General features: G+C 45.5%; 1 protein-coding gene and 1 long non-coding RNA gene across 2 annotated transcripts in view; both read right to left on the minus strand.

Moving 5' to 3' along the window:
- Positions 1-17,515: 17,515 nt before the first annotated feature.
- LOC115122248 (ephrin-A5b-like) lies at positions 17,516-105,662 on the minus strand. The gene is made up of 5 exons (XM_029651446.2): positions 104,578-105,662; positions 28,430-28,722; positions 18,450-18,515; positions 18,229-18,309; positions 17,516-17,930 (listed from the first exon to the last, which is right to left on the minus strand). Exons 1-5 carry the CDS (start codon positions 104,685-104,687, stop codon positions 17,806-17,808), a joined length of 675 nt encoding a protein of 224 aa, XP_029507306.1. The 5' UTR covers positions 104,688-105,662; the 3' UTR covers positions 17,516-17,805.
- A 31,870-nt stretch (positions 105,663-137,532) lies between these two features.
- The window catches only part of LOC135571392 (uncharacterized), a 9,606-nt gene continuing 2,959 nt past the window's right edge, over positions 137,533-144,179 (minus strand). The window contains exon 2 of the long non-coding RNA XR_010463766.1: positions 137,533-138,464. This is a non-coding gene — a long non-coding RNA (uncharacterized LOC135571392). The remainder of the gene's footprint in view (positions 138,465-144,179) is intronic.

Raw genomic sequence — 144,179 nt, forward strand, 5'->3', positions numbered from 1 at the left:
TCTGGCTCTGTAGGCACCATGCAGTGAAGCATGCTGGGAACCTGAAGCTTGGAGATTTTAATTAGAGAATGGTAAATAATATTGCCATTTAACTGACTTACTGTGACTGTACGGGGGGATGCCCAGCCTTTCAACAGTTGGAAAAAGTTCCTTGATTTAGTGGTTGGTTACACGTTTTTAATTGTGAAGATTGGCAAAGGAAGTTGACATCTTAAAATGCATCTGCATAATTCTGTAATTAAGTATTTTCCAGTGGATCCATTTATGACTGAACACTTAGGATTAATCTAATGAAGAATGAAGCTCTGAATTGGAAGTTGATACTTGCTTCTTACGAAAATGAACTGCTTTAATTGCAGTGCAGGGAAAATGCACTCATGTGGTCCAGAGATTGTTCTGAAAGCCCCACAATCTAGACCTCTCAGCATTTTGTGTGGCATCACGTTTCTCCCATTGCCACTCATTTCTCATCAATTTATGGAAATGCAACACATCATGAAAATCTGGCAAATCAACATGGAAGATTGACTCAGAGGCTATTTATGAAAATGCTTTGCAGAGAGACCATTTGTATTGAAGATGGATGGCCATTTATTAGAGGGCATTTGTTTCAAGTGCATTTCAGTAATTTAGCAGTCAATCTTATCCAGAGCGACTTACAGGAGCAATTAGGGTTCAGTGTCTTGCTCAAAGGGACATTGACAGATTGTTCACCTAGTTGGCTCAGGGATTCAAACCAGCAACCTTTCAGCTATGCTGTTAACCGCTAGGTTACCTGCCACCCACACATTTTCCACGACTCTGAAGCTTTTCTGAATGTTTCACTGCCAAGGCCTCCTCATAAAATGTAGGCCTACTAAGCACATTGCTCCTTGAAGACTGGAGTGTTTATATTATTTGTGAACCCCAATTGCAATCACAAGACTTTCTCAGAAAGCAAAGCCTCCTTGTGCTCTGCAGGGTTTAGGCTCGATGAATAGTCACCTGGAACATGGTTATTGATCTCTTGAAGTTTTACTGGCATATGCCTATTAATTTAGAAATGATTCAAGCTTGGATCTTGTAAAAAAAGAAAAGAAATAATGACTAATCTATGAGTCATTCCTCTACTTACACACCTCATTGTGAGTGTTTTGTTACTACCTGCTCCTCTTCAGCCTGTGAACCTAATGATTCAAGCACTAGAACTCCCCACTGGGCGCACAACATCATTTCAACGTGGAGAATTTAGTCATATTTAGTTGAGACATTAATCAATGAGATTAAATCCCATATTTACCCATTACACAGCCAGAAGTTAGTTGAAATGTCCAATGTGTTATCACTATGCATTCAACCATGTAAAAGCACCACAAAATTCCAATGAAAAAACAATGTTTTGATTTTTCGTTTAGTTGTCACCCAAATGCCTATCGCTGCGCTATCACCCATTTAAAACACAGAAAAGTTCAAATGGGAACACAGTGTCTGATATTTTGTTTATATATACACAACAGATTCATGTGTTATCACTGTGCTTCATCTAATAGCAGAACCAAATTACCTGGATTGTGCAGATTATTACAGCAACTGTGAAGATCTTCACAGAGCTGCGATGAACTATCTTGGATATACACGTTTTATAAGATGAATATATAGTGTTTAATAAGAAGGTATGTATAGTTACAGTAACCAAAGAATGTGACCATGGATGTCTTACTCCTTTTAAGGTTGAATGTTACATTCGTTTGCAAGATAGCCTTAACTTGATTTACTGTATTATTTACTGTATTATTTACTGTAATACAAAATGAATAACCAGAGCTTGAAACCCTAGTCCTATTGTACTGTCTATGTTTAGTTGAATTCTAGGTTGAATTGAAACAATAGCTGTTGATGACTTGGCAAATGCTACATAGTTGATATTTGAGTTGATGTTGCTTTAGTGTGATTAAGTTTAATTGGAGTTAGGATTTAAGCCTTTGAGATGTTTTGGTGTATAAAGCCATAGTATGACATGAAGACTAGACCGGCATGTTGATTTTGTCCACCCACACCACTAGCGATCAGGACACGCATGTCACGACTTCCTCTGAAGGTGGCTCCTCTCCCTGTTCGGGCGGCGCTCGGCGGTCGTCGTCACCGGTCTACTAGCTGCCACCGATTCCTTTTTCTTTTCTGTTGGTTTTGTCTTGATTGTCTTGACACCCATGGAGTTAGGGGGTGCTGCATCTAGGGGAACCGGAGGAGGAGTCAGAGAGGGCACACTGCCGATCGGTGCTGGAGGATCTCGTCTGGGAGTTGAGAGGGCAGGCAGAGCACTGCTCGGACACCCCAGGTGAGTCAGCACCAGACTCACTCAGAGCTCCCTGTTGGTCACAAGTTCATACTCATCTCTTTTCCTGAGTTTTCTCCCTCTTTCCAGCATAAGGCGCTAGTCGATTCAGGTACAGCTGGGAGTTTTATGGGCCATGTGCTCGCTCATAGATTAGGGATTCCGCTGGTGCAGATAGGCCAACCCTTCCCCGTGCACTCCCTAGATAGTCGACCGTTAGGGTCAGGACTGGTGAGGGAGGCCATGGTTCCACTGGACATGGTAATGCAGGGGGGTCATAGGGAGCGGATTAGTCTCTTCCTCATTGATTCTCCTGCGTTTCCAGTGGTGCTGGGGATTCCCTGGCTATTCACAATCCTAAGATTTAATGGAAACAGGGGGCTCTAAAGGGGTGGTCAGAGGAGTGTTCAGGTAAGTGTTTGGGAGTTTCCGTCGGTGCAACGATGGTGGAGAGTCCAGACCAGGTTTCAACTGTGCGCATTCCCTCAGAATATGCCGATTTGGCTATCGCTTTCTGTAAAAAGAGGGCGACCCAATTACCACCTCATCGACGAGGGGATTGCGCGATAAACCTACAGGTAAACGCAGCACTTCCCAGGAGTACTCGCTGTCACAGGAGGAGACAGTGGCTATGGAGACATATGTCACTGAATCTCTGGGACAGGGCTACATTCCACGTCACCCAGCCTTCCACGTCACCCGTCTCCTCGAGTTTCTTTTTTGTGAAGAAGAAGGAGGAAGGTCTGCGTCCATGCATTGATTATAGAGGTCTAAATTCCATCACAGTGAGGTTTAATTACCCACTACCTCTCATCGCTACAGCGGTGGAATCATTTCACGGAGCATGCTTTTTCACAAAACTGGATCTCAGGAGCGCGTATAACTTGGTGCGTATCCGGGAGGGAGATGAGTGGAAGACTGCGTTTAGTGCCACATCCGGCCATTATGAGTACCTCGTCATGCTGTATGGGTTGTAGAATGCTCCAGGCGTCTTTCAATCCTTCGTTGACGAGATTCTCAGTGACCTGCACGGGCAGGGTGTGGTGGTTTATATCGAGGACATTCTGATCTATTCCGCCACACGCGCCGCGCATGTGTCTCTGGTGCACAGGGTACTTGGGCGACTGTTGGAGCATGACCTGTACATCAAGGCTGAGAAATGTGTGTTCTCCAAACAAGCCGTCTCTTTCCTGGGGTATCGCATTTCCATATCTGGGGTGATGATGGAGTGTGACCACGTTGCAGCCGTGCGTAATTGTATGACTCCGACCACGGTAAAGGAGGTGCAGCGGTTCTTAGAGTTTGCCAATTACTACCGGAGGTTTATCCGGGGATTTGGTCAGGTGGCTGCTCCCATTACCTCACTGTTGAAGAGGGGGCCGGTGCGTTTGCGGTGTTCAGCGGAGGCGGGCAGAACTTTTAGTCATCTGAAGGTGCTGTTTACCGATGCTCCCGTATTGGCTCATCCGGACCCCTCTTTGGCATTCATAGTGGAGGTGGACGGGTCCGAGGCTGGGGTTGGAGCCGTGCTATCACAGCGCTCGGGCAAGCCACCGAAGCTCTGCCCCTGCGCCTTTTTTTCGAGGAAGCTCGGTTCGGTGGAGCGAAACTATGACGTGGGGGCCCGGGTGTTGCTGGCTGTGGGAAAAGCTCTGAAGGTGTTGAGACATTGGCTTGAGGGGGCTAAACACCCTTTTCTCATCTGGACTGACCACCGTAATCTGGAGTACATCCGGGCAGCGAGGAGACTGAATCCTCGCCAGGCAAGGTGGGCCATGTTTTTCACCAGATTTCGGTTCACCATCTCCTGTAGACCAGGTTCCCTTAACACTAAGGCCAACAAGCTGTATCATCTCTATGATACCGAGAAGCGGTCCATCGATCCTACTCCCATACTTCCGGCCTCATGTCTGGTGGCACCGGTGGTATGGGAGGTGGAAGTGGACATCGAGCGGGCGTCACGGTTAGAACCCGCGTCACCACAGTGTCCACCGGCCCGGAAGTACGTGCCGCTTGGTGTTCGTGACAAATTGATCCGGTGGGCCCACACACTACCCTCTTCGGGTCATCTGGGAATTGTGTGGATGGTGCAGGGTCTTAGGGGGAAGTACTGGTGGCCCACTTTAGCCGTGGACGTGAGGTTTTATGTCTCCTGCTGTTCGGTGTGCTCTCAGAGTAAGGCTCCTAGACACCTGCCTAGAGGGAAGTTACAGCCCCTCCCCGTTCCACAACGGCCTTGGTCACATCTGTCGGTGGACTTCCTCACCGACCTTCCCCCGTCTCAGGGGAACACCACGACCCTGGTCGTTGTGGATCGGTTTTCGAAGTCCTGCCGTCTCCTCCCTTTGCCACTACGGGGTGCCTGAGGACATTGTTTCTGATCAGGGTCCCCAGTTCACGTTCCGGGTTTGGAGGGCGTTCATGGAGCATCTGGGGGTCTCGATCAGCCTGACCTCAGGTTATCACCCCGAGAGCAATGGGAAGGTGGAGAGAGTGAACCAGGATGTGGGTAGGTTTATGCGGTCGTATTGCCAGGACCGGCCAGGAGAATGGGCGAAGTAAGTCCCATGGGCGGAAGTGGCCCAAAACTCACTCCGCCACTCCTCCACGGACTTATCGCCTTTCCAGTGCGTGTTGGGCTACCAGCCGGTCCTGGCACTGTGGCATCAGAGAGAGACCGAGGCTCCTGCGGTGGAGGATTGGGTGCAGCGCTCAAAAGAAACCTGTAGAGCCGTCCAGGAATCGCTCAAAAGGGCGGGTGGGCGGCAGAAGGTGTATGCTGACCGCCACCGCAGTGAGGCCCCCGTGTTCGGGTCTGGCTCTCGACTTGAAACCTGCCCCTCCGCCTGCCCTGCCGGGACCTGGGGCCGCGGTGTGTGGGGCCATTCAAAGTCCTGAGGAGGATAAACGAGGTGTGTTATAGGTTACAGCTCCGTCCTTACTATCGCATTAACCCCTCGTTTCATGTGTCTCTCCTCAGGCCGGTGGTAGCTGGTCCCCTGCAGGAAGGTGGGGGGGGGGTACTGTCACGACTTCCACCAAAGGTGGCTCCTCTCCCTGTTCGGGCGGCACTCGTCGTCACCGGTCTACTAGCTGCCACCGATTCCTTTTTATTTTATTTTGGTTTTGCCTTGATTGTTTTTACCTGTACCTTATTTGTTGTTAATTCAGGGCTATTTAAACTTCCAGGGCCCGCCTGCTTTGTGCGGGATTATTCCCCTCTGTCAGTGGTAGATTTTTGTTTTGCTTATACGTATTTTTTGCTGTTCGTTATTTTTCCTGGTTTTGGGGGATTTAACTGTTTATTGGTCATTTTGCCTGTATGTTGGCTAGACTCTGAATAAATACGTCTACATTGGAAGCTTTGCTCTCTGCGCCTGACTCCACACCCACCACTCCTAGGTTTCGTCACAACGCAGGTTTAAATAAAAAACAAACATTTATGGCAATTTAGCTAGCTAGCTTGCTGTTGCTAGCTAATTTGTCCTGGGATATAAACATTGGGTTGTTATTTTACCTGAAATGCACAAGGTCCTCTACTTTGTCAATTAATCCACAGATAAAAGGGTAAACTGAGTTTGCTTTTAGTAATCTCTCCTCCTTCAGGTTTCTTATTTTTATTTGGACTGTATATGGTGGTTGTCACAAACTTTAAGGTCCATTACCACCACCAACTGGACTGGAGTGTGGACCTCAGTTCATCTTTCAATCACCCACTATGGTATATGCTCCTAAAAACCAATGAGGAGATGGGAGAGGAGCTATTGAACCCAGACGATAAGAGCCAGTGGCCCCAAGAGCTATTGAACCCAGACAATAAGAGCCAGTGGCCCCAAGATCTATTGAACCCAGACGAGAAGAGGAAGTGGCCCCAAGAGCTATTGAACCCAGACGAGAAGAGGAAGTGGCCCCAAGAGCTATTGAACCCAGACGAGAAGAGGAAGTGGCCCCAAGATCTATTGAACTCAGACGAGAAGGGGAAATGGCCCCAAGAGCTATTGAACCCAAACGAGAAGAGGAAGTGCCCCCAAGAGCTATTGAACCCAGACAAGAAGAGGAAGTGGTCCCAAGATCTATTGAACCCAGACGAGAAGAGGAAGTGGTCCAAGGGATATTGAAACTATTGAAATGACTGAAAAGGTCTTATATCAGGGTGAAAGGGTTTATGTTCAGTCAGAAAACTACTGAAGTATATCATTGTATGGGCGTGGGTGAGCTTTGCTTGGATATGAGAGAGCTGTGCCTCTCGAGAGGTACATATAGAGTTGCACCACTCGAGGGGCGCATATTCAGCCGTTGCGTCTTTGGTAGTAAACAATTGAACTTCATTCGGAGTTGACTCTGTTCTTGGCAATATGTTGATTGCATATTGAATCAGACTTATCAAATGCTAAAGTTTGGTCACATTTCATTTGCAATGTTTAACCTACCCTTTGGAATGACTTCGATAGCAACAGTGAATCTATTTCGTTTTTAAGTGGAGATCTCTAAACAATCATTCTCATTATAGCACATTGGTCATAGTCAGTGACAAATATCATAGCTAAACAGGCTGGGCTTAGTTAAAACCCTGAATGGGAGACCAAAGGGTAGCTGTAGATGCTGCCCAGCCTATAGTTTTTCATGATAGTGGATATAACGTTGAACATCTCTGATGTTGTTTTAGAGGTGCAAATTCAACATATTTTATGCAAGGTTGGTCTATGTTAAAATGTAGTTACCATGACAACATAATCATGTTGTTGAAATTATACACTCAAAACGACAGTTTGTCAAATCCAATGTATTTTCCACGTAGATTCCACGTCACAACACGTTGACAAGTTATGTTGAAACAAAGTTGATTAAACCAGGTTGTGCCCAGTGGGTCTGACACACTAATAAACAGCAGTCTGAATAGAGAGCTCCTTGTGATTACAGTATAACCCTGCCTTTTTAAACTGTCTTCGTAAACAGTCAAAGTGATATCCTGCCTCCACTGCTGATGAATTGCCACATTCATGAATCTGTAGATTGAAGGGTTCAGCCAAATCCTGTCAATCAAGCATTCAGAAATGCAAGCTAACTGTCTGCAGCAGAGCACTTCAGCAGGTTCAGAGGGTCTAAATGGGAGGGTAGAATGAACATTCAGCATAATGGGATTCTTAAGGCTTCACTTCCCCAGGTGGGTCACTTTCGTGGTGACTAAGCTGATGATAGCTGGAGTTTAGACAGATGCACGGTGCTCAGTGGACTCAGTGATATGTCTACATTTCCATGAACAATGTTGACACCTGCAGTCAGCGGATGGCTACATAGAAAGGTGATTTACCATCCCTCTAAAAACTCAAAGGGCTGTGGAAGCAGGGAGAGAATGAAGCCGGTGCGTTCCTGTGCCGAGGTGAGAGCCGTTCTCAAGAGATGGCATAACAAGCTGCGGCCGCCTGCGACCGTAGCCGCGATATCCGCCCATTAAACAGAAACCCCGGGTTCGCCATCGTTAAGAAGCAGCTGTGTTTGCGTGGGTCAGGACTGACAAAGCGCTGGCTGGCTTCTGATAAGCTAATTTTGAAAGGCTCATTATGTCTGATAAAGACTCACATAAATCACAGAGCAGCGCTGACCTGCGGCCGGCCTCAGACGTTTGGCAGGGGAAGCAGGGGGGAACTCTCAACGGGGCTGACTCGGAACGGCTCACATCTCATTACGTTTCTTTCTTGACAGAGTTCCAGGCGCATCTTTGATTCGATGAAGGGTTCCAGCTTTACATACCAGTTCTATTCTGTTCTGTGAGTCTAGATAAAAGGAAGCTGAGAATGTTATGATACAGAATCTCCTGATTGTGGTGGGTGGATGTGTTCCTTGTTGACATGAAAGACTACGATAAAGACCTGTGTAGGAGTTGGACAGCCATTAGCGCAAACATACAGGCCAGATAAAAAGAAGTAATAGACAGTTAACTAGGTCTAGCCTTTCCTTGATCTAAAAAACTAAGGATGGTGGTTTGAGTTCCTTCACAGTTCTTCTGCAGTTTAACCTCTGTAACTTTCCACTGACATGTTCCCTCTCAATGGCATAGACCACATACTGCAGACCATTTACTGTTCTCATGTATGAGAGAACATTGGACTGAGGATAGAGAACACTGATGAATGGAGTATTCATTCACTATCACTAGATATGAAACACTGGCTTTATTTGCTTTCTCCTGAGTTTTGTCCATCTGAAGGCTGCACCCTATTGGCAGTAGTACCACTGGTATGAGCCCAGAGAAAGATATTCACTGGCTCATTAGAAAACATGCTGGGAGAGGAAGCCATAACTGGCTCGAAGTACAACATGAGACTTGGCTCATTGAGTTATATATCTGATTATTTACTAATGGTCTGTTTCCTGAACAGATACAAATGGATCCGGTTGACTTCTGTTACTGGGTTTTATTCACCACTGAAACATGTTTTATCACAGTGCTGTGAATTGTGAATGGACATAAAACAGTTGGCTGTTTCCCTACTTGTGCTGTAAAAAGAGAGCGAAAAGAAATATAGTGGAAAACTAAATGTACCGAAGCCTCTGTCTTAGTCATCATTCTTGTGGAAAACCAAAGTGTTTCCCTAATGCCAGAGTTGTGGTGAGTGGGAGAGAGGGTAGCCTTTGTGTGGGAATATTAGTGTAAGGATGTGTATGACCTTTGACCCCTACACACTGACTGGGTACCAGAAAGCCAACAGCCTCCAACTGCTCCTTAACACTCCTCCTCTCTTCTTTCACTAATGGGACATTTCAACATTACGGCAGAACTTTGACATGCCTTGTTATTCTTAAACATGCCTAATTTCTGCCTGGCACATTTGAAGCCAAGACAAAATATTCTCTTTCACTCGCCTCTGTGAGTTTAGATTATCGAGGAGCTTTTGACAAGGTATGGAAAAAGCATTGTCGGACAGAAAGCATATGCTGTGTGTACATTGCTTCAACCCAGCTGAGGGAGCTCAGATCTGGACAATGCCTATATTGCAGAGGAAAGACTAAAAGTATCATTGTGTCTACCCAGTATTATATAACACCTGGCTTTTCCTACCTTCTCCTTTCCACCTTTTCAGCAACTGTGTTCATTGGTAAATGGTAATATTTGGGGTCTGAGGGAAGAACTGTTACTGTCTCATTTATAACATTTGAGTCATTTAACAGACACTCTTATCCAGAACAACTTACAGTACTGAGTGCATACATGTTTGTACTGGTCTCCTGTGGGAATCAAACCCACAACCCTGGCATTGCAGGCGTCATGATGCAGGACCCTGTATGACCCAGTAGTTCTCTCAGTAACAACACATCTCATTGGCTGTGTCCATAACTCCCGACCTGCTCCCAGCATGCACTGGGAGTTGTGCCTGTGAGTAGCAGTGGGTGAGTAATGAACCATAGTCAGTCATCTGTCAAACCCTACAGCCTCTGTCTGCTAGCCACAACACCCTTCTGGACCACTGCTCACATGGAAACTCTGTGTGTCACTTCTGAACATGCATTTTGGTCAGGTGTCACCAAACTGTAAAGCCATGCTAATTAACTGAGCAATAAAATCATTCACCCTAATTAACAAAGGACTGGCCTATAAAAGGAGGGAATGTCAAACACTGGGAGATCACTGGATTTCTGCACACAAAGGAAGGAATGCAAAGTGTGTGTGTGTGTGTGTGTGTGTGTGTGTGTGTGTGTGTACCTACTGTATATATTATCAGTCAGTAAAGAGAATATCTACCCCTTAACAAGACAGTATAATCTGTGCTCTAATTACACTTACTACTGCCATTTAACAACTGAATCACTGTTAATTTACCATCTTTTTGACTCTCTCTTTTCTCACACAGACACAAGCACTACAGACTGGCTCCCATACTTAAACTCTGTCTGACCCATACCACTGACTGTCCCATTTACCTTTGTTCTAATTCTGCAGAGCAGAGACTGTGGCTGTGTCCTCTGTGAATTTGTGTGTTGTTGAGCTGTTCTGTCCTGTCTGTGAGCCGGCTCCTGGGATGTGTGTGTGAGTGTATAGTGGGCCAGGTGGCCCCTTGGGGCCCGAGGCTGCTGAGAACACCTGCTGCTGTAGCCTAGAGGACTCTGCTATCCCAAGTGCCCGAGCTTGTGTAAAGCATGTTGTTTGTGGTCTTGTTATGTTATTATCCCACAATGCAAAGCAAAAGTGGAATCATACTGGGAGCAGAAACTCCTCATGACCCATCAGTACTGCCCAGAGCACTGTAGGATGACTTTCACAATCTAATACATGTGATGTTACTACAGAAGTTGAACTATCTCCCCTGTTAAAGTGGGAAATTCCAAGAATTTAAACGTTCCACGCCTGAAGTAATGCCTTATCACAGGTACGTAGGAGAATCAACCATTCTAGTTCAAAGTGAAAACATTTCAGCAATTCTCATTGATCAGAAAAAGAGGCCATTCTTCACTTGTTCAAATATTTTTCTTGTCCAGACCTACATGTGTCTGTCTGGATTATAGATTTAGGACTCCAGTCAATCTGAGAAATGTATTCTCTGTTTTCTCTGTTTTCTCTTGCTCCGTCTCTCTCCTCAGAAATCCCATTCAGCTCAGGGCCATCTCTGCCATTGAGAGAAGTGGGAGATGAATACCCCATCTTATTTATAGAGTTTTGAGTAGAGTTCCAGATGGCCTATATAAAACTGAATACAGTACCACTTCATTTCAGTAATAGGGCCTAAGATTAGCCACTGAGGCATTGTGAAGTCTATTATCTAACGTCCAGTAAGCTGTCCCTAGCCAAGTACAGTACGGCGGTAGGATTTCTGAGGATGATTTTAAAACAGGCTTTCTCATCATGGGAGTTTCCTGTCACTCAGCCATAGGGGGCAAACGTTTTGTCTTCTAAAGAGATGATACCATCTTTTGGGTACTGGTTTCACATCTTATTCCTGGACCATTCTTTTTCCTATGTCAGTCAGAGTGAGAATCCCATCTGCTTAAACCATTAGCCAAATTGAAGAGGACAGAATTCAAGTTTGAAAATGAAGTGTCTAGAATTAAACTAGATATTATAAGCTTCCCCGGTGAGATCAAATTAAGTAGCCATGTGAGGCGTGACAGTGATATGAGGCGGAAACAAGAATATCACGAATTAGAAGACATCTAATGTAAATCTTACCACTCAGTTAATTATGTTTCACATAAACAAAGTTTGAATTTGTTCATCAAATCCCATTTTGCTCTCAAGATACAGTGTATCTGTTACTGGATCCCTCAAAAGACATACTTCAATCAGAACATCCAGCTGCTAACTAATGAGAACATGCTCCTATATGCATGGTTAATGAATACTTTCCATAAGTCTCTCCTTCATCTATGCAGGATGCAGATCTCTAGTCTTAAGCAGCTGACCTTCCATTGCTGACTGTGTAGATCCAACAAAGCTGTGGTATCATGGTGCCCCACGGTTATCGGCCAGACTAAACATCAGGCAGACAGACTACAGTACGCTTCCTGTTGTTGACATTTCTCAAGGCGGCAGGTTTTCCTTGCGACTGAGTTTAATGAACGTGATGCTCCCGAATGTCGCAGCGGTCTAAGGCACTGCATCTCAGTGCAAGAGGCGTCACTACAGTCCCTGGTTCGAATCCAGGCTGTAGCACATCCGGCGTGATTGCGAGTCCCATAGGGCGGCGCACAATTGGCCCAGCATCGTCGAGGGTAGGCTGTCATTGTAAATAAGAATTTGTTCTTAACTGACTTGCTTAGTTAAATAAAGGTTAAATGCGCTCATACCTCCCGCTAAGGCATCTGTTGGGTGAGACTCACCACAGATGGAGAAAGACAGAAAACAGCTTCTAGGCTTTCATTTCAAAGAAAGATGATCCAGCTATACCACCTCTTATCTTTTTCCTCTCTCTCTCTGTGTCTGTATCTGAGGTGATCACACTGATCATGTAAAATGAAGTACGACACACTCCCATGGGTGGAAACATATCCCTCGCATTCATCACTGGAGCTTCATTGTCAGAAGTTGATCCACAGAACAGACATAAATCTCTCTGCCAAATCCCGTTGAAGAGAACAGGGCAATTTACTCATCTCAACCAGAGAGAGGATGGATATGGAAAGTGATTATACTTCACCTGACCCTCCACAACGCAATACAGAGCTATTTGGAGTCTGGGTTACTGTACACACTGTACAGACATTCATGAGCGAGGATAACCCTTATCCATTGTTTACTAAAAATAAATTACATTCTGTGAGTTAGCATACCAGACCACAGTGCTGGCTGAGAATTGCAGTGTGGATGCCACCCTCAGGAATATGATGAAGTGTGGTCATGGGCTTAGGTGTCACTGGATTAGGAGAGGAAGAAAGGGTCAAAGAAACCAATGGGCCTCTCGAGTGGCGCAGTGGTCTAAGGCACTGCATCGCAGTGTTAGCTGTCACTATAGATCCAGGTTCGATTCCAGGCTGTGTTGCAGCCAGCCGTGACTGGGAGACCAATTAGGTGGTGCACAATTGGCCCAGCATTGTTTGGGTTAGGGGAGGCTTTGGCCGGCCGGGTTGTCCTTGTTCCAAGGCTCTCTAGCGACCCCTGTGGCAGTCCGGGCACATGCACACTGACATGGTTGCCAGGTGTACAGTGTTTCCTCTGACACATTGGTGAGGCTGGCTTCCAGGTTAAGTGGGCATTGTGTCCAGAAGCAGTGCAGCTTGGAGGGATTGTGTTTCGGGGGACGCATGGCTCTTGACCTTCGCCTCTCCCGAGTCCATACGGGAGTTGCAGCAATGGGACAAGACTGTAACTACCAATTGGGGAGAAAATGGGGTGTAAAAAAAGATATACATTAAAAAACTATTCACAGGTCTTCTGCCTTAAATGAGGCAGCTCTTTTCTCCACCAATCTTGTATACTGTTGTTCAACTGTGTCTTGTTGTTGAAGACAAAACACATGATCGTTATAATGATTCTCTCTTGATTGAGAACTCTCTGTTCTTTTTCTTTAGTTGTTGTTTGGTTCTCAGGGTCTCTATTAGGATGTAGCCTAAATGTCTGATAAGGTCTCTGAAGCTCTCACTTGTATTGTAATTGGCAGAGATATCAGAACATGAACTACACTGCTGTTTGGCAAAGGGCTTCAGTGTCAAAACCACGGTCTGCTCTCATGAGAGAGGGGGGTGAGAGATAGCACAGAGAAAGCAAGGGTAATGAGAGCGAAGCCTAGCAGCTTTTGGCAGAGATCCTAGGAAATCACTCAACACATTGCAGGTTCAAGCATGATTGTTTGAAGTTGTGTTGTTTTTCTATTTGTGAATTCATTTCAGATAATAGAGTGACAGCTGTTCAGTAGTGGGGCGTGTAATTAAACAACTTTGTATGCCTAATGCATACTGCTAATTGACAGTTGTTGTCATCTCTTCAATTTTTGTCAAAGAGCAATGAACAAAAGCTTGGCATCTATTGGATTTTCCATCCATTAGGCAAAACAGTTGAGATTCAATTTACATCAAAAGGAAAATATAATACAAATGAGAGACACATTAATTACAACAATGACAAATAACTTTTATTAAATCTTTTTTTGTAGTTAGTCATAGCTGCTCCAACACATTTGTGTATTTACAAATAATGGCCTTCGTATGAAATACAGTACATTTGCAGAACATTCTGGTGAAGAGAGTTGGACCGGGGAGAGAGGGAGGAGTTACAACAGTCTGGGGAGGTGAGGACGATAGGGCTGGGATAACAGACAGTCACTGGGGACAGGGACAGAGGACAGGGACAGAGAACAGGGACAGAGGACAGGGACAGAGAACAGGGACAGACGACAGGGACAGAGGACAGCGACAGAGGACAGCGACAGAGGACAGCGACAGACGACAGGGACAGAGGACAGCAACAGAGGACAGCGACAGAGGACAGCGACAGAGGACAGGGACAGAGGACAGGGACAGAGGACAGGGACAGAGGACAGGGACAGAGGACAGGGACAGACGACAGGGACAGAGGACAGGGACAGGGGACAGAGGACAGAGGACAGGGACAGAGGACAGGGACAGAGGACAGGGACAGACAACAGGGACAGAGAACAGGGACAGAGGACAGGGACAGAGGACAGGGACAGAGAACAGGGACAGAGGACAGGGACAGAGGACAGCGACAGAGGACAGCGACAGAGGACAGCGACAGAGGACAGCGACAGAGGACAGCGACAGAGGACAGGACAGAGGACAGGGACAGAGGACAGGGACAGACGACAGGGACAGAGGACAGGGACAGAGGACAGGGACAGAGGACAGGGACAGAGGACAGGGACAGAGAACAGGGACAGACGACAGGGACAGACAACAGGGACAGACAACAGGGACAGAGGACAGCGACAGAGGACAGGGACAGAGGACATAGGAGGGCACAGTGGTGTCAGGTTCAGGCTACATGGCTACAGTAGCAGGTGCCAGGTGAAAAGCTCCTCCTAAAAGACTCAATTCACCCTGTAACACAACTGCATCTCATACTGTACATCAACTTTTGAATGGAAAATTACACAAGTTAACTGATTCATGACATTGTGATATGGACAGAAAACCAACACTTAACAAGCTTTACAAAATCTCCTGAATTCAGATAACAACATGGTGCTGCTGACTACTGAAGCTTCCTCTGAAACCATTGTAGTGAAGATTAAGAGGGACCACAGACAAACTAAGCATGTACAGGGACTCAAAACATTAGGCGCCTAAACCACATTTCAGATGCAAATACTACTAAGCTCTGGTCAAAAGAGGAGGGCGATGGGAGTGCAGTATGGTTCTTGGATGAGCATGGATGGATATAGTGCACTTCCAATAGTAGAGCCCTTAACTTGGGCACTTCAACCTCCACACACACACTATAACATTGATATGTGAAAACCTTACACGAAAGATATGGACTGTAACATTGATCATGTTTCTCCTACTAAAAGATATTAAACAAATGTAATCAACAGTTTTTGATATCCAACATTGACTTCATTCTCTCACTAACAGCATTAACAATGTGTCTTTGTTAACTGCGGTTGTCCTTCAAAGAGGTGTGAGATCCACTGCTCTAACACTACGTTATATGAGACTACAGCTGGATACACAGTATCCATGAGACAAGCTGATCCGTGTTTCCCAACATTGACTGGCTGAAGTGAATGATGTCAGTCACAATGAATTTCAGCTTTTCTTATTTAAAGACTTGTTCAAACTGAATCCCACACTTGCAGCCAACAGAGGCAGAGGCTAATGTATTTCTCAGTGATAGTCCATCCCCTTTACAAAGGATGTGAGTTGGTGTCAGTACACTAAATAGACTGTGTATCAGACAGTGGAAGGACATATTTACCGTGTTCCTGTGTTTGAGAAGCCCATCACTATTGATCTCAGCTGGCCTTTTCTCTCTCCTCATTACTCATTCCAGTCCTCTGGTGGTAAAAAATTACCTCTGGGCTGAACAGGACACCTCTCTCTCCCTGCTAGTGAACCTATCCAGAGGCTGAACAGGACACCTCTCTCTCCCTGCTAGTGAACCTATCCAGAGGCTGAACAGGACACCTCTCTTTCCCTGCTAGTGAACCTATCCAGAGGCTGAATAGGACACCTCTCTCTCCCTGCTAGTGAACCTATCCAGAGGCTGAACAGGACACCTCTCTCTCCTTGCTAGTGAACCTATCCAGAGGCTGAACAGGACATCTCTCTCTCCCTGCTAGTGAACCTATCCAGAGGCTGAACAGGACACCTCTCTTCCTCACTCTCTCTCATCTCTCGTTCTCCCTCCTGGTGGTCGATTTTTCTCATTCCAGAAATAACTAGCGCATGGCCCCCCAGCATGTGGTCTGCTTGGACACCGCTCCTCACGACATCAAAGACACGGCTAAATCACACTAGAGCTGCAGCTGCTACAGATGAAACCAACGTTGCCACAACCTACCTTCAACTTTTGGAGAAACGTTGGACCTGTTGGAAAGTGTGGGTTGATCATCACTGAATGGTCGCTAACCTATCAATATCAATGAAGGTTTTTGTTGTTTGCTTGGGGAAAAAACTCAAGAATATTACTAAGAACATAATTGAAACTAATCGTACTAGTTATAGAGTCATCCCTGAACTTTTTGTTTATGTACAGTACATAATTGTAGTTTTGTAGAGGTTATGACAATGTTGAAAAGAAGTAGTGGATGGTAATATGGGCTGACTTGTTAGGACACATACAGTTTGTGATTACTGTTACAGGGAAGAAACACAGTTCTAACACACATTCTGACACCCTGATACAACATCCAACTATGTCCTCTTCCCTGAACTCTGTTAGATAAAAACAATCCAATTCCATTTTGTGTCCAAGCCCAGATATTACATGTGTATGAAACATAACTACACCTTTCCAAAATAAAAAGAGAGACTGGTGCTTTTAAGTGGTGGGATGTTTTGGGCTTGTCTCTGCACTAGTTACAGTGACTGAACCAGAACAATCAGAAAAGGGAAAGAGCACAAGGACTCAACAATAAATAGGAAAATACATTTGCCTGACAAAATACCATATCAACTCCCAGGCTCCTCGCAAATATACACCCGTGTTGCTTGCTAAATTTGAATTACGTGATTCATTTAAAAAATACATGAATTGATCACTAATTCCCCTAAAAGGACACAAATTGCTAAACATGAGTGCTTCTTTTTTTCCGGTTCAGCTAAGATCGTTCACTCCCAGTCTCTGAATCATCAAATCCAACCCCCATCTCATGAACTTCTAATGGACTCTTCAAAGGCAAGAAAATAACAGAGCCCCCTCCCCTTGGCAACAGGACTTCTCCAAGCAACAACCATGGCTCTGGATCCTTGATTCACCATTGATTGACCAGCATGCCTTGTCCTCATTTGATTGGCCAGTATGTCTTGGCCACATTTGATTGGCCAGTATTCCTTTGCTTCATTGCCATTGGCTGATCTGATCAGTCACAAGCCATCTTCAAATGATCATAGTTATTCGCTGTAAGACTTCATCATATTCTCAATCAAAGTCATTTCGGGGCTTGAAAAAAAGTTATTTTTAGTAGTTCTTGTTCCGTTGTTTCATCTTGCAAAAGGTATGGTGGGACCACAGAAGAGAGAGTGATTTTGTGTGAGGACCACAGAAGAGAGAGAGAGAGAGAGAGAGAGAGAGAGAGAGAGAGAGAGAGAGAGAGAGAGAGAGAGAGAGAGAGAGAGAGAGAGAGAGAGAGAGAGATGGGGACAGCAAATTCACTGGAATACTATGACCTTCAATATTAACATCTACAGGAAAGTAAAATGACAAAATGAGAGTCAAAAAGGCTTTTGGCATCTTAACTCCCCAAAGCAAAGTTTATAAAAAGGTCTTCCCCCTTAGAAGTCCACCTCTCCCCGGCACTCAGACTGCCTTTTAAAAAGTGCACCTTGGGGGTTGTATGGTCCAGTCAGGTCCGCCCTGTCTAAAACCCTCAGGCTGGGCGCTATAAAGACAAGATGGCTGCACAGAGAACCAGGGCGGAGGTGACCAGCAGGCCAGTGGTCTGAACCCGGCCCACCGAGTTGACGTCACCTCGGGACGGCTCGGCTGATTCGTGACTGGTATCATCTAGATGGAGGAAGCAAGGAGGGAGAGAGGAGGAGATAAGAATCCCTGAGACATCAAGAGATATTATCATTTAGCTGCAACGACTGAAACATTCATGTATGAAATGGAGTGGTGGCTTTGTCATTCCATCAACTTTCTATGTGACTGACTCATCCATTCAGCTGGTACAATGGGAAACTATGAGCCCCTTCGGAATTCTGTATTAGGAAATATAATTTGTCATACCCGGGTACACAGACACTCTCAAGCATGCAGGCAGGCACGTACCCCTACACACAGTTTATGGAGTCTTACAAACCTCTTGGTTCTAGGGAATTGTCCACCCTCTCATTCACGTCAAAGACCCGATCGTGAACACTGACAGTTTTCACACAATTGTCTGCAACAAAAGGAAAGGGTGGAACGTGAACATTCACAGCGAGCCCAAGATTGATATTCGACTCTCACACAATTCATTTAAAGTTTTTTCACAGTTTGAAAGAAATAGAAAATAGAATGTTCTTTCAGAAATCCACTTACTTGCTGGTCTGACGAACACCTTCAGTCGAAGGCAACTTCTCCTTCCATTGTCAGCAACGGTGGATGCTGTGAAAACAGTTCAGTTATGTTAGGAACAATGCTTATCGACATATACGTCAAACAGAGAGCTATCACACCCCAAACAAGGTGAAGATTCCACTGACTTGAAGGTTCTCAATGGATGCAATTTGTGATAAATGTAGCATACTGTCTGTCGATCAAACGCCTGAAACACATCTTTCTATTGGCTACGGAGTGAGGGCAACATCTGCACCTCAGACTTCCATTAGCTTCCAATAACAAAAACACATGCTCCCGAGTAACATCCACATCTGCTACTCAAACTTCCATTGGTTCAAAGGACAGTCTGCACCTGCTACTCAAACTTCTATTGGCTCCAAATTTCATCCACATCTGCAACACAGAAATCTATTGGCTCAGAGTAACATCACCGTCTGCTATGAAGTATTTGATTGGCTGCAGAGACCATCAAAACCTGACACTGAGTTCTATTAGCAGTAAATTAGCACAACCCTGCTACACAGACGTAAACTCTGGGTAACTGGAATATGACAGCTGCTTCACTAAATCTCAGTGGTGGCAAGTCACTTCGACTCAGGCCGCTCCAACTTCTGACCTGCAACAACTAGACAATGTCACCTAGGACATAGTCACCAAACAAGACTGCGGCGGTTTCATATTGTGTGATGTCTTGAGAAGCAATAGTTCTGAAGTCCCTATCGCTCTTCTATACGGAAAGTAGGTTGTGACTGAGATCTTGTTCTTGTTGCTAGTTTGACAGACTCTGACCTGTGCTTGTATTAATCTATAGAATGGCTCTGTTCTTCTCCCACCCCACCCAGACAGTGCTCTGTGGGCCTCTGTGTTCTGACCACATCATTTCCGGGCCTGCCTGGGGTCTCAAGCTGCTCTCAATCTAGTCATAAACCCCCACCAACCCCTCAGGGCACCATCATGCTGTGTGTGTGTGTGTGTGTGTGTGTGTCTCAGAGAAAGAGCGAGAGAGAGAGCGAGAGGCAGTTTGTCCTATTGACTATCCCATATCATGAGATTCTCTTCTTCAAGCAGCAGTCATCGAAATTGTTAAAAGGTTTTGAAAACAATTCTAAAAAATACAACAGGACAATGGATGAAGATACTCCAAACGTTTAGAATTTAAAACATCTATCAGATATTGACAAAGCACATAACACATTTTACTCGTGCGGGCAAATAATGAGTTCAGGGATTTTGGTGGGAATCCAGGTATTCAATTTATTGTAAAAAAAATATATATTTGATACACTGCCGATTTTGCAGGTTTTCCCACTTACAAAGCATGTAGAGGTCTCTAATTTTCATCATAGGTACACTTCAACTGTGAGAGACGGAATCTAAAACAAAAATCCAGAAAATCACATTGTATGATTTTTAAGTAATGAATTAGCATTTTATTGCATGACAAAAGTATTTGATACATCAGAAAAGCAGAACTTAATATTTGGTACAGAAACCTCTGTTTGAAATTACAGAGCTCATACGTTTCCTGTAGTTCTTGACCAGGTTTGCACACACTGCAGCGGGGATTTTGGCACACTCCTCCATACAGACCTTCTCCAGATCCTTCAGGTTTCGGGGCTGTCGCTGGGCAATACTGACTTTCAGCTCCCTCCAAAGATTTTCTATTGGGTTCAGGTCTGGAGACTGGCTAGGCCACTCCAGGACTTTGAGATGCTTCTTACGGAGCCACTCCTTAGTTGCCCTGGCTGTGTGTTTCGGGTCGTTGTCATGCTGGAAGACCCAGTTACGACCCATCTTCAAAGCTCTTACTGAGGGAAGTAGGTTGTTGGCCAAGATCTCGCGATACATAGCCCCATCCATCCTCCCCTCAATACGGTGCAGTCGTCCTGTCCCCTTTGCAGAAAAGCATTCCAAAGAATGATGTTTCCACCTCCATGCTTCACATAGGGATGATGTTCTTGGGGTTGTACTCATCCTTCTTCTTCCTCCAAACATGGCGAGTGGAGTTTAGACGAAAAAGCTACATTTTTGTCTCATCAGACCACGTGACCTTCTCCCATTCCTCCTCTGGATCATCCAGATGGTCATTGGCAAACTTCAGATGGGCCTGGACATGCGCTGGCTTGAGCAGGGGGACCTTGCGTGCGCTGCAGAATTTTAATCCATGACGGCGTAGTGTGTTACTAATGGTTTTCTTTGAGACTGTGGTCCCAGCTCTCTTCAGGTTATTGACCAGGTCCTGCCGTGTAGTTCTGGGCTGATCCCTCACCTCCCTCATGATCATTGATGCCCCACGAGGTGAGATCTTGCATGGAGCCCCAGACCGAGGGTGATTGACCTTCATCTTGAACGTCTTCCATTTTCGAATAATTGCGCCAACACTTGTTGCCTTCTCACCAAGCTGCTTGCCTATTGTCCTGTAGTCCATCCCAGCCTTGTGCAGGTCTACAATTTTATCCCTTATGTCCTTACACAGCTCTCTAGTCTTGGCCATTGTGGAGAGGTTGGAGTCTGTTTGATTGAGTGTGTGGACAGGTGTCCTTTATACAGGTAATGAGTTCAAACAGGTGCAGTTAATACAGGTAATGAGTGGAGAAGAGGAGGGCTTCTTAAAGAAAAAATAACAGGTCTGTGAGAGCCGGAATTCTTACTGGTTGGTAGGTGATCAAATACTTATGTCATGCAATAAAATGCAAATGAATTACTTAAAAATCATACAATGTGGTTTTCTGGATTTTTGTTTTAGATTCCGTCTCTCACAGTTGAAGTATACCTATGATTAAAAAAATACAGACCTCTACATGCTTTGTAAGTAGGAAAACCTGCAAAATCGGCAGTGTATCAAATACTTGTTTTCCCCACTGTATATACAATGTCTTATTCTATCAGGTATTTTTTAAATATTTTGTGTTAATACAAAGAAAATGATATGTGCCTCATTTGCATAAATAATGTATTTGCGTGCATTCATTCTAATGAAATCAAATGTTATTTGTTTTAAGAAAAATACATGTTACGAATGTATTTATTAAAATAAACTGAAGTTAAAAAAAATAAGAAAATAGAAAAATAACAAATAATTAATGAGCAACAATAAAATAACAGTAACTAGGCTACATACAGGGGGTACTTCATTAACATCAAGGGGTGGAACAGGGCTGCAGCCACCAAACACCTGCTCTGTCTACCCTACCTGCTGTTTACCCTACCTTCTCTGTCTACCCTACCTGCGCTGTCTACCCTACCTGTACTCACCTGCACTGTCTACCCTACCTGTACTCACCTGCTCTGTCTAACCTACCTGTACTCACCTGCACTGTCTACCCTACCTGTACTCACCTGCACTGTCTACCCTACCTGTACTCACCTGCTCTGTCTAACCTACCTGTACTCACCTGCACTGTCTACCCTACCTGTACTCACCTGCACTGTCTACCCTACCTGTACTCACCTGCACTGTCTACCCTACCTGCACTCTCTACCCTACCTGCACTGTCTACGCTACCTTCTCTGTCTACCCTACCTGCACTGTCTACCCTACCTGTACTCACCTGCACTGTCTACCCTACCTGCACTGTCTACCCTACCTGCACTGTCTACCCTACCTGTACTCACCTGCACTGTCTACCCTACCTGTACTCACCTGCACTGTCTACCCTACTTGTACTCACCTGCTCTGTCTACCCTACCTGTACTCACCTGCACTGTCTACCCTACCTGTACTCACCTGCTCTGTCTAACCTACCTGTACTCACCTGCACTGTCTACCCTACCTGTACTCACCTGCACTGTCTACCCTACCTGTACTCACCTGCACTGTCTACCCTACCTGCACTGTCTACCCTACCTGCACTGTCTACGCTACCTTCTCTGTCTACCCTACCTGCACTGTCTACCCTACCTGTACTCACCTGCACTGTCTACCCTACCTGCACTGTCTACCCTACCTGCACTGTCTACCCTACCTGTACTCACCTGCACTGTCTACCCTACCTGTACTCACCTGCACTGTCTACCCTACTTGTACTCACCTGCTCTGTCTACCCTACCTGTACTCACCTGCACTGTCTACCCTACCTGTACTCACCTGCTCTGTCTACCCTACCTGTACTCACCTGCTCTGTCTACCCTACCTGTACTCACCTGCACTGTCTACCCTACTTGTACTCACCTGCTCTGTCTACCCTACCTGTACTCACCTGCACTGTCCACCCTACCTGTACTCACCTGCTCTGTCTACACTACCTGTACTCACCTGCTCTGTCTACACTACCTGCTCTGTCTACCCTACCTGCTCTGTCTACCCTACCTGTACTCACCTGCTCTGTCTACCCTACCTGCTCTGTCTATCCTACCTGCACTCACCTGCTGTCTACCCTACCTGCTCTGTCTACCCTACCTGTACTTACCTGCTCTGTCTACCCTACCTGCACTCACCTGCACTGTCTACCCTACCCGAACTCACCTGCACTGTCTACCCTACCTGCACTCACCTGCCCTACTTGTTCTTACCTGCTCTGTCTACCCTACCCAAACTCACCTGCACTGTCTACCCTACCTGTACTCACCTGCACTGTCTACCCTACCTGCACTCACCTGCACTGTCTACCCTACCTGTACTCACCTGCTCTGTCTACCCTACCTGCTCTGTCTACCCTACCTGTACTCACCTGCTCTGTCTACCCTACCTGCACTCACCTGCTCTGTCTACCCTACCTGCACTCACCTGCTCTGTCTACCCTACCTGTCACGTTCTGTTTGTGTTAATAGCAGTGTGTCAATAGCAGGATACCCTCGGATTAAAAATCAACACGCTTGGCTACATATTACACCTATCTATACATACTTTACATTGTTTGCGAGATCAGACATAATATCACTATAATCTGAGTATTCATTTTTGGAAGTTGCTTTCATTTCAGTGCATCTCATTTGTATGCATTTCAACTGTATTAAATTATTACTTTTTTAAATTCCACCCAATAAAATAAAGTAATCTTTCTTGTGATATAAGTGTTAAGATGGTGCATTATCTCCCTGACAAAGCTTTATTGTTCTCATAAATGCAACAGAAGACTGTGTTCCATTGAGCCCATTTCAGCCATTACCGGTGTGTTTGGCAGGTGATTACAAACATTTCCGCAGTCGTTACGTTAATGGAAATAAACGACAGCCACACGCAAGAGTATGAAGGAGTTGTAGGAGTGAAATGAAAGCAATAAATCCAGCGAGATTTAAGTGACAAGTGGATTTTGCACCCCTCAGACACATGAAAAAGACAGATCCTCAGGTGGGTGGGGCATGGTCGTTGCTACTTCTTCCCAGTGAATGATACTGGCAGTAAATTCCAGATAAAAACTAGCCTTGTCAGTATTTCCACAGCGGAAGACTGGACTTCCCATTTCAAAGCACTTAGCGTGACTATGAAACAAGATAAAAATTGTCTTTAAAACTTGATGATGAGAGTTATATTGGCAGTGTGTTGGGGGAAAAAACAGCCAGGGGTGTCAATCATGACTCTTTTGTCTGTGTCAGCAAGTATCATGTAACTTACCTCACACCCCTACAGTGGCAGGCACACAGGCCAGACTGCACTAGCTCCCTTTCCATTCAGACAGACAGACAGACAGACAGACAGACAGACAGACAGACAGACAGACAGACAGACAGACAGACAGACAGACAGACAGACAGACAGACAGAGTCTGGGCTCCACAACACACACCACACAGCCAATAAACTACTTTTCTACGACTCTGCCTCACGTGCTGCGACACTGGATCTGTGGTTAGTCATGCCATGCAGCCCAGCAGAGAATAAACTAGCAGGGCAGAATAGACAGACTGGAGGACAGTAAACCTCATGCAGACACTCAGAGTATACAAATAAAGTACAAATTCAGAAAACATCCTCTCATGAACACACACCATCCTATGAACGTGCCGAAGATGATCCCACATACACACTTTAAAAAACAAACATTTAACCTTTACTTAACTAGGCAAGTCAGTTAAGAACAAATTCTTATTTACAATGACGGCCTACACCAGCCAAACCCAGACAACGCTGGGCCAATTGTGCTCCATCCTATGGGACTGCCAATCACAGCCGGTTGTGATACAGCCTGGATTCAAACCAGGGTGTCTGTAGTGACACCTCTAGAACTGAGATGCAGTGCCTTAGACCACTGCGCCACTCGGAAGCACAGACATACACAACACCAGACACACACAGACATACACAACACCAGACACACACAGACATACACAACACCAGACACACACAGACATACACAACACCAGACACATACAGACATACACAACACCAGACACACACAGACATAAGCAACACCAGACACACACAGACATACACAACACCAGACACACACAGACATACACAACACCAGACACACACAGACATACACAACACCAGACACACACAGACATACACAACACCAGACACATACAGACATACACAACACCAGACACACACAGACATACACAACACCAGACACACACAGACATACACAACACCAGACACACACAGACATACACAACACCAGACACACACAGACATAAGCAACACCAGACACACACAGACATACACAACACCAGACACACACAGACATACACAACACCAGACACACACAGACATACACAACACCAGACACACACAGACATATACAACACCAGACACACACAGACATACACAACACCAGACACACACAGACATACACAACACCAGACACACACAGACATACACAACACCAGACACACACAGACATATACAACACCAGACACACACAGACATACACAACACCAGACACACACAGACATACACAACACCAGACACATACAGACATACACAACACCAGACACACACAGACATACACAACACCAGACACACACAGACATACACAACACCAGACACACACAGACATACACAACACCAGACACACACAGACATACACAACACCAGACACACACAGACATACGCAACACCAGACACACACAGACATAAGCAACACCAGACACACACAGACATACACAACACCAGAAACACACAGACATACACAACACCAGACACACACAGACATAAGCAACATCAGACACACACAGACATAAGCAACACCAGACACACACAGACATACACAACACCAGACACACACAGACATACACAACACCAGACACATACAGACATATGCAACACCAGACACACACAGACATACGCAACACCAGACACACACAGACATATGCAACACCAGACACACACAGACATAAGCAACACCAGACACACACAGACATACACAACACCAGACACACACAGACATACACAACACCAGACACACACAGACATAAGCAACACCAGACACACACAGACATACACAACACCAGACACACACAGACATACACAACACCAGACACACACAGACATACACAACACCAGACACATACAGACATACACAACACCGGACACACACAGACATACACAACACCAGACACACACAGAGATACACAACACCAGACACACACAGAGATACACAACACCAGACACACACAGACATACACAACACCAGACACACACAGACATAAGCAACACCAGACACACACAGACATACACAACACCAGACAGACACAGACATACGCAACACCAGACACACAATGACACAAGCAACACCAGACACACACACAGACATAAGCAACACCAGACACACACAGACATACACAACACCAGACACACACAGACATACACAACACCAGACACATACAGACATATGCAACACCAGACAAACACAGACATACACAACACCAGACACACACAGACATACGCAACACCAGACACACACAGACATAAGCAACACCAGACACACAGAGACATACACAACACCAGACACACACAGACATACACAACACCAGACACACACAGACATACACAACACCAGACAAAAGCTAGGGGCTCAGATGCCATGTAACTTAAGTCTGAACAGGGTTCATCTCATTATCTATGTAGATCTTCAGACTGTATCTACGGAGCAGGACCTGGGCTTTTGAAGCCAGGGCTTTACAGCAGACAGTCATCCCCAGACACACAGGGAGAGCCAGACTCTCAACTGTCTCCCCAGAAAATTGGATTTCTATCCCCTGAGATTAGGATCAGACTTCCCTATTGGCTCTATTAGAAAAACATGCAGCCCTAAGCCTGGGAGAAGCCCGGGTTCACATCCAGACATCAGGACAGGCTGAACTCTGACCCCCTCAGGCCACCCCTTCTGATCCCCCTGATGGCTTCCTGCAGGCGTCTGTCTGCCAGACGGACGGAGACCCAGAGCCAACCAACCGCAGGTGTCATCCATTTGATTTAACCTACCCGTTCCTCTCTTCTCCTGGGGGGTTAACTATCCACAGAGGGGACCAAGGGGTGTCTGTCTGTTGTTGGCGCTGTGTTGTTGACACCAGCACACATCAATTCCCATACATTTGACTTACTTGTTGCAAGTTCACAGCTCCATTGTCCAACAGTGTTAGAACATGTGCTAGTATCATCTAATAATGTAACTCTTTTGTTAAACTTGACAGATCAGACGCATGCAATGTGATACTGAAACGAATATCACATGGTTTATTGTGAGATATCCAGCCTTTCTGGAACTACGTAGAGGGACGAGAGTTCAGAGGATGTTGGAGCAGATTAGTGTACACCTCAGTATGTTCCCCGGGTGTGATTACGTACACCTCAGTATGTTCCCCGGGTGTGATTACGTACACCTCAGTATGTTCCCCGGGTGTGATTATGTACACCTCTGTTAGTTATTTCATCTTCCTCTCAATGTTCTGGGTGAAAAACAGCCTCTTTTCTGAGTGAATCTCTAACTGTCTAACAGTTGATCTCTAACTGTTGTCAAGGAGGGAAATGCCTTTAGGCTGTGTGGCCTGTCTCTCTTTCTCTTTCGCTCTCCCTTAGTTTCACTGTAAAAGCCCTACTGTATATATACTTGATGGCTATTTAGACTTCTTGGCTCTCCTATCTGCACATTAAACAGTCTGATAGACATCCTAGGGTAAAGTCCATTACCTACTCACAGATATACACAGAAGCACCACACCACGCTCTGTATATTCAATCCAGTAGAATAACATCCTAGGAGATTGGGCAAATCAGTAGATCATGTGTCTTTAAGGACTGGCGATTCGTCAGGCAGCTTGGGTCTGAGGCGTGCGGCTGAGGCCTGGGCTGATGCTACTCAGGAGTGGGCCTAAGTGAAGCCATCTCTGTATGGGGAAGGAGACATACTGTATCCTAGCAGGCCACCCCTTGCTCTCCTATTTAGTCTCAGCTCTCTGCTCTGTAGGGCGCCGAGTCCTCTTGTAAAAACATGGCTTCAGATGCTTGTGTTCAAGAGGCCTTCTCACAAGCAGCAGAAAGCTGAGCCTGGCGAGTTTGTAACAAAGACTCTTCAGAGGGAGACCACGAGAACGGAGATGTTTTCCCCTCGGGCAAATGTTTAGGTTTGAACCTCTTTGCAAAACAAAGTTCTACTTTGCTATTGTTTCCCCGTTGTCAGTTCCATTGGATGGACTCTAAATAATGTTTTCTCACATCATACCCTTATATCATCTAAGTATGTTCTGCTCTGCCCAAGTAGACTGAGGTCACAAAATACTGTGTTAACTCTCCACTGATATCATAAGTGTCCATATCATGCAGGATAACTGTGGTAGCCCTCTGTCTCTCTCTCTCTCTGCCTTTAAGCGAAGCTTTCACATATCCCATATCATAGTACTGTAGTAGCAACAGCGTTAACTCAGTTTGTTGGGGCATGGTGCTTGCAACAGCAGAGCTGTTGGTTTTGATTCCCGCATGGAACATACTTTATACTGAATGCTTTTGTTAACTTGGTTTATTTGAATATAAGCATGTGCTAAATTACCATAAAGATGTCAATAATGATATGTACTCACAGATGTAGTAGTACTCTCTGCCGGAGCGGAACTCGAAGCCCAGAGAGAAGGGGGTGAAGAGCTGGAACTTCTCGGAGAACTTCAGGGGTCCGTTGGGGGAGTGGGGCCTGTTACACTCCCAGCGTTTGAAGCCCTTGGCGGTGTGGTCACAGGAGCTGTAGCCGTCGTAGTTGACCATGTAGAGGACATAGCGCTCCATCCGCTCTTCAGGGACATAGTCCAGGTAGTGGGGACAGAAGACGTCCAGGTAGTCATTTATACACACGTCGATGTGGTAGTCACCCCGGTAGAACCTGAAAGGAAATCAGAGAGGTTCTGAGTAAGATTCTTCAGGACTACAACGTCTAATAGTACTGATACTAACATGCATTTCCATGATTCTACCTTCCTGGACGTCATCACTGATCAAACACTATAGGGCAGGTATAAGGCAAGGGCTTCATTGTGTAACTCTCATCTACTGTATCTAGTCATGTCAGATCAGTGATGTCTTCAAGAAGGGGAGTATCATAAGATGCATACTAAAAGTATGTGACCTATAGCCCTAGACGAGAAAAAATGTAACCAGATGTGTCTGACAGAGACACTGCAGACCGATCTACAGAAGACACATCTACGTCCTACTATCTAGTTTTGTTTACAGAATCCCACCATGTCATTCTCAATCCTCTCACCGCTCTAGAGCGGGTGCTCAAACCTCTTCTCTACCACCAGCCAAAAAGTATCTTACGACAGACTGCTAGTCAGTCATAAGCCACATATCAATGTTTGAGCTGGGCTGCGATGACTTATGAGAGTGCTGAAATTTAAGTCCCCCAGCGCCAAAGTCCAAATCCTCTGGTTAGCACGGGCCTTTGGCAGATTTAAGAGGATCCCCTCAAAAGAGGGAAATTTTCATTAGACCAATATGACATGCTGATGGAGGAGACCCGGTGGAATCTCTCTCAGCGCTGGGAAAAAAGTGTGTTTCTCAAGGCCCCAGAAACAGCCCCAACCAGATTCACATGGAGCTTCAGGGTAAACCGAGCGGCCCTCCAGAGGAAGGAGGACATCAGCCAGATATGCCAGGTATTCATTCCTGGGGAGTGATGCGATACACATATTCCCATAGGCCATATACGGTTGCATTTCTGATGCGTTTATTGGAGACAGATTGGTTTAGGTTGGCCAGCGCATCTCAGAGTCGCTAATGGCCGAGCTTGGTATCACTGACATACTGCGGATGTCTTCAATACTCCACCTCTGTTCATTGACACACTGGGGCCAGGGGAACAGGCTGGGGACCGTTACTGTGCATACTGTGCGGTGATGATTCCATACGGATGAACTCACTCGCGCTCTGTGGGAGGTTTCTCAATGTAAGGACTGAGATTCACTGACCGAGGAGCAGGTCTTACACCCACCTAACAACCTCTCCAGGGGGAGAGAAGCATTCTGAACTGATTCAGGGTCAGGTGAGATAGGAGGTTGCGTTGGACGGCAGTGCAGCTGTTCCCACTGACACGTACATTTCCAGGCTTTAAGAGGCGTGAGGAGTATAAAGGGTGCTGTGTGTTGGCTGGGACCTGCTGGGAGTATCAGGTTGTCCTTATACGGATTGCAAATGTGTTGCAGGATTAGTGACTCTCCTACTGGGTTTGGTGCGGCCACAGAGGAGGGTGTGTGGCTGTGTGTGTGTGTGTGTGTGTGTGTGTGTGTGTGTGTGTGTGTGTGTGTGTGTGTGTGTGTGTGTGTGTGTGTGTGTGTGTGTGTGTGTGTGTGTGTGTGTGTGTGTGTGTGCGCGCATTCCATGTGTGTCATATAGTCTGTGTGAGATTGTGTCTTTGTGTGTGATTTGTCAGCTAAATTCTCATATTTTTCTCTAATTATAGCCTGGTCAAACATGAAACTGTAGCCTTGTTTTCTCTCTAATTGTAGCCTGGTCAAACATGAAACTGAAGCCTTCTTTTCTCTCTCAAAGGCCCACTTTTCATGCTCCAGCTGAGTGCTGTGACTCCAGGCAGCAAAGCATGGCCTCAATCAGCCTCAGTTTCTTTGCCTTTCACTGATACCATAACTGACAGAGAGCAACCAAACCCCAGAGAGCCACTAGCAAGTACTGTATCACTTCCTCAGCCAGCGGCATTGTGGGATAGCCAGCTTGGTCTGTCCATCTCTCTAAGCTTGTAATGCTACCTTTCAACCTGTGTGTACCTTTAGCTGCTCTCACCTGTCACTCAAATCTGACCTGGGACCTGCCATAAAGATTAGCATTGATTAGAGAAGAGAGTTAGACTGAGAGGTGTGGGTGGTCACCATTCTGAAAGTGATGAGCAGAAGATTTATGTCAGGGGAGCTAAGCAGGGACCACAGAGAGGATTACTCTGACCCTCCTAGAGACACCTGAGAGAGCTTTGTGACGGATAGTACCAAATATCAATCCACACTGAGCCATAATCCTGAACCATAATGCTAAAACATATGTCTCGGTCTGACACTCAATATCACCGCAAGTGTGAGTTTTCAATCTTTACGTGAATGTCTTCAGACTACAGTAACGCTTCACAATGTACCGACAGAGCTCAATGGGGAAATCAGCATCAGGGTTTTGTCAGAGTTATTGTGTGAGTTCGCTCAAAGTCTCTCACAACGAACATCAATGTGGCAGACAAGGAAATAAAGAACTCTAGCTGTGAGGCTGACAACTCAAAAACTAATGACGTCATTAAGAAATCAACACCTTCATTTGTTAAATTCATTCATGTGACGCGATGAGCCAATAGAGTTTAAAAAATGAAGACACACAAATCCTATATCTATCCGTCTTTGGGATTAATGATGCCTGATTGGCTGAATTACTCACAGCCACTTAGACAGGCTCATGCATGATTCAGGGACTACCACTTTTAACAAAGCACTCTCATAACAATAATCCTTCTTTTCACTCCTCTCCTTCTCTCTTTCCCCCCTTCTCTTTCTCTCTGGTGACCAAACACAGGTAATGAATGGTTTGCACCCTGGTTCAGTGGAGGGGAGGATGAGAGGAGGGGAGGAGGGAGAGAGAAAGCCTTCCTGGTGTTTTCTATAATACATGATTACAGTGGTGTCAGAGCGAGGTCAAATTCCAATGGTTTTATAACAATAGGAGAAAAAAGGAGCCACTTTCCCTCCACAGACCACATGAAACCGCTGACCTGTTCCAAGCCACATAATGGAACAAACGACTAAATACAAACTAAGCGGTTGTGCGGGCAAACATTACGGGTTTCAACTGCACGTGTGTCTACACACACGTGCACACACACACACACACACACACACACTCCGTAGTTCATGTCACTGACCTTAGGGGGAGCTCTTTAGGTAGGTAATTACACCACTGTGGCTAACAGGCTAATGCATCTCTGGTGATTTGGCCCTGGGCACTGATGTCAACATATGGAGTCTATTTATCCCTCTGCCTGGTGTTTCCCCCTCTCCCTCAGGGCACCAGGCCTGACCTCCATCTACCTGGCAGATCATTCATAGCCCTGTGCCACCAACACCACCAGCACCAGCCATGGTTCAGACATCATTACCTCCACTGATCACACACATCTGTGCAGACACACGGACCGAGCTGTCTGCCAGGGTTCAGAGTCAGACTGGGCGTTGACAGCAAAAAGAGATGAGAAAAGAGAAAACTATAAAATAGACACTTTTCTCTTTTTTGTGGTACATTTCCCTGAGAACAAAACGTTTTGTCTGAGCTGCTCAGACAGGGACGAAAGTTATTGAGTTTTAGATTGAAAACACATGGCTGTTTGTGTAAGGTAGGTCCTACATGGCAAGAACATTACAATGTGTTACAGTCAGTAAAAGCAGGAGACAGAGTATTTAGAGTATGAGAGTGAGAACCAGCGTGAGAACCAGCGTGAGAACCAGAGTGAGAACCAGCGTGAGAACCAGAGTGAGAACCAGAGTGAGAACCAGAGTGAGAACCAGCGTGAGAACCAGAGTGAGAACCAGAGTGAGAACCAGCGTGAGAACCAGCGTGAGAACCAGCGTGAGAACCAGCGTGAGAACCAGCGTGAGAACCAGAGTGAGAACCAGAGTGAGAACCAGCATGAGAACCAGAGTGAGAACCAGAGTGAGAACCAGCGTGAGAACCAGCATGAGAACCAGAGTGAGAACCAGTGTGAACCCGTGTGATAACCAGTGTGAGAACCAGAGTGTGAACCAGTGTGAGAACCAGTTTGAGAACCAGTGTGAACCAGTGTGAGAACCAGTTTGAGAACCAGTGTGAGAACCAGTGTGCTAATGAGAGCGACAAAGAGAGAAAGAGAAGTGAACAGTGATTCTCAGCTGTTTTCTATGAATGACATAAGAAGTTAACTCACAGTACAGGACAGGTTAATGAATGATGATGCTATTCTGGTGGTCGAAGGGTGAAAGAGGCAGCACGTGGTGAGTGTCACTTAACACACACGCACACACACACACCGCGGGGCTCGGTCACTCACTGCTTAACACCAGGGGCTGACAGTCAATACCATTACCCTCTGGTCTCAAGGCCGACCCTAACACAGGTTGCCATCACACTGACTTACGACAATGCTATGTTCTACCTCTTTTTACATGCGTGATGTGCTCAAACCCCAGGGCACACACACACACACACACACACACAGATCTCAGGGTGCTCTCTGTCTATCTCAGAAGCCACATAACTCAAGAGGCTCCAAGTCTTGTTAAAATAACCCCACAAAGAATGGCACACTCAGTACCTTGGACCAAACTACCAAGTGTAGCATATAGCCCTAGCCTAGGTCATAGAAACACAGACACCTAGATCTACAGCAGATAAAGACATTGATGGAGCGTGAGCTGGGAGCACTAATAGATGCCTGTCTAGATGGCTAGACGCTACCTATCATTATCAGACCACTCCCATAGGACAGGAGAATATTGATCTGACATAAGAGCCAGGCCAGGGGTTAGAGGTCACTGACAGACCATTATTCAGCCAGGGCCTCAGTATTTGGCCAGTGTCTGAGTGAGGTGACGGGTATGACCCCGGGGTCGTCCATCTTAGGAGCTGCTGAGTAGGTGGCGGTGCTGCTGAAGGAAGGAAGGTGAAGTTTAATATGGTGGATGGATGAGGCTTCACCTTAGAGCAAACAGAGCTGCCCAGCCCTCTCATTAAACACAAACTTGCACACACGCATGCATGCGGACATGAGCGCGCACAAACACACTCACACATACGGTAATGGTATAAGCAGCAGGGATCTGTACAGGAAGGGTCTACCTCATCCCTTGTTTGACTATGGTGACCCTGACCCCCCTCACAGGCTTTGACATCTGACCCCTCTCTCCGGGGGCGATTTGAACCCCTGCACCGCCCTATCACTTTACTGCACCCCAGGGAACTCCAACCCGCCCTGCCCTGTGCCAAACCAACCCTGAACCCAGTATAGCAGGGAGGGGGCAGTGGTGAGAGAGAAAACCACAACGTCTGGAATCAATCACCCAACCATGACAAGGCTCCACAGCATTCACACACACCACAAGTCATCCAGTAGGGAGGTCTCACACAAATCATAGTTGGGTGAAATTGACTAAGGCGAGTGATTGTGTTCTGTGGGGAGATGGAAGAAAAGTAGGCTAAGTGCTTCTGTTGGATATTAGTTCTATTAAAGGTTGTATTCGTATTGGTTGTATTCAAGGTTGGGAAATGAAGGGATACGACATCTGCTTGTGTTAGATGTAGCATGGGTACAGTGGAACCAGAGGGGACGGTAGATGCCAGTGAGAGTGTGAGAGGGGGTGGTCTTTCCCCCACTCTGTCCCCTCAACAAACACCAGCAGCCCCAGGAAAAACAGCACATGTAAAATCATGTAAGGGCTAAACATAGAACGTCTACTGAGTGCCAGGCATGCCAGTGCCAAGCCACAACACCTGGCCCCCTCAATCTCACCCCTCTAGGCCCCCTAACCCGCCTCTACTGACCCCCTCTCCTCGACACCAAATGTCTGTCAAAGCCTCCTCCATCAGTCCACAACCAGAGCCCCACGGATACATCCACATCCACACAAACCACCTTAATAGACAGTGTTTCACATTCACACCTTCTGCAGCATTACAAGTGTGTTCAAAAATTATTTTATTATTATTTTATTTTTTTGCTATCTAACTTAGTAGTATACATCCACATCCACCACACACACCACCCCAAGAGGACATATCTAGAACTCAGCCATTGTGACTTTTCAAAGGGCAAGTTCATCTTCACATTTAAAATGGATTTAAAATGCCAACCCATGGCTAGTATTTACACAGTGGGCCCATTAAAGAGTTTCATAGCCAAACGCTCACACAGGGAGTTTAGCGATGCAGCTTATATTGTTCTGAGCTCCAGACCAGAGGACAGCAGGAACAAAGGCTGGTCCAGAACCACAGGCCAAGACCCAGTGGACCAAAGCAGCTCGCCCTGATATCATCGATGGACCAGCCCAGACATTACCAATACCAGCCGGTCACATAGCCCTATAGCACCTGCTCAGGCCTGGCTGAAGCCAACACTGACTCCTCCTCAAACCTGATTCCAGATCAGCTCTTCCAGCCCCAATCCTAACACTGACCATTAAAAATACAGCAACAAATCTGATCCTGGGCAAGCTGTCTAAGGGCCAATACGAATCACATGTCACTGGCTGTTCATATCCATTTGTCCAAGGATTTGCAGTGTCTTTCTGAAGATAGACGAGGTAATAACAGAGCGGGATAGCTTCTTTTGATAGATCACCTCTTGACAGGCCAGTTTCCATCCCAAAGAACACTGAGTCAGGCACTTCTCTGTCTGAGGTATGACGCCAGAGGAATAGAGACATACCGTAAAACAGATGCTCTGTCTCCCTCAGTCCATCCATCCACTTAGTGTTGGATCAGTGTATGTGTGTTTTTAAACCTGGCCTAGAAGTTTGGATCTCATCTCAGTATCGTCATGGACGGCAGAGTTGAGCACAGGTTAAAGAGCCTTCATTTAATCTGGGCATGGTTCCATCTATTCCCTACACGAAAGGAAAGCTGTTGGAAGATGTGTGTAGGCTATGTGTACAAGTGAGTGAGTGAGTGAGTGAGTGAGTGAGTGAGTGAGTGAGTGAGTGAGTGAGTGAGTGAGTGAGTGAGTGAGTGAGTGAGTGAGTGAGTGAGTGAGTGAGTGAGTGAGTGAGTGAGTGAGTGAGTGAGTGAGTGAGTGAGTGAGTGAGTGCGTGCGTGCGTGTATTCAGTGTGTGTGCACATTTTCGCATGTGTGAATGTGCATTCATATGTGTGGTGCAGACTCTCTGTGTATCTGCTGATAACAGTGCAGGACTGTGTGTTAAATCAAGCATTGCCAGCAGCAGCTGAATCCTCCTCTGCCTACTGCCTATCATTATCACTGTGTTCTAGTTAGCAGACTGTAGAGATTATCCCCAGTCACTGAACCATGGGCCACCTCATTTACCACACCACTTGATGTAATTGTTATTGGAGTGGAGATACTACCCTGATGAGCAAACTGCTAACGCCACCTCTCCTCTCCTCTCACTTCCACATTGTCACTGAGTGTTCTTGCCTCAGAGAGAGAGGGGGGTGAGAGAGAGAGAGAGAGAGAGAGAGAGAGAGAGAGAGCGAGCGGACTATAGTAATGCTTTAGACGAACACAGGTAAAATCATGGAAACCACTGGACCAAAACATTTTATCAACCTGTTTTGTTTGACGTAGATTTGACTGAAAATAAACCAAACCACCATTGAAACTCTATCATTGATTTTGTGGTTTGAAAAGACACATTTCACCCAGGCAGAAAGGGCCTTGTGTTGTGTGTCCCTGGGATTGTTCTGTGAGTCAGAGAGGACAGAGGGGCTTATTTTAGGTTTGCATGTTTCTGTGTAAAGCTGTCACTCAATTAGCGTACACATCTGTCCTTCCTTTCAGGAGCACAAGGTGGGCAGTGACCTGCGTAAGCACTATGGCTGAACGCTTCAGAACAGGAGTCTCGAAGACCACCGCATCCATGACCACCAACGAAATAGTATCTCCACATGCGTGTGCATGTGTGAGGGGTGGTGGGGGCAACGTTTAAAATCACTGTGAACCCACGTCAGTCAACATGTACGCGTTGAACACACAAGGCACTCATCGCACACCCAGGAACACACAGTGAACACTTGACGTGCTCAAAACGTTGTAGATAGTGTTTTATCCTTATAACAACACCCAATTACAACAACATGAAGGCTTTTCACCAGCCCTGCTCCCATATGCACTGTATCCCTGTTAGACTGATGCATAGGGTCATAGTGGACATGTTCCATAGGGTTAGAGTCAATGGGTCTATCATCATACATAATAAGGATTTTAACAGAGAAAGATGACTCAATAGACTCCAATATCTCATTTAAAGGCCTATCAAGGTGGTCTTGATCATGTGACCTGACCATGAAATACGCTGGCCATGAATCAAAACTAGAACAGTGTTATACATTTGACACCCCGGAAGGAGACTGGACTCTACAGCCACAGGTCAAGAGGTCATCATTAGGGTCTAATCCAGCCTACCCCTGTTAGTAACCCTAACCCAGCCTATCCCTGTTAGTAACCCTAACCCAGCCTATACCTGTTAGTAACCCTAACCTAGCCTATCCCTGTTAGTAACCCTAACCCAGCCTATCCCTGTTAGTAACCCTAACCCAGCCTATCCCTGTTAGTAACCCTAACCCAGCCTATCCCTGTTAGTAACCCTAACCCAGCCTATCCCTGTTAGTAACCCTAACCCAGCCTATCCCTTGTTCGTAACCCTAACCCAGCCTATCCCTGTTAGTAACCCTAACCCAGCCTATCCCTGTTAGTAACCCTAACCCAGCCTATCCCTGTTAGTAACCCTAACCCAGCCTATCCCTGTTAGTAACCCTAACCCAGCCTATCCCTGTTAGTAACCCTAACCCAGCCTATCCCTGTTAGTAACCCTAACCCAGCCTATACCTGTTAGTAACCCTAACCCAGCCTATCCTGTTAGTAACCCTAACCCAGCCTATCCCTGTTAGTAACCCTAACCCAGCCTATCCCTGTTAGTAACCCTAACCCAGCCTATCCCTGTTAGTAACCCTAACCCAGCCTATCCCTGTTAGTAACCCTAACCAGCCTATCCCTGTTAGTAACCCTAACCCAGCCTATCCCTGTTAGTAACCCCCAGCCTATCCCTGTTAGTAACCCTAACCCAGCCTATCCCTGTTAGTAACCCTAACCCAGCCTATCCCTGTTAGTAACCCTAACCCAGCCTATACCTGTTAGTAACCCTAACCCAGCCTATCCCTGTTAGTAACCCTAACCCAGCCTATACCTGTTAGTAACCCTAACCCAGCCTATCCCTGTTAGTAACCCTAACCCAGCCTATCCCTGTTAGTAACCCTAACCCAGCCTATCCCTGTTAGTAACCCTAACTCCAGCCTATCCTTGTTAGTAACCCTAACCCAGCCTATCCCTGTTAGTAACCCTAACCCAGCCTATCCCTGTTAGTAACCCTAACCCAGCCTATCCCTGTTAGTAACCCTAACCCAGCCTATCCCTGTTAGTAACCCTAACTCCAGCCTATCCCTGTTAGTAACCCTAACCCAGCCTATCCCTGTTAGTAACCCTAACCCAGCCTATCCCTGTTAGTAACCCTAACCCAGCCTATCCCTGTTAGTAACCCTAACCCAGCCTATCCCTGTTAGTAACCCTAACCCAGCCTATCCCTGTTAGTAACCCTAACCCAGCCTATCCCTGTTAGTAACCCTAACCCAGCCTATCCCTGTTAGTAACCCTAACTATCCCTGTTAGTAACCCTAACCCAGCCTATCCCTGTTAGTAACCCTAACCCAGCCTATCCCTGTTAGTAACCCTAACCCAGCCTATCCCTGTTAGTAACCCTAACCCAGCCTATCCCTGTTAGTAACCCTAACCCAGCCTATCCCTGTTAGTAACCCTAACTCCAGTAAACCCTAACCCAGCCTATCCCTGTTAGTAACCCTAACCCAGCCTATCCCTGTTAGTAACCCTAACCCAGCCTATCCCTGTTAGTAACCCTAACCCAGCCTATCCCTGTTAGTAACCCTAACCCAGCCTATCCCTGTTAGTAACCCTAACCCAGCCTATCCCTGTTAGTAACCCTAACCCAGCCTATCCCTGTTAGTAACCCTAACCCAGCCTATCCCTGTTAGTAACCCTAACCCAGCCTATCCCTGTTAGTAACCCTAACCCAGCCTATCCCTGTTAGTAACCCTAACTCCAGCCTATCCCTGTTAGTAACCCTAACCCAGCCTATCCCTGTTAGTAACCCTAACCCAGCCTATCCCTGTTAGTAACCCTAACCCAGCCTATCCCTGTTAGTAACCCTAACCCAGCCTATCCCTGTTAGTAACCCTAACCCAGCCTATCCCTGTTAGTAACCCTAACCCAGCCTATACCTGTTAGTAACCCTAACCCAGCCTATACCTGTTAGTAACCCTAACCCAGCCTATACCTGTTAGTAACCCTAACCCAGCCTATCCCTGTTAGTAACCCTAACCCAGCCTATCCCTGTTAGTAACCCTAACCCAGCCTATCCCTGTTAGTAACCCTAACCCAGCCTATCCCTGTTAGTAACCCTAACCCAGCCTATCCCTGTTAGTAACCTTAGGCCAGCCTATCCCTGTTAGTAACCCTAACCCAGCCTATCCCTGTTAGTAACCCTAACCCAGCCTATCCCTGTTAGTAACCCTAACCCAGCCTATACCTGTTAGTAACCCTAACCCAGCCTATCCCTGTTAGTAACCCTAACCCAGCCTATACCTGTTAGTAACCCTAACCCAGCCTATCCCTGTTAGTAACCCTAACCCAGCCTATCCCTGTTAGTAACCCTAACCCAGCCTATCCCTGTTAGTAACCCTAACCCAGCCTATCCCTGTTAGTAACCCTAACCCAGCCTATCCCTGTTAGTAACCCTAACCCAGCCTATCCCTGTTAGTAACCCTAACCCAGCCTATCCCTGTTAGTAACCCTAACCCAGCCTATCCCTGTTAGTAACCCTAACCCAGCCTATCCCTGTTAGTAACCCTAACCCAGCCTATCCCTGTTAGTAACCCTAACCCAGCCTATCCCTGTTAGTAACCCTAACCCAGCCTATCCCTGTTAGTAACCCTAACCCAGCCTATCCCTGTTAGTAACCCTAACTCCAGCCTATCCCTGTTAGTAACCCTAACCCAGCCTATCCCTGTTAGTAACCTTAACCCAGCCTATCCCTGTTAGTAACCCTAACCCAGCCTATCCCTGTTAGTAACCCTAACCCAGCAGCCCCAGCCTATCCCTGTTAGTAACCCTAACCCAGCCTATCCCTGTTAGTAACCCTAACCCAGCCTATCCCTGTTAGTAACCCTAACCCAGCCTATCCCTGTTAGTAACCATAACCTAGCCTATCCCTGTTAGTAACCCTAACCCAGCCTATCCCTGTTAGTAACCCTAACCCAGCCTATCCCTGTTAGTAACCCTAACCCAGCCTATCCCTGTTCGTAACCCTAACCCAGCCTATCCCTGTTAGTAACCCTAACCCAGCCTATCCCTGTTAGTAACCCTAACCCAGCCTATCCCTGTTCGTAACCCTAACCCAGCCTATCCCTGTTAGTAACCCTAACCCAGCCTATCCCTGTTAGTAACCCTAACCCAGCCTATCCCTGTTAGTAACCCTAACCCAGCCTATCCCTGTTCGTAACCCTAACCCAGCCTATCCCTGTTCGTAAACCTAACCCAGCCTATCCCTGTTAGTAACCCTAACCCAGCCTATCCCTGTTCGTAACCCTAACCCAGCCTATCCCTGTTAGTAACCCTAACCCAGCCTATCCCTGTTAGTAACCCTAACCCAGCCTATCCCTGTTCGTAACCCTAACCCAGCCTATCCCTGTTCGTAAACCTAACCCAGCCTATCCCTGTTCGTAAACCTAACCCAGAATAATCCACCTTTACAACGCTCCTCTCTCTCAGACAGCAGTGGGTGATAAGCCCTCAGGACAAATACACTCAGCTGGTCCACTCTACACACAGGAGCGATTACTGAACGAGCTGTGTTACTGGGAGAACACTCAATGGGGACAGGTAGGAGGATGTGGTATAATGTGTGTATAATGGGGTTGGACATGATCTGTGAGTGAGTGTTGAAGAGTAGCGGTTTGTAGGTGTAAGGGGTTGGATGATGGCTGTGTTGTGTTGTGTGAATTAATTATGATCTGTGTGTGCACATCCATTTGTGTAAGAGGGGTAGTAGATGGGTGAGAGACAGGTTTGGGCTTGTTATACCTTTACAAAGCCAGCAGACCGTACCCTCGGACTGTATCAGGCCTGTCACAGGTAGACTGATGATTTTGCCTTTTCTCACAGTAGGTAAAGACTCTAATACCCATAATCCCCTAAATGATCTGACCCAGGTCAGGAGGGATAACACACATACACTCACGCACGCACGCACCAACGCAGGCAGGCAGGCAGGCAGGCACGCACTACAATGAGGAATAGAGAATTTGTCATGCAGAGGAAATGGAGAGGGACATTGTACATAGAAACATAGAGCTGGTTGGTTAGGGAAACAAGGCTGATAAAGGCAAACAAGCAGTACTGCAAACCAAACAAGCCAGTCAGTACAATTCCATTCAAAAACCGCACACAGAAAGAGACAAACACACACGCACGCACGCACGCACACAAGCACGCACACACACACACACACACACAAAGTAGGGTCTGGCACACAGTGTGCACTGCATTCCTCTGTGCCTGCTGGCTCTTGTCCCTCCACACTTGTCACCGGGCGGTTCTGGCCCAGTGTGTTGGAGTTTCTGAAGAGCCTCTCACAGGCCTGTTAGCAGGCGAGGGGTGTCAGCGGACAACTCTGGCCTTGAGGACACACAGGAGGGGACCCTATGGCTGCCTCGGCCACTCCCGTATACAATACACACACATACACACAATACACACACATAAACACATGGGTCGCACACACACCCTGCAGGCTAAGGCTAAGACAGGCTGACTCCTTAGATATACACAGTTCTGTGAATCCTACATCAGATGAATCCTGATTCTGGCCCAGTGTGTATACATCATGACCTCTGGTGCATCTTCCTAGGTACGTGCGTCTTCCTGTCCAGGGCTGGAGCTGTCTGAGTGAAGACAGACGGCTGGACGGGGGGACAGAGACGGACGCAGTCGCTGAAACTGAGACGTAGTATTTGGTTTGGGGCTTAGTTGGAAGAATAACAGTGCCCTTTCAACTCTCAACAGATGTGGAACAGGGCTTTCCACTGAGGCAGGCAGGACGTGGAGAGAGTGCAAAACTACAGTAGTGGGGATTTGACCTTATCCCTCCTCACCCCATTCTCACCTTCTAAAAACACATGAACATCTTTCTCTGTGTCTAACATCCTGTCTCTTCTCTGTCGCTTCTTTGTCTCTTCTGTCTTCCCTCTTTCTTCTCTGTATCTTCTCTGTCTCTTTTCTGTATATTTTCTGTCTCTTCTCTGTATCTTTTCTGTCTCTTCTCTGTATCTTTTCTGTCTCTTCTCTGTCTCTTCTGTCTTCCCTCTGTCTCTTCTGTCTTTTCTCTGTCTCCCCCCTCTCTTCTCTGTATCTTCTCTGTCTTCCCTCTCTTTTCTCTGTCTCCCCCCTCTCTTCTCTGTCTCTTCTCTGTCTTCCCTCTGCCTCTTCTCTGTCTCTTCTCTGTATATTTTCTGTCTCTTTTCTGTATCTTCTCTGTATCTTCTCTGTCTCTTCTCTGTCTTCCCTCTGTCTCTTCTCTGTCTCTTCTCTGTATCTTCTCTGTATCTTCTCTGTATATTTTCTGTCTCTTCTCTGTCTCTTCTGTCTTCCCTCTGTCTCTTCTGTCTTTTCTCTGTCTCCCCCTCTCTTCTCTGTCTTCCCTCTCGTTTTTCTGTCTTCCCTCTGTCTCTCCCCTCTCTTCTCTGTATCTTCTCTGTCTCTTCTCTGTCTTCCCTCTGTCTGCCCCCTCTCTTCTCTGTCTTCCCTCTCTTTTCTCTGTCTTCCCTCTGTCTTCCCTCTGTCTCCCCCTCTCTTCTCTGTCTTCCCTGTCTCCCCCTCTCTTCTCTGTCTCCCCCCTCTCCTCTGTATCTTCTCTGTCTCTGTCTTCCCTCTCTTCCCTCTGTCTCCCCCTCTCTTCTCTGTCTCCCCCTCTCTTCTCTGTATCTTCTCTGTCTCTTCTCTGTCTTCCCTCTCTTCCCTCTGTCTTCCCCTCTCTTCTCTGTCTCCCCCTCTCTTCTCTGTCTCTTGTCTGTCTCTTCTCTGTCTTCCCTCTGTCTCTTCTCTGTATCTTCTCTGTATCTTCTCTGTATATTTTCTGTCTCTTCTCTGTCTCTTCTGTCTTCCCTCTGTCTCTTCTGTCTTTTCTCTGTCTCCCCCTCTCTTCTCTGTCTTCCCTCTCGTTTTTCTGTCTTCCCTCTGTCTCTCCCCTCTCTTCTCTGTATCTTCTCTGTCTCTTCTCTGTCTTCCCTCTGTCTGCCCCCTCTCTTCTCTGTCTCTTCTCTGTCTTCCCTCTCTTTTCTCTGTCTTCCCTCTGTCTTCCCTCTGTCTCCCCCTCTCTTCTCTGTCTTCCCTGTCTCCCCCTCTCTTCTCTGTCTCCCCTCTCCTCTGTATCTTCTCTCTGTCTCTGTCTTCCCTCTCTTCCTCTGTCTCCCCCTCTCTTCTCTGTCTCCCCCTCTCTGTATCTCTGTCTTCCCCTCTGTCTCTTCTCTGTCTTCCCTCTCTTTTCTCTGTCTCCCCTCTCTTCTCTGTCTTCTCTCTCTTTTCTCTGTCTTCCTCTCTGTCTCCCCTCTCTTCTCTGTCTTCCTCTCTTTACTCTGTCTTCCCTCTGTCTCCCTCTCTTTTCTCTGTATTCCCTCTGTCTCCCCCCTCTCTTCTCTGTCTCTTCTCTGTCTTCTCTCTCTTTTCTCTGTCTTCCCTCTGTCTCCCCTCTGTATCTTCTCTGTATCTTCTCTGTATATTTTCTGTCTCTTCTCTGTCTCTTCTGTCTTCCTCTGTCTCTTCTGTCTTTCTCTGTCTCCCCTCTCTTCTCTGTCTTCCCTCTCTTTTTCTGTCTTCCTCTGTCTCTCCCCTCTCTTCTCTGTATCTTCTCTGTCTCTTCTCTGTCTTCTTCTCTGTCTGCTCCCTCTCTGTCTCTGTCTTCCCTCTCTGTTTCTCTGTCTTCCTCTTCTGTCTTCCTCTGTCTCCCTCTCTCTTCTCTGTCTTCCTTCCTGTCTCCCTTCTCTCTCTCTCTCTGTCTCCCCCTCTCTTCTCTGTCTCTGTCTCTATCTTCTCTGTCTCTGTCTTCCCTCTCTCTTCCCTCTGTCTCCCCCTCTCTTCTCTGTCTCCCTCTCTCTGTCTTCTCTGTATCTTCTCTGTCTCTTCTCTGTCTTCCCTCTCTGTCTTCTGTCTCTCTCTCTCTTCTCTGTCTCCCCTGTCTCTCTTCTCTGTCTCTTGTCTGTCTCTTCTCTGTCTTCCCTTCTGTCTCTTCTCTGTTTTCTCTTCTCTGTATCTTCTCTGTATCTTTCTGTCTCTTCTCTGTCTCTTCTGTCTTCTTCTCTGTCTCTTCTCTGTCTTCCCTTCTCTGTCTCTGTCTCTTCTCTGTCTTCCTCTCCTCTGTATCTTCTTCTCTGTCTTCCTCTGTCTCCCCTCTCTTCTCTGTATCTTCTCTGTCTTCTTCTCTGTCTTCCCTCTCTTCTCTGTCTCTCTTCTCTGTCTCTTCCCTCTCTTCTCTGTCTCTTCTCTGTCTTCTCTGTCTTCCCTCTCTTCTCTGTCTCCCCTCTCTTCTCTGTATCTTCTCTGTCTCTGTCTTCCCTCTGTCTCTCTTCCTCTCTGTCTTCCCTCTCTTTCTCTGTCTCCCCCTCTCTTCTCTTCTCTCTTCTCTGTCTCTTCTCTGTCTTCCCCTCTCTTCCCTCTTCTTCCCCTCTTCTTTTCTGTCTCTCTCTCTTCTCTGTCTCTTCTGTCTGTCTCTCTCTCTCTCTGTCTTCCCTGTCTCTCTCTCTCTGTATCTTCTCTGTATCTTCTCTGTCTTTTCTGTCTCTGTCTCCCCCTCTGTCTCTTCTGTCTTCCCTCTGTCTCCTCTCTTCTCTTCTTCTCTGTCTTTTCTCTGTCTCCCCTCTCTCTTCTCTGTCTTCCCTCTCTTTTTTCTGTCTTCCCTCTGTCTCTCCCCTCTCTTCTCTGTATCTTCTCTGTCTCTTCTCTGTCTCTCCCTCTGTCTCCCCTCTCTTCTCTGTCTCTTCTCTGTCTTTCTCTGTCTCTCTTTTCTCTGTCTTCCCTCTGTCTTCCCTTCTGTCTCTTCTCTGTCTCTCTCTGTCTTCCCTCTGTCTCCCCTCTCTTTTCTCTGTCTCCCCCTCTTCCTCTGTCTTCCTCTGTCTTTCCCTCTGTCTGTCTTCCCTCTCTCTGTCTTCTGTCTTCCCTGTCTCTTCTCTGTCTCCCCCTCTGTCTCCCCCTCTCTCTGTCTCTCTGTCTTCTCTCTCTGTCTCTTCTCTGTCTTCCTCTCTCTTTTTCTCTGTCTCCTCTGTCTTCCCTCTCTTCTCTGTCTCCCCCTCTCTTCTCTGTCTTTCTCTGTCTTCCTCTTCCCTCTGTCTCCCCTCTCTTCTCTGTCTTCCCCCTCTTTACTCTGTATCTCCCTCTGTCTCTGTCTCTCTTTTCTCTGTATTCCCTCTGTCTCCCCTCTCTCTTCTCTGTCTCTTCTCTGTCTCTTCTCTTCTTCTCTGTCTTCCCTCTGTCTCCCCTCTCTCTGTCTCTTCTCTGTCTCTTCTCTGTCTTCCTCTGTCTCTGTCTCTTCTCTGTCTTCCCTCTCTCTTCCTCTGTCTCCCTCTCTGTCTCTGTCTTCCTCTGTCTCCCTCTTCTCTGTCTTCCTCTCTCTTTTCTCTGTCTTCCTCTGTCTCCCTCCCTCTCTTCTCTGTCTCTTCTCTGTCTCTTCTCTGTCTTCCCTCTGTCTCTTCTCTCTCTTCTCTGTCTTCCTCTCTTTTCTCTGTCTCTTTCTCTCTCCTCTGTCTTCTCTTCTCTGTCTTCTCTGTCTCTTCTCTGTCTTCTCTTCTCTCTCCCCTCTCTCTTCTCTGTCTTCCCTCTCTTTTCTCTGTCTTCCTCTGTCTCCCCTCTTCTTCTCTGTCTTCTGTCTTCCCTCTCTTCCCTCTGTCTCCCCTCTCTTCTCTGTCTGTCTTCCCTCTCTTTCTCTGTCTTCTTCTCTGTCTCTTCTCTGTCTTCCCTCTCTCCCCTCTGTCTTCCTCTGTCTCTTCTCTGTCTCCCTCTCTTCTCTGTCTTCCTCTGTCTCCCCCTCTCTCTGTCTTCCCCCTCTCTCTGTCTCTTCTCTCTGTATCTTCTCTGTATCTTTTCTCTCTGTATCTTTTCTGTCTCTTCTCTGTCCCTCTGTCTCCCCCTGTCTTCTCTGTCTGTCTCTTCTGTCTTTTCTCTGTCTTCCCTCTGTCTCCCCCTCTCTTCTCTGTCTTCCCTCTCTTTTCTCTGTCTTCCCTCTGTCTTCCCTCTGTCTCTCCCTGTCTCTTCTCTGTATCTTCTCTCTCTTTCTCTGTCTTCCCTCTGTCTGTCCTCTGTCTGTCTCTCTTCTCTGTCTCTTCTCTGTCTCTCTCTCTGTCTTCTCTCTCTTTCTCTGTCTTCCTTTCTCTGTCTCCCCTTTCTGCCGTCTCTTTCTCTGTCTCCCCCTCTCTTCTCTGTCTCTTCTCTGTCTCTGTCTTCTTTTCTCTTCCTCTGTCTCCCCCTCTCTTCTCTGTCTCCCCCTCTTCTTCTCTGTCTTCTCTCTTTTCTCTGTCTTCCTCTTCTTCTCTGTCTCTTCTCTGTCTCCCCTGTCTTCCCTCTGTCTCCCCCTCTCTCTTTCTCTGTCTTCCCTCTGTCTCCCCTCTCTTCTCTGTCTTCCCTCTCTTTTCTCTGTCTTCCCTCTGTCTCCCCTATCTTCTGTCTTCCTCTGTCTCCCCCTCTGTCTCTCTGTCTCTTCTCTGTCTTCCTCTCTTTTCTCTGTCTTCCCTCTGTCTCCCTCTCTTCTCTGTCTCTTCTCTGTCTCTTCTCTCTGTCCCTCTATTTTCTCTGTCTTCCCTCTGTCTCCCCCTCTCTTTTTCTCTCTGTCTTCCCTCTCTTTTCTGTCTCCTCCTCTTTTCTCTTCTCTGTCTCTTCTCTGTCTTCTCTGTCTCTTCTTCTGTCTCTCTCTCTTCCCCTCTTCTGTCTCTTCTGTCTTCCTCTCTTTTCTCTGTCTCTCCCCTCTCTCTCTCTGTCTTCCCTCTCTTTTCTCTGTCTCCCCCTCTCTTCTCTGTATCTTCTCTGTCTCTTCTCTGTCTTCCCTCTCTTTTCTCTGTCTTCCCTCTGTCTCCCCCCTCTTTCTCTGTCTTCCCTCCTCTTCTCTCTGTATCTTCTCTGTCTCTTCTCTGTCTTCCCTCTCTTTTCTCTGTCTTCCCTCTGTCTCCCCCTCTCTCTGTCTCTGTATCTTCTCTGTCTCTTTTCTCTGTCTTCCCTCTCTTTTCTCTGTCTTCCCTCTGTCTCCCCCTCTTCTCTGTCTCTCTCCTTCTCTCTGTCTCTCTCTGTCTTCTTCCCTCTGTCTCCCCCTCTCTTCTCTGTCTCTTCTCTGTCTTCTCTCTCTTTTCTCTGTCTTCCCTCTGTCTCCCCCTCTCTTCTCTGTCTCCCCCTCTTTCTCTGTCTTCCCTCCCTCTCTTTCTCTGTCTTCCCTCTGTCTCCCCCCTCTTCTCTCTGTCTTCCTCTGTCTTCCCCTCTGTCTTCCCTCTCTTTTATCTTTCTCTGTCTCCCCCTCTCTCTCTGTCTCTTCTCTGTCTCTTCTCTGTCTTCCCTCTCTTTTCTCTGTCTCCCTCTCTCTTCTCTGTCCCTCTTCTCTGTCTTCCCTCTCCCCTTCTCTTTCTCTGTCTTCCCTCTTTTCTCTGTCTTCCCTCTTTTTCTCTGTCTTCCTCTCTCTTCCCTCTCTGTCTTCCTCTGTCTTCTCTGTCTCTTCTCTGTCTTCCCTCTCTCTTTTTCTCTGTCTTCCCTCTGTCTCCCCCCTCCCTTCTCTCTTCTCTGTCTCTTCTCTGTCTTCCCTCTCTTTTTCTCTGTCTTCCCTCTTTCTCTCTGTCTTGTCTCCCTCTCTCTTCTTCTGTCTTCTCTGTCTCTTCTCTGTCTCTCTTTTCTCTGTCTTCCTCTCTCTTTTCTCTGTCTTCCCTCTGTCTCTCCCTCTGTCTCCCCCTCTCTTCTCTGTATTCCCCTCTCTGTCTCTGTCTCTTCTCTGTCTTCTTCTCTTCTCTGTCTCTCTCTCTTCTCTGTCTCTATGTCTCTTCTCTGTCTTCCCCTCTCTCTTTCTCTGTCTCCCTCTCTTTTCTCTGTCTCTCTCTGTCTTCCTCTCTTTTCTCTGTCTTCCATCTGTCTCTTCTTCTGTCTCTTCTCTGTCTTCCTCTCTTTTTCTCTGTCTTCCCTCTGTCTCCCCCTCTTTCTCTGTCTCTTTCTCTGTCTCTCTGCCTCCCCTCTTTTCTCTGTCTTCCCTCTGTCTCCCCCTTCTCTGTCTTTCTCTCTGTCTTCCCCCTCTCTTCTCTGTCTTCCTCTGTCTCCTCTGTCTCCCTCTCTCTTTCTCTCTGTCTTCCCTCTCTCTTCTCTGTCTCCCCCTGTCTTCTTTTTCTCTCTGTCTTCCTTCTCTGTCTTCCTCTCTGTCTCCCTCTCTTCTCTGTCTTCCCTCTCTTTTCTCTGTCTCTTCTCTGTCTCCCTTTTCTCTTCTCTGTCTCTTCTCTGCCTTCTTTTCTCTGTTTTCTCTGTCTTCTCTGTCTCCCCCTCTCTTCTCTGTCTCTTCCTCTGTCTCTTCTCTGTCTTCCCCTCTCTTTTCTCTGTCCTCCTCTCTTCTCTGTCTCCCTTCTCTGTCTCTTCTCTGTCTCTCTCTTTTCTCTGTCTTCCCTCTGTCTCCCCTCTCTCTTCTCTGTCTCTTCTCTGTCTCTTCTCTGTCTCCCCTCCCTCTTCTTTTCTCTGTATTCCTCTGTCTCCTCTCTTCCCTCTGTCTCTTTCTCTGCTTTTCTCTGTCTCCCCTCTCTCTGTCTTCTCTCTCTCCCTCCTCTCTTCCCTCTGTCTTCCCTCTCTTTTCTTCTCTGTCTTCCCTCTCTTTTCTCTGTCTTCCCTCTGTCTCTGTCTCTTCTTCTTCTCTCTTTCTCTCTGTCTTCCCTCTGTCTCCCCCTCTCTTCTTTCTCTGTCTTCCCTCTCTTTTCTCTGTCTTCCCTCTGTCTGTCCCTCTCTCTTCTCTGTCTCTTCTCTGTCTCCCTCTTCTCTGTATCTTCTCTGTTTCTCTGTCTCCTCTCTTCTCTGTCTTCTCTGTCTCCCTCTCTGTCCCCCCTCTCTTCTCTGTCTTCCCTGTCTCTGTCTCTTCTCTTCTTCTTCTCTTTTTCTCTGTCTCCCCTCTTCTTCTCTGTCTCTTCTCTGCCTCTCTCTTTTTCTCTGTCTTCCCTCTCTTTTCTCTGTCTTCCCTCTCTCTTCCTCTCTTCTCTGTCTTTCTCTGTCTTCCCCCTCTCTTTTCTCTGTCTTCCCTCTGTCTTCTTTCTTCTCTGTCTTCCCTCTGTCTCCCTCTGTCTCCCCCTCTATCTTCTCTGTCTCCCCTCTCTCTTGTCTCTTCTCTTTTTCTGTCTCCCCCCTTTCTCTGTCTTCCCTCTGTCTTCCCTCTTTCTCTGTCTTCCCTCTGTTTTCTCTGTCTTCCCTCTCTCTTCTCTGTATCTTCCTCTCTTCTCTGTCTTCCTCTCTTTTTTCTCTGTCTTCCCTCTGTCTCTCTTCCTGTCTTCTCTGTCTGTCTTCTCTGTCTCCCATCTCTCTTCTCTCTTCCCTCTTCTCTGTCTTCTCTATTTTCTCTCTGTTCCCTCTGTCTCCCCTCTCTTCTCTGTCTTCTCTCTGTATCTGTCTGTCTCTGTCTCCCCTCTCTCTTCTCTGTCTTCCCTCTTTTCTCTGTATTCCTCTGTCTCCCTGTCTCTTCTCTGTCTTCCTCTGTCTCCCTCTCTTTTCTGTCTTCCCTCTCTCTTTCTCTGTCTTCCCTCTCTTCTCTCTTCTCTCTGTCTCCTCTGTCTTCTCTTCATTCTATCTGTCTCTCTGTCTCTTCTCTGTCTCTTCCTGTCTTCCCTTCTCTGTCTTCCTGTCTTTTTTCTCTGTCTCCCTCTCTTCTTCCCTCTTTCTCTGTCTCTCTCTGTCTCTTCTGTCTCCCCTTCTCTTCTCTTTTCTCTGTCTTCTCTGTCTCCCCTTCTCTTTTCTCTGTCTTCCCTCTGTCTCCCCTCTCTTTCTTCTCTGTCTCTTCTCTCTTCTCTGTCTTCCCTCTCTGTCTCTCCTGTCTTTCCCCTGTCTCCCCTCTCTTCTCTGTATCTTCTCTCTCTTCTCTGTCTTCCCTCTCTTTTCTCTTCTCTGTCTCCCCCTCTCTCTCTGTCTTCTCTCTCTTTTCTCTGTCTTCCCTCTGTCTCCCCCTCTCTTCTCTGTCTTCCCTCTCTTTTCTCTGTCTTCCCTCTGTCTTCCCTCTCTTCCCTCTGTCTCCCTCTCTTTCTCTGTCTTCCCTCTGTCTTCTCCTTCTCTTTTCTGTCTTCCCTCTGTCTTCCTCTGTCTTCCCTCTCTCTTCTCTGTCTCTTCTCTTTTCTTTGTCTTCTCTGCCTTCCCCTCTCTTCTCTGTCTTCCTCTCTGTCTCCCCTCTTTTCTCTGTCTTCTCTTTTCTCTGTCTTCTCTCTCTCTTTTTCTCTGTCTCTTCTCTGTCTCTCTTCTCTGTATCTTCTCTGTCTTCCCCTCTCTTTTCTCTCTGTCTTCCTCTGTCTCCCCTTTTCTCTGTCTTCCCTCTGTCTTCCTCTGTCTCCCATCTTTCTCTGTATCTTCTCTGTCTCCTCTCTCTGTCTTCCCTCTCTTTTCTCTGTATTCCTCTGTCTCCCCCTCTCTTCTCTGTCTCCCTCTCTTTCTCTATCTGTCTTCCTCTCTGTCTTCCCTCTCTTTTCTCTGTCTTCCTCTGTCTCCCCCTCTCTTCTCTGTCTTCTGTCTCTCTTTTCTCTTTTCCTCTGTCTCCCCTCTGTCTCTCTGTCTCTTCTCTGTCTCTTCTCTGTCTGTCCCTCTCTTTCTCTGTCTTCCCTCTGTCTCCCCCTCTCTTCTCTGTCTTCCCTCTCTTTTCTCTGTCTCCCTCTTTTCTCTGTATCTTCTCTCTTCTCTGTCTCTTCTCTGTCTTCCCTCTCTTTTCTCTGTCTTCCCTCTCTCTCTGTCTCCCCTCTCTTCTCTGTCTTCCCTGTCTCTTCTCTGCCTTCCTCTCTTTTCTCTGTATCTTCTCTGTCTCTTCTCTGTCTTCCTCTCTTCTCTCTCTGTCTTCCCTCTGTCTCCCCCCTCTCTTCTCTGTATCTTCTCTGTCTCTTCTCTGTCTTCTCTCTTTTCTCTGTCTTCCCTCTCTTTTCTCTGTTTCTCTGTCTCCCCTCTCTCTTCTCTGTTTCTCTGTCTTCCCTCTGTCTCCTCTCTCTTCTCTCTCTTCTCTGTCTTCCCTCTGTCTTCCCTCTGTCTTCCTCCTTCTCTGTCTCTGTCTCCCCCTCTCTTCTCTGTCTGTCTCTTCTCTGTCTTCCCTCTATTTTCTCTGTCACCCCCTCCCTCTTCTCCCCCTCTCTTCTCTGTCTTCCCTCTCTTTTCTTCTTCTCTCTGTCTCCCCCTCTCTTCTCTGTCTCCCTGTCTTCCCTCTCTTTCTCTGTCTCTCTCTTCTGTCTTCCTCTCTTTTTCTCTGTTTCCCTCTGTCTCCCCCTCTCTTCTCTGTCTTCTTCTTTTCTCTGTTTCCTCTCTTTTCTCTGTCTTCCCTCTGTTCTCCCTCTCTCTTCTCTGTATCTTCTCTGTCTCTCCTCTGTCTTCCTCTCTTTCTCTGTCTTCCCTCTGTCTCCCCCCCTCTCTTCTCTGTATCTTCTCTGTCTTCCCTTCTTCTCTGTCTCCCCCCCCTCTTCTCTGTCTTCCCTCTGTCTCCCCCTGTCTTCTCTGTCTCTTTCTCTGTCTTCCCTGTCTCTTTCTCTGTCTTCCCTCTCTTTCTCTGTCTCCCCCCTCCTGTCTCTTCTCTGTCTTCCTCTCTCTTTTCTGTCTCTCCTCTCTGTCTCTTTTTCTCTGTCTTCCCTCTCTTTTCTCTGTCTTCCCTCTGTCTCCCCCTCTCTTCTCTGTCTCCCTCTGTCTTCCCTCTGTCTCCCCCTCTCTTCTCTCTATCTTCTCTGTCTCTTCTCTGTCTTCCCTCTCTGTATTCCCTCTCTTTCTCTGTCTCCCCCTCTCTTCTCTGTCTCTTCTCTGTCTCCCCTCTTTTCTCTGTCTCTTTCTCTCTTTCTCTGTCTCCCCTCTCTCTTCTCTGTCTCCCCTCTCTGCCTTCCCTCTCTGTCTCTGTTTCCCTCTGTCTCCCCCTCTCTCTCTGTCTTCCCTCTCTTCTCTCCTTCTCTGTCTTCTTCTCTCTGTCTTCCTCTCTTTTCTCTGTCTTCCCTCTGTCTCCCCTCTCTTCTCTGTCTCTCCTCTGTCTCTCTGTCTTTTCTCTGTCTCCCCCTCTCTTCTCTGTATCTTCTCTGTCTCTTCTCTGTCTCTTCTCTGTCTCCCTCTCTTTTCTCTGTCTTCCCTCTGTCTCCCCCTCTCTTCTCTGTCTTCCCTTCTCTGTATTTCTCTCTCTTCTCTGTTCTCTGTCTTCCCTCTGTCTCCTTCCCTTCTCTCTTCTCTGTCTCTCCTCTGTCTTCTCTTCTCTCTCTTCCTCTGTCTTCCCTCTGTCTTCCCTCTGTCTCCCATCTCTCTCTGTATCTTCTCTGTATCTTCTCTGTCTCTTCTGTCTTTCTCTCTCTTTCTCTGTATTCCCTCTGTCTCCCCCTCTCTTCTCTCTCTTCCCTCTCTTTTCTCTGTCTTCCCTCTTTTTTCTGTCTTCTCTGTCTCCCCTCTCTTCTCTGTCTCTTTTTCTCTGTCTTCCCTCTGTCTCCCCCTCTCTTCTCTGTCTCTTCTCTGTCTTCTGTTTCCCTCTGTTTCTCCTGTCTTCTCTGTCTCCCTCTCTCTCTGTCTCTGTCTCCCCCTCTCTTCTCTGTCTTCCCTCTGTCTCCCCCTGTCTCTTCTCTTCTCTTCCCTCTTTTTTCTGTCTTCTTCCTCTGTCTCCCCCTGTCTTCTCTGTCTTCTCTGTCTCTTCTCTGTCTCTCTCTCTGTATCTTCTTCTCTTTCTCTGTCTTCCCTCTGTCTCTTCTCCCTCTCTTCTCCTCTTCCCTCTTCCCCTCTTCTTCTCTCCCCTCTCTTCTCTGTCTTCCCTCTCTTCCTGTCTCTCTCCTCTGTATCTTCCCTCTCTCTTCTCTGTCTTCCCTCTCTCTTTCTCTGTCTCCCCTCTCTTCTCTCTGTCTCTTCTCTGTCTTCCTCTTTTCTCTGTCTTCCCTCTTCTCTGTCTTCCCTCTGTCTCCCCCTCTCTCTCTCTCTATCTTCTCTGTCTCTTCTTCTGCCTTCCCTCTCTTTTCCTCTGTATTCTTTCTGTCTCCCTTCTCTGTCTTCTGTCTGTCTTCTCTGTCTTCCCTTTCTCTCCCCCTCTCTTCTCTGTCTCTTCTCTCTTCCTCTCTTTTCTCTGTATCTTCTCTGTCTCTTCTCTGCCTTCCCTCTCTTTCTCTGTCTTCCCTCTCTTTCCCTGTCTTCTCTGTCTCTGTCTCTCTGTCTCTCTCTTCTCTGTCTTCCCTCTCTTTCCTCTGTCTTCCTCTCTCTTTCTCTGTCTTCCCTCTGTCTCCCCCTCTCTTCTCTGTCTCTTCTCTCTTTTCTCTGTCTTCCCTCTCTTTTCTCTGTCTCCCCTCTCTCTTCTCTCTTCTCTGTCTCTTCCTCTGTCTTCCCCTCTCTCCCCCTCTTTCTCTGTCTTCCCTCTGTCTCCCTGTCTTCTCTGTCTTCCTATCTTCTCTGTCTTCCCTCTCCTCTGTCTTCCCTCTCTTCTCTTATCTGTCTTTCTCTGTCTTCCCTCTTCTCTGTCTGTCTTCTCTATTCTGTCTCTGTCTCCCTCTCTCTTCTCTGTCTTCCTCTGTCTCTTCTCTGCTCTTCTCTCTGTATTCCCTCTGTCTCCCCCTCTCTTCTCTGTCTTCCCCTCTGTCTCCCTCTCTTTTTCTCTCCCTCTTCCCCCTGTCTCTTCTCTGTCTTCCCTCTCTTCTCTGTCTTCTGTCTCCCCCTCTCTTCTCTATCTTCCCTGTCTCTTTCTCTGTCTTCCCTTCTTCTCTGTCTCCTCTTTTCTCTGTCTTCTCTCTCTTCTCTGTCTCTTCTCTGCTTCCCTCTCTTTTCTCTGTCTTCCCTCTGTCTCCCCTCTCTTCTCTGTCTCCCCCTCTCTTCTCTGTTCCCTCTTCTCTGTCTTCCCTCTCTGTCTTTCCCTCTTTCTCTGTCTTCCTCTGTCTCCCCCTCTCTTCTCTGTATCTTCTCTGTCTCTTCTCTGTCTTCCCACTCTTTCTGTCTCCCCCTCTCTTCTCTGTCTTCTTCTCTTTTCTCTGTCTGTCTTTCTCTGTCCCCCTCTCTTCTCTGTATCTTCTCTGTCTCTCTCTGTCTTCCTCTCTTTTCTGTCTCTCCCTCTGTCTCCCCCTCTCTCTGTCTTCTCTGTCTTCCCTCTTCTCTGTCTTTCTCTGTCTTTCCTCTCTTTTCTCTGTCTTCTCTGTCTCTCTCTTTTCTCTGTCTCCCCTCCTCTCTTCTCTGTCTTCCCTCTGTCTTCTCTGTCTCCCCTCTCTTCTCTGTCTTCTCTGTCTCTCCTCTGTCTTCCCTCTCTTTTCTCTGTCTTCCCTCTGTCTCTGTCTCCCTCTCTCTTCTCTGTCTCTTCTCTGTCTTCCTCTTTCTCCTGTCTTCCCTTGTCTTCCCTCTGTCTCCCCCTCTCTTCCTGTCTGTCTTCCTCTCTGTCTCCCTCTCTTCTCTGTCTCTTCTCTGTCTTCTTCTCTGTCTTCCTCTCTTTTCTCTGTCTCCCTCTCTTTTCTCCGTCTCCCTCTTCTTCTCTCTCTGTCTCTGTCTTCTCTCCCTCTCTTTCTCTGTATTCCCCTCCCCCTCTCTTCTCTGTCTCCTCTCTCTCTTTCTCTCTTCCTCTGTCTCCCCCTCTCTTCTCTGTCTTCCTCTTTTCTTCCCCCTCTCTTTTCTCTTATTCCCTCTGTCTCCCCCTCTCTTCTCTGTCTTCCTTCTCTGTATCTCTCTGTCTCTTCTCTGTCTCCCCTTTCTCTCTTCTCTGTCTCTTCTCTGTCTTCCCTCTCTTTTCTCTGTCTTCCCTCTGTCTCCCTCTCTTCTCTGTATCTTCTCTGTCTCTTCTCTGTCTTCTCTGTTTCTCTGTCTCTGTCTTCCTCTCTGTCTCTCTCTCTTCTCTGTCTCCCCTCTCTCTCTGTCTTCCCTCTCTTTTCTCTGTCTTCCCTCTGTCTCCTCTCTTCTCTGTCTTCTCTCCTTCTCTCTTTTCTCTGTCTTCTCTGTCTCTTCTCTCTTCTCTGTCTTCTCTGTCTTTCCCTCTCTTTTCCCTCTCTTCTCCCCTCTCTTTCTCTGTCTTCCCTCTCTCTCCCCCTCTCCCTCTCTCTTCTCTGTATCTTCTCTGTCTCTTTCCCTCTGTCTCCCCCTCTCTTCTCTCTGTCTTCCCTCTTTTTCTCTGTCTCCCTCTCTCTTCTCTGTATCTTCTCTGTCTCTTCTCTGTCTTCCCTCTCTTTTCTCTGTCTTCCCTCTGTCTCCCCTCTGTCTTCTCTGTCTTCCCTGTCTCTTCTCTGCCTTCCCTCTCTTTTCTCTGTATTCTCTGTCTCTTCTCTCTCTTCCCTCCTCTTCTTCTCTGTCTTCCCTCTCTTTCTCTGTTCTCTGTCCTCTCTGTCTTCCCTCCTCTGTCTCCCCCTCTCTTCTCTGTCTCTTCTCTGTCTCTTCTCTGTCTTTCCCTCTCTTTTCTCTGTCTCCCCCTCTCTTCTCTGTCTCTTCTCTCTTTTCTCTGTCTTTTCCTCTGTCTTCCCTCTCTTTTCTCTCTGTCTCTTCTCTGTCTCCCTCTCTTTCTCTCTGTCTTCCTCTGTCTTCCTCTCTTTTATCTGTCTTCTCCCTCTTTTCTCTCTCTTCCCCTCTCTGTCTTCTCTGTCTTCCCTCTTCTCTGTCTCTTCTCTGTCTCCCTCTCTTTTCTCTGTCTTCCCTCTCTGTCCCCCTCTCTTCTCTGTCTTCTCCTTTCTGTCTTCCCTCTTCCTTCTCTGTCTTCCCTCTGTCTCCCCCTCTCTTCTCTGTCTCTTCTCTGTCTTCCTCTGTCTTCCCTCTGTTTCTCTGTCTTCCCTCTGTCTTCCCTCTTCTCTCTCTATCTTCTCTTCTGTCCCCCCTCTCTTCTCTGTCTCCTCTCTTTTCTGTATCCCCCTGTCTTCTCTTCTCTGTCTCTTCTCTGTCTTCCCTCTCTTTTCTCCGTCTGTCTGTCTCCCCCTCTCTTCTCTGTCTTCCCTCTCTTTTCTCTGTCTTCCCTCTGTCTCCTCCCTCTCTTCTCTTTCTTCTCTGTCTTCCCTCTTTTCTCTGTCTTCCCTCCCTCTGTCTCTCTGTCTCTTCTCTGTATCTTCTGTCTCTTCTCTGTCTTCCCTCTCTTTTCTCTGTATTCCCTCTGTCTTTTCTCTGTTCCCTCTCTCTGTCTCTTCTCTGTCTCTTCTCTGTCTTCCTTCTCTGTCTCCTCTCTCTTGTATTTCCTCTGTCTCCCCTCTCTTCTCTGTCTTCCCTCTCTTTCTCTCTGTCTTCCCTCTATTTTCTCTGTCTTCCCTCTCTTCTCTGTCTGTCTTCCTGTCTCTTCTCTGCCTTTCCCCTCTCTTTCTCTGTCTCCCTCTCTCTCCCTTTTCTCTGTCTCTCTGTCTCCCCTCTCTTCTCTGTATCTTCTCTGTCTCTGTCTCTGTCTTCCCTCTTTCTCTGTCTTTCTTCTCTGTCTCCCCCTCTCTTCTCTGTCTCTTCTGTCTTTTCCTCTCTCTTCTCTGTCTTCCTCTGTCTTCCCTCTGTCTCTCTGTCTTCTCTGTCTTCTCTCTCTCTTCTTCTCTGTCTTCCCTCTGTCTCCCCTCTCTTCTCTGTCTTCTTCTCTCTGTCTTCCCTCTCTTTTCTCTGTCTTCCCTCTGTCTCCCCCCTCCCTCTCTGTCTTCCCTCTCTTTTCTCTTCCTCTGTCTTCCCTCTTTTCTCTGTCTCCCTCTCTCTTCTCTGTCTCTTCTCTGTCTCTTCTCTGCCTTCCCTCTCTTTCTCTGTATTCCCTCTGTCTCCCCCTCTTTCTCTGTCTTCCCTCTCTTTTCTCTGTCTTCCCCTCTGTCTCCCCCTCTCTTCTCTGTCTTCTTCTCTGTCTTCCTCTCTTTCTCTCTCTGTCTCTCTCTCTTCCCTCTGTCTCTCCCTGTCTTCTCTCTCTTTTCTCTGTCTTCCCTCTCTTTTCTCTGTCTCCCTCTTTTCTCAGTATCTCTCCTCTGTCTTCTCTGTCTCTTGTCTCTCTGTCTTCCCTCTCTTTTCTCTCTGTCTTCCCTCTGTCTCTGTTCTCTTCTCTGTCTTCCCTCTCTTTTCTCTGTCTCCCCCTCTCTTCTCTGTCTCTTCTCTGTCTTCCCTCTCTTTTCTCTGTCTTCCCTCTGTCTCCCTCTCTCTTCTCTGTATCTTCTCTGTCTCTTCTCTGCCTTCCCTCTCTTTTCTCTGTATTCCCTTCTCTGTCTCTTCTCTGTCTCTTCTCTGTCCTCTTCTCTCTCTTTTCTCTGTCTTCCCTCTTCTCTGTCCTCTCTTCTCTCTTCTCTGTCTCTTCTCTGTCTTCCCTCTCTTTTCTCTGTATTCCTCTGTCTCCCCCTCTCTTCTCTGTCTCTTCTCTTTCTTCTCTATCTTCTTCTTTCTCTGTCTCTTCTCTGTCTTCCCTCTTTTTCTGTATTTCCCTCTGTCTCCCCCCTCTCTTCTCTGTCTTTCTCTGTCTCCCCTTTTCTCTCTTCTCTCTCCTCTCTCTTATCTTCTCTTCTTCTGTCTCTCTGTCTCTCTGTCTCTCTGTCTTCCCTCTTCCCCCTCTGTTCTCTTCTCCCTGTCTTCTCTGTCTCTTCTCTGTCTTCCTCTCTTCTCTGTCTTCCTCTGTCTCCCCCCTCTCTTCTCTGTATCTTCTCTGTCTTCCCTGTCTTCCCTCTGTTTTCCCTCTCTGTCTTCCTCTGTCTCCCCTCTCTCTCTTTCTCTCTCTCCCTCTCTTCTCTCTCTGTCTCTTGATCTCTTCTCTGTCTTCCCTCTTTCTCTTTCTCTGTCTTCCCTCTTTTCTCTGTCTTCCCTCTCTTCTCTGTCTCTCTGTCTCTGTCTCCCTCTTCCCTTCTTTCTCTGTTTCCCTCTCTGTCTCCCTTCTTGTCTTCCTCTGTCTTCTTCTGTCTCCCCTCTCTTCTCTGTCTTCTCTGTCTCTTCTCTGTCTTCCCTCTGTATTCCCTCTGTCTCCCCTCTCTCTTCTCTGTCTCTGTCTTCCCTGTCTTTTCTGTCTCCCCCTCTCTTCTCTGTATCTTCTCTGTCTCTCTGTCTCTCTTTCCCTCTCTCTTTTCTCTGTCTTCCCCCTCTCTCTCCCTCTCTTCTCTGTCTCTCTCTCTTTTCTCTGTCTCCCTCTTTTTCTCTTCTCTGTCTGTCTCTTCTCTGTCTCTTCTCTGTCTCTTCTCTGTCTTCCCTCTGTTTTTCTCTCTATTCTGTCTCTGTCTCCCCCTCTCTTCTCTGTCTTCTCTCTTTTCTCTGTCTTCCCTCTGTCTCCCCCTCTCTTCTCTGTCTCTTCCTGTCTCTCTTTTCTCTGTCTTCCCTCTGTCTCCCCCTCTCTTCTCTGTCTTCTCTGTCTCTTCTCTGTCTTCCCTCTCTTTTCTCTGTCTTCCCTCTGTCTCCCTCTCTTCTCTCTCTCTTCTCTGTCTCTTCTCTGTCTTCCCTCTCTGTTTCTCTGTCTTCCCTCTGTCTCCCTCTCTTCTCTGTATCTTCTCTCTCTTCTCCCTTCCTCTCTTCTATTCCCTCTGTCTTCCCTCTCTTCTCTGTCTTCCCTCTCTTTTCTGTGTCTTCCCTCTCTCTTCTCTGTCTCCCTCTGTCTTCCCTCTCTGTCTCTCCCTCTGTCTCTTCCCTCTTCTCTGTATTCTCTCTGTCTTCCCTCTCTCTTTTCTCTCTCTTCTCTGTCTCCCCCTCTCTTCTCTCTCTGTCTTCCCCTCTGTCTCTTCTCTGTCTCTCTCTTCTCTGTCTTCCCTCTTTCTTCCTTCCCTCTCTCTCCCTTCCTCTTTCTCTGTCTTCCCTCTCTTCTTCTCTGTCTTCCCTCTGTCTCCCCTCTCTCTTCTCTGTCTCTTCTTCTCTGTCTCTGTCCTTCCTCTCTCTTCTGTCTTCCCTCTGTCTTTTCTGTCTTCCCTCTGTTTCCCTCTGTATTCCTCTGTCTCTTCTCTCTCTCTCTCTTCTCTGTCTTCTCTCCCCTCTCTGTCTCCCTCTGTCTCCCCCTTCTCTCTCTGTCTCTCTCTGCCTCTCCTCCCCCCCTCTCTTCTCTGTCTCTTCTCTGTCTCCCTGTCTTCCCTCTGTCTCCCTCTCTCTGTCTCTTCTCTGTCTTCTCTGTCTTCCCCTCTCTTTCTCTGTCTTCCCTCTGTCTCCCCCTCTTCTTCTGTCTTCCCTCTTTTTCTCTGTCTTCCTCTGTCTCTGTCTCTCTCTCTCTGTCTCTTATCTCTCTGTCTCTCTTCTCTGTCTTCTCTGTCTTCTCTGTCTTTCTCTGTCTCTCCCTTCTCTTCTCCCTCTCTCTCTCTGTCTCCCTCTGTCTCTTCTCTTTTCTCTGTCTTCCTCTGTCTTCCCTCTGTCTTCCCTCTGTCTCCCTCTCTCTTCTCTGTCTCTCTCTCTGTCTCTTCTTCTTCTGTCTTTTCCCTGTCTTTTCTCTGTCTTCTCTGTCTTCCCTCTGTCTCCCCTCTCTCTCTCTCTGTTCCCTCTCTTTTCTCTGTCTCCCCCTCTCTTCTCTGTCTCTTCCTCTGTCTTCCCTCTGTCTCCCTCTCTCTTCTCTGTATCTTCTCTGTCTCTTCTCTGCCTTCCCTCTTTTCTCTGTGTTCCCTCTGTCTCCCCCTCTCTTCTCTGTCTGTCTCTCTCTTTTCTCTGTCTTCTGTCTGTCTCCCCTCTCTTCTCTGTCTCTCCTGTCTTCCCCTCTTCTTCCCTCTGTCTCCCCCTTCTCTGTCTTCCTTTTCTCTCTTCTTCTCTGTCTTCCCTCTTTTCTCTGTCTTCCCTCTCTTCTTCTCTGTCTTCCCTCTCTTTTTCTCTTCTCCCTCTGTCTTCTCTGTCTTCTTCTCTGTCTCCCTGTCTCTCTTCTCTGTCTCCCCCTTCTCTGTCTCTGTCTTCCCTCTTTTCTCCCTGTCTTCTTCTGTCTCCCCCTCTCTTCTCTGTCTTCCCATTCTCTTCCCTCTCTCTCTTTCTCTGTCTTCCTCTCTTTTCTCTGTCTTCCCTCTCTCTTCTTCTCTGTATCTCCCTCTTCTCCCCCTCTCTTTTCTCTGTCTCCCTCTCTTTTTCTCTGTCTTCCCTCTGTCTCCCTCTCTCTCTTCTGTCTCTTCTCTGTCTTCCTCTCTCTTCTCTGTCTTCTCTGTCTTCCCTCTGTCTTCCCCTCTTTTCTCTGTTTCCCTCTGTCTCCCTGCCCTCTTTTCTCTGTCTTCCCTCTGTCTCTTCTCTGTCTTCCCTCTCTTTTCTCTGTCTTCCCTCTGTCTCCCCCTCTCTTCTCTGTCTTCCCCTCTTTTCTCTGTCTTCCTCTGTCTCCCCTCTCTCTGTCTCCCTGTCTCTTCTCTGTCTCTGTCTTCTCTGTCTCTTCTCTTCTCTGTCTCTGTCTCTTCCCTCTCTTCTCTGTCTTCCCTCTGTCTCTTTCTCTGTCTCCCCCTCTCTTCTCTGTATCTTCTCTGTCTCTTCTCTGTCTTCTCTCTTCTCCTGTCTCTTCTCTGTCTCCTGTCTTCCTCTGTCTCTTCTCTGTCTTCCCTCTCTTCTGCCTCCTCTCTTCTCTGTCTCTTCTCTGTCTCTTCTCTTCTCTGTCTTCCCTCTCTTCTCTGTCTTCCCTCTGTCTCCCCCTCTCTTCTCTGTCTTCTCTTCTCTGTCTTCCCCTCTCTCTGTCTTCCCTCTTTTCTCTGTCTTCCCTCTGTCTCCCCCTCTCTTCTCTGTCTTTCTCTGTCTTCTCTCTCTTTTCTCTGTCTTCCCTCTGTCTTCCCTCTGTCTCCCATCTCTCTTTCTCTGTCTCTGTCTCTGTCTCTTCTCTGTCTCTTCCTGTCTTTTTCTCTTTCCCCCTCTCTTCTCTGTCTCTTCCTGTCTCTACTCTTCTCTCTGTCTCTGTCCTCTCTCTTCTCTCTCTTCTTCCCTGTCTCCCTCTCTTCTCTGTCTCCCTCTTTTCTCTCTTCTCTGTCTTCCCCTCTCTTCTGTCTTCCCTCTCTTTTCTCTGTTTCCCTCTGTCTCCCCCTCTCTTCTCTCTCTTCTCTGTCTCTCTCCCTCTTCTTTCTCTCTCCTTCTCTGTCTCCCCTCTCTCTGTCTGTCTCTCTCTCTGTCTCTTCTCTCTCCCCCTCTTTTCTCTGTCTCTTCTCTGTCTCCCTATCTTCTCTGTCTTCCCTCTCTCTTTTTGTCTGTCTTCCCTCTGTCTCCCCTCTCTCTGTCTCTCCCTCTTCTTCTCTGTCTTCTCTGTCTTCCTCTGTCTCTCTGTCTCCCTCTCTTTCTCTGTATCTTCTGTCTCCCTGTCTTCCCTGTCTCTCTCTTCTCTGTATCTTCTCTGTCTTCCCTCTCTTTTTCTCTGTCTTCCCCTCTCTCTCTCTCTGTATCTTCTCTGTCTTCTTCTCTGTCTCCCATCTCTCTTCTCTGTATCTTCTCTGTCTCTTCTCTGTCTTCCCTCTCTTTTCTCTGTATCTCTCTTCTCTGTCTCTTCTCTGTCTCTTCTCTGTCTTCCCTCTTTTTCTCTGTCTTCCCTCTGTCTCCCCCTCTCTCCCTCTCTCTCTTCTCTGTCTCTTCTCTGCCTTCCCTCTCTTTTCTCTGTATTCCCTCTGTCTCCCCCCTCTCTTCTCTGTCTCTTCTCTGTCTTCCCTCTCTTTTCTCTGTCTTCCCTCTGTCTCCCCCTCTCTTCTCTGTATCTTCTCTGTCTCTCCTCTGTCTTCCCTCTCTTTTATCTGTCTTCCCTCTGTCTCCCCCCTCTCTTCTCTGTCTTCCCTCTCTTCTCTGTCTTCCCTCTGTCTCCCCCCTCTCTTCTCTGTCTCTTCTCTGTCTTCCCTCTCTTTCCTCTGTCTTCCCTCTGTCTTCCCTCTGTCTCCCCCTCTCTTCTCTGTATCTTCTCTCTCTTCTCTGTCTTCCCTCTCTTTTCTCTGTCTTCCCTCTGTCTCCCCCCTCTCTTCTCTGCCTTCCCTCTCTTTTCTCTGTCTCCCCCTCTCTTCTCTGTCTCTTCTCTGTCTTCTCTGTCTCCCCTCTCTCTTCTCTGTATCTTCTATGTCTCTTCTCTGCCTTCCCTCTCTTTTCTCTGTATTCCCTCTGTCTCCCCCCTCTCTTCTCTGTCTTCTCTCTCTTTTCTCTGTCTTCCCTCTGTCTCCCCCTCTCTTCTCTGTCTTCCCTCTCTTTTCTCTGTCTTCCCTCTCTTTTCTCGGTATTCCCTCTGTCTCCCCCCTCTCTTCTCTGTCTTCCCTCTCTTTTCTCTGTCTTCCCTCTCTTTTCTCTGTCTTCCCTCTCTTTTCTCGGTATTCCTTCTGTCTCCCCCTCTCTTCTCTGTCTCCCCCCTCTCCTCTGTATCTTCTCTGTCTCTACTCTGTCTTCCCTCTCTTTTCTCTGTCTCCCCCTCTCTTCTCTGTATCTTCTCTGTCTTCCCTCTCTTTTTTCTGTCTTCCCTCTGTCTCCCCCCTCTCTTCTCTGTCTTCCCTCTCTTTTCTCTGTCTTCCCTCTGTCTCCCCCTCTCTTCTCTGTCTTCCCTCTCTTTTCTCTGTTTTCCCTCTGTCTCCCCCCTCTCTTCTCTGTCTCTTCTGTGTCTCTTCTCTGTCTTCCCTCTCTTTTCTCTGTATTCCCTCTGTCTCCCCCCTCTCTTCTCTGTCTTCTCTCTCTTTTCTCTGTCTTCCCTCTGTCTCCCCTCTCTCTTCTCTGTCTCTTCACTGTCTCTTCTCTGCCGTCCCTCTCTTTTCTCTGTATTCCCTCTGTCTCCCCCCTCTCTTCTCTGTCTTCCCTCTCTTTTCTCTGTCTCCCCCTCTCTTCTCTGTATCTTCTCTGTCTCTTCTCTGTCTTCCCTCTCTTTTCTCCGTCTTCTCTCTGTCTCCCCCCTCTCTTCTCTGTCTTCCCTGTCTTCCCTCCTCTCTTCTCTGTATCTTCTCTGTCTCTTCTCTGTCTTCCCTCTCTTTTCTCTGTCTTCCCTCTGTCTCCCCCCTCTCTTCTCTGTATCTTCTCTGTCTCTTCTCTGTCTTCCCTCTCTTTTCTCTGTCTTCCCTCTCTTTTCTCTGCCTTCCCTCTGTCTTCTCTCTCTTTTCTCTGTCTTCCCTCTGTCTTCCCTCTGTCTCCCCCTCTCTTCTCTGTCTCCCCCCTCTCTTCTCTGTCTCTTCTCTGTCTTCCCTCTCTTTTCTCTGTCACCCCCTCTCTTCTCTGTCTCTTCTCTGCCTTCCCTCTCTTTTCTCTGTCTTCTCTCTCTTTTCTCTGTCTTCCCTCTGTCTCCCCCTCTCTTCTCTGTCTCCCCCTCTCTTCTCTGTCTTCCCCCTCTCTTCTGTCTTCCCTCTCTTTTCTCTGTCTTCCCTCTGTCTCCCCCCTCTCTTCTCTGTCTCTTCTCTCTCTTCCCTCTCTTTTCTCTGTCTTCCCTCTCTTTTATCTGTCTTCCCTCTGTCTCCCCTCTCTCTTCTCTGTCTCTTCTCTGCCTTCCCTCTGTCTCCCCCCTCTCTTCTCTGTATCTTCTCTGTCTTCCCTGTCTTCCCTCTGTCTCCCCCCTCTCTTCTCTGTCTTCCCTCTCTTTTCTCTGTCTCCCCCTCTCTTCTCTGTATCTTCTCTGTCTCTTCTCTGTCTTCCCTCTCTTTTCTCTGTCTTCCCTCTCTTTTCTCTGTCTCCCCTCTCTCTTCTCTGTATCTTCTCTGTCTCTTCTCTGCCTTCCCTCTCTTTTCTCTGTATTCCCTCTGTCTCCCCTCTCTTCTCTGTCTCTTCTCTGTCTTCCCTCTGTCTCCCCCCTCTCTTCTCTGTATCTTCTCTGTCTCTTCTCTGTCTTCCCTCTCTTTTCTCTGTCTCCCCCCTCTCTTCTCTGTCTCTTCTCTGTCTCCCCTCTCTTTTCTCTGTCTCCCCCCTCTCTTCTCTGTCTCTTCTCTGTCTCTTCTCTGCCTTCCCTCTCTTTTCTCTGTATTCCCTCTGTCTCCCCCTCTCTTCTCTGTCTCCCCCTCTCTTCTCTGTATCTTCTCTGTCTCTTCTCTGTCTTTCCTCTCTTTTCTCTGTCTTCCCTCTGTCTCCCCCTCTCTTCTCTGTATCTCCTCTGTCTCTTCTCTGTCTTCTCTCTCTTTTCTCTGTCTTCCCTCTGTCTCCCCCCTCTCTTCTCTGTCTCTTCTCTGTCTTCCCTCTCTTTTCTCTGTCTTCCCTCTGTCTCCCCCTCTCTTCTCTGTCTTCCCTCTCTTTTCTATGTTTTCCTCTCTTTTCTCTGTATTCCCTCTGTCTCCCCCCTCTCTTCTCTGTCTCTTCTCTGTCTTCTCTCTCTTTTCTCTGTCTTCCCTCTGTCTTCCCTCTGTCTCCCATCTCTCTTCTCTGTATCTTCTCTGTCTCTTCTCTGCCTTCCCTCTATTTTCTCTGTATTCCCTCTGTCTCCCCCCTCTCTTCTCTGTCTTCCCTCTCTTTTCTCTGTCTTCCCTCTGTCTCCCCCCTCTCTTCTCTGTATCTTCTCTGTCTTCCCTCTCTTTTCTCTGTCTTCCCTCTGTCTCCCCCCTCTCTTCTCTGTATCTTCTCTGTCTTCCCTCTCTTTTCTCTGTCTTCCCTCTGTCTCCCCCTCTCTGCTCTGTCTTCCCTCTCTTTTCTCTGTCTCCCCCCTCTCTTCTCTGTCTCTTCTCTCTCTTCCCTCTCTTTTCTCTGTCTTCCCTCTCTTTCTCTGCCTTCCCTCTCTTTTCTCTGTATTCCCTCTGTCTCCCCCTCTCGTCTCTGTCTTCTCTCTCTTTTCTCTGTCTTCCCTCTGTCTCCCATCTCTCTTCTCTGTATCTTCTCTGTCTCTTCTCTGCCTTCCCTCTATTTTCTCTGTATTCCCTCTGTCTCCCCCCTCTCTTCTCTGTCTTCTCTCTCTTTTCTCTATCTTCCCTCTGTCTCCCCTCTCTCTTCTCTGTCTCTTCTCTGCCTTCCCTCTCTTTTCTCTGTATTCCCTCTGTCTCCCCCCTCTCTTCTCTGTCTTCCCTCTCTTTTCTCTGTCTTCCCTCTGTCTCCCCCTCTCTTCTCTGTATCTTCTCTGTCTCTCCTCTGTCTTCCCTCTCTTTTATCTGTCTCCCCCCTCTCTTCTCTGTATCTTCTCTGTCTTCCCTCTCTTCTCTGTCTTCCCTCTGTCTCCCCCCTCTCTTCTCTGTCTCTTCTCTGTCTTCCCTCTCTTTCCTCTGTCTTCCCTCTGTCTCCCCCTCTCTTCTCTGTATTTTCTCTCTCTTCTCTGTCTTCCCTCTCTTTTCTCTGTCTTCCCTCTGTCTCCCCCCTCTCTTCTCTGCCTTCCCTCTCTTTTCTCTGTATTCCCTCTGTCTCCCCCTCTCTTCTCTGTCTCTTCTCTGTCTTCTCTGTCTCCCCTCTCTCTTCTCTGTATCTTCTATGTCTCTTCTCTGCCTTCCCTCTCTTTTCTCTGTATTCCCTCTGTCTCCCCCCTCTCTTCTCTGTCTTCTCTCTCTTTTCTCTGTCTTCCCTCTGTCTCCCCCTCTCTTCTCTGTCTTCCCTCTCTTTTCTCTGTCTTCCCTCTGTCTCCCCCCTCTCTTCTCTGTCTTCCCTCTCTTTTCTCTGTCTTCCCTCTCTTTTCTCTGTCTTCCCTCTCTTTTCTCGGTATTCCCTCTGTCTCCCCCCTCTCTTCTCTGTCTTCTCTCTCTTTTCTCTGTCTTCCCTCTGTCTCCCATCTCTCTTCTCTGTATCTTCTCTGTCTCTTCTCTGCCTTCCCTCTCTTTTCTCTGTCTTCCCTCTCTTTTCTATGTCTTCCCTCTGTCTCCCCCTCTCTTCTCTGTCTTCCCTCTCTTTTCTCTGTCTCCCCCCTCTCTTCTCTGTCTTCCCTCTCTTTTCTCTGTCTCCCCCCTCTCTTCTCTGTATCTTCTCTGTCTTCCCTCTCTTTTCTCTGTCTTCCCTCTCTTTTCTCTGTCTTCCCTCTGTCTCCCCTCTCTCTTCTCTGTATCTTCTCTGTCTCTTCTCTGCCTTCCCTCTCTTTTCTCTGTCTCCCCCCTCTCTTCTCTCTCTTTATTCTATCTTTCCTCTGTCTCCCCTCTCTCTTCTCTGTCTCTTCTCTGCCTTCCCTCTCTTTTCTCTGTATTCCCTCTGTCTCCCCCCTCTCTTCTCTGTCTTCCCTCTCTCTTCTCTGCCTTCCCTCTCTTTTCTCTGTATTCCCTCTGTCTCCCCCCTCTCTTCTCTGTCTTCTCTCTCTTTTCTCTGTCTTCCCTCTGTCTCCCTTCTCTCTTCTCTGTATCTTCTCTGTCTCTTCTCTGCCTTCCCTCTCTTTTCTCTGTATTCCCTATGTCTCCCCCCTCTCTTCTCTGTCTTCTCTCTCTTTTCCCTGTCTTCCCTCTGTCTTCCCTCTGTCTCCCCTCTCTCTTCTCTGTCTCTTCTCTGCCTTCCATCTCTTTTCTCTGTATTCCCTCTGTCTCCCCCCTCTCTTCTCTGTCTTCTCTCTCTTTATTCTATCTTTCCTCTGTCTCCCCTCTCTCTTCTCTGTCTCTTCTCTGCCTTCCCTCTCTTTTCTCTGTATTCCCTCTGTCTCCCCCCTCTCTTCTCTGTCTTCCCTCTCTTTTCTCTGTCTTCCCTCTGTCTCCCCCCTCTCTTCTCTGTATCTTCTCTGTCTTCCCTCTGTTTCCCCCTCTCTTCTCTGTCTTCCCTCTCTTTTCTCTGTCTTCCCTCTCTTTTCTCTGTCTTCCCTCTGTCTTCCCTCTGTCTCCCCCTCTCTTCTCTGTATCTTCTCTGTCTCTTCTCTGTCTTCCCTCTCTTTTCTCTATCTTCCCTCTGTCTCCCCCCTCTCTTCTCTGCCTTCCCTCTCTTTTATCTGTCTTCCCTCTGTCTCCCCTCTCTCTTCTCTGTCTCTTCTCTGCCTTCCCTCTCTTTTCTCTGTATTCCCTCTGTCTCCCCCCTCTCTTCTCTGTCTTCTCTCTCTTTTCTCTGTCTTCCCTCTGTCTCCCTTCTCTCTTCTCTGCCTTCCCTCTCTTTTCTCTGTATTCCCTCTGTCTCCCCCCTCTCTTCTCTGTCTCTTCTCTGTCTTCTCTCTCTTTTCCCTGTCTTCCCTCTGTCTCCCCTCTCTCTTCTCTGTATCTTCTCTGTCTCTTCTCTGCCTTCCCTCTCTTTTCTCTGTATTCCCTCTGTCTCCCCCCTCTCTTCTCTGTCTCTTCTCTGTCTTTTCTCTCTTTTCCTTGTCTTCCCTCTGTCTCTTCTGTCTTTTCTCTCGTTACATTCCCTGGCCCGAGCTCCTCTTCTCTTTTTATTATCCCCTCTCGTCTGCCTTCATTCTTTTCTTCTACCTACATCCTTATCCCTGTCTCACTCAGCCTGTTCTTTTAGACTTACATTCCTCTCAATTCCTTTTTACTCCTTCCTTCTTTTTTCTCTTTGTCTTTCTGTCACTCTCTGAAGCCATTCTGTGTCTCATTGATTGAAGCAGTCCTTATTGAATCCTGTGTGTGGGGGGGGTTTTCTGGGTACAAATAGAGGCGGAATCGAGAGGGGTTTAGGGATTCCAGGAGCATAGAGAGACCCTGGTGAAAGGCTACAACACAGCTGTATACACTCTGCCCAATATCACTCTGGAAAAGATGGTGAGAGCGAGGGAGTGGAGGAAGAGAGAGACACATAGGAAAGGGAAGGGAAGAGGTTTGGGGGAGAAAAGTTGACTGAAGTTGCAAAATGCAGGGATCTTACCAAAAACAACTCCTAAAAACTTGGCAAGGTTCTTTTTTTAAGCAAGTTTGAAATATTGCTGATTGAGATTGCAAATTCAAAGAGATGGAAAAAAGAGGCTGATCCGATGTAATCCTGTACAGTATATCTATCCCTGAGCTATGCTGATGAATATTTGTGTCCTAGTTGTGTATGTAATTTAGATGTTGAGTGGTGTTTCATCCCAGATTCCTCTTTAAGAAGGGGATTCCCCCGTAAATGAGAGCCTTGTTTGGAGTAAACATGTTCTGTTGTTACCACTATCATCTTCCTCTTTCTGTCTCCTGCATGAAATAACGCTGGAGATGAGAAAGCTGAGACACCTTTAGGCTGGCACCACATCTCATGTAGCCTAGCAGTTGGAGCTTTGGACCAGTAACTGAAAAATCTGTAAATGTGCCCTTGAGCAAGGCACTTTACCATAATTTGCTCCAGGGGCCCGTACTACTATACCCTGTAAAACAACACATTTCACTGCACCTATCCGGTGTACGTGACAATAAAACAATGATTTAATTAACACTCTACCATATCCAGATACAAGTCGCGAACACATTCACGCCCACTACAACCCAAATGTGGCTCTAAATCCTAGCAGAGATCAGAGATACTGTGACTGTACTGTAACTAACTGACAGTTTACCTGGACAGAGCAAGGGGAGGGAATGAGGATTAAATGTGTGTGTTGTCATAATAGCCTGGAAACTGTCAACACCATCCACTTACCACAGCCCAGCACTTCTCCATAATGTAGCCTGCTCTACCCTGAGTTTATCCCCAGCTCTGACTTTATCACCAACCCCCTGAGGGATGGAAGACAGGGCAGAGAAAGAACAAAGCCTCACTGTAACAGATCCAAGTGTGAATATTTCCCAAACAAACTCTGATGTGAGCGCGACCGCCCGCTCGCGGGAACTACAGCTACATGGTGGAGAAGTGCTGGGCTGTGGTAAGTGTATGGTGTTGACAGTTTACAGTATAGGGGATAATATTACACTCAATAAGATCTTAAATGCCCTCGAGTGGTTTCTGAAACACACAGGGCGTCACTGTTTATGCTTGGGTCGCCATGACACTACGCATGGACACTGTTAAGGGCACACATCATGTGGTCGGAGGACAGAGAAAAAAAGGAATGAAGGAATGGAGAGATAGAGAGATGGATAAACGAGTGAGAGCGATGGAATTGATGGCTTCCATATGATACAGGCATTCCGTCACCCATGTCATCATATCCTGCTAAAAGAAAGGGGGTTCTCTCTCTCTTATCTCTCTCTTCTCATTCTCTGTGTCTTGGTGGTTCTCAGTTGCACACCATGAGCTGTCAGGGCCAAATCCAGGCAACAGATCCAAAACAAATGGGTTTTGTCTGGCACACATGAGGGAGGGAGATATGCCTTATCTTAGCTTTAGTGGGGGCTTTAGGGACGCACTTCCAATCACACACAAGCTTCCCCAGCCCCGATCCCTCAGCCCCGAGCCGGAGGAGGAGCAGCTTCCAACCGCTTTATCAGAGGAATGTGGGAATGTGGTCTGTGGAGGGTTGGGACGATAGAGGGATGGAAGAAAGGGAGAGAGGGACAGGGCTCACTGGGAGAGAGGGATCGGGGGTGGATGGAAGACCCCTGTGTGGTGACAGCCCCCCTCTCCCCCCCACACACCGCCCTACCTCCCCTCTTCATATCCCATCCCTCAACGCATGCCCCAATGCTGGGACCCACAGACCACGCCCGTGACATAGAGCAGCTGTTTCAAGAAGACCAAATGCTCTCATAACCCTCAGCTTGGAAAGAGCAACTATTAAGATAGAGAGCAGAGGGAGAGAGAAAGAAAGAGAGAGAAAGGGAGAAAGAGAGAGCGAGACAGTTTGTCCTATAGACTATCCCCTATCCTGAGATTCTCTTCTTCAAGAAAAGTCGTCAAAATTGTTAAAAGGTTTTCAAAACAATTCTAATAAATGCAAGAGGACAATGGATGAGGATACTCCAAAAGTTTAGAATTTAAAAAATCCATCAGATATTGACAAAGCACATAACACATTTTACTCGCCCGGACAAATAAGGAGTTGAGGTGAACCTGAATAATGAGTGAATAATGAGGTGAGACGAGAACCTCTATACTGGTTTTTGTATGAGCCCTCCCTCTCTCCACCCTGATCCCATTTCGGTTGATCTCTCTGCCTCTCATCCCTCATAATCCGTTATCCAAACAGCGAAGTGTAAGTATTGACACACGGCCACATTGTCTGTCTCTGCCCTGTCTGCCGGGGATTCACTTCCTAAACACATGCCTGAAGATAGAAGGTACGGACTGACTAGCCCGACACACACACACACACACACTTACAGTTTGCAAATACCCACACACTCCCTGCACACATGGAAACACATTCACATACACATACACAGAGGTGTGCTCACAGCAGAGCCTCTACAGCGGCAGGACTGTGTGTTATTGTCCGAATTGGGACGTATTTCTCCTTTAGAATTCTGTTCCAGTGGCGTAAACAGGTCCTTTTGTGATAAATGGCTCCCAAGGGGGCTACTGCTACTTCAATGTCTCTCTCTCTCTCTCTCTCTCTCTCTCTCTCTCTCTCTCTCTCTCTCTCTCTCTCTCTCTCTCTCTCTCTCTCTCTCTCTCTCTCTCTCTCTCTCTCTCTCTCTCTCTCTCTCTCTCTCTCTCTCTCTCTCTCTCTCTCTCTCTCTCTCTCTCTCTCTCTCTCTCTCTCTCTCTCTCTCCGTTCCTGTAATGACCATGCTGGTTGCTGGCACACGGACCCTGTCCATCCATAACCACCCATCTGGCAGATCGAAACCATTGTGTGTGTGTGATATGGAACCATGTGTGTGAATGTGAGTGTGTGCGGTGCAACTTCACACCACACCTGCCACAAACACCAGCGTCTGGCCTGTTAGCTCATCTCAACACGCCGTGCTCTGTGTGAGCCAGCGTGGCGTTGCTAATCCATACCATTAAGGGTTAGCTAGCGGTTATGGCTCTGCTGCTGTATTTACAACAGGATCCTCCACATCTGTAAATGGGAGCGGAATGCACCACAGATGTTAGCCTTATGCATAGCCTACTGTAACAGTACTTAGCCATGGAGGCTTAAACCAGTGAGACTGATCATGTACAATTGGCCTATATCAGTAGGGCAAAATGATAGAAGAGTCATATGTATGCTAAAAAGAAATGCCACAAAGTCAGTGTGTCCAATTTCATTTCTGGAGAGCCACACATTTTGCAGGCTTTGACTCCAGCCCAGATTTACGGTAACACACCTGATTTCATTCATTGTTTTTGAGATTAAAGACCATGCTAATCACAATTAGCTGAATCAGTTGATTTAGTGCTGGGATGGAACAAAGGCCTGCACACACTGCAATTCTCAAGGACCCAGATAGTACCAGTAAAAAGACACTGAGACAATGGGAGCTATAACTCTTCTCTGACTGTTTGAGTGTCGTTATGGCAGGAGGTGCATTAGCTAAATGGAGAAGATGTACATACTGGAGCAGTAGCCCTAAATGAGCAGTAGCCTGACCCTTAACACACAGCACTCTGTAGAATCAACCCGGACTAATTCCACACAGCCCATAATAATCCCAGCAGGTCAGGCCACAGTAAATCTCAGGGTGATCAAACTGAGGTGACACCCAGGAACGTCCTAGCAATGACATATTGTCACACGCCATGAGATATGCCAAGGACTTCTGGGGACCAAATGTGATTAGTAGAGTCGAGTGGTCAATGACTCACGTGGGCCATTCACTGTAAAAAGTAACTGCCTAACATTTTTTTTTACTTAGTAGTTGCTACTCAAACATCTCCAATGGTCAGTAGAATTAAAATCATAAAAATGGTACTAACTCATATGTCAATAAGATTTATTATCACTTAATGTTTTTGAGTACTGTTAACAGATAGTAGGTTATTGAGTAAATATCACTTTCTTTATTTGTGTTCTGCTAATGGAAAGTTATTGAGTTTTTACAAGTTATGATTATTTAATATTTCAAATTTAATCTAAGTTGTTCTTACTTGATTCTTTTACGTTTGACATCTTTACTTAAAATAATAAGGTTGTAGTCAGTCACATTGCCATTTGATTAAAAACACTTGATTTATCTGTGTTGTACTGATATATAATTATTACGTTTATGCAAGTTATGAATACTTAATAGTGCCACGTGGCTGTGTTTTAAGAGGATTGTGGGTAATTCACAATTTTTTGACTTTATAATACTTTTACACAATATTGTATGCATGTTTGAAGAAAGAAAAGTATATTTCTAAAATGTCTAAAATTGATCATGATGAGAGTATATCAAAACTTTCGGGCAAATTGATGTTCAATATTGAGACAAGTCATTCCCACCGTCAACAAGGTGTGCAGCACTCTTAATGAGAGGTATATGTAGCATCCTGTAATGCTCACAGCTCTACCTCCACTTACTGCTAGAGGAATGAGTACTGTGCTCAACAATGCCTGCAAAGGTGGGTTAAAATACGAAATCTTCAAATACATAAAAATTTTAAACATTAAAGACAAACTATGCAGAAATGCTCTGCTATCCTGGTTGCTAAAATTCTAATAGTGTGTCGCATTTCAGTTTATGTAACAAAACAGGCAAGAATAGTGTAGAGAATCATTACCAAAAATATTGTGTTTTCAGCCGGTGAACAAAACCGAAAGTAAAAGATGCAAAAACAAACCTTAAGAATGGGAAGCATAGACACAGCGCACATAGAACATATCTACATTTTTTAAAAATCTTTATTTAACTAGGCAAGTCAGTTAAGAATACATTCTTATTTTCAATGACGGCCTAGGAACAGTGGGTTAACTGCCTTGTTCAGGGGCCGAACGACAGATTTTTACCTTGCCAGCTCATGGATTTGATCTTGCAACCTTTCAGTTACTAGTCCAACTCTTTAACCACTAGGCTACCTGCTGCTTCTTAGAATTACTTTCAAAGAGAATGCCAGCTCTATAATACAGATTTCTATGTGAATTTGGCCGGGTCTCCCAAAAAGTTACATATTGCAGCTTTAAGACATGACCACTGGAAATTAATTATCAGACCTACTTATTACTCTGTTAGAGGACCCAGTGTCGTGGCCAAGACTGGGATCCTGAGTTTTTCCTTACCACAAGAACTAATTGAGAAAACCCAGGGCCTATGACTCTTGGTTAGAGCACTAGAAAACCAAAGAAAGAGGTCTGAAGTTCAGTGTTCTAACTGCCTCACACACAACCCACCAGCACTATCTAAAAACCCACAGGTCAATGCATGGACCAAACCCATCACACCACGATCTGAGAGCTCACAGGTCAATGCATGGACCAAACCCATCACACCACGATCTGAGAGCTCACAGGTCAATGCATGGACCAAACCCATCACACCACGATCTGAGAGCTCACAGGTCAATGCATGGACCAAACCCATCACACCACGATCTGAGAGCTCACAGGTCAATGCATGGACCACTCACGCCACTCCTCTGGCCACATTGCATTGAAATCCAGCTGTTATTATAATCAGCTGTCTGGCTGGCTTCCTATACACTGCTAGGTATCGTATGTTCTCATAAAGTGTAACTGTAATGTATTGACCTGTTTGGGAGCGTTGCCTCTGATCTAAGGTAACACCACAGGCACACGAGCCGCCCAGGTTGCGCGAGCGTGAGTAAAGTAACGCTCCCTATATTTTCAATGCATACTTCCACAAAAGGAGGGTAAACTTTCGCCCAAATAAAAAAGTTAAACTGTGTGTGTGTGTGTGTGTGTGTGTGTGTGTGTGTGTGTGTGTGTGTGTGTGTGTGTGTGTGTGTGTGTGTGTGTGTGTGTGTGTGTGTGTGTGTGTGTGTGTGTGTGTAAGAGAAGAAGTCAAAGTTACCCCCTATGATAAGGTCCACACATCTCTGTTTGCGTATAAACAGAATACACACACCTACACACGCTGTCTACACAGCCACACCAAGCATCAGAGCAATGATAAGAAACCTCTTACAGTATATCTCCCCGTTGTGTTCCCCAAGACTATAATACAATGCAATACAAAATAAAACACTGACGTGAAACAGGAAAGGCATTTCAAATCAGCTCTTTACATGAGGAGGCAATCTGGGCTTATCCAGCCCAAATCCTTTCTGTCAACTGTTTTTTCCTTTGAGGTCAACACAATTCTGAAGGAACAAAGCACGGTATCTGTCAGAGTTCATCTGTTAACCTGGTCTGGGCTTATACTGTATTTACTATGGCCAACTGTCTCATGAGATTCCCTTTGAACTGTTTATAAACCGTTTATAAAACACACATATATTTAAGAGCCAACTCAAGCCATTGTGATCCTTTTACAAATAGGATATGAGGTTGTCTCTAGGAGATGAGGTTGGACAAATTCCACAATCACATCGTGCCGTTAGAAACTAATCTCACATCAGCTTTGACTTCTGCCAGTGCCAACGTTCATCCTTCTGAGGCTCAACAATAAACCTGGCGCCAGGCCAGTTATTAAGGGCATAAAGCAATAACATTAGTGAACCTAACCCCTAAGGATGCCCTGGAACACAGAGGGGCAGTGCCATCCGATCCTGGAGCCGCCAGACTGTAAATCAGGAGGGCTGTGAGACGCTGATCCGGCCGTGAGACGAAGACGAGGCGAGACAGACAGGAACGCTGATCTCTGTCTCTAATAGCACAACAACACAGAGCCCCCGACTCCTCCAGTTCTCACGCGACTGACAAAGGCCAGGCGTAAAGAGACAAACAGGGAGATCACACCAGGATTGACATAGTGGTGTACACACTAATTATCTCCGCGCCACGCTGGCAGGGACACAATGGGCTTTTCATAGCCGCCTCGTACACTACACACAGGAGACGCTGGTATCAGGGTCGGGACTGCTGGCATGTATCTGATACCCCCTTTGATCTAATGTGAGTGGTGCTCTGCCCCTAAATACTACACTACACAGAGAGGGGAGAGGGGGGAGAGAGAGGTGGCTGGCCTTGTTCGAGGGGTTGTGACTGTCACAGCGTGAAAGGGGGATGCTGAGTTTTGTTTGGGGGTTGACAGGCATGTTATGAAAAGACGTTGCTGGTTTGTTCGGCAGTTGACATTCGCACAAAGAGAGGGCCAGAGGGGGCTTTGTTGTCTGTGTCCAATGATATGAGTGACATTCAGGACCTGGTCCACCGCCAAAGGGAAGAGGTCAGCAGGTTAGTGCCTGATGACATCACTTCTGACCTACAAATATGGCACTCACACTCTGTGATACGATTCCAAATGATGCTCTACTAGTATGTACTTAACTTGTTCAACCAAACTGATTTTTTTTTAAGTATTCAAGATAAGATAAATGCATAATCTAAGCAACTATTTGTGTATAAAAACAACTACAAGGAAAATTGTGTTTAACTTACTCAATGTTCATAATATTTCCTTTCAACTTAAGAATTGTAAGTTCTTCCAACAAATTGCCATGTGGCTCTGTTTTTAGGGGATCGTAGGTAATACATTTTTTTTTAAGCTTGACAATACTTATATAAAATGTGGTTTGCATGTTTGAAGAACGAAAAGCACATTTCTATATTAGTATCAAACATTTTGTTATGCTATGCGGTGAAATGATTCATGATGAACGGATATCAAAATCGTCTGACAAATTGACGTTCAATGATGAGACCACCCATTCTCACCATTAGTGCCTGGATACAGCCCTTAGCCGTGGTATATTGGCCAAATACCACAAACCCCTGAGGTGCCTAATTGCTACTGTAAATTGTTTGCCAATGTAATTAGAGCAGTAAAAATAAATGCTTTGTCATACCCGTGGTATACGGTCTGATATACCACAACTGTCAGCCATTCAGCATTCAGGGCTTGAACCACCCAGTTCATAATTAACTTTTAGCGTTTCACAAACAGTGTTATATTAAGTCCAGCATTAAAAAAGATAACCAAGATCCAAATGAATTTGAACAAATCCAGACCTGTTATTGTACATTAGATCTGATTAGTTACTTTCGTTGATCGTATCTTAGCCCGGTCTAGTCAGCATGTAAGAGCAGCCCTTAGCCGTGGTATATTGGCTTATTGCTTAAGTATATTATATGTAAAAATACATAATGTTGATGCAAATAGCTGACTCCATTTTTTAAAGTGGAGCAGTGCACACATACACACACCAACACATACACACACCAACACACACACACACACACACACACACACACACACACACACACACACACACACACACACACACACACACACGCACAGATACTCATGCTCATCTGTGTATACAACAGCGAGTTTAATGAGTGACACCCTGCCAGCTGTATTTCTGTATCTGTTAACCAGAGGCTGATGGTTGTGATACGCTCATACTGTTCCATCACACACACTGGGATTGGGACTAATCTAAAGGATTTTCTTCTCCTCCACAGGTGACCTAAACAACAGTCCACGCCAACATGAACACATCAGATGTAGAATATTTCAGATCAGACACTCGAATAGTGAACAACTTGGGTGGAGAGACATGTTGATAAAGGATGGGGTCTGGATTTGGAGAGCTCAGACTTTTTCCACTGTGGATGACTCAGGAAGTTAATAATGAATGTGTTTGTGTCTGCAGACAAAATCGAGATGAAAAGATCTTGAGAACAAGCGAGAAAGAGACACATACGTGTAGTTGGAAATATGAGGTTGGCATGCCTGCTCTCCTCCACTCTCCAGGTGTTCCTATCCCTCTCTCCTGTTCTCTTCTCCCTCCTGAGGTAACGTCGGTCCACGAGCGGACGTCCAGTAGGGCCCTGCTCAGCCTCGGAGCGCCACTGATTTAAAACCCCTCATCCATCTAGCCTTACACCCCGCAAAAATAGAAAACTGTTGATTTTATTTACTGCTCATGGAAAATAGCTGTCCGTGAGCCTCCAGCGCTAGGTAACCTGGGTTATCAGTGTGCAAGCATTAAGGGAAAGCACATGTTTGGCCTGACATGAGAAAGGCCTGCCAGGAGGAATGGAGAGACTGGGGGAGAAAGAATGGAGGAGTGCAGACTGGTTTCACTGGTCCCAGTCCAGCCAACTGCAGCCAGGCATGCCTCATTTCAAATGGCTGCTTCGCAGAATTTGACCAGTCTGAAAATAATTCAAGGTAAACGAGAAACACATTTTCTATGGTTTTTATTGGGTGTATAAAATACTGGGTGATAATAAAGAGAAGTTGGCTCAAGGAGATGGCTTTATGTTAGCTACAGATCTAGGGTCAGTTTCCCATCCGGTTCTCTCGCTTAAAGGACCATTAAGAAGGACTGAGGACAACAGAGAGAGAGGGCTGAGAGGGGGTGACCCGGCATCCATCTCCCCCACCGCTTCAAAGTCTGGCACAAGAGACTCACACCACAAAGAGGGCTAATGAAAGAGTGTGTGTGTGTGTGTGTGTGTGTGTGTGTGTGTGTGTGTGTGTGTGTGTGTGTGTGTGTGTGTGTGTGTGTGTGTGTGTGTGTGTGTGTGTGTGTGTGTGTGTGTGTGTGTGTGTGCAAGTGTGTGTGTGTGTGCAAGTGTGTGTGCATGTCTGTGTGTGTGTGTGTGTGTGTGTGTGTGTGTGTGTGTGTGTGTGTGTGTGTGTGTGTGTGTGTGTGTGTGTGTGTGCAAGTGTGTGTGCATGTCTGTGTGTGTGTGTGTGTGTGTGTGAAATCCTATCAATGTCACAAAGGTCACGCTTCCTCAAGATAACCCATGGAGATTGTTGTGGGCTCCTGGGGGATTTTTCTCCCTGTCTTCTTGTGATTAGGTGTCACGAGAATTTCCTTGGTGTAAAGACGAACCCTTTCATGGTGTGGGTTTCTCAGGATTTACTGGGCCATGTCTCAGGCCATTCAGCCCCATGCAAAGCAGGGTTGCAAAGCAAACTACACAATGTTCATTCATTCTACATTTGCACAAAGACAAATCCATATTTACCTAAGGAGGTGTTCTGCATCCTAATAGGTTTTTTGACCTGTTTTGGTTGTCAATGGGTGGATGGATGTGTTATTTCAAAGGAAACCAGGGCTGGTATAAGAGGCAACATGTGGCATTTACTGGTCACCATGATCGTGCTTATATTCAGAGTGCCCTGTTTGTGAAGGCTTTTTAGGGACCAAAGTCAATGGTTCACACAGGACACGATGGCGCTGCAGTCGATTCCAAGATGGCGCTGCAGTAGGACGTGTGTATCTGTCTTTGTCTTATCCCTTGTCTTATCCTGTGTAAATAGCCTGTCTTTTTCGTATATATCTTAATCTCACTTTCTATCTACGAACGAAATATACTTCCCTGAAACCCGACTCACACAGTGGTACGGATCTTCTATTTTTATTCCTTATAACTGGAACTTCCATATCAGGAGCTAGCCAGCTAACTAGCTACTAATCTTTGTTAGCCACGGCTAGCAGTCCTCACATGTTTTCCCGTCATCAGCCAGCCTTAGCTCGGACAACACCTGGCAGTCTGCACAGGGCAAAATCAAACCAGAGCATATCGGATTGCTTCTCTCTACCAGATCACCGGATTCCTGCCGCTCTGGATCATTACACCGGATCATTACTCCGGATCATCGCAGCTAGCTATCGGCAAACGATTGGATACTGTTAGCTAACGCCTCTGTCCCGAAGCAAGCACCAGCTAGCCTTGAGCTGGTCTCGAGCTAGGCCCATATACCTGCTAATTCTAGGGCTACAATACCTCCTTTGACAATTGGCCCGAACCATCACGACTGGACTGCCGACGTGATCGCCTGATGTGGTCTCAACAGGCTTTTCTGTTACGATGTCGCCGAAGAACCAGCTACTAGCCTCAGCCCGCCAGCTTTTCTGAACACTGTGTCCCTTGCTCACCTAGCATAGTAGTGACTACCGAACAGCACCCTGACTCACCTATTGCTGCTCTTTTGACCCTATGATCACTCGGCTACACAGCTGATGCCCCCTGGACTGTTTCAATAACACAGTACCTCATTTTGTTTACCTGTCGGCCCCAGCCTCGAACTCAGGTCCTGTATGTACCTAACTGACCCACTCTGTCCATTCATCGCCATTTACCTGTTGTTGTCTTAGCTCTGCTGATCAAAACCTCTGATTGCTTTATGCCTCTCTCTAATGTCAATATGCCTTGTCTACTGCTGTCTTGGCTAGTTTTTACTTTTTATTTCACTGTAGAGCCTTCAGTGCCATTCCAAATGCCTTAGATAGCTCTTCCGTCCCACCCCACACACATGCGGAGACCTCACCTGGCTTAACTTGTCCAGAGACGAAACCTCTCTTATCGTTACTCAACGCCTAGGTTTAACTCCACCGTACTCACATCCTACCATACCCTTGTCTGTACATTATGCCTTGACTCTATTCTACCACGCCCAGAAATCTGCTCCTTTTATTCTCTGTCCCCAACGCACTAGACGACCAGTTCTTATAGCCTTTAGCCGTACCCTTATCCTACTCCTCTTCTGTTCCTCTGGTGATGTAGAGTTTAACCCAGGCCCTGTAGCCCCCAGTTCCACTCCTATCCCCCAGGAGCTATCATTTGTTGATTTCTGTAACCGTAAAATCCTTGGTTTCATGCATGTTAACATCAGAATAAATCAATCAAATGTATTTATAAAGCCCTTCTTACATCAGCTGATGTCTCAAAGTGCTGTGCAGAAAGCTTCCTCCCTAAGTTTGTTTGATTCACTGCTTTAGCACACTCCACCAACCCTGATGTCCTAGCCTGTCTGAATCATGGCTTTGGAAGGCCACCAAAAATTCTTAAATTGGACACCATATGTGAATTAATTGCCTCCCATTTATCTTCAGAGTTTGTACTGTTAGGTGACCTAAACTGGGATATGCTTACCACCCCGGCTGTCCTACAATCTAAGATTGATGCCCTCAATCTCACACAAATTATCATGGAACCTACCAGGTACAACCCTAAATCCGTAAACACGGGCACCCTCGTAGACATCATCCTGACCAACCTGCCCTCTAAATACACTTCTGCTGTCTTCAACCAAGATCTCAGCGATTCCTGCCTCATTGCCTGCGTCCGTAATGGGTCCGCGGTCAAACAACCTCTCCTCATCATCAGTTGTAGCGATGAGACAAGATAGTAACTACTAAACAATTGGATACCACGAAATTGGGGAGAAAAAACTGCACTGAGGCTAACAAACACTGTTACCACCAATAAATCTACGATAATCGAGAATTTCAAAATTCATTTTTCTACGGCTGGCCATGCTTTCCACCTGATTATCCCTACTATCCCTATTATCCCTTCTTCCCATCTTTCACTCCAGTGTTTAATTGCTAAATTGTAATTATTTCACCACTATGGCCAATTTACTGCCTTACCTCCCTAATCTTACTACATTTGCACACACTGTATATGGATTTTTCTATTGTGTTAGTGACTGTTTGTTTATCCCATGTGTAACTGTGTTGTTGTTTTTGTCGCACTGCTTTGCTTTATCTTGGCCAGATCGCAGTTGTAAATGAGAACTTGTTCTCAACTGGTTTACCTGGTTAAATAAAGGTTAAAACATTTTTTCTATAAAAACACACACACACAAACACATAGCGGCTTCACAGTGACAACTGTTTACAGTAGATATGTAAACCCCGCTGCAGATACTTACATTTCATCTGCCTGTGTGTGTGTGTGTGTGTGTGTGTGTGTGTGTGTGTGTGTGTGTGTGTGTGTGTGTGTGTGTGTGTGTGTGTGTGTGTGTGTGTGTGTGTGTGTGTGTGTGTGTGTGTGTGTGTGTGTGTGTGACTGAGGCTCTGCATAAATGTAATCTGTGAGCATCAGTCCTAGTTCTGAAACATAAAAACTAACTGAGCAGGGTCAAGAAATTTTAGAAGAAGTGATGGGGATTGTGGTGAGAGTGATGGAGTGAAATATTGAACTGGAAAGATAAAAGGAGGAATACAAGACAGAAAGCAGGACTGACCAAGTGAGAGAGCGAGAGAGAGAGAGAGAGAGAGAGAGAGAGAGAGAGAGAGAGAGAGAGAGAGAGAGAGATCTAGGGATTGAGAGTGAGAGGAAGAGAGGACGACAGGACACTAGTGAGGAGGAGAGGAAGAGAGGAAGAGAGAGAGATCTAGGGAATGAGAGGAAGAGAGCGAGAGAGAGAGATAGAGAGAGAGAGAGGGGTCTAGGGAATGAGGGTGAGAGGAAGAGAGAGAGAGGTCTATGGAATGAGAGGGAGAGAGAGAGAGAGAGAGAGAGAGAGAGAGAGAGAGAGAGAGAGAGAGAGAGAGAGCGAGAGAGAGAGAGAGAGAGAGAGAGAGAGATCTAGGGAATGAGGGTGAGAGGAAGAGATGAGGACAGGACAGTAGTGAGGAAGAGAGAGTGAGAGAGAGCGAGAGGAGAGAGAGAGGTGGGATTTCCTCAGTGTGTGAAAAAGTCGGAACTGGTTGGAGCGGTTGTGGACTCTGCTACATCCCTCTCTGGCCTCCGATCCCAATCAGTCATAGCGACACTGGCTGTTTATTTATCCTGCTCCACAATGGTACTGAGCTGGCAACTCATGCCTGTTTACTCCACAGTAAGGCCACAAGCCCACACCGAGCGACCCTGCCCCTACACTGGGTTCCTTCCAATGAATGGACAAAGCCATCGATCATGTGACACCATATATTCCTATGTGAAGACTCAGTGGCGTCTCATGGAGACATAAAATGCAAACTACACAATGTTCATTCATTCTACATTTGCACAAAGACAAATCCATATTTACCTAAGGAGGTGTTCTGCATCCTAATAGGTTTTTTGACCTGTTTTGGTTGTCAATGGGTGGATGGATGTGTTATTTCAAAGGAAACCAGGGCTGGTATAAGAGGCAACATGTGGCATTTACTGGTCACCATGATCGTGCTTATATTCAGAGTGCCCTGTTTGTGAAGGCTTTTTAGGGACCAAAGTCAATGGTTCACACAGGACACGATGGCGCTGCAGTCGATTCCAAGATGGCGCTGCAGTAGGACGTGTGTATCTGTCTTTGTCTTATCCCTTGTCTTATCCTGTGTAAATAGCCTGTCTTTTTCGTATATATCTTAATCTCACTTTCTATCTACGAACGAAATATACTTCCCTGAAACCCGACTCACACAGTGGTACGGATCTTCTATTTTTATTCCTTATAACTGGAACTTCCATATCAGGAGCTAGCCAGCTAACTAGCTACTAATCTTTGTTAGCCACGGCTAGCAGTCCTCACATGTTTTCCCGTCATCAGCCAGCCTTAGCTCGGACAACACCTGGCAGTCTGCACAGGGCAAAATCAAACCAGAGCATATCGGATTGCTTCTCTCTACCAGATCACCGGATTCCTGCCGCTCTGGATCATTACACCGGATCATTACTCCGGATCATCGCAGCTAGCTATCGGCAAACGATTGGATACTGTTAGCTAACGCCTCTGTCCCGAAGCAAGCACCAGCTAGCCTTGAGCTGGTCTCGAGCTAGGCCCATATACCTGCTAATTCTAGGGCTACAATACCTCCTTTGACAATTGGCCCGAACCATCACGACTGGACTGCCGACGTGATCGCCTGATGTGGTCTCAACAGGCTTTTCTGTTACGATGTCGCCGAAGAACCAGCTACTAGCCTCAGCCCGCCAGCTTTTCTGAACACTGTGTCCCTTGCTCACCTAGCATAGTAGTGACTACCGAACAGCACCCTGACTCACCTATTGCTGCTCTTTTGACCCTATGATCACTCGGCTACACAGCTGATGCCCCCTGGACTGTTTCAATAACACAGTACCTCATTTTGTTTACCTGTCGGCCCCAGCCTCGAACTCAGGTCCTGTATGTACCTAACTGACCCACTCTGTCCATTCATCGCCATTTACCTGTTGTTGTCTTAGCTCTGCTGATCAAAACCTCTGATTGCTTTATGCCTCTCTCTAATGTCAATATGCCTTGTCTACTGCTGTCTTGGCTAGTTTTTACTTTTATTTCACTGTAGAGCCTTCAGTGCCATTCCAAATGCCTTAGATAGCTCTTCCGTCCCACCCCACACACATGCGGAGACCTCACCTGGCTTAACTTGTCCAGAGACGAAACCTCTCTTATCGTTACTCAACGCCTAGGTTTAACTCCACCGTACTCACATCCTACCATACCCTTGTCTGTACATTATGCCTTGACTCTATTCTACCACGCCCAGAAATCTGCTCCTTTTATTCTCTGTCCCCAACGCACTAGACGACCAGTTCTTATAGCCTTTAGCCGTACCCTTATCCTACTCCTCTTCTGTTCCTCTGGTGATGTAGAGTTTAACCCAGGCCCTGTAGCCCCCAGTTCCACTCCTATCCCCCAGGAGCTATCATTTGTTGATTTCTGTAACCGTAAAATCCTTGGTTTCATGCATGTTAACATCAGAATAAATCAATCAAATGTATTTATAAAGCCCTTCTTACATCAGCTGATGTCTCAAAGTGCTGTGCAGAAAGCTTCCTCCCTAAGTTTGTTTGATTCACTGCTTTAGCACACTCCACCAACCCTGATGTCCTAGCCTGTCTGAATCATGGCTTTGGAAGGCCACCAAAATTCTTAAATTGGACACCATATGTGAATTAATTGCCTCCCATTTATCTTCAGAGTTTGTACTGTTAGGTGACCTAAACTGGGATATGCTTACCACCCCGGCTGTCCTACAATCTAAGATTGATGCCCTCAATCTCACACAAATTATCATGGAACCTACCAGGTACAACCCTAAATCCGTAAACACGGGCACCCTCGTAGACATCATCCTGACCAACCTGCCCTCTAAATACACTTCTGCTGTCTTCAACCAAGATCTCAGCGATTCCTGCCTCATTGCCTGCGTCCGTAATGGGTCCGCGGTCAAACAACCTCTCCTCATCATCAGTTGTAGCGATGAGACAAGATAGTAACTACTAAACAATTGGATACCACGAAATTGGGGAGAAAAAAACTGCACTGAGGCTAACAAACACTGTTACCACCAATAAATCTACGATAATCGAGAATTTCAAAATTCATTTTTCTACGGCTGGCCATGCTTTCCACCTGATTATCCCTACTATCCCTATTATCCCTTCTTCCCATCTTTCACTCCAGTGTTTAATTGCTAAATTGTAATTATTTCACCACTATGGCCAATTTACTGCCTTACCTCCCTAATCTTACTACATTTGCACACACTGTATATGGATTTTTCTATTGTGTTAGTGACTGTTTGTTTATCCCATGTGTAACTGTGTTGTTGTTTTTGTCGCACTGCTTTGCTTTATCTTGGCCAGATCGCAGTTGTAAATGAGAACTTGTTCTCAACTGGTTTACCTGGTTAAATAAAGGTTAAAACATTTTTCTATAAAAACACACACACACAAACACATAGCGGCTTCACAGTGACAACTGTTTACAGTAGATATGTAAACCCCGCTGCAGATACTTACATTTCATCTGCCTGTGTGTGTGTGTGTGTGTGTGTGTGTGTGTGTGTGTGTGTGTGTGTGTGTGTGTGTGTGTGTGTGTGTGTGTGTGTGTGTGTGTGTGTGTGTGTGTGTGTGTGTGTGTGTGTGTGTGTGTGTGTGTGTGTGACTGAGGCTCTGCATAAATGTAATCTGTGAGCATCAGTCCTAGTTCTGAAACATAAAAACTAACTGAGCAGGGTCAAGAAATTTTAGAAGAAGTGATGGGGATTGTGGTGAGAGTGATGGAGTGAAATATTGAACTGGAAAGATAAAAGGAGGAATACAAGACAGAAAGCAGGACTGACCAAGTGAGAGAGCGAGAGAGAGAGAGAGAGAGAGAGAGAGAGAGAGAGAGAGAGAGAGAGAGAGAGAGAGATCTAGGGATTGAGAGTGAGAGGAAGAGAGGACGACAGGACACTAGTGAGGAGGAGAGGAAGAGAGGAAGAGAGAGAGAGATCTAGGGAATGAGAGGAAGAGAGCGAGAGAGAGAGATAGAGAGAGAGAGGGGTCTAGGGAATGAGGGTGAGAGGAAGAGAGAGAGAGGTCTATGGAATGAGAGGGAGAGAGAGAGAGAGAGAGAGAGAGAGAGAGAGAGAGAGAGAGAGAGAGAGAGAGAGAGCGAGAGAGAGAGAGAGAGAGAGAGAGAGAGATCTAGGGAATGAGGGTGAGAGGAAGAGATGAGGACAGGACAGTAGTGAGGAAGAGAGAGTGAGAGAGAGCGAGAGGGAGAGAGAGAGTGGGATTTCCTCAGTGTGTGAAAAAGTCGGAACTGGTTGGAGCGGTTGTGGACTCTGCTACATCCCTCTCTGGCCTCCGATCCCAATCAGTCATAGCGACACTGGCTGTTTATTTATCCTGCTCCACAATGGTACTGAGCTGGCAACTCATGCCTGTTTACTCCACAGTAAGGCCACAAGCCCACACCGAGCGACCCTGCCCCTACACTGGGTTCCTTCCAATGAATGGACAAAGCCATCGATCATGTGACACCATATATTCCTATGTGAAGACTCAGTGGCGTCTCATGGAGACATAAAATGCAAACTACACAATGTTCATTCATTCTACATTTGCACAAAGACAAATCCATATTTACCTAAGGAGGTGTTCTGCATCCTAATAGGTTTTTTTGACCTGTTTTGGTTGTCAATGGGTGGATGGATGTGTTATTTCAAAGGAAACCAGGGCTGGTATAAGAGGCAACATGTGGCATTTACTGGTCACCATGATCGTGCTTATATTCAGAGTGCCCTGTTTGTGAAGGCTTTTTAGGGACCAAAGTCAATGGTTCACACAGGACACGATGGCGCTGCAGTCGATTCCAAGATGGCGCTGCAGTAGGACGTGTGTATCTGTCTTTGTCTTATCCCTTGTCTTATCCTGTGTAAATAGCCTGTCTTTTTCGTATATATCTTAATCTCACTTTCTATCTACGAACGAAATATACTTCCCTGAAACCCGACTCACACAGTGGTACGGATCTTCTATTTTTATTCCTTATAACTGGAACTTCCATATCAGGAGCTAGCCAGCTAACTAGCTACTAATCTTTGTTAGCCACGGCTAGCAGTCCTCACATGTTTTCCCGTCATCAGCCAGCCTTAGCTCGGACAACACCTGGCAGTCTGCACAGGGCAAAATCAAACCAGAGCATATCGGATTGCTTCTCTCTACCAGATCACCGGATTCCTGCCGCTCTGGATCATTACACCGGATCATTACTCCGGATCATCGCAGCTAGCTATCGGCAAACGATTGGATACTGTTAGCTAACGCCTCTGTCCCGAAGCAAGCACCAGCTAGCCTTGAGCTGGTCTCGAGCTAGGCCCATATACCTGCTAATTCTAGGCTACAATACCTCCTTTGACAATTGGCCCGAACCATCACGACTGGACTGCCGACGTGATCGCCTGATGTGGTCTCAACAGGCTTTTCTGTTACGATGTCGCCGAAGAACCAGCTACTAGCCTCAGCCCGCCAGCTTTTCTGAACACTGTGTCCCTTGCTCACCTAGCATAGTAGTGACTACCGAACAGCACCCTGACTCACCTATTGCTGCTCTTTTGACCCTATGATCACTCGGCTACACAGCTGATGCCCCTGGACTGTTTCAATAACACAGTACCTCATTTTGTTTACCTGTCGGCCCCAGCCTCGAACTCAGGTCCTGTATGTACCTAACTGACCCACTCTGTCCATTCATCGCCATTTACCTGTTGTTGTCTTAGCTCTGCTGATCAAAACCTCTGATTGCTTTATGCCTCTCTCTAATGTCAATATGCCTTGTCTACTGCTGTCTTGGCTAGTTTTTACTTTTTATTTCACTGTAGAGCCTTCAGTGCCATTCCAAATGCCTTAGATAGCTCTTCCGTCCCACCCCACACACATGCGGAGACCTCACCTGGCTTAACTTGTCCAGAGACGAAACCTCTCTTATCGTTACTCAACGCCTAGGTTTAACTCCACCGTACTCACATCCTACCATACCCTTGTCTGTACATTATGCCTTGACTCTATTCTACCACGCCCAGAAATCTGCTCCTTTTATTCTCTGTCCCCAACGCACTAGACGACCAGTTCTTATAGCCTTTAGCCGTACCCTTATCCTACTCCTCTTCTGTTCCTCTGGTGATGTAGAGTTTAACCCAGGCCCTGTAGCCCCCAGTTCCACTCCTATCCCCCAGGAGCTATCATTTGTTGATTTCTGTAACCGTAAAATCCTTGGTTTCATGCATGTTAACATCAGAATAAATCAATCAAATGTATTTATAAAGCCCTTCTTACATCAGCTGATGTCTCAAAGTGCTGTGCAGAAAGCTTCCTCCCTAAGTTTGTTTGATTCACTGCTTTAGCACACTCCACCAACCCTGATGTCCTAGCCTGTCTGAATCATGGCTTTGGAAGGCCACCAAAAATTCTTAAATTGGACACCATATGTGAATTAATTGCCTCCCATTTATCTTCAGAGTTTGTACTGTTAGGTGACCTAAACTGGGATATGCTTACCACCCCGGCTGTCCTACAATCTAAGATTGATGCCCTCAATCTCACACAAATTATCATGGAACCTACCAGGTACAACCCTAAATCCGTAAACACGGGCACCCTCGTAGACATCATCCTGACCAACCTGCCCTCTAAATACACTTCTGCTGTCTTCAACCAAGATCTCAGCGATTCCTGCCTCATTGCCTGCGTCCGTAATGGGTCCGCGGTCAAACAACCTCTCCTCATCATCAGTTGTAGCGATGAGACAAGATAGTAACTACTAAACAATTGGATACCACGAAATTGGGGAGAAAAAAACTGCACTGAGGCTAACAAACACTGTTACCACCAATAAATCTACGATAATCGAGAATTTCAAAATTCATTTTTCTACGGCTGGCCATGCTTTCCACCTGATTATCCCTACTATCCCTATTATCCCTTCTTCCCATCTTTCACTCCAGTGTTTAATTGCTAAATTGTAATTATTTCACCACTATGGCCAATTTACTGCCTTACCTCCCTAATCTTACTACATTTGCACACACTGTATATGGATTTTTCTATTGTGTTAGTGACTGTTTGTTTATCCCATGTGTAACTGTGTTGTTGTTTTTGTCGCACTGCTTTGCTTTATCTTGGCCAGATCGCAGTTGTAAATGAGAACTTGTTCTCAACTGGTTTACCTGGTTAAATAAAGGTTAAAACATTTTTCTATAAAAACACACACACACAAACACATAGCGGCTTCACAGTGACAACTGTTTACAGTAGATATGTAAACCCCGCTGCAGATACTTACATTTCATCTGCCTGTGTGTGTGTGTGTGTGTGTGTGTGTGTGTGTGTGTGTGTGTGTGTGTGTGTGTGTGTGTGTGTGTGTGTGTGTGTGTGTGTGTGTGTGTGTGTGTGTGTGTGTGTGTGTGTGTGTGTGTGTGTGTGTGACTGAGGCTCTGCATAAATGTAATCTGTGAGCATCAGTCCTAGTTCTGAAACATAAAAACTAACTGAGCAGGGTCAAGAAATTTTAGAAGAAGTGATGGGGATTGTGGTGAGAGTGATGGAGTGAAATATTGAACTGGAAAGATAAAAGGAGGAATACAAGACAGAAAGCAGGACTGACCAAGTGAGAGAGCGAGAGAGAGAGAGAGAGAGAGAGAGAGAGAGAGAGAGAGAGAGAGAGAGAGAGAGAGATCTAGGGATTGAGAGTGAGAGGAAGAGAGGACGACAGGACACTAGTGAGGAGGAGAGGAAGAGAGGAAGAGAGAGAGAGATCTAGGGAATGAGAGGAAGAGAGCGAGAGAGAGAGATAGAGAGAGAGAGGGGTCTAGGGAATGAGGGTGAGAGGAAGAGAGAGAGAGGTCTATGGAATGAGAGGGAGAGAGAGAGAGAGAGAGAGAGAGAGAGAGAGAGAGAGAGAGAGAGAGAGAGAGAGAGAGAGAGAGAGAGAGAGAGAGATCTAGGGAATGAGGGTGAGAGGAAGAGATGAGGACAGGACAGTAGTGAGGAAGAGAGAGTGAGAGAGAGCGAGAGGGAGAGAGAGAGGTGGGATTTCCTCAGTGTGTGAAAAAGTCGGAACTGGTTGGAGCGGTTGTGGACTCTGCTACATCCCTCTCTGGCCTCCGATCCCAATCAGTCATAGCGACACTGGCTGTTTATTTATCCTGCTCCACAATGGTACTGAGCTGGCAACTCATGCCTGTTTACTCCACAGTAAGGCCACAAGCCCACACCGAGCGACCCTGCCCCTACACTGGGTTCCTTCCAATGAATGGACAAAGCCATCGATCATGTGACACCATATATTCCTATGTGAAGACTCAGTGGCGTCTCATGGAGACATAAAATGCAAACTACACAATGTTCATTCATTCTACATTTGCACAAAGACAAATCCATATTTACCTAAGGAGGTGTTCTGCATCCTAATAGGTTTTTTGACCTGTTTTGGTTGTCAATGGGTGGATGGATGTGTTATTTCAAAGGAAACCAGGGCTGGTATAAGAGGCAACATGTGGCATTTACTGGTCACCATGATCGTGCTTATATTCAGAGTGCCCTGTTTGTGAAGGCTTTTTAGGGACCAAAGTCAATGGTTCACACAGGACACGATGGCGCTGCAGTCGATTCCAAGATGGCGCTGCAGTAGGACGTGTGTATCTGTCTTTGTCTTATCCCTTGTCTTATCCTGTGTAAATAGCCTGTCTTTTTCGTATATATCTTAATCTCACTTTCTATCTACGAACGAAATATACTTCCCTGAAACCCGACTCACACAGTGGTACGGATCTTCTATTTTTATTCCTTATAACTGGAACTTCCATATCAGGAGCTAGCCAGCTAACTAGCTACTAATCTTTGTTAGCCACGGCTAGCAGTCCTCACATGTTTTCCCGTCATCAGCCAGCCTTAGCTCGGACAACACCTGGCAGTCTGCACAGGGCAAAATCAAACCAGAGCATATCGGATTGCTTCTCTCTACCAGATCACCGGATTCCTGCCGCTCTGGATCATTACACCGGATCATTACTCCGGATCATCGCAGCTAGCTATCGGCAAACGATTGGATACTGTTAGCTAACGCCTCTGTCCCGAAGCAAGCACCAGCTAGCCTTGAGCTGGTCTCGAGCTAGGCCCATATACCTGCTAATTCTAGGGCTACAATACCTCCTTTGACAATTGGCCCGAACCAATTGGCCCGAGAGAGAGAGGTGGGATTTCCTCAGTGTGTGAAAAAGTCGGAACTGGTTGGAGCGGTTGTGGACTCTGCTACATCCCTCTCTGGCCTCCGATCCCAATCAGTCATAGCGACACTGGCTGTTTATTTATCCTGCTCCACAATGGTACTGAGCTGGCAACTCATGCCTGTTTACTCCACAGTAAGGCCACAAGCCCACACCGAGCGACCCTGCCCCTACACTGGGTTCCTTCCAATGAATGGACAAAGCCATCGATCATGTGACACCATATATTCCTATATGAAGACTTATGGAGACATAAAATGCGCCGTTTGAGCTACTCCAGGAAGTGACATTGCAGACTAGCTCAGGACTGCACCCTCTCATTGTAATTGAAGTTACTCAAGTTAAAGGCCAACCGGGGTACTGCAGGCTGCCATTAGCAACTCAATTATCCTTATCACTCCCGTGAGTGATTTTTAAATAATCGGTTCAAGGAAATACATCTGGTGTATTAGAAACAATTATTGGTAGCATGATTGTCTTCAAAACCTTTTTTTATTTACATGATTGACCACAAAGATTGCAATTTTTCCATTCACTAAAACAATGTGTGCGCATGTCAAAGGGACAGAAGGCCATGTGTTGTTATGTTTCTGGATGAGCAGATAGCTAGCAAGCAACAATGACAAGAAACTGCCATGTGGTGAATAGTAAGTGGCTCGTTTCAGCTTGTTGGATCTTGTTCTTGACACCATGTCTTGTTTTAAGGTGTTTGACTGATGTCACATCTATGCTAATATGGCAAAATAAATTCTTGCCAGCTAGCTAACCAACAACTGGAATGATGTATTTGAGAGACAAGTGCTCATTGTGCAACTTTATTTATTTTCAATAAACATTTGACGAAATATAGTTGACATATTATCAACAATCTAAGCCAACCCTGTCTGTTTTGCCCGATAGTTGCGCACGTGTTAGTCTTGTTGCTAAACAACCAACCCGTCTATACAACCAACCCGGGTTCCTGTTTACTGCTAACAATGCCTGCTGTACCACAGTCGGCCTTGAACTACAGTGGATTCAATGAGAGGGGGCGTTCTCCCCTGTTTCCTTCCCTCAGACAAATGTACTGCTGCTGCTTATCCTAATATGACAGAATGACAAGCTAAATAAACAGAGTGATGTGATATAGAAATCCAAATAAATGCTGTGGTGTACACTTACATACATTGGAGTGGAGTGGGATTGTAGCCCCTTGGCGATGTGCTGAAACATACAGGCCGTGCCACTGAGAAAGGTGTCAGACCCCGTTAGAGGCCTTTGGCTGGACGCAGCTCAAGTACAACTTGGACAAAAGCGCTGCCTGTCTCCCCTCATTAAGTGATTTAAGTCCCATGTTCCCCGGTTCCTTTCATCGGCCGCCAAAGTGAACACACTTAAAAAACCCAACAAGAATGCCGGGCCGCGGAGATGAATAGAACGAGGGGGAAAGCTGGAAGTTAGGGCCAGGGAACTGGGTCTAAAGCTGAGAGGCTATGCTAGCCATGCCTATTAGCGTCCCCAGTACGGAGGACCATATGTGAATGAACGGTATGGGCCTACAAAACAGCCCCTCACTGGGAAAAGGAGTGGCCACTTAATCCATTAACAGTTTTCTCCCCACAGAACCAGATTTTCCCATGAAGGTTTGGTTTAGTAAAGTGCTGCTATTTCCACATTCCTTGCTAACGAGACAAGGTTGTCACGGGGGAGACTATACTGCTCAGCGCTCCGACCAGCCCCAGGGGAGTGCTGCATCAGTGGACTGGTGTCATAATTACATCGGATTAACATAACCTATTGGATATCACACAGTTAGCATATGTACTCTAAAAACACCATTACGGTGCTGTGGGATGTGAGTGAAGTCCCTGGGCTTGGGAGAAGGAATGTGGCCAGAGAGAGTACATTAGCATTTGCTAGTTGGGATGAGCTCTCTGGCAAACACAGCCTGTTTCAATTAGCACCTGAAAGACAGCAGGCTCCTCCGGGCCATTATGTCATCTGTTTGTGAACTCTCTAATTGGAGCGCTGTGGTAGGAAGGCCCCCTCTGTTCAGCACGGGCGGCCTCGCCAATGCCTGTTCTGCTCACCATGCTGCTGCTGCAGTACAGTCCTCTGATGTATATTGGTAGTACGAGCAATTATCTCCGAATGATCTGGGATGATCTGAGATCAGTTTGTCGAGGGAAGGGATATATTCAGTGCTGGTCAACACCTCACTAGAGAGTCAGCCTCTGACACATAAGGTGCAGAGGGATGATGCATAATACAGTGCAAAAAGCAGCACTTCCACATAGTTCTGTAAGTTTCCGTCTCTCCAGCAGAGGCCCTAGCTATCCTCTATAGTCCTGACCTTTTCAAGTTTAGTTTATTGGTCTTTCAGCATTTTTACAGGTTCTTAATAACAGTTGTGATTAAAAACACTAAATTACTTTGCTGGTACAATAAGAAAACAACATTTTAAATAAATACAACAAATTTAAAGTGCTAAAAATGTCTAAGCTAAAATCTCAAATCCATTTTCAGACAGGCTCAGGGAGGGTTCCATAGTTCTACAGCCCACTGGGTGTGGCCACACCCTAGCAGCCAACCTCAGGCCCCTGACATTTCACCACAACCATGAGGTTAGAGAGAAACTCTTTCTTCCTCCTTACAAATAAGTGACTTTTAACTCTCCCCATGAAAACGGAGACAAATAATGAACATTTGGACTGGAGATATCACTTTCACACACATCAACTCCATTCTGAACCGTAATAAAAGACAACAAGAAAACATTGGTGGGGAGGTAATGGGAGTCAGGGTATGCTGAAGCGCATTTCTCTTTGTCAGACGTGAGTAATGGGATGGGGGGGAGAGTAATGGCATACAAGTTGGGAAAATGTCTATGTGTGATGGCCATACAATGCATACTATCAGACCTGTGGGGTCACACACAGAGGGAAGAAATTACATCAGATGTGAACTATAGCCATTCCAGCTGGGTCGGAGGTGGAGGGTTGAGGGGTGGAGAGTTGAGGGGTGGAGCTTTGAGGGGTGGGGGAGGAAGGCTGTGAAGTCTGAGACATCTTATCCCCTCTTCATATCTGATATCAGCCCAGGAGTGGGAGTCAGCATACAGTATGTGACAGACATCTGGACACCCGGGAGAGGAGGGGAGAGGGGGGAGAGATGGAGAGACAGTAAAAGAAAAGGGGGAAAGAGATATGGAGAGATAGGGATACATATAATTAATTAGAAAGAAAAGGGTAAAGGAAAGAAAGTGAGAAAAACCTGAGAGAGAGCACGGGTGGTTGGGAACCTGTTTTCTATAACTGTCTCACATTTACACTAGATTTCTTGGGCTAAGTGAGGGCAGCTGTGTGTGTGTGCATGTGCGTGTGTGTGTGTGCCACAGCACATGGTTACCATGCGGCATGGACACAATGCTGCGGATACTGATTTAAAATGATTGCTCCATGCCTTTCAGTGGTTATATGCCCCAAAATAAACTCTCACTATCATGCAGCAAAAATCCAACAGTGCATTAATGTCCTGCCTCCAATCAGGCATGGGTACAGATGGAACACAATTCACACCCCAATGTATCTGCCACAGTTTTGGTAATCAGGGCTGATCTTCCAATGAAAATGCAGCTCCTCTACGCCTCATTGGCTGTGGCAGGTTCTGGCTTAAACCTTATTGGTGAGTTTCTGGCTGATCACACCTCCCACTTCCATTGTCTTTGGGCTTCAATTTGCATAATTCCTATCCCTTACACTAGTTTCGAGGATGTGAAAAATAAATACTCTGGAATTTAAATTACAGGAACAATGGGAACCAAATGGAGGAGCCCATTAGACCAGCACATGCAAGCACTGCAAGCCACACTGTCAGCTGAAACTGAACACCAAAATTATTAACAAAATTATCTAAATCTATTATATATAAAGCCTTGATATATAAGGCTCTATCTCAAATATCTCAATATTTCCCTGAACAATTGAGAAAAAAATCAGTTGGAGATGGTAAATCTTTAACTAATAGCAAAGGAGAATTGTAACCAGAAATATTAGGTCGGCCTACTATATTTCCTACCATGTTACTGGGTTGCTGGGCAAAATTTCAAATGAGCCTGCCTCCGTCATACTGTAGTAGCTTGGTTGGTGGATGGTAAATGTGTGTGACGTGTTAGCCGGTGCACTTATTTGGCCCCTTGTGTATCGCGTGTCTAGACCTCACTAACAGAACCTCTGTGTTGGACCATGTGACTGACCAAAGTAGCAGTCACAAGACTTCAGCACCTAACAGACCAGGGGCCTTTTCAATCAATTCTCTTTTTAGTAGTAAAAAAAATAGAAGCCGTCACAAAACACCCGTGGTTGGTACCAAGGTCCATTCAAGCACTGAAATGCCAACTTCCTATTTATAAAACTAAATTTTTCTCTTAGACTGAGAGATAAATAACAATTACCTTTCAAATGCACCATTCACATGACTGTGGTATATAATCATTCCACAATATCTGATTAGGGCCTCCTTCACACAACTTAGCAAATAACTAACTCAGCATGGGAATCAAAATTAAATCGTTTTTATTTATTTTATTAACTTTTTTATTTAACCTTTATTTAACTAGGCAAATTCGTATTTATAAAATGTTATATATCATTGATATAAAGTCTTTAAAACAATTCAAAGGTAATGTTTTGTATTGTCCACTTTTGTAACATTTTGCCTGGGGTCAACTGTACATTTAATTTTATTTATACCCACCACAAGACACTTATAAAAATGTATGTTACCAATAAAATGTCATCAGTATCTTCCTTAATGAATACTCTGTCATTTAAATACATTTTAAATGTATATAAAACATTATAATTGTGAACTATATTTAAAATGGTTGCATAAAGTTTTTTAAATCCGTTGGTTTATAATAAAATATAGTACTTATATTTTGGGGAATGTAATTGTTGAAATATATCACAGTCCAATAATTTTTCTTTCGTATTTTTTTCTTCACTTTAGTGTATGCCTAAATTTAGTTTATGCTACAGCCAAATGTCGTATAGCGAGTGCAAACCCTGATATTGGCATATTTTCCTCAGAAAATGTGATGACCAACATATGAAAACCATCAATTGTGGTAAATCCCACTAGTAGTATCATTCTATAAGCACTATCTGGGTTGGTCCATGTCTGGCCCTAAAAATCTCTGTCCAGAAGTGCACTTAAAGGCCATTGGGCCTGGGCTTTGGTCATTAAGATCATAAAATCCTGCTCATAAAGATGGTTTATTTTTTCCGGAGTGTGCTCACTGCTTAGGTTTACATCGGAAGTCTTTATGGCAGAGCGGTAATATTTCTGTCTCCAGACAGACCTGCCCATTGAGTTATTATGGAATACTGTAACTGGCCAAACCATAGCATGGCTCAGAGTTCATAACTGAAATATAAAGTATTTTTTTAGCTCTAAGAAAGTGCTATAATATACAATCCCCTGAGAATCTAAGTAACATTTCTTAAAATATGCAGTAATAAATATACAGTACATTGCTTGCAGGTCTGATGGATTGATTCCATCAAATATATGTTAGTATTTAATAAACACAACTAAATATAATTGCCTTGTTAGATCACTATTGGTCATATTCAAATTACATTTTGATGGAAATTAAATTGCTATCAATTTCTAACTACTAACTACTTTTTTCAATATTAAAAGATACGTTAATTTATCAATCGAAACCGAACGCTTGTTTGTTGATTAAAAAAAATGTGCAGCCGGATGAAAAATGACTACATTATTTTTTATAAAAATGTATAGAACATAATTGTAATTCTCTCATACATCTATCTGGCACATCTGTTCTCTCTTGTCTGTCCCCTGGTATAGCGATACTAGTGGGAATGATACAGAGTGGTTTCAGGCTCTAACCGCAGCATCCTAACCAGGAACATGGGTATTTCAGATGGGTTTCAGGTGAAGTCCTGCAGCTTTTATTGCAGGTTTTTTGTCGTGAAAGGTAGTTGGCTGCTTTGAAGAGGGACGGGACAGGTAATCTGCGACCTGGCCTCTTTGTTTAACAGACAACAGAGGGTTGTTTGCCCATTAGTGTCTCTTTGTAGTTGCTTGTCTAGGTGTGATATACACCCTGTCACTGCTACATCTACTAACTACGTGATGAGGGAACAAAGATGTTGGAGAGAATGCCTTGTGACTCAACGTACCACATAAATACCACAGTCCAGGCCTATTCAAATGACCACTAAAATGTTAAATGACTTCAATTATAACACATTTTATATAACAAATGCAATGCTAGTCATTTTCTGTCTCAGTTGAATTTAGTCTGAGAAAGGGCTAATAAAACCTATTAATATCCTAGCACATAATCTGCAGACTGCGGACTAATAACTGCGGTCGGTTGTCTGATTCATGGGGAACATAGTATTCTGCTTCAGCGTAGACATCTTATTGGGGGGGGAGACGCTGAGCTGTGATTGGCTGACATTTTGTGTTGACTCTGCGTGCCAAAGCGCAGGGACCTGTTACTCCAGATGCCCTCTCGTCGTCCCCTCCAATGTTTGCAGCCCCACGCACGCGATCCCTCGCTCCGCCTGGCTGCACCCTCTCATCGCATTACTTCTGCTATTCTAACTCCTCCATCAATTATGCACTAGAATAACTGAGGGCCCTGGCGGAGCAAAGACATAAAGGGAGATCATCAGCCCAGGCACTGCCAGCGTCTGCCTGCGTGTTCCCACTGTGTTGCCACGAAGAGTGATATGGGTGCCAGGCCGCCAGCTCAGCTAGGGCACCAGCAGCCATGGCATAGATACGGCTAGGCAAGCTAGGCTAGCTAGGGCACAAACACAACGTGCCTATGACACAAACACAGCCAAGCAATGACCATGTTGCCTCGAACATTGACTTATGGCTGAGCGAGACCCCTGGTTTGCGTCATTTTGTTGCCTCCCTCCTCACAGCCCCTAACCCCCTTTACCCCAAGATTCAATTTCACTGTAAATTAATGTTGTAAAGCAATGCATTAAAATTGCAATATAAAAATGTAGTTTTATCATATCTAAAGCTGTTCATTGTGTCCTATGTATCTTCATGTTGAATTCAACAAGGGGTGGAGCCTGTTCACTAAGGGTCCCAGGATTTTCAACCGACTTTTGTTTCTTGGAAACAAAATGGAGTCTGATTTGGAGGGAAATGGCGGTCTTTGCTTCCCTCCCTGTCACAAGACACAGCTGAAAGTCAGGCAAGAGAAGAGAGCCACGCCTATGAAGACAGAACAAATCCTAGCAGTCTGAGATTTCAATCAACAGTGCTTAACTTAGGGTGATGGCAAAATCATATGATTTCATCGAAGTTGCTTATTAACTTCAAAGAAACATGGGGGGTGAGAAACCATGTATGAAAGATGGAGTGAGACTAAATGTCGACCCCTGCATTAAAGTCACGGTGGTCCTGACCTGGATTTCTTCTGGTTGCGTGTCCAGGCTCTACTGTGAGATCGCAAACAGCTTTTTAATATTTCAGGGTCCCAAAGCACCAAGCATGCTCAAATACAGGAGGAAACTCCCTCTGTCTCCATGGGCCAGTAAGCCACACTAAAAGTCCCGCAAAGTGACAACAAGTTCATGAAAATAACACTGTTCTTTCCACACATCTAAATGTCACTTGTGGTTTTTGTATTGACTAAAAAAAATCACATTATCAATGCACTTTACCTAATTTGTCCACGGGTGCCTGAAATGACACAACTATGCTAAAGATTACGGCATACACTGACAACACCCTAGACATGTTCTGGAATGCTATGGAAAATAATGCTACAAGGGGGTGGCAGGTGGTCTAGGGGTTAAGAGCGTTGGGCCAGTAACTGAAAGGTTGCTGGTTTGAATCCCTGAGCCAACTAGGTGAATAATCTGTTGATGTGACCTTGAGCAAGGCACTTAATCCTAATTGCTCCTGTAAATTGTTCTGGATAAGAACATTGATAAATGTAAAGATATTATTACCTGCTTTGGTTTTTCTATTTAGGTTTGGACTTTAGCATGTATAGCTCTTCAGCACATAGGGCGCACCGATTGGTGTCACCTCGTTAGTCAGTATGTGTTACACCTGTGTTGGTTGCCATCTTGTTAGTGGGAAGGTGATTCACCTGTGCTGGCCCAGGTGCTATCTAAGAGTGGCTGGCCCAGTGCCCCAGGTGTCTTGATGAATGTGGAGGTGCTCCCTATTTTTATTTATAGAAAAACATTCCTTTGTCTGATTTCCCTGATGTTGTTTTGCTCCACCTTTTTGGTTTGTTTCCTGTCTTTAAATTTGGTGTGGGTTTTTCTTTTGTTTCCTTCTCCTTGGGCAAATTTGGTTGGCGCCCATGGTGGGTCTTAGATTCCACTTATTGTTGCTAGTCAACTTTCAGCGGACACTCCCATCAGAACCCCTCCTAAAACCACACCTGTTTTGTTTTGGTTGTTGGTCAGTGACTCTTTGTTAGTTCCATCTTCTGTTTGAGTGCCATTTTGGGGTTTTCTTGCTGGGGAACGTAACACTATCATCAGATTTCTTTTTTGAGTCTTATGAATAATGTCAATTAAAAAAAACATATACTCTTCATCTACTCTGGTTTAAAAAATCATGATTGGAAAAGTCTGATGCAATCACAGTAGAAATTCTGTAGAAGCAAAACATATTTTTTCCTCTCCAAAAGTTTGCCACCAATGACACAGGGAAACATTGCCTCATGGAGAGGGATATTATCTTTTTCTGTCATTTCAAAAGCCACATTGAACCAAATGAAGTTCCAGAAGCATTTCACGGATGCTTGGCTGTACCGTCACATTTGTTTTACATCGTGCATACTTTCCTTTCAATTTGGATTCATTTTGAATAGATTATACTAGGGTCTATATACAGCTCTGCGTGCCAATATGCTTGATTGGTGCCACTTGTGTGCCATAGACTGGAGAGACAGCCCTGCCATCGTCCCTCCCCATCAGTAGAACTGGGGCGATTCCAGCAACACTAAAACAGCCGTCATGGCTGACCACACCCTTCTGGAGCTACCTCAGACTGAGCACTACTTACAACAATCATTACTAACTAAAGACAGAGGATGAACCAGTCATCTCTGACTAACCTGGCTCGAGGTACTCCAGCTGCAGAGAGAACTGCTGTGCTCAGAGGGAGAGGAGACAGAACACAGAGGAGATCATTCCAATTCTCTTTCTGCTTTTCTCTCTCTCTCTATCCATCTTCCCCTGAATTGTACTCAGCCAATTTGTTCTATCCATTTATTTGATCCATTTGAATCCTGCAGTGCAACATACAGCCATCATTTCCTTTATCTTAGGGAATGTTCTGTAATAGGAGGCACACAGTAGATAATACAGCTAACTGTAGTTTAAAGTGTTCAGACCTTACACTTTCTTTGTGGATTCTCTTTGTGGAGTCCATTTTCATTATCTTTGCCTTGGCCTGCTGTATAAAGTTATCTTTCATGGGCTTGTTCTGCTAAAGTGTAATAGGAAGCCCAGATAGCCACTCACCACACTGATAGAGAGTGTGGTGCATAGAGGCCGTCAATACAGCAGCTTTCCCAGGCCACCGCTATACTGTCTGTCTGTCTGTCTGTCTGTCTGTCTGTCTGTCTGTCAGGAGGCCTTTTAGCAGCAGTTCCAGAGGCTTTACTGCAGTCATTAGGGGCTGGCCCTGATTAATGTGAATGGTCAGGCAGGCCCTGGCTTTCTGGGGGAAGAACAGAGCAGGGTGAAGGGTCCCACAGGAAGTGTTTTGTGTCTCCACACAAAGGGAGACTGACCTCTTAAGCCCCTTAGAGCCTCTCTGCTAATACCGTCACCGGTGCCTACAAAGACACAGGGATGCCATTTCCCCACTCACATTTAAACAGCACACAAAAAGCCCAGTCGAGAGTTAAACCTTAAGAAACGGCAGAAAAGTGAACCTTGGAGCGCTGGAGTGAGACTTGGAGATTAGGGACTGGAGGGTTGTCTCTAATCCATTGGCTGACCCGCGCATATGAAATGGAGGATGCCGACTTGCTGAGCTATAACACCGATCGAGAATTAACTGAAAACAAGTTTACAGAAGCTGCTGAGAATGTGATCTATACAAATCTTAACAGAAACAGCATGGCAAACACCTTATATCCAAATCCAAAGGATTCATTGTGTGGCGCTATGAATATTGAGTGTTGCTGTAAGGTAACAAAGAAATCCTTACCTACACACAGTAAACACAATAAATGTTCACCAACAAGACACCGACTTTAGTTGCTGTCAGTCAAACAGAGGCAGCCTTGTTAGTTTGAAAAGAGCAACAGAGGCAAGGCAGCTCTCTCTCTGCGTGCAGGGTCGCAGAGAAGTGGACCTGGCTGCTTTCTCCACAGGAGGACTATTTTCCTCTTCACAGAGGGCCAGAATATATCACCTCACTCTCTGACGCCAAGACATCCCTGAGAAGATGGCTGCAACATGCCTGTCTCCATCCGCAGGCTAAGCCGGGGCAGGGGTGGAAATACGGGCTTTGACCTCATGCAGGGGACCCATGGCATGGCCACTGTTTCCCTGTGTAACCCTGTGACCCCTCTCCGGAAGCTTCTGTTAACCCTGTGACTGTGTGCCCCTTCCCCTTCGCCTCGTAACATATTCACCCTCACAATAGTCCGTCACAACTACCTCTCTCTCTCTGCCACTCACCTCTCCTCCCTCTTTCTGTCTGTCTCTCTCTAAGAGCATGCTGGCCATGGGCCGCTGAGTACGATAGGAACAATAGTGTCCTTTCACACTGTCCGAGCCAGGGCTGGGAGAGGGCTGCGGTCCTGAGACCCAGTCAATATTTGGACTCGGCTGCTTTTATGTGTCCGTTTTTAATCCAAGCGGAACCACGCAGCAGGGAGCCGGGAAAAGGCTGAGGGGGAAAAGCGAGGGTAAACACTCTGAACAATGCAGACCGAGCAACTCTCAATGCCACTGGGAAACTATCACAACATCAACTTGCCACAAACTGAAAAATGGTGTATTGTTTCTTAAGTGGAGATTAAAAATGTGCCGGAATAGAGAAAGCAAACGGCCAAGGTCATTTCGCTCAGTGGAGAACTATCTGTGTCTGTCAGGGCAAGGATGTTATGAGGTGGAAAGAGATGCCACGGAGGCATTTTCACATTTCTTAAGTGTCCGCTAAAGGACTGCAGAATCAAATCAGAGTATAACTACATCCAACAATTTCCTCAGAAAAGGACGAGCACTTTTGATCACCGCCGGATAGTTACCACAGCTACCAGAGTAGTTGACCACAAGGCAAATAGATGAAAGTATTTTGATTGTCTTCAACAGAAATATGTCACATCTGTTGTAGAAAGCTTTGAGGGGCATTATCGGAGCTTAAACTGCAGCCCCTGGGGTGACAGTGCTCTTGTAGAATGCTGGAATCCCTCTCCCCAGCTGTCAGGTCGTTAGTCCCACCCCAATGAGGCTCTTTGATGAGGAAGGGTATCGGTTTCCATGGCATCGGAGACACAAACAGCAGGAAGATTAGGGACGGAACTCAGCCCTGATTCTTCACTGATCCCACCTATCAGCAACAAATAAACACCTTCGCCACGGCGATGGGTGCATGTGTCCCATATGGAGCCTGACGGTTTTAATGAAGCAACTATCAAACTTAATACAGGCCAGGTGGGGAATTGTCTAATGCCAACTGATTAATGGGCAATAAGCCGATCATTTACTTTATTTACTCATCTTGTTGTTAATTACACATGTATGAACAGAGTATTACTGAAGAAAATGCCTGCGTGGCCCCTCAACCCTGTATTACCTACATTTACACAGCATTCACACATGTATGAACAGAGTATTACTGAAGAAAATGCCTGCGTGGCCCCTCAACCCTGTATTACCTACATTTACACAGCATTCACACATGTATGAACAGAGTATTACTGAAGAAAATGCCTGCGTGGCCCCTCAACCCTGTATTACCTACATTTACACAGCATTCACACATGTATGAACAGAGTATTACTGAAGAAAATGCCTGCGTGGCCCCTCAACCCTGTATTACCTACATTTACACAGCATTCACACATGTATGAACAGAGTATTACTGAAGAAAATGCCTGCGTGGCCCCTCAACCCTGTATTACCTACATTTACACAGCATTCACACATGTATGTTTTTTATTTGGTTATTTTTATTTAACCTTTATTTGTGTTAACCAACATCCATTCAAAGACACCGCAGCCCGTCTCTTCCCATCCTTAAAAGACATTATATTATGTCTTCTTTAGCTAATTACTACTAATATATATAGCACATATTTTAAAGATGGGCATTTCAAATGATGCTGTCTTTAAATCAAATCATTTTTAAATAACAAGTCAAACACTCTCACTTATAATATTCATTGTGGCTCAGTGGTTTTATGTCTCCTCAACCAGATTGTGTGTCATTCAAGCACTTCATTTTTTTTAATTAAGGAGATTATAATGACTTGAGCGCCTCACTGTCACTAATTGAGGAATTTGTACCTCCAAGCATGACTGAATCATCATCATAGTTAAACTCCTGCTCCACTGCTTTTGAATCCCACTGTTTGAGTGAATCAACTAAGTGCATCAGAATGTTGAGGTTTTGGGAGGAAAATAGGAATAATGTTTATTAAGCTTGCAACAAACTTGACACCATTATCAACCTACATGTGTTTGAGACAATATAAAATACGTGAAAATGTCTTCACCATTTCCATTTTTCACGAGTCACTTCCCATTTCAATTTCAGAGTCCCTGTAGGGGATTTCATGAATGGCTGAGTATGGACTGCAGGACTACTGCATTGGGTGCTGTTTTTCTCCTGTGGTCATAAAAAAAGCCTCATCTGGAAGTTGTGACTATACCCCAGCAGGCTGCAAGCTCTGATGGCTGAGTATGGTTACATTACCCAGCAGGGGCCAGGGGCCCAAGGTCTAACACAGAGTATGGTTACATTATACGGCAGGGCCAGGGGCCCCCGAGTCTTTGCATGGTGCACGGTTACATTATACTGCGGGGTCGGGTTTGGATTAGGCCCCTGAATAAGAAAAAGGAGACAGTCATTTAGTTACTTATTTATTTACCAGAGGAGCGCTATTCTCCTCAGACAAAACCCAGGCAGGGTGCCGTTGCATGGCCGTCACAGAGCCTCAGAGGAGAGGTAGGTTCTGCCCCAGCTTTAACCCTAACTACAGTCCCCTCTGTGCCGCTCTGTGATGGTTATCCCAGGGCCAGTTTGGTTACCGCAGAGTGTGTGACCTCAGCATGTGTGTATCTCTCCCAGGAGCATGCACCACGCTGGGCCTGGGCCACTGCTGAAATACCCCTCTGTGTTCCCCTCATTGTCTGTCACACACTGGGTGTGGGGGGAGCATGGACGGGGGGCATGGCAACGGAGGAGCAGGACTTGGGAAGTTGGGAAGCTTTTCCTTTTTTTTTTTGGCAGGAGCTATAGGAATGAGCTGAGGCCACTATGGGAGTATATCAAAGATGTTATCTGTTTCAGGAAAAGAGCCGCCACACTTGCGTTTATATATCAGCTGTTCCCTTTCTTTTTAATTTAACTAGGCAAGTCAGTTAAGAACCTATTTTTATTTACAATGATGGCCTAGGAACAGTGGGTTAACTGCCTTGTTCAGGGGCAGAACGACAGATTTGTACCTAGTCAGCTTGGGGATTCGAGCTAGCAACCTTTCGGTTATTGGCCCAACGCTCTAACCACTAGGCTACTTGCCGTCTCCTAACTAGTTCATTGCACCCACTTTACCTCAGAGTTACCACAGAAAGACAAACAAGTACAGCGTCACCTGTTGACTCTGTGCAATGCAAATCACCCCAAAGGACCAGTTTCTTCTCCCCAAGTAAAAACAAACTATTTAGAGGAGTCATGTCGATACTATAACTGTCAGGAAAAAATCTGATCAGGTACAATGGTGGTGATGTGTTAAGTATGACACAAAACAAAGTGATATACTCATACTACAAACTATTTGCTGAGGTGCAAGTCATCCAGTGTGAATAACTGTTGAGTTACCAGAGCTGTAGGGTTGATGGGATTAGAAATTCACAATTAGCACCTCTGTCAAATAGAAGTCATATCTGCCCATTCATTACAGTGGGCCATTCCAGCTATTATGAAGCCATTGCTTTACCCTTGTGAACACACTAATTGGCAACTTTAACTAATTAGAATAAAATAGAAACGGCAGATGGCAACCTAACCTACTACTAAATATTTTGTGAATTTTATTGTAGAACGACATGCAAAGGCTTCAATTACATGTTATAAGCACACACAAGCTTGCAGTTTATGTGCGTCATAAGCAAAACGCCTTATATTTTTCCAAGTCAAACTGGCAGATAATATTTAATTTCATTCAAGGAAACATTTTAGATGTTTAACGCTTCATATGTACAGCCATTGGTTTAATCGACACTGGGATACAGTCGCAAAGAATTCTAACAGAAATTAACCGAATAATTTTCCTACTGCCGACGCACTAAAAGTGGACGCGGTAACAATCCGCCACAGCAACACATAATATCTTAAATTATCACACTAACATTCGATTTATCTCATTAAAGAGATAAGACACGTAATGTTCCATTAGTAAAATTATAGCTAAGGATGCCTACAAGGAAAACCCTTTTCGGCGCATTCAGCAGAACCAGGATAATATTATCTATGGATAATCATTCTGGTGTATTTACAGTAAGGATATAAAACACTATTGATGAGAAGCGTTGTTTTTTTTAGATAACATGTATGTCACCCAACATACAATTTTTGTAGATTATTGCCGATAAAATGTATGTTTATAGGCTATTGCCAAGTGACCATTGATCAATGAATCATGATGAAATGCTGTTACAAATGTCATATATGGTCCAGGGGCCATCCACCTCTAACCTATGTCAACAATGAAGTTGATGCCACATGAAGTTGGTGACCCGTGGCCCGTCCTTGACACAATTTGCGATTACGCACGAGACTCACCTGGGGTTGGTCCGGTTCCAGTAGACGGCATAGCGGTCGGACACCACCTTGGACGCCGGCTCTTGGCCATATGCACACATCCATAACACCAGGGAAACGAACAGGATCATTTCCACCTGCGCCAAAGTCCCTCTCGATGCAGCGTCTCGCGCGATAGAATTATTCGAATGAACAGACAGAATGAAATGATATTCCCATCTGAAGGCTTTTAAATGATAATTGCCTTATATCTCAGTTGATTCCTCTCTGGTTATAACGAACTGATTGGATTACTTCGCGAGGAAGTTATTGTGCTGAAGCTTGAATTGACATTTGGAAAAAGTTCAGTATTTGCATTCAGTTTTAGAAAAGCACAATCAGTTTTTTGTGGAATACAAAATAATTGCAATCGGTGAAAAAAAATTGCTGCAATATTAGTTGAGGGTCCGTTTGAAATAAATATTATTTCAGTCAATGCTCATATAATGTATTCATAGCAACAAGCGCATCTTCAACCGCAGATGTGGAATGCCACAAATATTATACACATGAATTTAGAGCCTTAAAAAAGGTATCCTTCAGTGGGTCTACCATGAATAGCCGTTTAAACACAATGAGGAATAATGATCTCCTCGGAACAACTCTTATTTGCGCACTAATAGTTTCTGCAACTATAGGTTACGCGGCTATATAATTGCTGATATTAAAGGTAATAACAGGGTAGTCCATGCATAAATCTGTTCAATTGTTCTAGAACTTTGGAATAATAAGTAACTCCAAAGAACCTGTGCGCTACAGACAGTTCCGTGTCTTCCTTGACGTTGTCCTCCCTCGGATCTGTGTCCGTGTCTTCGGCGTTGTCGCTGGATTGTCACGGCTGGATAACAAGGATCAGCTCTTTCCTTACTCGGACCGGAGTCATTCAAATGTGCCGTGGCATAAAACGAGTTTATAAAAACCTCAGCATGGACGGAGATACTTCGATGTGTCGCATGAAACGAGGCAAATGTAAGCAGGCTCGGTGGAAAGTCGTATAGTTCGGCCTGAAGAAAACCAAGTCAGCGCAGCGCCGGCTCGGCCATGCATGCATGCTTCCCCACTGTGCGTTCGCGGGTACGGTTTCAGGCTTGCGCACAGTCTCATTGGTTTGAAATGTGAATGATGGGCGTTTCGCTTACAAAAACAACATCCCTCCTCATGAGGAGGTACATCTGCTTCCTCAAGCGACAGATCATTTATTTCACAAGGTAGACCTACTAGGTATTAGGGCCACGGATCCTAAACGAGATAAGAACGATCTGATATTAGCTCTGCTCTGTATGTCGGCTTACAGGTTTACACCTTTCACCGAGGTCCATACTGTCTTTACGCACACAAAGTATTTTGAAATCAACAATGTTTTGCATTATCCAAAATTGTGGAAAATGATGCTACAACTAACCACTGAAATCCTCCAGGAGTTGATTTACTACAGTTTTTGATCCTATTCAATTCCATGAGGTATGCCACTGTGTGTCTAATAATGAACAGTTCTGATAAAGATGTAAACGCAGTGCACTGCATTACTTACCCAAATATTTGTTAATTTTTGCCTACTACGCATTCAAAATTCAAACATTGGGCAAGGGCATTTGCTAAATGTTTCTGTCTTGTAGATTTTGTAGCCTGTCAGACTGGTTCGCCATCTTATCGGTTTGCGCCCTTGACATGCTTTACGCACTAGCCTTTCAATGTTTATTGGCGCCCCGCAGTGGAGATAAGGAGAAGCGCTTCCTGGATAGCAGAAAGGTAGGTTATAAATTAAGTAATTAGATCATAGACCAGGTAAACAAAAGGCATTTGATATGTGTTCTATATTATTTGATCAATATTACTATTTTAGGTATAACATCATAGGCCTGTAGTAGGGCCTATTGTTAAGGTATTTTCTTGTTATTGTAGTAACATGCCATCCGAGAGACAGCATGAGGTCCATTAAGGCAGTACTAGACACAGGAGGGTCTGGTGTGTCAAAGATAATTCCTAGTATAACCAGTACCACGAAGGAACCTCATCTCAAAGCCTGGATAGTCAACTAGAACAGTATGCAGTCATTAATCGTTCAGGATCAAGAATATCTCAACATTCCTAACCCTCAAAACAGTCATTAACTCTTGAGTACCATTAACTACTGAGAACCATTATCATGGCCAGTGTTCCAGCTGGAATTGAATTTAGCTCTTTCATAGTCACATGCACTTTCCAAGGTTGAGATCCCACTCACACATGTTGCCCGGTAATAAGGCAAACACTATATTTTTGCAGAATAAATAGCCTAGGAATAGGAAATCTAAGAAGGGACTTTTATGTACAAACTATTAGCACAATCACACAGGACAATTTGTGTAATATGGTCCTCTTTGGATTGTGTTTAACTCACACCGTTTTTGTTTGGTTGACCAGTCTGGCTATATGACCAGTCTGACTATATGACCAGTCTGGCTATATGACCAGTCTGGATATATGACCAGTCTGGATATATGACCAGTCTGGCTAAATGACCAGTCTGGCTAAATGACCAGTCTGGATATATGACCAGTCTGGCTAAATGACCAGTCTGGCTATATGACCAGTCTGGATATATGACCAGTCTGGCTAAATGACCAGTCTGGCTAAATGGCCAGTCTGGCTATATGACCAGTCTGGCTAAATGACCAGTCTGGCTATATGACCAGTCTGGCTATATGACCAGTCTGGCTAAATGACCAATCTGGCTAAATGACCAGTCTGGCTATATGACCAGTCTGGCTATATGACCAGTCTGGCTAAATGACCAATCTGGCTAAATGACCAGTCTGGCTATATGACCAGTCTGGCTAAATGACCAGTCTGGCTATATGACCAGTCTGGATATATGACCAGTCTGGCTATATGACCAGTCTGGCTAAATGACCAGTCTGGCTATATGACTAGTCTGGCTATATGACCAGTCTGGCTATATGACTAGTCTGGATATATGACCAGTCTGGCTATATGACCAGTCTGGCTAAATAACCAGTCTGGCTAAATGACCAGTCTGGATATATGACCAGTCTGGATACATGACCAGTCTGGGTATATGTGATGCGTATGTATTGGTCACACCAACAGGCCCAGCCTCTCACCCAAATAGACTAATCCAAGCCTTAACCACCTCATCATCCCCCTATAGCGCTTGTCCTTCTTCATTTACACCCCATATACATCCATGTTACCAGAGACAATGGACTCATTATAAATTAGGGTCAGGGCTGCAGTATGCAATGATACACAGCGTCGTGTTCTAATGTCCTCTCTTTCTCATGATCTTGCGTGGCTGCCTCTGTCACACACACAAAGAAATGTGATCTCTGCCTGTCTCCACATATGAACTACATGTACATATCACACACACAGAGGGAGAAGGAGGAGATTGGATCTACCTTGCACAACTGACAGAGATTGCACACAAAGGACAGCGATGGGGAAAGGGCTTGTTTTGACCTTTTTTTCTGTGGATTATAAATATTCCTCATAGCTCATTGCTATCCAATGTGTTTTACACTCATAATGCCCCTAGAGTCCTAATCCATTAGCAAGGGATAAGCAGGCAGTAATCACATTGTAGCTGTGTATAAAACCAGATTCCCCCAACACATTTCATATCCTCTGATAATCTCCACTGTAATGGTTATGAATTCACTGAGGGACATCTCCCTGTCCACCAATTGGTGGGTATTGAAGATGTTTGACACAGCATAGAGCTGGGTTACCCTGAGTTTGGTTTACTGCTGTGTTGTTCTTGCCTGGCTAATACCTGGAGAGTCATGACAAAGGATGGTCATATGATCTATGCTAGAAACTGAATGATGAATGGAAATGTTTCTGTCTTTTCGTTTCTTTCTTTCTTTCTCTCTCTTACATTTTTGTCTTCGCCTCTTTCCCCCCTTTCTCTCCTCCTCTTTCCGTGTCATACTAATGCTAGCTCCTCATGGAAAAGTAAATGTTTATCTCTCCCCCGGTGGAGCAGTTTATTTCTTGATCTCTCCCCATCACTCCTCTGTCTAAAACTCCACTGTGACCCATTCCAGCTGGCCACCCAGCTCATACAAGACTATAGCAGAGGTAAGACGACGGATAGCCTCTAATGAGAGAGAGAGAGAGAGGCTGAAAATACACAAGTGGTAGAGTAACAAAAGTTCAGAGAGAGGATTGTATATGAGATGCAAGCTATGGGAGGTCTGATCCATTCATGTTGAGCTGGCACTTACAGGTCTGTGTGTGGCACCTAGGTGAACTATTTTCTATACATGACCTCTGGAATACAAACATACACACAGAAACACACACACAAACACACATGCCTTGCATGTTTATGGACAAAATAATAACTTCATTCCATACATGTTTTCATAAGTGATGGTTCCCTGATCCAAGGTCAGTAATGCCTGTGAGCCACTACTGCTTTGCTGTTTAAAGTCACTGTAAAGAAAATTAGGACTGCTGACATTGGAATGCCAGCTATTTCAGTGGGGGAAGTTCTCACCAAATTTATACATTTCCAGATTTCTACATTGGAGAGTAAGAGTGGGTCAGAGCCAATCAGCCTCAAGCAGTCACATATCACATAGTAGAATCATTTGATTTGTTCATCATTGTTATATGCTTTGTAAACAACAGGTATAGGCTAACAGTGAAATGCTTACTTACGGGCCCTTCCCAACAATGCAGAGAGAATAAAACGATAAATAATCCAAAAATAGGGGGCAGCCCGTCAGGAAGTCCAGGATCTAGTTGCAGAGGGAGTTGTTTAATCCCAGGGTCCTTAGCTTAGTGATGAGCTTGGAGGGCACTGCAAAGGTGAACGCTGAGCTGTGTCAATGAATAGCATTCTCAGGTGTTTCTTTTGTCCAGGTGGGAAACAGCGGTGCAGAGTGCAATAGAGATTGCGTCATCTGTGGATCTATTGGGGCAGTATGCGAAATGGAGTCGGTCCAGGGTGTCTGGGATGGTGGTGTTAATATGAGCCATTACCAGCCTTTCAAAGTATTTCAAGGCATTCTTGGGCATAGGGACTATGGTGGTCTACTTGAAACATGTAGGTATTACAGACTGGGTCAGGGAGAGGTTGAAAATGTCAGTGAAGACATTTGCCAGCTGGTCAACGCATGCTCTGAGTACGCCTCCTGGTAATCCATCTGGCCCTGCGACCTTGTGAATGTTAGCCTGTTTAAAGGTCTTACTCACAATGGCTACGGAGAGCGTAATCACACAGTCATCCGGAACAGCTGGTGATCTCATGCATGGTTCAGTGTTTCTAACCTCGAAGTGAGCATAGAAGGTCTTTAGCTCGTCTGGTAGGATCATCAGCTCATTCATACATTCATATTACCCTCTGTCCACTGATGACATTGTTCTCTCATCAGTTATACAGTTTGTTAAGTGAAATTAGCTTTGTTCAAGGACACAATATAAGATCAGCTTTGTTCTAAGAATACAAAATTGTGCACTGTTGAGTGGTTTAAAATGTCATACAGGCCCCCTAAAACACTAGGAGACTACTGATCCACACCCAGGTTTAATACAGTCTGTCTGGGGTTTTGGTTGCTTCTGATGACCGAATAGAGATTGATCCAGCTCTGAAACAAAGCACAAAATGGCCCAGCCATGGAATTACCCTTATAAGCAGCTTTTGTGTTTGCCAATCTGTAATAACTGATTAATTATGCATCATACACTCAAACACACATCTAAACCTCCTTAATGAAAAGGCCTAGAAATGAGTTTTGCCCGCTTTTATTCATTGCCCTTTGATCTGAAGAGTCTCAAGTTGAAGTAGGTACTTGTTCATAACAGGACTGTAGGGAGATGTTATGAATTAGATGTGTAAATTAAGAAAACTCAAAGCGGTGTAAAATTGATCTGAGGCCACTAGTGTTGAAGGGACATCAGTTGTCCAATGAAAGGAGAGGGGATCATGCGGCGCGGGGTCGTGATCCAGGCCTGACAGGGTCTAGGGGAGAACAGGAGGGAATACATGGAGGAATATGAATGTCTGGTTTCACTTCCGACAGATACCTGATCCTCCTTGGGGATGGCCAATCGGCTGTGTGTGAATGAAACAGACACTTTTCAATTAAGAAGAGAATCCAAAGTTGGCCTTCAAAACACGCTCTGAAAACACATGCCTTGTGCTCCGGTCACACATGTATAGTGGGCCCAAAATTGGTTTAGAAAAATCTAGGCTTAATAAGAATGCCTATTCAAAGGTACACTGTAGAACATAAGATATGTTGATGTAAGGCTATGATACAGCCATGGAGGGAAATTAAGATACCCCTCTAGCCTGTGGCTAATACTTTTCAGACTTGTAGACAATGTGCCCAACGAGCCCGCCGGCAAGAGTCATTTTGTTCTCTTTTCAAATTGTAGTCTACTAGCGCTGCTGGCCAGTTTTAAAAAATCCATGAAACAGTATTTTTGTTACACATGTGCTACATTGTTTGGTGTAAGAGTTGTACAATATCCTACAAAGTTATTTTAACTACACAAAATACATGTAGCGGTATATGCTCAATACAACTGCAGTGAGTATGGGTAGTGCATGATCCTATACTCCCGTAGCAGTGCGGCAGTATTGACCTCATAGGAGTCAGACCTCATAGGAGTGAGTGGATCGAGTCTTCTGTTATGGCCTTAGGATCGTTTTATTAAAGCCTTGAGATGGAGCAGCCTGCCAGGTGAAACACTGAATGGTCCATATGGAAAGGCCAGACTAGCCATTTGGAAGTCAAGACCATCTTATTTATCTTATTCATGAGCTTATTTCACAGTTCTAAGGCATACAACTGACATGTATTCCCATTCAATATATAAAAGTGTAATACCCTTTTAAAACCATTTATTGGAAACACTTTGTTTTACTACAGCTTTTGCTGTTGAGCCTATTTTCTAATTGCATTGGGAAAGGGAAAGGGCATCAAACAAATGTGTTTACTTTCATGTGCAAACTACAAAGAAACAACATGTAAATCGTTTGACAGTCACTGTTGTTTGAATTCTGTAATGTGATGTCCACTTAGTTTTTTTAACCTTTACGTTACAGTAAACTAAAGTAACCTGGTTTGGTTTAGCAAACGGCCAATCGTGTGAATTCTGGGTTTGCTGTGGCACGGGAGACTTTTACGTTTCTGCTCAAGATGTTAGAAGAGAGACACGGATGCTGCCGTTGTTAAGTTTAAAGTTTTACATCTGAAGAGATTATGAACTGAATTAGCAAACAGACTGTTGCTTAGTTTTACTTACCTGTTACAAATCTATCGAACCTACTTGAATTCACCTGCTGTGGAGGACTTAGCCATCGTCACGTCAACAAGAGCTAGCCTAGGTTTTTATCAGATTGAGAGTTCAAGAGGACGGTTTTGTTTTGAGATGAGTTGAGGACTTATTTCGTGACCTGGACATCTCTTCTTTTATTTTATTTTGCATTTTATCCCCCTTTTCCTCCCCAATTTCAATCTTGTCTCATCACTGCAACTCCCTAACGGGCTCGGGAGAGACAAAGGTGGAGTCATGCGTCCTCCAAAACCCGCCTAACCACACTTCTTAACACCCGCCAGCTTAACTCAGAAGCCAGCCACACCAATGTCTCGGAGGAAACACCATTCAACTGGTGACTGGAGTCAGCCTGCAGGCACTCGGCCCACCACAAGGAGTCGCTAGAGCACGGTGAGCCAAGTAAAGCCCCTCTGGCCAAACCCTCCCCTAAACCGGATGACGCTGGGCCAATTGTGCGCCGTCCTATGGGACTCCCGGCCAAGGCCGGTTGTGGCACAGCCTGGGAATGACTCTGGGTCTGAAGTAACGCATCTAGCAATGCAATGCAGTACCTTAGACCGCTGCACCACTCGGGAGGCCCCTGGACATCTCTTCTGTTGCATGCAGGGCATTTTCCGCCATGGGTTATAGATGGGCATCGGCCTTGGAATTATTGTTTCAGGGAGTTCGGTACCGTGAGTAACATTGGGTTTCCATTCCTTTTGCTGGATCATTCGTCATGTCTTTGTTGGGCTCCACAGTGTGCCTACTATAGTTTGCCAGTTGGCTATGTCGAACAGTGTCAATAACTGAGTTTTATAAGCGTGGACTCTAATCACCGGAGGTTTTCTATTTTTATTTCTATACACATGTCCATTGATTGTGTTGTGTAACCGATCATTTCTATTTGTAATACATCCAAGTCAAATTGCAGTCAGTGTATGGTTGTATTTCATTGTCATACTGCAGTTATTCTTATTTGATGGGAAACCATTCTGGAAACAGTCATCTAAACCTTTAAATATCTATTAGTTATATCCCTAGCCTCTTGCAGTTTTCATACAAGTTCATTTCTTGAGTTGTCCTTATTCCCATGCGGATTTAGGCGAGTCGTGGTGAGAGAGTAACACACGATATAAGATGTAACCCTATGTGTGTGTTCATTTGTTTTGTTCATCCAATCATTTTTTTTTAATGTCTTTATAGCCACATCTTTTATGAATCTTTAACTATCTTTGAACACATCTTAAGTCCCCCGAAGGTGGTGTATTTGTTAAATTAATCTCCCAGGGAATCCTAAAGCCGCTCATATGGTGAACAATCAATGGGGATTAAGGGCAAACCGAGAGGTGCACCTTAAGGTATACACAGGGGGCAGAGTTTTTGGGAGGAGAACCCATGCTTTCGTACGCACAGTGAACAAATTCAATTTCACCCCTGGTTTGTGTCCCACATTGGTCACATGACTGTAATAATGCAGTGAGAGGTGAATAGGAGGAGGCAAGAACAGGACCACAGTCATGGGGAGAGGGAGGACCTGGATAGTGTACCATGCTATGAATGGATTCCCATAGTGGGCTTCGTTAGCTAGTTACAAAGATTAAGTTCCTCTTCTACACCCCGATATCTCAGAAAAAAACAATGTCCAGTGTGTGAGGTTAGGTAAATGGTTCAGACTAGGTTGCTTTAATTCGGCATAGCATAGCAGTACTACATAAAATGTTTTTGGCCTACATGATGAGAAATAATGGAAGACTTAAACTGTAGCGCACAGCCATCCTTTGAACCATTCAAGCAGATGCATATAGTCATTTGCATATATTCACATAAACACACACACACACACAGTGTGAGAGAGTGACACACCACACACATGACCTCACTGTCACTGTTAACGATTGTTATGACCTGTGGATCAGCAACAGTCTGAGTGGAGCTGTGGTTCACCTCTCCTCCTCCAGCTGTGCTCCCCAGAGGCTTACACACACACACACACACACACACACACACACACACACACACACACACATAGGAGAAGGGGCTTTAACAGGGCTGTGTTTTCTTTTCACAGGAGACTATGAAACGTGCTCCCCTGGGTTAGAGTGAGACTCTAATGAGGATAAGGTGAGAGCCGGGTCACGGTGACTAGTCGCTCTGGCCCAGCTCGACCAGGTCCTTTCCTCAACAACCATGTCTGTTCTGTGGTGGGAGAACAGCTCTGAAATCATACTTTGGTATTTTCTGGTCTAAATGTGAGTTTCATTTGACAATGACAAATGGAAGGAGAGTGATCTAATCCTGTAGGTCACAGTGTTACAGTTTATAATTTGTACATTTGTAGGTGTAAATTTAGATATGATAATTATATGAAATTAAATTATATACTGTGTGGATATGCTATACACATTGAAATTGTTTCAGAATACAGATAAGTATGCTGTAGATATAGGTTGAACCCTTTTGGGTTTAATGTAAAAAAAAAAAAGGGTTGTACATGGAACCCAAAAGGGTTCTTCAAAGAGTTCTCTGTGGGGACAGCTGAAGAACCCGTTTAGGTTCTAGATAGCATCTTTTTTTCTAAGAGTGTATGTGACTATACTGTAATAGAGAGCATGTCAGACACACAGTAGAACAATCAGAGGGGCAGCAGCAGAACTATTATGACTGCATTTCCTCCCTCGCCTATTGGCACTTTATGAATATGACTGTGATTACATTTTTCAATTTGATCTGAATAAAATTATAATACATTGAGCGGGCTATTGTTGTTTCCCCCTCTGCCAGTTGTGATGGAAGATGAATGCTGTCGCAATTTCAATCTCCTTCCTTCAACTAAATGGTCAAATTAGATCTGGGCATGGTTATGATACACTCTTTGGACCATGATGGCTTCAGCAGTACATGTCTTTGGGCCAGTAACTGAAAGGTCGCTGGTTCAAATACCAGAGCCGACAAAGTGAAACATTTGTTGATGTGCCCTTGAGCAAGGCACTTAGACCTATAAGCTCCAAGGGTGCCGTACTGCTATGGCTGACTCTGTAAACCAACACATTTCCCTGCACCTATCTGGTGTGTGATCCTAAAACGGCTTCATTTTATTTGTATTATTATTGCAGAAGGTCGTGTTTATGTGTGTGTGTGTGTGTGTGTGTGTGTGTGTGTGTGTGTGTGCGTGCGTGCGTGCGTGCGTGCGTGCGTGCGTGCGTGCGTGTGTGTGCGTGCGTGCTTGGGTCAGGAAAACAGTGGGAGTTTGCATATGATGTATACACATCTCCCTGTCTCCAAATTGCATGAACAATAATATGTTCTCAGCTCAGACAGAATTGAGCATCACTTTGCACTCATTTCTGAACATAAGTATTCTCTGAACTTTTTTCTGGTGCGTTTTCCAAAGCCAACTCTGTCTCTAAAGCCAGGAGATAAGAGAGACAAGCAGATGAAACATCACAATTATTAAAATAATGTGCCTCTTCTTGCCTCTTATTGTCAACTCTGAGTGAGGAGTCAGTCTTTCTCCGCTCGGTATCACCTCTGTTTTCAAAATGAAAAGTATTGATCCCTTTTACCTCAAGCAGCTTGGCTGATTGAGCCTGAGAAAACCTGTATCAGCTGCCAACACTCACAACCACGCCCTAGAATGATACACGGGGCGGGCCACAACCATCTCACAGTTCATTTCAGGCGACACATTTCCTGTCAATATGATTTGGGGCTGAGTAGAGCCCAGTCCGCTGCTGTCCTATATGTTACCATGATAACAACCTTATCTATGGGATGACGAAGGCTTCTCACGTCACACCTGGACATCCATGGTGGCTGAGATTGTGGCGTTGCCCAGACGTGACCACTTGTTTCCCCTTGCATACCTTGCAAGTGAGATCTGCTGCTATGTTGACTGGAACTGGGTTCACACTGTAATCTCTATGGGAAGCAGACAGACTATTTGAATCATCACAAACCGACCTTGTCATTGAGGAAGGTAATGCGGTAAGTCGGTGACAGGCCAGATTCTGCTCTCTCCGGACCTCGCTTCCTGACTGTCATATGGCTTTGGCTCGGCTGTGTTTCTGTTCTCTCAGGTCACTGGCTGCCACTTAGATTTGTGTGACCTGTAATCGAATGACAAGGTCTGGTGACCAGCAGCAAGACTGGCACACATTCCTACCATGTATATACGTATGAATGAATAAGTAGTGAGTAATGTCTCTGTCACCATTGATGAAGTGTGTGGTTCACAGTGCAATACATAGGCCACAGTTCAGTGTCTGACCAGCAGAAGTATCTTATGGAGTTTGCAGGGTGTGGAGATGGTGTACCCATGTGGGCTAAATTCCACTCCAATTCCGTCAACACATACATTTGCATATGTGTGTCATTCTGAGTTGACACCATGGAACTAATCTCAAACCCTGGTACCCACACTCTGACTGGTTGATAGTATATTACTGTTAAATGGATGTTACACTGTACGCCATGTGGCTGATGTAGCTGTGCATGTGTGAGTGGCGTTGGCATACAGCTGTCTGATGGAGCTGGACAAAGTGAGGAGGAGGAGGACAGATGAAGCCCATTTCAGGCTCTGTTGGTGGCTTCAGACACTAGGTTAGTGAGGTCACAGCTGAATCCACAGATTACTCCGCTGCTCAGTGAAACGGAAGGATTTGATGGGGATGGTGATGGGGATGGTGACCCCCTCCCTGAAAGAGGAGGTGATTCATCCTACAGGCTATAAATCACCCAGACTGACCCCTCAACCTGTTTATTTTACCGCCCAAACTATCCATTATACTACAACTGTCAGGAGGACCACAGCATAGATACATGGACCAGCCGGACTGAGATGTGAGTACATGTACATTCATGTTTGCGTGCGTGCGTGCGTGCGTGTGTGTTTGGGCTCTCGAGTAGCGCAGTGGTCTAAGACACTGCATCTCAGTAATAGAGGGGTCACTGCAATACCTGGTTTGAATCCAGGCTGCATCCCACCTGGCTGTGATTGAGAGTCCCATAGGGCGGCGCACAGTTGGCCGGGGTAGGCCGTCATTGTAAATAAGAATTTGTTCTTAACTGACTTGCCTAGTTACATTTTTAAAGAGAAGGCTTGTTCCGACTGTATGTGTGCTCAAAGTGCTAAATAAGCTAAGCTAATACACTTGAGCTAATCAATGTTTACTACCTGAGAAACGGAGAAGGTAAACACTTATCTCATGGCCAAAGGGGTTTGGTTGTGTTCTCACAGAGAATGGCTCCGCTAGTGACTGTCTGCTACCTCTGTCTCATTGTCATCAGGGACTTCAAGTAAACACACTGAAACCTTCTTACGACAAACTAATAAAGCAGTTCAGACTATGAGGAGAGAACTAGGATATTCATTCCATCAATAAACTCTTAATTGGCACAGTAATCTCCACTGAATTTTTATAAGGTGAAGGGAAATCAAATAAAATAGGAGAGCGAGAGAGAGAGAAATAGAGGGATAGAGAAAAGAGAGAAAGAGAGAGATAATTAGGAGAGAAACTCTGTAGACCTCAGCAAAGCGCTCAACTGTTATAGCTTGTGTCCAGTGACTGTGACTTCTCGTGACTGTGAGGCACACAGAATGTGCCCCACTCATTTTTAGCAGCTCTTTGTAACTTTTCCCATGGGAACGCATGGTCTGGGCGCGGAGTGATGACATGGCTGTTCCACTCTGTTTCAGTTGGGATCAACACACACACAGTACTCTTTCACTTTGTATTCAGCCTCTGCTACTGAGCCAGGATATGTGTGCTCTGAGATCATGAGAAAGGCTCACAAACTTGAAAGAGATTACATCATCTTCGTCTTCATTCTGGTCCTAGTCCCAGTCCCCATAGATTCACAGTGCGAGCAGCGCCTCCTGGTTGGGAGATTGGGTCACTGCAGGGCAGGCCATGGCAGGACAGGGTTCAATAGATCCTTTAACTTTTAAAGTATCCACACACATGCACATGTCCATGCACAAACAAGAATCACACACAACCAAAGCATTGGCAGAAAGAAAACTCCATAAACCTCTTGTCAGAAATGTTGACAAATCTAATACATGGACAACAATCACTCATCCAGTAATTACATTTCCTCATAAAAGTTGTTCCTAATAACCTTTCCCCTGTGTGTATGAAAAGTCCACATTCCACAGCCTGGGCTCTCTGTCTATGCAGAGAAGGGTCCTCATTAGCGATGATCTTTCTGTTAATAGCTCTTCGTTTCATATGAGCGCACCGACCTTTAGCACCACCAAGTCAGGGATCACGACCTGCCTCTTGTTTGCTCTCTGAGGGGACATTGGCTACATTTGATATCCCAGTGATTAGAACCAAGCCTCGGCTTTTGCCCTTTATAAAGGCTCTTTCTGGCAATCAGGCGCTCCCTGTGAGTTTACCCAACCCTAACACTCTGTTTCGGCCCACAGTGCCTTCAGAGGGAGAGGTGACCTCAAAGCCTAAACCCGGCACTTGGAGAAACTGAACAACCGCTGACACTGAGCCTACCCCTACCCCATAACGCTCACTGTCAAAGAGGGATACAACCCCTAACCCTAACACAAACACTTTCACACACAGACGGATAGACCTTCAACCCTAATGAACGTAAGACCCACACGGCCCTTATACAGACACCCATTCACAATAATTGCAGTGCCTCAAAAGCTATAGCTTTCATATATGGATACATGTATTTTTCGGATTCTCATCCTTAGTCTGAGGAAAAGTGATATGAAAAGAGTTTTTTAAGGATTGTTGGGGGTTTTGATCCTAGTCAAGAGTGCATCTCTGGGCCTCCCAAGTGGCACAGCGGTCTAAGGCACTACATCGCAGTATCACAACCAGCCATGATTGGGAGTCCCATAGGGCGGCGCACAATTGGCCCAGTATCGTCCGAGTTAGGGGAGGGTTTGGCCAGGAGGGCTTTACTTGGCTCATCACTCTCTAGTGACTCCTTGTGGTGGGCCGGGCGCCTGCAGGCTGACCCCGGTCGTCAGATGGACGGTGTTTTCTCCAACACATTGGTGCGGCTGGCTTCCGGGTTAAGCGGGCGGGTGTTAAGAAGCGGGTTAGGCAGGTTTCGTAGGATGCCTGAGTCGACCTTCGCCTCCCGAGCCCGTTGGGGAGTTTCAGCGATGAGACAAGATTGAAAAGGGAGTGAAATAAAAAAAATAAGAACAAAAAAAAGAGTGCATCTCTACAGGATTCATGATTGGTTAGAATGGGTTAACATGTTTACAGGTATGATGTCATAACAAGATGTGCTTTTATGAAACCCTTGGGTGTAACAGCATAACCTGGTGCATTATGGAAAAATAACCCAAGAGACAAAATAGTTCTAACAATGTAAATGGGGAGATTCAGTTACAGAAAACAAGCATCTGGAGGAGCACAAGGAAGGAGTCTGTGAAATAAACTTTCTCTGGGCTTTTGTGATTTTGTGTGAATATTCCTGTCCTCTTCTGCTCAAACAAATAGGACTTGTTACAGGATCCCTACACTGTGTGTGTGTGTGTGAGAGAGAGAGAGAGAGAGAGAGAGAGAGAGAGAGAGAGAGAGAGAGGCTACTGTAATAACACAGACAGAGTGTTGTCGCAACCTGACCATCTATAGCCATCATGCATCATCCATTTCCACGTTACTGACACAATGATCTTGGTAGAAATAACATCATCAGTGTAGACAGATAAGATGGAGAGAGTTGAGTTTGGACATAGACGTGTATCTCAGTTGGTGGTGCAGAGGAAGAACCCACACTGTTCTAAGACTGATAGAGGACATGGTTTTGCATACACAGTGGTGATATTAGTGAACGTCTGCGCTTCTGCACAGCAGGAGTATAAAACACTAATGATGTTTGCAAATGCAAGCTACAAAATCATTAAACATTGTGACAAATACTGTTTGTTCTATTTAATGTGTACGCATCATATATGGTGATTTCTTTATTTGGTCCACGTGTTATTTTATGCCCCAAGACCAGAGAGAATACAAGAAGATGAGTTATAATTAATTTGATGACAACAGCAGTTAAGACATGGGACTACCGAACTCTCCAAATTGGAAGAGTTTTGACGATTGAGGTGGATCAGAAATGTTACCATATGTAGAGCTGTGTGACCTGCAGAACAAAATAAGTAAATATTTGATTTCAGACTAATATCATGGATATTAGATTAAAAGTAATACAGTGTGTCCTTATAGGCATGGAATTATCTCTCTTCCCTAATCAGTTCTTGTTTCATCATTCCATTATGCTTTGGATGATTAGGGGTGCAGTCTTTGTGGATGTGTTTTCTTCAGGGAAATTGTATGTCTATCTCTCTCACAACACCGTGTGACATCACACTATCAGATTGTTACTAAAATGCCTTATTCATACAGCTCTACTCTACCATAACATATAGATGAGACTTGTTCATGTTACTAAAATACATACTGCATCCATGTATTCTAGCTAAAAATCGAAGCGAGAAATCCTGTTGACTGCATTGAGAGAATTACCATAGAACATCAAAGGTCACTCTGCAGAGGACAGCACTGGGGGGCCAGGGTAATGCATTTACATTGACCTACTTCAATATAATGTTGATCAAAACAACCAGATGTACTCAGTGTCAATATTTATGTAACTAATGCTAATGTGATCTTAGAGGAACGTGGAAGATGGTATGGCTGATTAATATGATGCTGAGGGGGAAATCTGGGCAGAAAAACAGGCAAAAATGCAGTGTTGGATTTTTTTATGGAAAGTGGAACAAAAGCTTTGGGACTGCAGGCACTTGGGTTTGAGAACAGGGGAGGGAAGCCATTTTAGGAGCACATTAGCGCATCAAGGCAGAAAGGAATTCAGCATGAAATGGAGGGGAGTCCATCATCTTATAAAAGGCTGGTGTTTACACACCTGCACAGTGCACACATGCATGCAGGCACACACACACACAAGCATGCACAGTGCACACATGCATATGCAGGCACACAAAGCTCATGCTTCGCTCTACTGAGGGTTATATAACGACATTAGGGAGGATCTTTTTCTGTCAGTCTGGCTGGACTGACATGTAATGTAACAGATGACAATAATGTAAATGCCTGCGCCAAAGCATGCCACCTTATCCTCCAATGGAGACGTTTCTTTATGAGTACCTGAGTGTTCAAAGCATGCCACCTTATCCTCCAATGGAGACGTTTCTTTATGAGTACCTGAGTGTTCAATGCATGCCACCTTATCCTCCAATGGAGACGTTTCTTTATGAGTACCTGAGTGTTCAAAGCATGCCACCTTATCCTCCAATGGAGACGTTTCTTTATGAGTACCTGAGTGTTCATTTATCTACTGTACTTAGCGTTTTGTTAATGCATACATGCGTATAGACTACCTAATGTATAATAACTCAAACCAATGTATAAATGATGTGATGTATTATAGATGATGCCAAAGTAAACACTGTACCATGTTTGAATACGATTGTTTTTGATGTCTCAAAACTATTTCTGAGTGGTCCACAATGTGTTTACATTTTTGAAATGTGTGTTTTGTGTTGTCAATTATTGTATCATTGTGGAGTGATACTATAATACATTTTTCTAACTCGAACACACACAATCACACACACAGCCTCTTAGGCCTTACAGTAAGTCTCAAAAGTCTCTCTGAGAGGCTAATCCAAACATCCCCTTCGGTCAGCAGTCTGGTGATGCCCAGTAGAAGCAGCCAGTCTTACTGTAAGCAGGAGTAGCATCTTGGGTTGTGTATGTGTGTTTGCAGGCCAGCACTGTTCTTCCCAGGCCCTGGATCTCACAGTCTCAGCCCTAAGCAGGATTCAAAGCTTTAGGCTGGTTTACTTTATCCAGCCATGTAATGCTGAGAAGCCTGGGTAGACATTCCTTTGGAAGCACAGAGCAGCATGGTGAACTGATGTGGTTGGGCTCTATATACTGTTAGGCCATACACAGAAATGACAGGGCCTTCAATAATCCATTATATATACAAAAGTACGTGGACACCCCTTCAAATTAGTGGATTCAGCTATTTCAGCCACACCCATTGCTGACATGTGTATAAAACCGAGCACACAGCCATGCAATCTCCATAGACAAACATTGGCAGAAGAATGGCCTTACTGAAGAGCTCAGTGACTTTCAACGTGGCACCGTCATAGGATGCCACCTTTCCAATAAGTCAGTTCGTCACATTTCTGCCCTGCTAGAGCAGCCCTGGTCAACTGTAAGTGCTTTTATTGTGAAGTGGAAAAATCAAGGAGGAACAATGGCTCAGCTGCGAAGTGGTAGGCCACACAAGCTCACAGAACGGGACCGCCAGGTGTTGAAGCTTGAAGCGTGCACAAATCGTCTGTCCTCGGTTGCAACACTCACTACCGTGTTCCAAACTGCCTCTGGAAGCAACTTCGGGAGCGTCATGAAATGGGTTTCCATGGTTGAACAGCCGCACACAAGCCTAAGATCACCATGTGCAATGCCAAGCATCGGCTGGAGTGGTGTATAGCTCACCGCCATTGGACTCTAGAGCAGTGGAAACGCGTTCTCTGGAGTGATGAATCACGCTTCACTATCTGGCAGTCTGACGGACGAATCTGGGTTTGGCGGATGCCAGGAGAACGCTACCTGTCTTAATGCAACTGTAAAGTTTGGTGGAGGAGGAATGATGGTATTGGGCTGTTTTTCACGGGTCGGGCTAGGGTCCTTAGTTCCAGCGAAGGGAAATCTTAACGCTACAGCATACAATGACATTCTAGACAATTCTGTGCTTACAACTTTGCGGCAACAGTTTGGTGAAGGCCCTTTCCTGTATCAGCATGACATTTCCCCCCGGCACAAAGCAAGGTCCATACAGAAATGGTTTGTCGAGATCAGTGTGGAAGAACTTGACTGGCCTGCACAGAGCCCTGACCTCAACCCCATCAAACACCTTTGGCATGAATTGGAACGCCGACAGTGAGCCAGGCCTAATCACCCAACATCAGTGCCCGACCTCACTAATGCTCTTGTGGCTGAATGGAAGCAAGTCCAATCAGCAATGTTCCAACATCTAGTGGAAATCCTTCCCCATAGAGTCGGGGCTGTTATAGCAGCAAAGGGGGGACCAACTCCATATTAACGCCCATGATTTTGAAATGAGATGTTTGACGAGCAAGGTGTCCACATACTTTTGGCTATGTAGTGTATCTAGCATGAATCCTCAGTGAAACATATTTTCTACTTCATGTATAGTAAATACAGTAACAGTCTGCTCACTGCGATCCATGTGGACCTCAAGGTCATTTATATTGTATAGATATTAGATCTTAATTTGACCTGTATTGTCACAGCAAAATAATCCTGCAGCAACAGGATTTTAACATTTAGTCCATACTGTTGCTTGATTGGTGATTAGGCTATTAGCTGGCCAAAAGGAGGCTGCATGAAAAGGTCAATACTGTTAATATAACCGTGTGTTAGTGTGGATTTTAGGTGAATTTATGTTAATCACAAAGCTCATCTGCATTTCCTGCGGTGCAGGAAAATTCTGTCACAAAAAAATATATTCTAATTCAGATCCTACATCTGTACTGCAGCATAACAAGCTGTCAACTGGTGCTTTACTTGCGTATGGGCATGAATGCACGTGCCTCATACATGAGTATAAGCGTGCATGTGTATGAAACGGTGGCAATGAACTGGGCACCGTGCTTTATTCTGTGCAAGACTAAGAAGAATGTGTGCTCACGTGTGCTCATTTCTGCCAGTAACGTGAATAAACAATCATTATAATGGAACCTAATAGTCTCTCCAGCACCGCTCACTTACACATACAGTGCTCTCTGTAATTATTGGGATAGTGAACCATTTTTTCTTCTTTCTGCTATATACTTCAAAACTTGGGATTTGAAATCAAACAATGACTCTGAGGTTAAAGTGCAGACTGACAGCTTTAATTTGAGGGTATTTTCATCCATATCGGGTGAACCGTTTAGGGGGAAAATGTAAGTATTTGGTCCCATATTCATAGTACGCAAATAATACATTATTTACCATTCATTTCTATTGGGCACAAAATAATCTGAAACACAACGAAAACAAACAGCACATGCATCCAACAAATTTGGAGTCACAAGCTTGATAATAATATGGGACCAAATACTAAACTTTTGACTACTTTAATACTCATATAAGTTCATTCGTCCCAATACTTTTGCTCCACTAAAATGGGGGGACTATCTACAGAAATGTCTAAACGATTCACCCGATATGGATGAAAATACCCTCACATTAAAGGTGACAGTCTGCACTTTAACTTCATAGTCATTGTTTGATTTCAAATCCAAAGTTTGAAAGTATAGAGCAAAAAAGAAGAGGACACAATACATGTGTGTGTCTGCCTCCTCAGTGTTAATGACCAGAGCCTTTCCCCTCCTCTCCTGCCCCTGACAACATGGCACCACTGTGTGAGGATAACAATGATTACTCATATGTACACTGCATGCATATTGGTGATATTGGTCATTCTGCCAATTATGGACAGGTGGAGGATTGAATGTTTTCAGTGTCTCGTGTCCAAGCCAGGGCTCTACTACACATTGCTAACACTAACACCCTCAGGCTAGCATAAGGTTTGACCTGTGATCTAAGTGGCATGCTCTCAGAAATGCACCTTTTGTGTTTATCAGGACGCCATAGGGGGTTTTCTTGTTTCGCTATAATTTGTCAAATTCACTGTGTAATTGGCTAACATGAAGTATAATTCTGTATCCATCAGTAACTTCACCTACAATATTATGACTGTTCAGCAAGGTATTTATCTTCTCTCTAATCTACTGTCTTCGTTATGCAGTCCGGCCCCTGTAGTGCTGTCCTTGTTATGCTCTGGGCTACTGTAGTCCTCTCAACAGTACAGTCTTTGTTCAACACTGACTTCTATTCCTCTTCTATTTGGTGACCTACTTCAGCTCTTTGTTTCTTCACCTGGCCTCTCTCTCTCTCTCTCTCTCTCTCTCTCTCTCTCTCTCACTCTCTCACTCTCTTGCCTCCTCTGGCCCTCCTCTCTCTAGGCCCCAGATCACTGCAGGAGAGGCAATCTAAACCAGCACAGGAATCCAGTCAGCCTGTTATTCCTGGCAACCAATTGCGCTACAGTGTTTTAATATTTATTCACCAAACCCCTGGTACCACATAAATCAGGAGCACGAAGGGGCAGTACCAGCTCTAACACACCATTACACAGACCACAAATGTCCTTGGACAAGCGGGAAGGTAAATATTTGAATGGATTGGCTGAGTGGAGGGGGATCAGTGTTTTCCAAGATACAAATCTGGTTGGTAAATCGAGAAAAAGGGAAGGGGAAAAAAGAGGAGAGAGAAGATATAGGAGATTGCTTTGCAGGGCTGATTGAGAATCAGACCACATGTGTGGACTCAGGACAATCATATGACACAGAGGTCCACTGGGGCAAGATAATGTAGAGTAGCTCAGGGGTGAATCACGTCTGGGAATGTATCATTCCACACCGCATGTACTGGACTGGCTTATTCTCTGAGTTTATCCATCATCCTCAATGTGGAGAATGTCTTAGATGCAGAGCCAGTCAGGGTATATGCAGGGCCTCAGTCAGCCAAGAATTGCACTAACACCTCTCCTCCTTTTCAGACCTTTCAGATAATATATTGCTATGAAACGGTAGTGTCTGTAGTTTAAACACATAAAGCCAATAGCATGTCATATGTGAGTTAGCGGGTCCCTGGGTCCTATCCTCAGTGTCAGCAGTGATCAGGAGCAGGGATCAGGAGCTTTCAGTGTGTAAACTTGAGCCCCAACATGGACCCTGTCACCAGGTAATATGTCAGTCACTGCCTTTTAATCCTACACCTAACAGAAGGGAAAGGCTTCAAGCCCCCGTCCCTCCAGGAGGCCTTTTGCTTCTTGGTAGGCCATCATTGTGAATACACATTTGTTTCTTAATTGACTTACCAAGTTAAATAAAGGTTAAAGAAATGAAATAAATACAACAATTTACCCTCAACAGACCAAATCTGAAGGAATGTTTTGTTTTTCAGCAACTTCCACTTCTCTCCAGGTCAGTGAAAGGCCTGTATATCTGAAAATCCCCAGAAGCGTATAATATAGTGTTACATAGAGTAATTGATCAAGAAGACAGACATTATATTTTTTTATTTTCAGTTGTATATAGATTATAATATGAAAGGGGCAAAGGTGTGTGGAAACATGGTGCACATTTCCCCCATAAAAAGTTAGCCAGAGTAACACAGGCTGCTGAACCAATCTGAAGGACAGGAAGTTGCTCCTAGGTGTCCTTAAGCCTGTGTGTCAGAGGGAGTATCAGGTATCCTGTACACAGTCAGCCGGCCCCTTTTATAGAAAGCACAGATGTTTTTGGGGAGATTTATATGGCTTTCAGCTTCAACTAAGGTTCTATAGCTGACACTGAACCAGACAAGGGCAATATCCAGTTCTCCATGACTGTGCACGTGACAAATAAACGTTGATTTGATTTGATTTGTTAGGTTCCCGGCTCTGTTAGGAGCATGCAGGGCGGGGAGGTTATTGGGTGCCAAGGAAAGTAGTGACCCTGGGGATAAATAATGTCAAAAGCACCCATAATCAAACCTGGAATTGTTTTAAGAATTAACAGGATCATTTTGCTATTTGATTTAGAGTTTTAAGAAATATTTGATGAACATTTTTGATGGACCTTACTGCGATCAGCTCATACAAACACATTGAATAACAGATTCACTACAGATAGTCCCCCCCAAAAAAATCTAAAAGAAGTTTGTTCTAAAGTGTGTTTCCTATATCTGAGCGATATAAGAAAGATCAGGAAACATTTATTTTATTTTTTATTTTATGTGTATTCAACTCCTTATTATTGGCACTAAACTGACTCCATATATTAACAGTGCCTTCGGAAAGTATTCAGACCCCTTGACTTTTTGCACATTTTGTAACATTACAGCCTTTTCAAAAATGTATTAAATTGTTATTTTGTCCTCCTCAAGCTACACACAATAACCCATAATGACAAAGAAAAAACAGATTTTTTTCAATTTGTTTCTAATTTATAAAAACAATAAACTGACCCTTTACTCAGCTGTTGAAGCACCTTTGGCAGTGATTACAGCATCAAGTCTGCTTGGGTATGACTCTACAAGCTTGGCACACCTGTATTTGGGGAGTTTCTCCCATTTATCTCTGCAGATCCTCTCAAGATCTGTCAGGTTGGATGGGGAGCGTTGCGGCACAGCTATTTTCAGGTGTCTCCAGACATGGGTTCAAGTCCAGGCTCTGGCTAGGCCACTCAAGGACATTAAGAAACCTGTCCAGAAGCCACTCCTGCATTGTCTTGGCTGTGTGCTTAGGGTCGTTGTCCTGTTGGAAGGTGAATCTTCACCCCCAGTCTGAGGTCCTGAGCGCTCTGGAGCAGGTTTTCATCAAGGATCTCTCTGTACTTTGCTCCGTTCATCTTTGCCTCGATCCTGACTGGTCTCTCAGTCCCTGTCGGTGAAAAACATCACAGCATGATGCTGCCACCACCATGCTTCACCGTAGGGATGGTGCCAGGTTTCCTCCAGGCGCGACGCTTGGCATTCAGACCTAAGAGTTCAATCTTGGTTTCATCAGACCAGAGAATCATAGTCTGAGAGTCTTTAGGTGCCTTTTTGGCAAACTCCAAGCGGGCTGTCATGTGTCTTTTACTGGGGAGTGGCTTCTGTCTGGCCACTTTGCCATAAAGGCCTGATTGGTGGAGTCATATGTGCCCCCTCTCCGGCCTCTAGGTCACCGGGCTGCTCGTTATGGCGCAGACCTGTTACCATCGTTACGCGCATCAGCGCATTATGACACTCACCTGGACTCCATCACCTCCTTGATTACCTGCCCTATATATGTCAATCCCTTTGGTTCCTTCCCCAAGCGTCATTGTTTCTGTTTCTGTTTCCTCTCTGTGCGTTGTTCGTGTTTTATATTATGTTTTCATTTATTTATTCAACCACTCACTCCCTGAACTTGCTTCCCGACTCTCAGCGCATTCGTTACAGGTGGAGTGTTGCAGAGATGGTTGTCCTTCTGGAAGGTTCTCCCATCTCCACAGAAGAACTCTAGAGCTCTGTCAGAGTGACCATCAGGTTCTTGGTCACCTCCCCCGATTGCTCAGTTTGTCTGGGTAGCCAGCTCTAGGAAGAGTCTTGGTGATTCTTTCACTTAAGAATGATGGAGGCCACTGTGTTCTTGGGGATCTTTAATGCTGCAGATATTGTTTGGTACCCTTCCCCAATCCTGTCTCGGAACTCCGTGGACAATTCCTTCGACCTTCTGACTTCGTTTTTGCTCTGACATGCACAGTCAACTTCGGGACCTTATATAGACAGGTGTGTGCCTTTCCAAATCATATCCAATCAAATGAATTTAACACAGGTGTACTCCAATAAACGTGTAGAAACATCTCAAGGATAATCAATGGAAACAGGATGCACCTGAGCTCAATTTCAAGTCTCATAGCAAAGGGTCTGAATACTTATATAAATAAGATATTTCTGTTTTTTATTTGTAATACATTTGCAAAAAGGTTTGTCATTATGAGGTATTGTGTGTAGATTGCTGAGGATTTGTTTTTATTTAATCCATTTTAGAATAAGGCTGTAACGTAACAATATGAAAAAATGAAGGGGGCTGAATGCTTTCCGAAGGCACCGTACTTCCATTCATTTTTTCAACTGCTACCGGGGAGTCTTGTGAGGCCTGTGGACGTCCTAGAGCAAAACAACCAACAGGTACGTGTTTGTGAGAGTCTCACCTTTACGCAGAAGGGTATGCGTGTGTAGCCAAAACTATTCTGACGCTACAGAAAGAAGTTGGCAGATCGGCTGTACCGACTTCAAATGGGTCCCAAGACACCATCATGTTCGTGAGAGTCTCTTCTTTCCATAGAGGGGTCATAATAGTTTGTAGGCCAGACCATTTGGACGCTACAGATGATACCAATTTTCAGGATGTGGTGCGGTGGATTGAGATGCATCCAATGCAAAAAAACTGAGATCTCTAGCTTAAACTGACAGTTTTATGGGGATTTTTTTATTACGCTAATTAGATTTCCACAGGGGCGTGGACATCGAACTTAGGGGGTTAAGATGTACAGAGATGAGATACCTCTGTACACCCCCCCCTTTTTCTTCCCCTGTCTGCTCTCTTAATTTCCTTTCTTTCTCTTTCCATTTCTCTCACTGTCTTTTTATTTCTCTCTCTCTCTCTCTTTTTATTTCTCGCTCTTTCTCCCTGTATCTCGCTCTCTCTCTCTTTTTTCTCTCTCTCGCCCTGTGCTTGGAGAGCAGCTTTCAGATATTTAATCAGCCTCATTTCACCATAAAGAGAGTAGCTAGCTTTCTCGCCAAAAAGAGGAGCCTACCTTTCACAGAAAAGAGCCCTTGCCCCTGAATACAAGGTATATTAATAGAAGCACCAAGAATGCATTCACTATGCTGTGGCATAAATGGATATGTTTGGTTGGGAGAGGTGCAGAGCTCACCAGCTCTCTCAAAAGTGTGAATGGCAGCACAGTACTGAGCTGGAAAGAGATCCATTATAAGCAAAGACACATGTAAAGATCTATTTTAGTCCACGGCTAAATTATTTATTCATGTCAACCTAAATGACAGCTCACGAATCAATACCAGCCTTTTATGTTAAGCAAAGCTCCATTGTGTGAAATACTGTCATTTTCTCTTTACTGTACATGTGAATATGGTGCTATGAGTACTTTAGCTCGGTCTGTATAGAACCAGACCCTATATCAATCAGATAAGTCTCCATCTCCACCAGACCAACCAATGGCCTTTTAGTGGTCCATCTAAAATGACTCATATAGCCTATTAGAGTGAAAAATGATCCATTTGGTGACATAGGAACCTGCCTATAACAGCGTCTCTTAGTGATGTCAGAGTGCTGCTCTATTAGTGAACCCAGCATTAGTGTTGTTACTTGTTAGTGTAGTTAATGTTGACTGCAGCCTGGCTGGCTCCTGTAATTGTGGGATGATTTCTCTCCCTGGGCTAATGGAAGTAGAGGCGAACGCTGCTCTGAGGAGCATTCGCCAGTCATGACCGATAGCCCTCCACATCCCATAATGGCACTTTGATGCGGTTGCCATGCAGACGACCACACTCCCCAGCTGAGCGGAGGGCTTGATTTACTGGATTGCTCAAGATCTTGTTTCCATTTCTAGTAACTAGCAGTGTGTGACACTTCATGAAGGTGTGTGTGTGTGTTTTTCTGGCCTCAGCAGGGTTCCATCAGCATCGTGGATCACAGACTGTGACCAACACAGTGGCTGGGAATCTTCTGACATTGTAATGAGATGCATATGGAAACTGCTCTTCCTCCCGGGGAAGGACTGCCCGTTCCATGATCTCGCCATCACGGTTGACAACTCCATTGTGTCCTCCTCCCAGAGCGCTAAGAACCTTGGCGTGATCCTGGACAACACCCTGTCGTTCTCAACTAACATCAAGGCGGTGGCCCGTTCCTGTAGGTTCATGCTCTACAACATCCGCAGAGTACGACCCTGCCTCACACAGGAAGCGGCGCAGGTCCTAATCCAGGCACTTGTCATCTCCCGTCTGGATTACTGCAACTCGCTGTTGGCTGGGCTCCCTGCCTGTGCCATTAAACCCCTACAACTCATCCAGAACGCCGCAGCCCGTCTGGTGTTCAACCTTCCCAAGTTCTCTCACGTCACCCCGCTCCTCCGCTCCCTCCACTGGCTTCCAGTTGAAGCTCGCATCCGCTACAAGACCATGGTGCTTGCCTACGGAGCTGTGAGGGGAACGGCACCTCAGTACCTCCAGGCTCTGATCAGGCCCTACACCCAAACAAGGGCACTGCGTTCATCCACCTCTGGCCTGCTCGCCTCCCTACCACTGAGGAAGTACAGTTCCCGCTCAGCCCAGTCAAAACTGTTCGCTGCTCTGGCCCCCCAATGGTGGAACAAACTCCCTCACGACGCCAGGACAGCGGAGTCAATCACCACCTTCCGGAGACACCTGAAACCCCACCTCTTTAAGGAATACCTAGGATAGGATAAAGTAATCCTTCTCACCCCCCCCGCCCCTTAAAAGATTTAGATGCACTATTGTAAAGTGGCTGTTCCACTAGATGTCATAAGGTGAACGCACCAATTTGTAAGTCGATCTGGATAAGAGCGTCTGCTAAATGACTTAAATGTAAATGTAAATGAAACACCAGCTGTGGCTCATCCACCCTCTATGGTTTGGCTTGGTTTTATTGGCATTACTGTTAGTGTTTTTGTGCAAGAGATAAATAGAGAGTCCTTTTTTGAACACGGATCACAAACAGGAAAATCACAAGAGAGCAGTGACTGCAGTACATGGTGGACACTTAACAAGACATGAGTTAGAGGTTGTGTCTCAGGTTGTCTCTTTGGAGGGACTGAGGGTTCTGTGCCATGCAGGGACGTGCATGTGTGTGTGTGTTTGTATCTGTGTGTTAACAAAGCAACCATTATTCACTGATGAATGATCTCACCACCAGTGGTGGTGGTATAGGCAACCTCAGGTTATGTTCCTACAGAGTTCAACAGCTGGTTAAGGAATAAACAGGGAGTAGATGTAAATAGGAAACCTTGCCTATTGATTGTGTGTCATTTAATAGATACAAAGCTAAAAAAAAAAAGAAGGTAAAAGAGGAGCTGTGTTTACCAGCCACATGGGTCCTGTTCTCATTACAGGCTAGCTTTACAGGACACACTCTAAACCTGCAATCATCTCTGCCAAAACAGCTCCATAAAATAATTCAACTGAATCTGAACTTTCATATTTTCTCTTGTTTATTTTCAGACTTGTAAAGGAACTGCACGTGACGCCTACCAAACACATCTGTGTTATACAGAGTTCATATTAAAAGTCAGCCACTCCGATTGCAATACATATTTAGAATTTTCCTTCTTGAATAATCTTTCCACCTCTGTTCAGTTTTGCATATCATTCAAGCACTTCTCTGATGCCACTCTTCACAGAGCATCTTGTTCTTCTGTGGTTACCAGCCAGGATACCCAGGTGTAGCATTGAGGTACCCAGCTTTGAGGCCACAAGCCCAGGCACGCATGACTCATAACCATGTCCCACCAACCCTGTCACACAGTCAGTCACGGCTGACAGAGGCCTCAGCAGAGCACCAAGCATGAAAGGCGGGTAGTGCGTGGAAGGGTTGGGTGGGTGTTCTGTTCTGTGTGTGTGTGTGTGTGTGTGTGTGTGTCTGTCAGCGTGTCTGTCTGCCAGCGTGTCTGTCTGCCTGCCTGCCTGCCTGTCTGTCTGTCTGCCTGCCTGCCTGCTTGTTTGTCTGCCTGCCTGCCTGCCTGTCTGCCTGCCTGTCTGTCTGCCTGCCTGCGCCAGGATACAGTGTGTGAGCCATGATTTGTGCATGCGTGAGTCAGTAAGGGAGTGTGATATCATGCCCTGGAGTGGGTTAGAGCCTCTGGTGTACATTATGTGAGGGTTTGTGTAGCGTGCTATTGAAGTGCACTGGGGTAGTGAGAGAGGTTGCATGACCACTCCCAGCTTGATCAACAGTACTGGTCACATGTAATGTCCCTTTCTTTTTCTCACCCTCAATGTATTTGAAATACGTATTTTAATTCCTTCTGAGTATTTTGTCATTTGAATTACAGTGGTCTGAACTACACTACAATGTATTTTGTATTTTCAAAATATTTATATTTTCAAAATACAAAATAATTTTCTATACCATTTTTTATAGAGGTTCACATTTTGTGGCCCCCATTTCACCCTGCATTGGTATCAGAAGTCTGATAGCACTATGGTGTGATAAGAGCGTCCGCCAAATGAACTAAATATACATGTATATGCAAAAATGTTGATAAATACTTTGTTGGGGGAAAATGTACTTGATAGGATGGTGATGTGTTGTTGTCTCACCTAGCTATCTTAAGATGAATGCACTAATTGTAAGTCGCTCTGGATAGGAGTGTCTTCTGAATGATGAAAATGTTAATGTAAATATAAAAATGAACAATAGCAAAGCATGCTGAGTATTATTCTAATGAGCTCCGCCCCGAAACAAGGCCAATAATACTGCTTTGCAGTAATTTGGTATGTTAATTTTTGCATTCACTACATTTACATTTTGGTAATTTAGCAGATGCTCTTATCCAGAGTGACTTGCTCAAAGAAGGTAGATAAACAGCAACATATCACAGTCACCTTTTTGTAACTGTTACTGAGAATATTGTTGCTGTTCAGGCAGGCTGCTTGCAAATGTATTTTTAATTAAACACATGACAAAACACAAGTACACAAGCATTTTGTAGTTTCTTTTGATAGATACATTGATCTTTATGGTATTTTCTATGTGTAATTTGTAATTGTATTTAGCAATTTGTACCCATTCCTGTTTCTAACCTTCTTTGCCTTTGCTCTCAAAATCTCTCCCTTCCCCTATCTCCATCTCTCCCTCTCTATCCCTGCAGCTCTCTCTCCCTCTCACTTCGTCATTCATGGAGCCCAGTCATGCGGAGTAGATGATCTGTGATTCTGCCTCAGACTCCATGTTGTGCCGGAATGACCCATTATTCCACACCAGGGTAAGCAGCATGAGTGCATACATATGAACAAGGGACTGCTCCCGCCGACTCTGAGACTGAGAGAGCACTTCTCTCCCTCTCCACCACCCCACCCCTCCTGAAGCAGACCTGATGAGTTCAATCACTAGGGGAAGACAGTACAGATACCGTGAGGAGAGAGAGGGATAAAGAGAGGGAAAGAGGGGGAGAGATATTGGAAAAGGAGTCCATCAACTGAATGTCATTAAGTTGAAGGAGATGATGTTTCTAATGGCCCAATGTTTCTTGGTTAGACATGGTGGGATAATGCCAATGATTCTGGTTGGAGCTGATTTCTATGCTAATGTGTCTAAATAGCTGTGAGTTATAGCAACAAAATGTTCATGTTTTGCCGCTTATGACGATTCTAATTTGATTGAGAAGAACATAGAACATGTGCCGTGAATGCAGTCAATAAACATTAAATAGACATCAGGAGGACATAATGTTGCACTGTTCCTCGGGGCAGATAAATACCCTGCCATATGCGGGCCGGCAGTGCGGTCATTTAAATTATCACCCAGGATATTAGAATGAACCACAACGAGCAATTACAGAAGGCTAAGGCTATTAGTGAGAAATGTCAATCTAATTATGCATGGGGATGGGACATTATCAGGTAATCCAGGAGAGAGCCTGGCCCAACGTGGAGACGTTATTGTCCATGCCTGCCACACGCCTTACGTGGAAAATCTACCAGCTGTTACTCTGCAAAGGTCAACCTGCCATGCCTGATAACATTCATGTTCTGCATTCAATTATGATCATCGGCTGCCAAAACAATTACAGAAGGAGCAGGGGAGAGACAGAGGGGGAGATCTGAGCCAAGGCTTCATAGCTCTGTTGAGATGGGTGGCCAGTAGCTGAGTCTTGACAGTATTGTGATCAGGCATTGTTAGAGGTATACGTTTAACCTGGGCATGAACACCAACACGCTACAGGTTATCTAAAACCAAAGTGGTGCCCCTGCTATTGATCTTCGAGTCACACTAATAGGGACTATCTTTAATTTCCTCTGACTGCATTCATTGGACCCAATCGGAACCCTTTTGGCTGACCAAATGATTCTTAAATATCATCTCCATCGGAGTGGATCTGCAAAAGGGCCTTGAAATCCCGAGTGGGGCTTGCTGAGTGTTTGGATGCGAATAAATGTCTTGTGTGGATCTGAGATAAACTCTCTCCAAGTGTCTGTCCCTGTGTGTGGGGAAGTCTGGGTAATTGAGTTGGGGAAGAGGCCATGTTTTTAAGATTCACAGGGAGTGTCATGTGTCTTGAGCTGGTAATGGAGCCATTTGTTGCTGCCATTTGTCATTTGAATGTCATTAGAACAGCAGTGCCTACTGTTTGTTGTGAATATTAATCTGTTTTACAACAGACTGAGGACTTAGACTGGAACGTGAATTAGACTGAAAAATATCAAGACGCATTTCAGTTACATTTTTAGTCTCCTTTCAAGATTCTCAAATGCAGGTTCTTCAATAGGAGACAAAAGTCAAGTCTCTATACTGTATCCTTACTGGGCAAACATGAATGTCCAAAATCAATGCCAGGCATTCAAGTAAGATGCTGTTTTCCCATTCGGGAAATACAGAAAGGGGATAGACAGTGGTAGGGACAAAGACTGAGTGGCCGAGACCAGCCTCAAACCTCTGTCGCCACGGGGCTATGTGTGGTCCGGAGTCAGGAGCATTAACGCTGCGCCAGACGTCGACACAATAAGACTCATTCTCTGACATATTTATTGTCTGGTCTTGTTCAGAGGTCATGTGTACCCTGGCAGTCTATGTCTAAGTATGCTGACTGTGACCGATTCTCTAAAACTCCAATTTAAATCAATAGCACCTTTCCACTCCCAGTGTGGTTCTGTGCGAGTCGCATTGGCATAAGAAAACACACTCTTCTTCTATTCATTATTCATTCCCAGACCTCCCCTCAGGTACTCATAACACGGCTCTCCTTGTTGACATTCCGAGACGGGGGTCTGAGCCCCGGCTCTTCCGGCTAGATTGAAGAGCACACTGCTAAGGCATAGGGTGACAGCAGAGAGGATTAAACAAGGGTAAGAGGCAAAGACAGGAGAAGCAACACCTTATTATAACCTGACCCCAGGCCACAGGTCTCACCCAGGGGAGGCACACAGAGATTCTGTCACACATATACCATAGTACATACTGTTTCAACTGTTTCAACTCTTGCTTTGAGAATATTGGACATACAGCATGTTCTCATTGGTAAAGAAAACACATTTGTGAACCTTTATTTACAGTTGAAGTCAGAAGTTTACATACACTTAGGCTGGAGTCATTAAAACTTGTTTTTCAACCTCCACAAATTTCTTGTTAAGAAACTAGTTTTGGTAAGTCGGTTAGGACATCTACTTTGTGCATGACACAAGTCATTTTTCCAACAATTGTTTACAGACAGATTATTTCACAAATAATTCACTGTATCACAATTCCAATGGGTCAGAAGTTTACATACACTAAGTTGACTGTGCCTTTAAACAGCTTGGAAAATTGCAGAAAATTATGTCATTGCTTTAAAATATTCTGATAGGCTAATTGACATCATCTGAGTCAATTGGAGATGTACCTGTGGATGTATTTCAATGCCTACCTATAAACTCAGTGCCTCTTTGCTTGACATCATGGGAAAATCAAAAGAAATCAGCCAAGACCTCAGAAAATAAATTGTAGACCTCCACAAGTCTGGTTCATCCTTGGGAGCAATTTCCAAACGCCTGAATGTACCATGTTCATCTGTACAAACAATAGTATGCAAGTATTAACACCATGGGACCACGCAGCCATCATACCACTCAGGAAGGAGATGCGTTCTGTCTCCTAGAGATGAACGTACTTTGGTGTGCAAAATGCAAATCAATCCCAGAACAACCGCAAAGGACCTTGTGAAGATGCTGGAGGAAACAGGTACAAAAGTATCTATATCCACAGTTAAACAAGTTCTATATCAACATAACCTGAAAGGCCGCTCAGCAAGGAAGACGCCACTACTCCAAAACCACCATCACAAAGCCAGACTACGGTTTGCAACTGGACATGGGGACAAAGATCGTACTTTTTGGAGAAATGTCCTCTGGTCTGATGAAACAAAAATAGAACTGTTTGGCCATAATGACCATTGTTATGTTTGGAGGAAAAAGGGGGAGGCTTGCAAGCCAAAGAACACCATCCCAACCGTGAAACCGGGTGGCAGCATCATGTTGTGGGGGTGCTTTGCTGCAGGAGGGACTGGTGCACTTCACAATATAGATGGCATCATGAGAGAGGAAAATTACGTGGATACATTGAAGCAACATCTCAAGACATCAGTCAGGAAGTTAAAGCTTGGTCGCAAATCTGTCTTCCAAATGGACAATGACCCCAAGCATACTTCCAAAGTTGTGGCAAAATGGATTAAGGACAACAAAGTCAAGGTATCGGAGTGGCTATCAAAGCCCTAACCTCAATCCTATAGAAAATTTGTGGGCAGAAGTGAAAAAGTGTGCGAGCAAGGAGGCCTACAAACCTGACTCAGTTACACCAGGTCTGTCAGGAGGAATGGGCCAAAATTCACCCAACTTATTGTGGGAAGCTTGTGGAAGGCTACTTGAAACCTTTGACCCAAGTTAAACCATTTAAAGGCAATGTTACCAAATACTTATTGAGTGTATGTAAACTTCTGACCCATTGGGAATGTGATGAAAGAAATAAAAGCTGAAATAAATTGTTCTCTCTACTATTATTCTGACATTTCACATTCTTAAAATAAAGTGGTGATCCTAACTGTTTTTACTTGGATTAAATGTCAGGAATTGAGAAAAACTGAGTTTAAATGTATTTGGCTAAGGTGTATGTAAACTTTCGACTTCAACTGTATTTTTTATTATCCTTCTTACCTGACCTCATCTTTTTCTAAAGTCCCTATGTGTGAATGTGTCACAAGGTGGAAGGTGACGTGTTCTGAGTCTGGGTTGAGCAGACAGAGTGAAGCAGAGGCAGACAACGAAGGACCATTTTTAAAAATTTTAAGGCATGGTTTTCTATATTTACATTTCAAACACATTCCAGTTTCTCATTTCCATTCAATTGCATTGTTTCCATAAATATAATTTATTTTAACTATAAAACCATGCTACTCAAAATCATCGCAAGACTCAAAATCATCCCATTTCATCTCACTAAAACTACCTCCATTAGCCATGCACTGACCAAACGAAAGCCCTACATGTACTAGCAAAACCTGGGATCCACCATGCTATGGACTGCATTCACTTCCTGTGGGTGGCCGCTTAGAACAGAAACACAAGAGGGTTTAAATACACAGAATCCAAATCACTTGACTCATCAATTATCCAAAATAAATTCTTCATCTAGATTTCATGCAAAGAGATCACACTAATGATATCAAGCGAGCGAGCGTGCTTCAGTAAGAAGCGTCTTTGGATCCAGAGGCCCCAGCTTTATCTCTGGATGAAGCAGACCACCATTGTCCCTGTTCCTAGGAACTCAAAGGTTACCTGCCTAAATGACTATCGTCCCATAACATTCACATCTGTAACCATGAAATGCTTTGAAAGGCTGGCCATGGCTCACATCAACACTATCATCCCAAACACCCTGGACCCACTCCAATTCGCATACCGCCCCAACAGATCCACAAACACTGCAATCGCTACTGCACTCCCCAACGTTCTTTCTCACCTGGACAAGAGGAATACCTATGTGAGAATGCTGTTCATTGGCTACAGCTCAGCGTTCAACACCATAGTCCCCTCCAAGCTCATCACCAAGCTCAGGACCCGGGACTGAACAACTCCTTCTGCAACTGGATCCGGGACTTGATGGGCCACCTCCAGGTGGCGAGGGTAGGTAATGTCATGACTGGCCTGTTCGGGTCAGGTTACCCTGGACCACACTCCAGCAAAATACATTCTTCACACCTGCCAGAGGGGGAGAGATCGAGAGGTATGGAGGTGGGGGTTTTATGACACATCCCACCCATTGTAAATCTTAAGGCAGCAGACAAAATCCCTTTGTCCTCTCAGTATGGAGGAATGGAATGTATGATGGGCCTATAGAGAACCTACCTCAGAACAGTAACATGGAATAAATGGACTTTGGGACAATATGTTTCATCAGCCAAAATGGTAGTAATGACGATGGATGGAATATGAAAATGAATGTCGTTTTTTATATGTTATTAAAAGTTAAATGACGACGTTATAACGAAAACATTGTAACTTGAAGAGTTTTCACAATATGTACCTGATGTTTGAATACTGTACATTGTGGGGAAAATGTTCAGATTTTGTAAAATGACCAGATTTTGTAAAATGTCTAGATTTTGTAAAGATGAAATGTGAATTTAGTTGTCTGAATTGGATCTTTATAAAATCCAGACCTTGCCACATAACTAGTTACGCCCAGAAAACTTTCCTTGAAGGCGAAAACGCCAATTTTTGACACGAGAGTTATAAAACATGTGAGTTAAGAATTAACATCATGACTAGGTGACCAAGCGCTGCAGCCAAGGTCTGAGTAGTCAACAACCCCAAAACGCAACATGAGGTTGAAGATGACAAAGGAACCTTTTAAAAATCTATGCTATGGATGAGTAGCTGTGTCTAAGAGGGTGAATTCAAGCAGGACCATCCGGTTATTCTCTCCAAGGAATTGTGTGTCTACACTGCTTTCGTTCCCACTCTGGAACCACCTATATGGCTGATTAGCCATCCTCAGAAGACCCCTCTTTCAGAACAAGGACGAGGAAACAGACCACTAAGAGAAAGGACACTGACATCGAGTGGACAATCAGAGAGTTACACCCGGTAACAACAGAAGTGTCACAATCAAAGGAGAAGTCAAAACTCGGTCCATGTGGAGATACCCCATTGGAGACCTTCAACACGTATTTACATCATTATATTCTGACCCATGCAGTTTGGGGCAAGGTTAAACTAAGCATGTAGAAAATGTAGCCAAGTGTGCTTTTCTCTCGTGCACTCTCTCTTTCTCCCTCTTTTTAAATCCCTGTTTTGTGTAACATGTGTCATATTGTGTTGGCCCGCTAGGGACTGTTTTCATTGTACTAAGTTCTAATCAATAGCTCAGACTGTGTATGTGGTGTGGTACGGACTTATTTAGTGGGACTTGTGCAGATTCCAGGATTATGCGATGTTCAGAATGAGACTGTAGAGGAAATGAATGAATTTGGGAAATAGAACATTTACATTTTACATTACATTTAAGTCATTTAGCAGACGCTCTTATCCAGAGCGACTTACAAATTGGTGCTTTCACCTTATGACATCCAGTGGAACAGCCACTTTACAATAGTGCATCTAAGTCTTTTAAGGGGGGTGAGAAGGATTACTTTATCCTATCCTAGGTATTCCTTAAAGAGGTGGGGTTTCAGGTGTCTCCGGAAGGTGGTGATTGACTCCGCTGTCCTGGCGTCGTGAGGGAGTTTGTTCCACCATTGGGGGGCCAGAGCAGCGAACAGTTTTGACTGGGCTGAGCGGGAACTGTACTTCCTCAGTGGTAGGGAGGCGAGCAGGCCAGAGGTGGATGAACGCAGTGCCCTTGTTTGGGTGTAGGGCCTGATCAGAGCCTGGAGGTACTGAGGTGCCGTTCCCCTCACAGCTCCGTAGGCAAGCACCATGGTCTTGTAGCGGATGCGAGCTTCAACTGGAAGCCAGTGGAGAGAGCGGAGGAGCGGGGTGACGTGAGAGAACTTGGGAAGGTTGAACACCAGACGGGCTGCGGCGTTCTGGATGAGTTGTAGGGGTTTAATGGCACAGGCAGGGAGCCCAGCCAACAGCGAGTTGCAGTAATCCAGACGGGAGATGACAAGTGCCTGGATTAGGACCTGCGCCGCTTCCTGTGTGAGGCAGGGTCGTACTCTGCGGATGTTGTAGAGCATGAACCTACAGGAACGGGCCACCGCCTTGATGTTAGTTGAGAACGACAGGGTGTTGTCCAGGATCACGCCAAGGTTCTTAGCGCTCTGGGAGGAGGACACGATGGAGTTGTCAACCGTGATGGCGAGATCATGGAACGGGCAGTCCTTCCCCGGGAGGAAGAGCAGCTCCGTCTTGCCGAGGTTCAGCTTGAGGTGGTGATCCGTCATCCACACTGATATGTCTGCCAGACATGCAGAGATGCGATTCGCCACCTGGTCATCAGAGGGGGGAAAGGAGAAGATTAATTGTGTGTCGTCTGCATAGCAATGATAGGAGAGACCATGTGAGGTTATGACAGAGCCAAGTGACTTGGTGTATAGCGAGAATAGGAGAGGGCCTAGAACAGAGCCCTGGGGGACACCAGTGGTGAGAGCGCGTGGTGAGGAGACAGATTCTCGCCACGCCACCTGGTAGGAGCGACCTGTCAGGTAGGACGCAATCCAAGCATGGGCCGCGCCGGAGATGCCCAACTCGGAGAGGGTGGAGAGGAGGATCTGATGGTTCACAGTATCGAAGGCAGCCGATAGGTCTCACTACTAACGCTGGTCACCTCCATTTTGTCCCAGGGTTCGTGCGGCTGGGAGAACGGCATCGTAGTCGGAAATAGACCGCTGCTCCAAGCCGAATCCCCCCCGCTGATAGCCCACCGGAGATTCTGCCTTCACGGTCGGGCACGAGACAGATCTGGGTCGCCGGCGCCTACTGCCCGGGGAAGATCAGACACCGGGGTCGGGACAGTTGTTTTGACAGGACCATATGGCAACCGATTTTACGTTCTTCTCCCATAGATTAATATGGGCGTCTCTATCCTCAGCATCAGGGCAAGAAACTCAATAAAGCCAAACTTTCCCATGGTACCCCAGGTAACTGAGTTAATAATTACCTGATTCATTTAATCACGTAATTACAAACAGTTAATCATTCGATGAACAGCAGTTGTCACAATCAATCCAAGGTCACGACAGTAACAACACATCTGCCAACACGGGGGCCCCTCAGGGGTGTGTGCTTAGTCCCCTCCTGTACTCCCTGTTCACCCACAACTGTGTGGCCACAGACGACTCCAACAACATCATCAAGTTTGCTGCTGATGCGATGGTGGTAGGTCTGATCACCGACAACAATGAGACAGCCTACAGGGAGGAGGTCAGAGACCTGGCAGTGTGGAGCAAGGATAACAACCTCTCCCTCAATGTCAGCAAGACAAAGGAGCTGATCGTGGACTACAGGAAACAGAGGGGCGAGCACGCCCCCATCCTCATCGACAGGGCTGTAGTGGAGAGGGTCGAGAGCTTCAAGTTCCTCGGTGTCCACATCACCAAGGACTTAACATTGTCCTCTCACACCAGCACAGTCGTGAAGAGGGCACAACAGCGCCTCTTCCCACTCAGGAGGTTTAGCATGATCCTCAAAAAGTTCTACAGCTGCACCATTGAGAGCATCTTGACTGGCTGCATCACCGCTTGGTATGGTAACGGCACCGCCCTCGATCGCAAGGCGCTACAGAGGGTGGTGTGGATGGTCCAGTATATCACTGTGTCCCAGCTCCCTGCCATCCAGGACCTCTATACCAGGCGTGATCAGAACAAGGCCCGGAAATTTGTCAAAGACACCAGCCACCCAAGACATAGATTGTTCACTCTGCTACCGCACGGCAAGCGGTAACGTAGTGTCAAGTCTGGGACCAAAATGTACCTGAACACCTTCTATCCCCAAGCCATAAGCCACAGTTAATTATACAATAACATCCGTGGAGAAGCACGTGGCAAACACCAGGACGTAATCACACTTTCTTCTCTCACTGCTGATGATTTATGAGAGCTCCAGTCCAGAGACTTGAGGCATCATTTATCAATATTTTGTAGAAACTATTCTAAAATGCTACTTACGAACAGAATTTAGAATTGTTCTATGTATAGAAAAAGTGTGATTTATCAAACAATCTACGATTGTCATACGCACACCGGTAGTAGATAACCATTGACAGAGAGGAAGATGAAGAGAGAGTCCCAACTCGGCTGACTTATGTCTCCCTTCAGCAGGTGGCATTTTTTGTTGTTTCGCCCACCAAGTAAGGAGTTTTTGTACGGAGGGCAATGAGAGTGTCAAATTTGATCTACAAAATAAATGTATGGCTTATTTAGTATGTGAGGTTAATTTGATCGAATAGAAGTTTCGTAATGCTTAAATTGTTACGATTGTACTGATATAAGTAGGACACGTGACATCCTGGCAACTTTGAGAAAAAAAACACTATTTCAGAGTTGTCCCGAGATGGCTATGCATATTCATAGCATGAGGCTAGTAGCATAGCATCTCTCTCCATTGAATACAGGAGGTTGATGTCAACAATCCTCATCGAATATTCAAATAAGGATTGCAATAATGAGATGTATTCACCAATCCAAAGAAAGGATAGGCGGGCGCTAGACAGCCCACCGTGCTGCTTTGTACACAAAGACTCCCATTTTCAGGGAGGAGAGACGTATCTTGTCAGTATATCCATCATCTTTGGCATTGATAAAAACCAATTGTTCTCATCATGCACGACCTTGGTTGTTTGCATTTCAAAATGCACCCTAATTAACCATATATGGTCAAAATCATCCCTTTAAAGCCTGTGGGAAATATACAACGCAGTTCCAAAGACAGAAGAGTATGAAGACTGTCTTTCGTCTAAAACTGCTTCTCCAATAGAAATCCACACTCACACTTACAGTCGGTGGTAGGGCAACATTGGCTAGCTAAGCGCTTGCACAGAAATATTTCATAGGGTCTAACAGTCGTCTCGCGCCGATATGCACATGTGCAGGCGCTCAAATCAAATGTACTCCTTCGATATAAAGTGCCTTTTTAAACACATTAAAACGTATCAGTTTGTCACTTTCACAAGCTTGAATTAATAACATGTTCAACAAATTAAGACATTGGCTCAAATCTGGGTCATGACTTTAGATTTAGAGAAAATAAACAAGTAAGAAATACATTTTTCACTTCTCTCATTGACTCCTCAAACCCCAAATCCCGGCCTGGTCTACTTGGCTTTTCTTGCGTTCACAGAAGTCTCGCAAAGTTGTGTCTCTCTGGGTTTAGAAACTCTGTGACCGTACCATGAAATAAAATTGCGCAACCAAAAAAACTGATATAACCAGAGACTGAAATAGAGGTGCTAGAGATTGAGCACAACCAAAAGGTGTTATTTGGCTCTCTCAGTTGTGGCTTGACCAGTAAAAATAAAAACATAGCTACAAATGAGTAGGGTACACTCACCAATTAGCCATCCATCCTCAACAGCTCCCTCTCGTAGGCATATAAGCCAACATTGCTGTTCTGCCTGGCCACCACATTCAGCAGCATATTTTGCGTATCACATAACCTGTCATCTGCACATAAAGAGTTGAAATCTTTTCTGTTCACATAGTTGAACTCATTTTGGGATGGGGATTTTTTGGCGATGTGAGTGCCGTCTTTTACTTTGTTTGTATTTGGGAACCCATTGATGGCATCATGGCAAAGATACCCATCTTAACTTCAACATGTTGTGTGATTGTGTATGGAAATTGTATGTGTTACTGTTCATTTTGCTGAGAAAAGTGCCGGATGCCAAAAACCGAGTAATCTAACCTAACAATTCCAAAACTACTACCTTATACACAAAAGTGTAAAGGGATAAAGAATATGTACATAAAGATA

Source organism: Oncorhynchus nerka, linkage group LG4, assembly GCF_034236695.1.
Source record: "Oncorhynchus nerka isolate Pitt River linkage group LG4, Oner_Uvic_2.0, whole genome shotgun sequence".
In the NCBI taxonomy this organism is placed as follows: Eukaryota; Metazoa; Chordata; class Actinopteri; order Salmoniformes; family Salmonidae; genus Oncorhynchus; species Oncorhynchus nerka.

Bases quoted from the DNA above. Each gene is read 5' to 3' on its own strand.
- LOC115122248 (XM_029651446.2), bottom strand. From the start codon at position 104,687: ATGATCCTGTTCGTTTCCCTGGTGTTATGGATGTGTGCATATGGCCAA. The intron at 18,516-28,429 runs GTGAGTACATAT...CTGTTTTCACAG, and splicing joins CAGAGAGTACTACTACATCT to CATCCACCGTTGCTGACAAT. The intron at 17,931-18,228 runs GTTTGTAAGACT...TCCTCCATCTAG, and splicing joins CAATTCCCTAGAACCAAGAG to ATGATACCAGTCACGAATCA.